Genomic DNA, 121,896 nt, shown 5'->3' on the forward strand with positions numbered 1-121,896 from the left:
TTTGGGGTTAGCTATAGTCCTGTTGGTTATGAGACCTCGGTGTGGTACAGCCAGCCTGGCGTCCCCTTTTTTTCATTCGTTCATTTATTCATTCAGCACTCATTTACTGAGCAGCCGCTTTGGGCCCAGCCCATGCAGACGTGAGTCAGACCCTCACTTTCCCCCTGCAGAGCTCCCAGTCCACCCTAAACCACAGGCCACAACCAGTGAGGTTCTCACTGGAGCACAGGGATGTGTGAGAGGCCTTGGAGGCCTCGGCAGCCAACACAACTGGGGACCCAAGGAATTCTCCAGAGAGAGGTGATTTACAAAAAGTTTCTTGTTTCCAGTTTTAAGGGGGAAGGTAATAGATGCATGTGGCTTTAAAAAAATAATAATAATTTTTTTTAAAAGCCCAAAAGGACAAAATAGCAAATGAACAGTAAAATGTAAGTTTCCCTTGAACTTGATCTCACTTTCCCTTCTCATTCTGGAAGCAACCTCTGTTACCAGTTTCCTCTGTCCTTCCAAAGATAATCGAGGCATATTTGAGTTTAGGGAGGTGTTGTATTAATACCTCTTTAAAAACACAACTTGTAGTATTCCATAGAGAACCTGCACCTGGCTTTTTTTCACAGCCTTTTATTTTGAGTATTTGAAACCTACCAAAAAGTTGAAGTAATAGTATAATGAATATTCATATATCCTTCATGCAGATTTGCCAGTTCTTAACATTTTGCCACATTTACTCTATCTCTTCTTTTATCTACATAGACATATGTGTGTATGTATTTTTTGCTGATTTGAGTGTTAGTTGTAGGCATTGTATCTTTCACCCTAAGAACTTTAGCGTGTATCTCTTATATAATCACGATGTCATGATCACACTTAAGAAAATTGATATTAATTCCATATTATCTACTATGTCCATTTCCCCTCTCCCCAAGTGATTTTTATAACTGTCCCCCCGACCACCCCTTGATATAGAATTCAATTCAAGATCATTTATTGAATCTTGTCATGTTTCTTTAGTGTCCTGTTCAATCTAGAACATTCTCCAGCCCTTTTTTTGTTTTGCTCTTTTATGACATTGACATGAAGAGTCCAGGCCAGTTGTTGTGAATTTGTCTGATTGCTTCTCCCTGGTTGGAGTCAGGTGGAACAGCTCTGGCAGGAACGCCCCCCGGGCGATGCGGAGTCCTCCTCCAGGAGGCACTTAGTGTCCATGTGTTGCCTTGCTGGTGATGCTTCACTGGATCACTTGGTTCCGGGGGTGTCCGCACGTCTCCCTGTAGTGCAGGTATTCCTTCCTCTTTCCAATTAGCCTGTGGGATGGGACTTGGAAGCTGTGTCTGTTCTGCTCCCCTGGCAACTTTTTCTTCAATGACTTGAGCTGGTGTTTTGCCATTTTCCATACTCTATCATGGGAAGTGTTCAGTATCGGCATCTAGAGATCTCCCCTGGCCCCATCACAGCTAGAGCTATGCTCTCCCCTTTCAGGGACATCTTGTAATTTATCCACCCAGCCCCCCACTGATGGACATAAAGGCTGTCTCCCCATCATCTCCTGCTACTACAGACAGCACTGCAGGGACTGTCCTGCTGTGTTTTTTTAAGGCATGGGTGCTCCAGAAGCAGTTGCTCAGCTGCACCCCCAAGGTTGAGTGGAAGTCCCTCGGTAAAGGAGGAGGAGAGAGTGGGAAGGGAATGGCAAGGCGGGGAGGGAGACAGGGCACAGGTGTCCTGGCAACAGCAGATGGGAAACAGGTCTGGCTAAAGTACCAGAAGCCAGTAAGTCCCAGAAAGGTCAAGTGACTTTCCCAAGGTCACACAGCAAGTTGATGGCGGAGCCGGGTACAGGACTCAGAGCATCTGACACCCAGGACGATGTTCCTGCACTGTTCCATAGAGTAGCCCAACTCTTAAGTTGAAATAACCCCAGGAAGGACCCCCTCTCTGTGCCTGACCCCCGCTGGGTTGTGGAGGCCTAAGTTTGCAGTAGCTTCTCCCAGCCACTCTGGCTGTCAGCCTCTGACCTGTAGTGGGAGGGTCTCACCTTCTGGAGATGTTTTAAGGAGGGGACCCCAGCCTAGGCACTAGCTAGGAAGTCACTGAGCCATCTTGTCTGCGGCCACTGACGTCAGTACTTGGGCACAATGCCAGCCTGTTCCCGGGACCCCAGCACAAGGGCTACTGGGAGCCAGGTTTGGGGCAGGAAGTCAGCGTGAAGCACTGGTCCTGCCACATCCCAAGTCCCTTGTCCCCTAGCTCTGTAGGGGTGGAGTGACAGCTGCTATCGCTTTGGGGTTAATTATAGTCCCTTTGGAGTTAACTATAGTCCCATTGGTTATGGGACCTCAGTGTGATGTAGCCAGGCTGGATTCCCCCTTTTGTTTGTTCATTTATTCATTCATTCAGGGGTCTCATGACCCCACCAGGGAGGAGCCATCCAAGAGAGTTAGCAGCTCCCACTTGCAGATGTCTGTGGCAAGGCAGGCACTGTTCTGGTGCTGAGAGCTCAACTCCAGTCCTCACAGCAGCCCCCAGAGCCAAGGGGTATCACCAGTCCATTGCACAGATGGGGAAGCTAGGTCCTAGAGTCACAGCCAGCAGAGTAAAGGTGATGAGTTTAGCCCTCTTCCCTGTTTCCAGACCCTCTGAGGCCTTCAGAGCCCCTCTCCTTGAGGCGGCCCACCCCAACCACTCCTAGGCTTACCCTTCCCTGAGCGCCACCCTGTGCCCCTCATAAGCTGCTTCTGCCTTCTCCCTCCTCCCTCCTCTCCCTTCCCCCTAGGCTAGTGTGGTCCCCATGGCAACTCCTGGGGCCTGTCAGGCAGGGAGGCACAGGGCTGTGGGGAGGGCTGGCTCAGCAGCTCAGGAGTTTGACACCTGAGGGGGACAGGATGCTCACTCAAGGTGTGGCCCTAGGGACACCTGCCTTGCCCCTGTGGGCCTCACTTGGGGGTTCTCATCTGCAAAATGGGGATAATAATAGCTTCTCTGTCTCAGAGTTGTTAGAGGATGTGATGAGCCATAACGTGCCAAGGACAGGGCCTGGCACAGAATAAGTGCTCAGAAAACAGGGCCTGTTATTATTTTTATTATTATAATCAAGGCAGTGGGGAGGCGGTGGTGGCAGTAGCTGTAGGCCAGGAAGGGAGTGTTTGCAAACTGACAGCTGGAAGGGTGACTAACAGCGCAGCAGCCTCCGCGCCCCCCTGTGGTGGCAGGGAGTTTGGGGAGGAAGGGGGAGGCATGGGGGTGTGGAATGCTAGCAGGGCCCCTATTCAGAAGGACCTAAAGGTTGGGGGCCCAGCCAGCCCTAGTGGGACCCTAATTCAAGCTCTGTCACCCCTAACTAGCTATGTGACTTCAGGCAAATTGTTCAACCAGTTGAGCCTCAGTTTCCGCTTCTGTAAAATGGAGGTAAGAGGGTTAGAAGAGCTCACAATCCTCCTTCCCTCCCCGCCACCCCCACCCCCACAGCTTACAGTCCACGGGAGGCAGGGGCAAGGGATGGTTCCTGTACTCAGTGGTGACTGAGTCATATGGATGGAGGCAGGTTTCAGGCTCATCCTCCTTGGGCCTCAGTGTCCCTGCCTAAACAGCAGGAGTTGATCGCCTGGCCTCTGGGGATAGGAAGGGCCCTGTGTTCTGGGAGGAACGGAAGCTCTTTCGTCCAGGGGATGGGGCAGGGGCACACCAGACACTTCCAAGTTCAGGGTTTCATTCCAGCCCCTCCTCAGCCAGCTTGCAGGAGATACCTGTCCTCCCCTTCAGGGTAAGCAAGACTTAGAAGGGTTGAGTCACTCACCCCAAGTCGCACAGTCAACAGAGCCAGGTATTAAGCCCAGGCCTGACTATAGAGCCAGGTGTGCGGCCTGGATGTGTTGGTTCTCCCTGGCTGTCTCCTCCCCAGCTCCTTCTGCTCCCACGATCACATGCTCCCCTGCTGAGGCCCCATCACCCTCAGAGTCAAACCCTGGTTCCTCACATTGGCAGTGGAAGTCCCCCTGCTGCCTGGCAGAGTTTATGCCAGGCCCACTTGAAACCATCCCCTACAGTGTCCCCTGAGCAGCGGAGCTCAGGGTGGACTCTGGAAGTGTGTGGGGTCGTAGAGCCCCAGATGGGCAGGGTCTGCCTCCCCGCTTCCCTCACCATCAACTTCCACCCGGGCCAGTTTCTCATACTGTGCCGGTCCCCTGCCTGAAACCTTTGCTCAGACTGCCACACCAACCCGGGGTGCCTTCCCTGGCCTGCCCTCTGCCTGTCTAAGCCCTGCAATCTTCAGGGCTCAGCCCCAGAGCTCCCACCTCCAGGGAGCCTGTCTGAGCTCTGCAGTCTGTGCCTACTTCACACCCCCAGCACTTTGCACTAAAATGTCTTCTCCCGTGCCACTGCAGTCCAGCCTGGGCAACAGAGCAAGACTCCATCGCAATAATAACAATAATAATAAAATAAAATGTCTTCTTCCTCTGGGGTAGGTAGCAATATTTGTGACTGTCAGCCAAGCCCCCAGACCTCATCCACTGTATCAAAGAGCCCAGCAAAGAGGCTCATGGAGGAGTTTCTCTTCTAACACACTGTGACCACGAAGATGCCACTGACCCTTTCTCAGCCTCAGTTTCCTCACCTGTAGAAAGGAAACAGTAGTTCCAGCCCCTCTGCTTCCTGAGACAGGTCCAAGGGGGCTCTGGGCTGGGATTACAAAGTATGTGTGTGCAGACGGGTGGGTTGCTGCTGCTCTCAGGGAATGGGGTTGGCTAGGGTAGCTTTTTTGGGGAGTCAACTTTATTGAAATAAATATACGGTTGACCCTTGAACAACACAGGGGTTGAGGGCATCAACCTCCTCCCTTCAGTCAACAAATCATATATTAACTTTTGACTCCTCAAAAACTTAACTACTAGTAGGCTATTGTTGTCAGAAAGCCTTGTAGATAAAGTTGATTGACACTCATTTTGTTTGTTATATATATTATATACTGTATTCTTACAATAAAGTAAGCTAGTGAAAATAAAATGAGAAAATCATATGGCCGGGTGCAGTGGCTCACACCTGTAATCTCAGCACATTGGGAGGCTGGGGCAGGCAGATCACTTGCAGCCAGGAGTTCGAGACCAGCATGGCCAATATGGTGAAACCCTGTATCTACTAAAAATACAAAAATTGGTCGGCTGTGTTGGCGCACGCCTATGATCCCAGCTACTCAGGGGGTCGAGGCATGAGAATCACTTGAACCTGGGAGGCGGAGGTAGTTGGCAGTGAGCCATGAGTCACCCCACCACTGTGCTCCAGCCTGGGCGACAGAGTCTTGCTGTCTCAAAAAAAAAAAAAGAAAGAAAATCATAAGGAAGAGGAAATATATCTACTATTCTTTAAGTCAAAGGGGATCATTATGAAGGTCTTCATCCTTCACATTGAGTAGGCTGAGGAGGAAGAGGAAGAGTTGGTCTTACCATCACAGAGGTGGCGGAGGTGGAGGCGGAGGAGGTGGAAAGGAAGGCAGAAAAGGCAGGCACACTCAGTGTAACTTATTAAAAACATCCAGCCACGTGTGGTGGCGCATGCCTGTAGTAATAGCCACTCAGGAGGCTGAGGCAGGAGGATTGGCTGAACCCAGGGGTTTGAGGCTGCTGTGAGCTATGATCACGTCACTGCACTCCTGCCTGGGCAACAGAGTGAGACCCTTTCTCAAAAAAAAAAAAAAAAAGAAAAAAGAAAAAGAAAAAATCCATGTGTAACTGGACCTGTGCAGTTCAGACCCGAGTTGTTCAAGGGTCCACTATACACCAAAAAGTGTGCCGATCGCAAGGGTACAGCTCAGTGAATTGTCACAGAGTGGACCCACTTCATGATTGGGCTCAGACAGTCCGAAAACCAACCCCAGAGGTCCCCTTGCATTCCTTCCAGTCTCCCTGTCCCAAGAGCAGCTATCCTGACAGCATGGATTAGTTTGGCCAGATTTTGAACTTTATTCAAATGGAATTACATAATATGTACTTTCTTGTGTCTGGCTTATTGGTTAACATTTTATTTATTTATTTATTTATTTATTTATTTATTTATTTATTTATTCATTCATTCATTTAGAGGCAGGGTCTCGCTCTGTCGCCCAGGCTGAAGTGCAGTGGTGTGACCTTGGCTCACTGTAGCCTTGACCTCCCCAGGCTCAAGCGATCCTCCCACCTCAGCCTCCTGAGTAGCTGGGACTACAAGCACGCAGCACCACCCCCGGCTAATTTTTGTATCTTTGGTAGAGACCGGGTTTCGCCATGTTGCCCAGACTGGTCTTGAACTCCTCCTGGGTTTAAGCCATGTGTCTGCCTCAGCTTCCCAAAGTGCTGAGATTACAGGTGTGAGCCACTGTGCCTGGCCATCATTATGTTTTGAAATTTATCGGGATTGGCCAGGCACGGTGACTGGCACCTGTAATCCCAGCATTTTGGGAGGCCGAGGTGGGTGGATCACCTGAGGTCAGGAGTTCGAGACCAGCCTGGCCAACATGGTGAAACCCCATCTCTACTGAAAATACAAAAATTAACTGGGTGTGGTGGTGCACACCTGTAATCCCAGCTATTCAGGAGGCTGAAGCAGGAGAATCACTTGAACTCAGGAGGTGGAGGTTGCAGTGAGCCGAGATTGTGCCACTGCACTCCAGCCTAGGCGACAAAGCCAGACTCCATCTCAAAAAAAGAAAAGAAAAGAAATTCATCAGTGTTATTTAATGGTTGGAGTTTGTGTTGGAGTTTATTTAATGGTTGGCGTTTGCTGCCGTACATAGTCCCTTTTGTGACTATGCCACTGTTTATCCATTTTCCTCTGGATCGGCATCTGGGCAGCTCACAGTTTGAGGTTTATTACAAAGCATGCCACTTGTAGCCCTCCTATGCCTTTCTAGGCAGACACATGCCCTGTGTCCTCTCGGTGTGTACCTAGAAGTGGGGTTGGTATATGTTTAGAGATGCTGCCCGGGCAGGATTTTGCAGGTGAAGGACCCAAGGACCCACAGAGCATAAGGGACTTTCCCAGATCACACAGCCCCTTCTCAGAGGTGCTCCGGGGCCCCTTTCCCCACAGAACAGTAGCTGGAACCAGGCCTGGGGCTGATGGGCAGGTGTCCATAGTCCTGCTAGCCCTCCAAGCCCCCTTTGCTCCTTTCTGTCAGTCCTGGAAGGCCCCCTGTGGCCTTAGGGTTGGTGGCTCCCTCTGCCCCTGGGGGTCCTCAGCCCTCATGCTCCTCTACCTAGTACCATCAGCCTGCCAGGACTGGAGAGAACGGCCCGTGTGTCAAATCCCAGCGCAGGATGCTCTTCGCACCTGTTCGCGCCCAGTGAGGAGCCAGATCTCAGCAGTTGGGGGGCATTTCTTCACACCCCTCCTCAGTTTTCATGCTCTTCCCCACAGCTCTAATGGTACCAAGTGACAGGTTGGCTTTACTGTGACTCGGGGACGCCAGAGCTCCTGAGAAGATGTCAGCAATACAGGTACCACAGGGGTGAGGGTCTGGGACATGCAAGCATTCCCACCGGCCCCAGCGGAGTGCTTAGTGGAGGAGAGAGGATGCAGCTTAGATCAACCCACTCCCCTTTTTCCCAGCACTCGGTCAGATACAGGCCTGGGGAAGTGGGGGAGTCTCAACAGGAAGGGACCCAGGGCTCGTTCTCCGGGCAGAGCACCTCACCCAGGCTCACAGAGGCCAGCTCAGAGCCTGTGACCAAGAGGGTGCGCAGGCAGGTGGCTGGAGGGGGCCCAGGCTGCACCCGCCCACGTGTCACCTGTCTTGCAGGCCGCCTGGCCATCCGGTACAGAATGTATTGCCAAGTACAACTTCCACGGCACTGCCGAGCAGGACCTGCCCTTCTGCAAAGGAGACGTGCTCACCATTGTGGCCGTCACCAAGGTAATCAGGTGACGCCCACCCCACCATCCCACTGCTGGGCCTTCCTTCTGCAGGGGGAGGTGGGCCTGAGAGCATGTCTGGGCTGCCCTCTCCCCAGGACCCCAACTGGTACAAAGCCAAAAACAAGGTGGGCCGTGAGGGCATCATCCCAGCCAACTACGTCCAGAAGCGGGAGGGCGTGAAGGCGGGTACCAAACTCAGCCTCATGCCGTGAGTACCACGAGGAGGGGTTGGGGAGGGAAGGGGCCTTGGTCCTCCTGAAGGAGTATCAGGAACAAGCAGGGAGGCCAGAGTGAGGGGCTGGGGTGTTGGGGAGGGCCTCAGGAGGAGGTGCAGGGCGCGGGTGCGGGACCTCACAGAGCAGGGCTGGGGGCAGAGGCAGGAAGGTGGCGAAGAAGGGACAGGGAGCAGAAGAGGAGGGCCTCAAATGCCTGACTGAGCGAGTGCGAGCCATGGGTGCCAAGCAGAGGGAACCCCTTCAGAAAGGGGAGCCAGGGTCAGTACCTTTGGGCCACCATGACCTCCAGCCCTGCTGCTCCCCAGTTGGTTCCACGGCAAGATCACACGGGAGCAGGCTGAGCGGCTTCTGTACCCGCCGGAGACAGGCCTGTTCCTGGTGCGGGAGAGCACCAACTACCCTGGAGACTACACGCTGTGCGTGAGCTGCGACGGCAAGGTGGAGCACTACCGCATCATGTACCATGCCAGCAAGCTCAGCATCGACGAGGAGGTGTACTTTGAGAACCTCATGCAGCTGGTGGAGGTGAGCTGGGGGGTACCCACGGGGCCTTGCTCCCACCCTCACACACCCTAAACCCATCTGGGGCCTTTGCGCATAGCCCTGGCTTCTAGCTCCAGCCCCACTGCTTCTGCGTGGTGACCAGTCACGTGGGGCAACTTCTGTGAGCCCTCATTTCCTCACACCTTGTTGTAGCAGCTGCTGCGTGCCAGGACTCACCTCTGACCCCACAGTGCCACCATGAGGAGGGGAGCCTTATCCTCATTTTATAGACCAGGAGTTGAAGGTTCAGAGCAGTTAGGGGACCCACCTGAGGTCCCACAGATATAATTTGGTGCCAGGACTGGAATCTGAGTCTGTCTGATCCCAGAGCTAACTTTCCTCCAGCCACTCACAGACCTGCATGCCCAGAAGCGTGTGCAGAAACGTGAGCCATGCGCCTTGATCGCCAGGGCCCCTGAGGCTCTTGCACCTGCACGGACATGCCCACGGGTCCCTGCAGCTTCCCAGGCCAGCTGTGCCAGCCCTGGCCAGGCCACACCTGGCATCCGGTAGCCACAGGCAGTCAGGCAGTCTCCCGTGTCCCTGTGTATTCACTCTCATCTCCCTCCCCTGCTGGCCTGGCTTGGCCTGTGGCAGGTGAGGGTGGGGTCCTGGGCACTCCTGGCTAGAGGCTGGGTTCAGGACCGAGCCATGGGTTGCCCTCTGCATCGGATACCCATGGGGCCCAGAGTGGTAGCAACAGCTGAGTGTCTGTCCAGCAACCGCGTGTAGGGCGGCATGGGAAATGGGCCATACGTCATAATCCGGGACTTCCCTAATCCCTGCCCTACCAGAAATGGGGAGCCCTCCCCACTCAGTGACTCCAGGCTGGGCGGGGCCAGCCTCTGCCGCCCTCTGGTGGTCAGGCCTGGACGGTGCATATGGGGCACCTTGGGCTGTCTCTGAGCACCCTGCCCCCCACACCCTGCAGCACTACACCTCAGACGCAGATGGGCTCTGTACGCGCCTCATTAAACCAAAGGTCATGGAGGGCACGGTGGCGGCCCAGGATGAGTTCTACCGCAGTGAGTGCACCCCACCCCAGACCTCTTGCCCACCCACCTCCTCCCACGCAGGCTTCCTGGCACTGCCCCCATCCAGGAACCTCCAGAGAACCCCACATGCCTGATAATCCAGTCAGCCTCTGTCATCCCAGCCATGTCTCTAGTGGCCTCCAGGCCCTCACTGGCCCCTCCCCACAGGCGGCTGGGCCCTGAACATGAAGGAGCTGAAGCTGCTGCAGACCATCGGCAAGGGGGAGTTTGGAGGTGAGCTGGGCCGGGCCACCTGGGGGGGTGCCGAGGGACTCGGAACTTGGGAACAAGCCCACCTCTCTGCCCCCAGACGTGATGCTGGGCGATTACCGAGGGAACAAAGTCGCTGTCAAGTGCATTAAGAACGACGCCACTGCCCAGGCCTTCCTGGCTGAAGCCTCAGTCATGACGTGAGTGGGGGCGGGGTAGGGAGGAGGTTGGCCTAGGCTAGGAGTGAGGCACCTGCTTCCCCTTTCTGACCACTCTCGTCCTGCCCCAGGCAACTGCGGCATAGCAACCTGGTGCAGCTCCTGGGCGTGATCGTGGAGGAGAAGGGCGGGCTCTACATCGTCACTGAGTACATGGCCAAGGTGGGCACCTGCCGAGACCCGGCACTCAGGCTTTCCAACTGCCCCAAAACCCCCACTGTGCTCTGGGGCCCCTGCTCCCTCAGTCCCCCGACCCCAAGTGAGCTTTTAGGTCACCAGGGCTGGGCTTTTGTCCTGGTTTACCATTTATTGACTGTAACATTGGACAAATCATGTCACCTCCAAGCCTCAGCATCACATCTGGGAAATGGAAATAATAACAACTTATCTCAGAGATTTGTGAGCGTCAAGGGATAAGGCATGAATAACACAGAGCAGTGTCCGGCACGGATGTCCCGGCCCCTCCCCACTCCTTCCCTGTCTCACACCTCCCTGGAGTGTCAACACCCACCCGGCCCCAGCGTGCTGTGTGAGAGGGCTGCAGGGCACATCTGACCTCTGGGCCTGGTCTGTCCTTCCTGCCCCCAGGGGAGCCTCGTGGACTACTTGCGGTCTCGGGGTCGGTCAGTGCTGGGCGGAGACTGTCTCCTCAAGTTCTCGCTGTGAGTGAAGCAGCCTCTTGGATGGGTAGGGTTCGAGGGGTACCCTGCCCTGCTATGGGAGCCCCAGTCTGAGGGGACATGTGGCTGGCCTACCCCCAGAGATGTCTGTGAGGCCATGGAGTACCTGGAGGGCAACAACTTCGTGCATCGAGACCTGGCTGCCCGCAATGTGCTGGTGTCTGAGGACAACGTGGCCAAGGTCAGCGACTTTGGTCTCACCAAGGAGGCGTCCAGCACCCAGGACACGGGCAAGCTGCCAGTCAAGTGGACAGCCCCTGAGGCCCTGAGAGAGAAGGTGGGGCTGGCCTCCCCTGGGGCCTACAGAGGTGGGCAGGAGTCCTGGGTCACTCCCCACCCCTGGAGTCCCAGGATCTGACGCTGCTTCTTCCATCCACATGGCAGAAATTCTCCACTAAGTCTGACGTGTGGAGTTTCGGAATCCTTCTCTGGGAAATCTACTCCTTTGGGCGAGTGCCTTATCCAAGAATTGTGAGTATGGGTTCTGGGATCAGGGTGGCTCTTGGGGCACCGGAGGGGTTGGCAGGGGCGTGAGCCTCCTTGGGCCCTGCCTCCCCAGTCAAGGCCTGGAAGCCTCAGGCCTGCCCTGGGGAGCTCACAGGCCACTCTCCGGGCCTGGGTCTGCGGCAGAGCTGATGGGCATCCCTGAGAGGCTGCTGGGTAGACGTCCTCTCTGGGGCCAGGCCCTGGACTGACTCCTGCCTCCCCCCGGCCACAGCCCCTGAAGGACGTCGTCCCTCGGGTGGAGAAGGGCTACAAGATGGATGCCCCCGACGGCTGCCCGCCCGCAGTCTATGAGGTCATGAAGAACTGCTGGCACCTGGACGCCGCCATGCGGCCCTCCTTCCTACAGCTCCGAGAGCAGCTTGAGCACATCAAAACCCACGAGCTGCACCTGTGACGGCTGGCCTCCGCCCGGGTCATGGGCCTGTGGGGACTGAACCTGGAAGATCATGGACCTGGTGCCCCTGCTCACTGGGCCTGAGCCTGAACTGAGCCCCAGCGGGCTGGCGGGCCTTTTTCCTGCGTCCCAGCCTGCACCCCTCTGGCCCCATCTCTCTTGGACCCACCTGTGGGGCCTGGGGAGCCCACTGAGGGGCCAGGGAGGAAGGAGGCCACGGAGCGGGAGGCGGCGCCCCACCACGTCGGGCTTCCCTGGCCTCCTGCCGCTCGCCTTCTTAGAGTTTTATTCCTTTCCTTTTTTGAGATTTTTTTTCCGTGTGTTTATTTTTTATTATTTTTCAAGATAAGGAGAAAGAAAGTACCCAGCAAATGGGCATTTTACAAGAAGTACGAATCTTATTTTTCCTGTCCTGCCCGTGAGGGTGGGGGGGACCGGGCCCCTCTCTAGGGACCCCTCGCCCCAGCCTCATTCCCCATTCCGTGTCCCATGTCCCGTGTCTCCTCGGTCGCCCCGTGTTTGCGCTTGACCATGTTGCACTGTTTGCATGCGCCCGAGGCAGACGTCTGTCAGGGGCTTGGATTTCGTGTGCCGCTGCCACCCGCCCACCCGCCTTGTGAGATGGAATCGTAATAAACCACGCCATGAGGACACCGCCGCCCGCCTCGGCGCTTCCTCCACCGAGCCTGCCTGTCCTGCCCGGTCGTCCCTCCCATGCCATCTTGTCCATCCCCCTGTGTCTGTGAGTGGGGCTGGGTGGGGAGCATGGCCGGGAGATGTAGCCGCCGCTTTGTGTCAGCTGCACGAGTGAGTGTCCTGTGTCTGCCCTCAGGGAAGTGCTCACCACCCGCCCCGCTGTCCAGCTGCCGCCGGGCCCGGCTCCAGGGCCCTGTCCACAGGATGCTGCCTGGGGGTTCCAGCTGCCTCCCCTGCTGTTTTCAAGCCTGCAGCACAAGGAGGGCTAGAGCCAGGGATGGGAGGGAGCCCAGGCCTGCACAGATGGGAACGGGGTTGTAGTCAAGCCCCCTGTGCAAGAGAGAGAAAAAGCAATGGTGGGCCCAGTGGGCTTCCTCTGGCAGGAAGAGAAATGTCTCATGCCTGAGAAGATGCTGACCCGGAGGGGGACGGGAAAGCTCCTGGTGGTTCTCCAGTTTCACCCACGATGTCACAGCTTTGCCCTGTCCCCACCCCTGCCATGTGCTAGGCCTTAGGTCATACCAGACTTGGCAGGGGCTGAGGATGCAGGGCAGAGGGGAGATCCTGGCACCTTCCAGTCAGGGGGAGTCCCTCCCCACCCCACCTTGTCGGGGAACATATAGAGAATGTGGACCAGCCATGAGATTTTCTCCCCTCACTCAGGTTATCCAGGGGCAGTGGTCAGTACAGAACCTCTGAAGGTGTGAGGAGGCTTCGTGTATTCCCTGAGGCAGGCAGGTGGGGTGTTCCCCTTGTCCTGTTGTGGCCCTGACCCTTCCTCTACCAGCCAACAGGACCTGAAATCCAGGGAGATCTGACTTTGAAGTCTACCTTGTGTCTGTTCCTCAGCCCCGCTGTAGTTCCATCCACCATGATCTCTCCTGGCCCAGTGCAACAGCCTCCTCGCCGCTTCCACTCCATCTTCTCTGCACACTGCCAGACTAATTTTTCTAAAACTACACCATTCATTCAACAACAAATATTTGAATACCTGCTGTTTGCTAGGACTGAGGTTCATCAGTAAGCAAAACACACCCTGTGGAGTCCACAGTTGGGAAGACAATCAGTAGTCACATATAGACGGTGACAAACTTAAGTGCTACATGAGGAACACAAAACATGGGAATCTTTGTAGATCAGGGAGGACTTCTGGAAAGAAGCAGCGTTTAAGCTGAGATCAGAAGCAGAATGAACAGGTTGTACGGCAGGAGTTAGCAGCATTCCAGGAAGAGATGCTGAGACTGGAGGGAGGGCAGCTTTATCTCAGATCTCCAAGAAAGTGGGTGAGGATGGACGAACAGCCAGGCCTGAGAGGTGAGGCTGTGGCTGTGGCAAAGACTTAGCTTTTATCAAACAGTGAATAATGGGAAGCCAATGACAAGTTTGATCAGGAGGGTGACATGTCAGATAATTGTTTTTTGTTTGTTTGTTTGTTTGTTTTTTAGATGAAGTCTTACTCTGTCACCCAGGCTGGAGTGCAGTGGTGCCATCTCAGCTCACTGCAACCTCCATCTCCTGGGTTCAAGCGATTGTCCTGCCTCAGCCTCCCAAGTAACTGGGATTACAACAGGCATGCACCACCATGCCTGGCTAATTTTTGTATTTTTGGTGGAAACGGGGTTTCACCATGTTGCCCAGGCTGGTCTCAAACTCCTGTCCTCAAGTGATCCACCACCTCGGCCTCCCAAAGTGCTGGGATTACAGGCGTGAGCCACTGCACGCGGCCCATATATGTGTTTTTGAAATCACCCTAGCTACTGATAGAGGAGTTTCAGAGAGTACAGTGAGGACTGGTCCAGATGAGAGACGGTCTCCAGAGAGATTTAGCTCCAGAGCTAAAATTGGCCGAACTTGGCTATGGATTCAGTGTGAGAGTGGAGGAGAGGGAGGGGCCGTAGCAAGGCCTGATTGAGCAGAACGGATGCAGGGAGGGCAGCAGGGGGCATCCGCAGAGCGAGGACGGGAGACTCATGCTTAGGAGGAAGTATCATGAGCTCGGTTAAGGACATGTTAAGGTTTTTGTTGTTTTGAGACAGCGTCTCATTCTGTCGCCCAGGCTGGAGTCCAGTGGTGCAAACACAGCTCACTACAGCCTTGACCTCCCAGGCTGAAGCAGTCCTCCTGCCTCAGCCTCTCAAGTAGCTGGGACTACAAGTGCATGCCACCAAGACTGGCTAATTTTTAAATTTTTTGTAGAGGCGAGGTCTCCCTATGTTGCCTAGGCTAGCCTTGAACGCCTGGCCTCAAGCAGTCCTCCCGCCTCGGCCTCCCAAAGTGTTGGGATTACAGGCCTGAGCCACCACACCCAGCCACACATTGAGTTTCAAGTGAGGCTTTGAAACTGCCAAAAAGCCGGGCACAGTGGCTCACGCCTGTAATCCCAACACTTCGGGAGGCCAAGGCCAGTGGATCACTTGAGGTCGGGAGTTAAGAGACCAGCCTGACCAACATGGTGAAACCTCGTCTCTACTAAAAATATAAAATTAGCCAGGCGCGGTGGTGCACACCTGTAATCCCAGCTACTCTGGAGGCTGAGGCAGGAGAATTGCTTGAACCCGGGAAGCAGAAGTTGCAGTGAGCTGAGATCACGCCACTGCACTCCAGCCTGGGCAACAAGAGCAAAACTGCATCTCCCAAAAAAAAAAAAGGTCAAGAAGAGGAGGTTGACCACGCCAGTGCCATGTCGTAAAAGCCGAGGGAAAAGAACTTCAAGAGGAGGAAGCCACCAGGGTCCCTGCCTCCCAGAAGGCACAGAGATGGAGGCTGAGTCTGCCCTTTGGTTTTGTTTTATTTATTTATTTATTTATTTTTATTTTTTGAGACGGAGTCTCGCTCTGTCGCCCAGGCTGGAGTGCAATGGTGCGATCTGGGGCTCGCTGCAAGCTCCGCCTCTCAGGTTCACGCCATTCTCCTGCCTCACCCTCCCGAGTAGCTGGGACTACAAGCGCCTGCCACCACTCCGAGCTAATTTTTTGTAGTTTTAGTAGAGACGGGGTTTCACTGTGTTAGCCAGGATGGTCTTGATCTCCTGACCTCGTGATCCACCTGCCTCGGCCTCCCAAAGTGCTGGGATTACGGGCGTGAGCCACTGCGCCTGGCTATTTATTTTTTTTGAAACGGAGTCTCTGTCGCCAAAGCTGGAGAGCACTGGCACAATCTCGGCTCACTGCAAACTCCACCTCCCGAATTCAAGCAATTCTCCTGCCTCAGCCTCCCAAGTAGCTGGGATTACAGGTGCCCGCCACCATGCCTGGCTAATTTTTGTATTTTTAGTAGAGACAGAGTTTCGCCATGTTGGCCATGCTGGTCTTGAACTCCTGACCTCAGTGATTCATCCACCTCGGCCTCCCAAAGTGCTGGGATTACAGGCATGAGCCACTGCACCCAGCCAAACTGCCCCTTGGTTTTAGCCACAATGCCTGTGTTGATAAGGGCTGATTCCAGATCACAGCGACTAGAGAAGGGTGTGAGCAACGCAAGAGGTGGACAGTCTGAGAAATGAAGTTGTAATGGAGAGATGAGAGAGGAGGAGTGACAGGAGGATATGGTAGATTTAGGGTTTTTTTTTTTTTTCTTTTTTCTTTTTTTTTTTTTGAGATGGAGTCTCGATCTGTCACCTAGGCTGGAGTGCAGTGGCGCAATCTCAGCTCACTGCAACCTCTGCCTCCCGGGTTCAAGTGATTCTCCTGCCTCAGCCTCCTGAGTAGCTGGAACTACAGGTGCCCACCACCACACCCAGCTAATTTTTGTATTTTTAGTAGAGACAGGGTTTCACCATGTTGGCCAGGCTGGTCTCGATCTCTTGACCTCCCAAAGTGCTGGGATTACAGGCATGAGCCACCGCACCCGGCTGGTAGATTTAAGACAGCAGAGTCTTGAGCAAATTTGGCTGCCAAAGGGAAGGACATTGACCTTCAAATCGTACTGAGTACTGAGAGTGAGGCAAGAGATATAGACAGGAGGGGTGGTATGTAGATGGTAGAGCCTTCCTTAAAGCAGGGGGTGGGTGGTGGGAACCCAGAACATGGGGGAACCGGCCTGAGATGGGAGAGGGATAGTCCCTCCGAAAGTGCAGAGAAGGAGGGAGACTCAGGCAGTGGTGCACTGATGAATGTTTAATATCCAAATCTAGGACACTGGCTGGGTGGGGTAGCTCTGATTTATAGCATTTGCTGATATCCGTGGAGTTAATACTCTCACTGTGGTCAATTTCAAGCACCAATCTGACTTCACTGAATACAGCGGTGGATGGGGATTCCAGCAATCAGCTCTCACAGCTGGTCCAAGCCAGCTAGGATTCAGAAACCCACAGTGAAGCCCGTGGCTATAGGGTCACAACAGGGGCCAGCCAAGCAACACAACAGAGATGGGCCAGGCATAAAACAACAGGAGAGAAGGGACAGGGCTCAGCCAATGGGACCCTGAGGGTTGCAGGCTCAGATGGCTGGATATTCCCATTCATCTTTCCTTTTCTTTTTTTTTTTGAGAGGGAGTCTAGCTCTGTAACCTAGGCTGGAGTGCAGTGGCATGATCTCGGCTCAGTACAACCTCTGCCTCCTGGGTTCAAGTGATTCTCGTGTCTCAGCCTCCCCAGTAGCTGGGATTACAAGCGCCTGCCACCACACCTGGCTAATTTTTGTATTTTTAGTAGAGAGGGGGTTTTGCCATATTGGCCAGGCTGGTCTCGAACTCCTGACCTCAACTGATCCACCCACCTCAGCCTCCCAAAGTACTGGGATTACAGGTGTGAGCCACTGCACCCAGCCTCTCTCTCTGTTTCTACTTGTTTTTTTCCTCTTTCTTTTCTCTCATCTCTCCCTTCTCTGCCCTGGCAACTGGCTCATCACAGATGAGCAAGACATAGATCCTGCCCTTAAGGAGCTTGTGAACTGATGGGGAACCTTCTCAGGACTCAGTCTGCTCTCCGGAAAAGTGGGGGAATACCTGCCACCAGCACCCCACCAATGGGGCAGAGGCGGCGGGAAGGGCAGGGCGGCTCCTCAGACACTCAAAGAACAGGCAGGGACAGCAAGGGCATTCCTGGCAAAGGAAGGACACTGCCCAGCCAAAGGTGGTGACGTGCGACAGCGAGCTGACCAGCTTGCTGGGGCTCAGACGCCAAGGGGTGTGGCTTGGAAGCCAGTGAAGCCGAAGCGAAAGCAGGGGCCTGGACCTCACCTGCCTCTGTAGGCCCAATGAGGAGCTCAACGTTATGGGAAGATAGCCAGCAGCAATTGAAGGGCTTAGGACAGAGGTGTGGCATGGCCAGATCTGTATTTTATTTTATTGTATTTATTTACTTTTTTTTTTTGGAGACAGAGTTTCGCCCTTGTTGTCCAGGCTGGAGTGCAATGATGCAGTCTCAAGTCACTGCGACCTCTGCCTCCCGGGTTCAAGCGATTCTCCTACCTCAGCCTCCCGAGTAGCTAGAATTACAGGCATGCACCATCATGCATATTTGGTATTTTTAGTAGAGACAGGGTTTCATCATGTTAGTCAGACTGGTCTGGAACTCCTGACCTCAGGTGATCCACCTGCCTTGGCCTCCCAAAGTGCTGGGATTACAGACGTGAGACACCACACCCGGCCCAGATCTGCATTTTAGAAAGACCTTTCTCACTGCGGTCTGGGAGACGGTGAGGAGGCTGCAGTCAGCAGGTAGTGGGGAAGAGGAGGATAAAGGGGCTGCTGTCCTACTGAGCTGAGCACTGTCTGCCAGGCCCTGCTCTAAATACGTTCCATGTAACTTTTCAAACAACTCTTGGAGGTATATACCATTAATGCTCCCATTTTACAGATAAGAAAACTAAGGCTTGGCAAGATTAAGGAACCAGGTAACACGGTATGAATGGCAAGAACAAATGTAAGAGGCTGCCTACGGCTAGATGTGGGGATGAGGCAGAGGGAAGGATATGGGAGCAGTTCCACTCTCTGGTGTAAGGGGGCAGTACCACCTGGGAGACCTGAAGCCTGGAGGAGGATGAAGGGGCTGGAGAAGAGGAATTCAGTTTGGAATTCCTGGGGGCCTTAGTGACATCCAAGCAGAGATGTCCCCTGCAGAGAGACACATTCATTCAAGTCTTCCAGGAAAGGCTGGCTAGAAGTAGATTTGAGAGTGTGCACAGGGATGTGCTTGAAGTCATGGGCATGGAGGAGCTTGGTCAGGGAGTGTGGGGTTGAGGAGAAGCAAGCCCTGAGGCTTATGGGGGTAGGGAGGGAGAGCAGCTGGCAAGGGATTAGTGAAGGGAGCAGCGAGGGGCAGGGGGAGAAGCAGGTGGACCTTGGGGGGACTCAGGGTACAGGAGGGGTCGGGGAGAGCAGGTGGATGTCAGCAGCATTTCAAGTGGCAGAGACTGGGTTGAGAAGAGTCTCCTAGGACCAAAGAACAGGCATTGCTGCTCAGGCCTTTGCGAGGGCGTTTTCCATGGAGTGGTGGGGACAGGAGCGGGAAGCCAAGGGCTTGAGGATCCAGTGGGCTTGAGGATCCAGTGAGGAGGCGGGGACAGAATGGACCACCTGTCCACTAGTGTGGCTGTGAAGGTAGGAGGAGCAGATGGAGGCAGGTGAGGGCTTAGTGTTGCAAAATGATTTCTTTTTTTTTTTTTTTCTGAGACAGAGTTTCACTCTTGTCACCCAGGCTGGAGTGCAATGGCGCGATCTCGGCTCACTGCAACCTCTGCCTCCTGGGTTCAAGCGATTCTCCTGCCTCAGCCTCCTGAGTAGCTCAGATTACAGGTATGCACCACCACGCCTGGCTAATTTTGTATTTTTAGTAGAGACAGGGTTTCATCATGTTGGTCAGGCTGGTCTTGAACTCCCAACCTCAGGTGATCCGCCTACCTCGGCCTCCCAAAGTGCTGGGATTACAGGTGTAAGCCACTGCACCTGGCCTGCAAAATGATTTCTTATAGCATGTCCTAACATTTCACATGTACAACTTTGATTTTAATCCATTTGTAAAGCTTCAGTCACTGACTCCTATTGGGAACCTCCAAAACACAGGAAAATTTCAGCTATCCAGAATTCTTGGCAAATGAGTCGTTCTGGAAAACTTTTATTTGGATGAAAATATTTGAAATATGGGATTTCTTTCCTTCTAAAAAACGTTTTTAATGAAAATTTTCAAATATATAAAAATAGGCCAGTGTTGTGGCTCACACCTGTAATCCCAGCAATTTGGGAAGCCAAGGCAGAAGGATCACCTGAAGCCAGGAGTTCAAGACCAGTCTGGGCAACAAAACAAGACCCCCATCTCTACAAAAATAAAAATTAAAAAATTATCTGGGGGCTGGGCGCTGTGGCTCACGCCTGTAATCCCAGCACTTTGAGAGGCTGAGGTGGGCGGATCACCTGAGGTGAGGAGTTCGAGACCAGCCTAATCCAAAATGGTGAAACCCTGTCTCTACTAAAAATACAAAAATTGGCTGGGCGTGGTGGCTCATGCCTGTAATCCCAGCACTTTGGGAGGCCAAGGCGGGTGGATCACGAGGTCAGGAGATCAAGACCAACCTGGCAAACACTGTGAAACGCTGTCTCTACTAAAAATACAAAAAAATTAGCCAGGCGTGGTGGCAGGTGCCTGTAGTCCCAGCTACCCTGGAGGCTGAGGCCGGAGAATGGCATGAACCCGGGGGAGCGGGGCTTGCAGTGAGCGGAGATTGCGCCACTGCACTCCAGCCTGGGCAACAGAGGGAGACTCCGTCTCAAAAAAAAAAAAATACAAAAATTAGCCAGGCATGGTGGTGGGTGCCTGTAATCCCAGCTACTCAGGAGGCTGAGGCAGGAGAATCGCTTGAACCTGAGAGGAGGAGGTTGCAGTCAACCGAGATCACGCCACTGCACTCCAGCCTGGGTGACAGAGTGAGACTTTGTCTCAAAAAAAAAAAAAAAATTAGCTAGCTGGGCATGGTAGTGTGTGCCTGCAGTCCTAGCTCCTCTACAATCCTGTCATTGCACTGCAGTCTGGGTGACAGTGAGACCCTGTTTCAAAAAATAATAAAATAAAAATAGAAGATATAAGGAATCCCTGCATCCTGCCATCCAGCTTCAGCACTTACCAACTCAAGGTCAATTCTGTCTCATCTCTACCCCACCTGCTCCCCAACAAGCCCTGGAGTATTTTGAAGCAAATCCCCGACATTACAGCAATCCATCTGTAAAGCTTTTGTATGTTTCTCCAAAAGACACTTTAAAAACATAACCACAAGCCAGGCATGGTGGCTCATGCCTTTATTTCCAGCTATTCAGGAGGCAGGAAGATCCTTTGAGCCCAGAAGTTTGAGTCCATCCTTGGTAACATAGGAAGACACCACCTCTCAAAAAGAAAAAAAAAAAAAAGGCGGTTGCAGTGGCTCACGCCTATAATCCCAGCACTTTGGGAGGCCAAGTCGGGCAGATCACGAGGTCAGGAGATGAGACCATCCTGGTTAACACGGTGAAATCCCATCTCTACTAAAAAATACAAAAAATTAGCCAGGCGTGGTGGCGGGCGCCTGTAGTCACAGCTACTTGGGAGGCTGAGGCAGAAGAATGGTGTGAACCCGGGAGGCGGAGCTTGCAGTGAGCCAAGATCGCGCCACTGCACTCCAGGCCGGGCGACAGAGCGAGACTCCGTCTCAAAAAATAAATAAATAAAATAAAATAAAAAATAAAAAACATAACCACAATACCATATTAGTCCTCAATTTTTTTTTTTTTTGAGATGGATTTTTGCTCTTGTCACCCAGGCTGGAGTGCAATGGTGCAATCTCCGCTCACTGCAACCTCTGCCTCCCAGGTTCAAGTGATTCTCCTGCCTCAGCCTCCCAAGTAGCTGGGATTACAGGCATGCACCACCATGCCTGGCTAATTTTTTGTATTTTTTTTTAGTAGAGACGGGGTTTCACCATGTTGGCCAGGCTGGTCTCGAACTCCTGACCTCAGGTGATTCACCTGCCTTGGGCTCCCAAAGTGCTAGGATTACAGGCATGAGCCACGGTGCCTGGCCCTAAAATTTTTAACAATTCCTCAATATAATCAAATATCCATTGTTCAAAAATATCCGTTGTTCAAATTCCCCCAATATCTTTTTTTTTTCCCATTTGGGTTAAAATTTGGCTCCAAACAAGGTCTGCACGTTGTGTTTTTGTGCTGTCTCTAAAGACTCCCTTTCTTTTTTTCATGTAATGCTTTTGTTGAGGAAACCAGGCTGCTTGGAAGGATGAGCCTGGGGGAATGCGGGAGAGGGAGAGAGGAGGCAGGAAGGAGAGAAGGATGGGTGTCCAGATAGACGTGCCATCCATGCTGGGGGACACAGGCAGAATGTGGAGGCCTGTCTTCCTAACTGGGAGGGGAGGCCAGGGCTGCTGAAGGATGGGGCCCAACCCTGGGCAACCCCCCTCCCCCCCTCCCCCCCTCCCCCACATCCAACTGCTGGAAGTGGTGGGAGACAGAAAGATGGCCTGAGTCGGGAGCAGGGGCAGAGCTCAGGTTGTCGAGGGGTCCCGCTGCCCACGTCAGACTGGAGGTGAGGGACGGGCGGGGCCTGACAGCAGGCCTGGAAGGAACAGGATGTCTACGCTGGAGAGGGAGGGAGAGGACAGTGCCAAAACCCAGCTCCTGGCCAGTCCCCAGCTCCTCCCTGCCTGGCCCTATCCCAGGATCCCCTCCCCAGCCTCCCAGCTATGATGTACCCCAGGGCCCAGACTTCAGGCGCCCTCACAATGCCGGCGGTCAGAGGTCCAGGTCCCTTGTTCTGCCTTGTCCTCCTGCTCCTAGACCCCCACAGGCCTGAGACGGGGCGTCCTCCTCTGCGCAGGTTTGAGTACAAGCTCAGCTTCAAAGGCCCAAGGCTGGCATTGCCTGGAGCTGGAATACCCTTCTGGAGCCATCATGGAGGTGAGGGGCAGGGGTGGGGACCAGCCATGCCCAGGGTCCCTCAAAGTGCTGGAGGGGCTGTGACTTGGTGGGGAGTGGGTCTGTCACAGCCATATCTCTGTCCAGGGTGGGGCAAGGCCTGGAACAGTGCCAGGCACCCCAGGACCCCTTCCAGGCTTGTCTGCTGCTCCACCCCCTCAACACCCCCCACCCCTGCTGTTTCTCCTCTGCCTCTCTGCTTCCCTGCCCCAGGACTTCTCTCTTCTCCTCTGCCTCTCCTTGGACCCCTGCCCTTCCTCTGCCTCTGACCTGTGAACACACAGACACATGCTCACACACTAAGTCTCAGGCACACAGAAGGCAATGTGGACCAGCACAAACCTCCACTGTCCCGGCTCCATCCCAGCAGGCCTGTGGCTGACCATGAGAACTGGGGGTTACCTGGAGGGAAGCATCCTCATCCCAGGCGAGTGAGCACCAGCCCTTCCCTGTATGTGTGTTGTGAGTGGAAGCAGGCATGAGAGCATCTTAGCCCATAGGTTTGTGTTCAGGGACTTCCAAACCCAGACCTACAAAGAGTGTGTCTTCTACCAGATCTTGTTCCAAAAAGGATTTGTGATGATGGAACTACACGATAGAGGGAGTGAGCAAGAACAATGAGGATTAGAGTGGAGCATGAAATAGTCTAGGAGCAAGGCTTCCAAAACATATGCTGTGAGGTCTGTCCACCTCAGAGTTGGGCCATGGATTTAATTCTGAGCCTCTTAGCAGGCAAAGCAAAGATAGAAAGCAGATCGGCTGTGGATTTCTGTCTATAAAATGTGAATTCTTGGCCAGGCACAGTGGCTCACGCCTGTAATCCCAGCACTTTGGGAGGCCGAGGCGGGTGAATCACAAGGTCAAGAGATCGAAACCATCCTGGCCAAAATGGTGAACCCCGTCTCTACTAAAAATACAAAAATTAGCTGGGTGTGGTGGCATGCGCCTGTAGTCCCAGCTACTCAGGAGGCTGAGGCAGGAGAATTGCTTGAACCTGGGAGGGCAAGGTTGCAGTGAGCTGAGATCCCACCATTGCACTCCAGCCTGGGCACAGAGCCAGACTCTGTCTCAAAAAAAAAAAAAAAAAAGATGTGAGTTCTGAGAAATGGCACGATTCCTAACGATTCCTAACTAAAGCCAGGACAAAATATCCCTCTTTTTTTTTTTTTTTTTTTTTTTGAGATGGAGTTTCACTCTTGTTGCCCAGGCTGGAGTGCAGTGGTGGGATCTTGGCTCACTGCAACCTTCACCTCCCGGATTCAAGCGATTCTCCTGCCTCAGCCTCCTGAGTAGCTGGGATTACAGGTGTGTGCCACCACACGCAGCTAATTTTTGTATTTTTTTTTTTTTTTTCGAGATGGAGTCTTGCTCTGTTGCCCAGGCTGGAGTGCAGTGATGTGATCTCGGCTCACTGCAAGCTCCGCCTCCTGGGTTCATGCCATTCTCCTGCCTCAGCCTCCCCAGTAGCTGGGACTACAGGTGGCTGCCACCACGCCCAGCTAATTTTTTGTACTTTTAGTAGAGACGGGGTTTCACCTTGTTAGCCAGGATAGTTTCGATCTCCTGACCTCGTGATCCGCCCGCCTTGGCCTCCCAAAGTGCTGGAATTACAGGCAAGCCACCGCGCCCAGCCTAATTTTTGTATTTTTTAAGTAGAGACGGGGTTTCACCATGTTGGCCAGGCTGGTCTCGAACTCCTGAGCTCAGATGATCTGCCTGCCTTGGCTATCCAAAGTGCTGGGATTATAGGCGTGAGCCACCGCACCCAGCCCAAAATATCCCTTTAAGATGATAGGCCCTGTCAGTAGGGTTTCTTCCAGTCCTCCTTCATAGAGACACAGGAAGTAACAAAAAAGTGGGCTGTTTCTCACAGCACCAAGCTGGGCCCTGCTTCAGGACCAGGATGGCAAAGCTTATACAACACTCACTGCTCTGGGCCTTGGCAAGTCTGGGTGTCACAGATCATGTGAGGGAGCAGAGGCACCTTCTCCAAGATCACCCAGTGATGTGTGCATTGTCTGTTCATTCATTCGTTCACCCTGATGCTCCTCTGTGCCCAGCCCAGAGATACCAGGCAGAGTCAGGCTGAGGGAGCCCATGGTCTGGGGCAAGGTCTCACCCACAGGCCTCGTAAGGCTGAAAGCCTTCTGCAAGGATTTCAGAGGCAGTGACAGCTTCCAGAGGCCCTGGGACTTGTGGCCTTGCAGCTCTGAGCCTCCCTACCCTCTATAAACTGTTTGTTTATAGAGCAAACAGTCTGGATTAGCAGCCTCCAGAACGTCCTGGCAGAGTCTGGGCCCTGGGCCAGGTTCCAGGCTGGCAGGTTGGAGGGTGGGGAGCGAGCTGGAGTAGGGCCTCTGAATTCCCTGCCCCCAGTTCCTGCCAAGACTGCCTCAGTTTCTCTCCCATTCCTTCTTCCTACCATGCAGGGCTCCTTCCTCCCCGCCCCACCACCACCAGTGACAATTCTCACACACACACTCCATCCTGCACTCTTTCATCGCCGTCCTGTGGGCTGGTTCTCACCTTCACACCTTTGCTTTCCTGCTTTCCTCACCTTGGAATGCCCCCTAGGTCCTGTCCACCAGGAAGCTCTGGCCTCATTTGGCCACAGCCTAGAGTCTTGGGCCTTCTTGCAGTTACTCCCTCCTAAAGTGCTCTCCTGTGTTCTGTGGTCTCAGGCACTTCCTTTTTTGTCACAAGGCCTCAGTTTCCTCATCTGAGAAATGGGAAGAGTTAGACACAAATCTCTCTCATGGTGGAAAAAGCTTGTGCTTTGCAGTCATATGGAGCCGAATTCCATCCAATCCACTTAGTTCCTTAACTTTTCTGAGCCTCACTTTCCTCATCTGTTAGATGGGTTCTTATAAAAACAGACAACACACACTGCGGTGAGGCTTCGCTGACGACGTGGATGGTGCTGGCATTCACTGCCCTCCCCAGCAAAGGCCCCTCCAGCTGTGCTGGGCTCTGACTCCTGCTTCCCTGGCTGGCCGGTTATTTAATGGCAGGCCTTGTCGTTGTCTCCTCCTCTTCTGGGAGCCTAGCCCGGGCCAGTGAGAGAGTGAAGGGGGAGCTGGGGTGTAGTGGGGCCTGGGGCTTGAGCTGCCCTGGTCCACAGACGCCATCCTGGGCCTGGAGGAAGTGCGGCTGACGCCATCCATGAGGAACCGGAGTGGCGCCGTGTGGAGCAGGGCCTCTGTCCCCTTCTCTGCCTGGGAAGTAGAGGTGCAGATGAGGGTGACGGGACTGGGGCGCCGGGGAGCCCAGGGCATGGTGAGTGTCCTCTCCCAGAGCTGACAGAGCGGGGTGGGTCAGGGAGGCGGGTGATGAGCCCCGGGGTCCCAGTATCCCACACGGTTCCCTGAGCTGAGGGGCTGGGGACCTGCAGGCCGTGTGGTACACCCGGGGCAGGGGCCATGTAGGCTCTGTCCTTGGGGGGCTGGCCTCGTGGGACGGCATCGGGATCTTCTTTGACTCTTCGGCAGAGGATACTCAGGTGCGTAGTGGTCTCCTGCCTGCCAGCCTGCCTGCCCGCTCACACCCTCCCCCTCCCGCCATGCCCGCGGCTCAGGCTGCTTCTCACCTCCCTGCAGAACAGTCCTGCCATCCGTGTGCTGGCCAGCGATGGGCACATCCCCTCTGAGCAGCCTGGGTAAGGGCCTGTCTGGACTGACCACTCACCTCCATTTTTGCATTGGAAGGGGCCCGTCCCCCCGATTCGAGCCCCTGCCCCAGCCTCCTCCAGCAGGGGGCCCACCCTCCCGGGCCGCCATACTTGCTGGACTCTCTCACTCAGCCAAAGTCCGCCCCCCTGGGGCTTGATTCCTTCGACCCAGCAGCCCCAGGTGAAATGACACAGGCTGGGGCCTGTGATGAGTATCTTTGCTCCCGTGATCTCATCCCATCTCCAACACCCTCCATAAGTGGGGGGTTATTCGTCCCATTTACAGGTCAGGACATTGAGCCCCAGAGAGGGGAAGGGATGTGCCGTGCGGAGAGCTGAACTTTGAGCCCATACTTACCCCGGGAGGGTCCCCGCCCTTCCCTGCATAGCTGTCCCTTCCCTTTCCCCTGATGATTTGGCTTCTGTCCCTCCCCGGCCCCGCTGCCTCCTCAGTAGCTGGGCCTGTTTGTCAGTGTCTCTCAGCAACCTTCTCTCGGCTCATAACAATTAGAGTAATTGCGTTTATAGAGTGAGCTGATTGCATGCCAGGCACAGCACCAAGCCCTTCTCATTTATTGTCTTAGTTAACCCTCATAACATTGTTATGAGGTCGTTCCAATTACCGTCCTCGTTTTAGAGATGGGAACACTGGGGTTTGGAGAGATGAGATGGCTTGCCCAAGGTCACACAGCTCGGGGCACGAACCCAGGTGGCTGCTCTGGTGCTGGCTTCTCCTCTGCTCTGTGCTGCCTCCCTCTTGGCGGAAGGCGGCACTGTCAGACGCTCTGCTGTGAGTAGCCTGAGGTGTCCAGAGACACTCAGCGTTTAACACTCTTCTCCTGACTCCCCAGAGCCTGCCGAGCCGACCTGTCAGGGAGGCAGCCTGGTCACATTGTCCTTGGCTGCCGGGACATGTCCAGGTCATGCGTCCTGAGTCAGCTGCATTCTGAGCCTTGGCAGCTGGGAGAGGAAAAGGAAGTCAGAGGCACAGGGGACTTGGACTTTAAAAGAAGGAGGAGGGAGAGGCCAGGCACAGTGGCTCACGCCTGTAATCCCAGCATTTTGAGAGGCTGAGGCGGGCTAATCACCTGAGGTCAGGAGTTTGAGACCAGCCTGGCCAACATGGTGAAACCCTGTCTCTACTAAAAATTAAAAAAATTAGCTGGGTGTGGTGGCAAGCACCTGTAATCCCAGCTACTTGGGAGGCTGAGGCAGGAGAACCGCTTGAACCCAGGAGGCAAAGGTTGCAGTGAGCCGAGATCGCGCCACTGCACTCCAGCCAGGGCAACAGAGCAAGACTCCATCTCCGAAAAAAAAAAAAAGAGAGAGAAGAAGGAGGGAGGTAAGGGTGATAGGACGAGGGTGATAGGTGGGTCGGGGGAATGGAGGGCAGAAACTGCATTGTTGGTCCAGGCCTTTGTCCCCTTAAGGAAGGGCCACAGGGAGGCCCCTGGCCCCTTCTGTAAATCCAAGTCCCAACATTCCGTCAGGCAGGGCTTGCTCCCCCTGCCCTCTTCTGCCAAGGGAGCAGGCTACAACAAGAGAGACTCAAGCTAGACAAGGTACATGTCCCATGCCAGCTCGCCCAGCGGAAAGGGAGGTGGCACAGCAAATCTGGGCAGAGTGGCTTCTGGGACTGCCCTCACTGTCCAGGCCTTGAGTCCTGTATATCCTGGCTGGATTCCAACTGCCCACAAGGGCCAGGCATGGTGGCTCACGCCTGTAATCCCAGCACTTTGGGAGCCAAGACAGGTGGATCACTTGAGGTCAGGAGTCTGAGACCAGCCTGACCAACAATGTGAAACCCCATCTCTACTAAAAATACAAAAATTAGCTGGGCATGGTGGTGCATGCCTGTAGTCTTAGCTACTTGGGAGGCTGAGGTGAGAGGATCACTTGAGTCCAGCAGGCAGAGGTTGCAATGAGCCACAACTGCACCATTGCACTCCAGCCTGGGCAGCGACTCTTTCTCAAAAACAAACAAGTGAACAAACTGCCCACAGGGATGGAGCCAGCCAAGCGCTGGGCTCCTGTCATCGGGACTTCCGGAACCAGCCACACCCCTTCAGAGCACAGATCACCTACTGGGGTCAGAGGCTGCGCGTGAGTCACCCTTTCTGCTTCTGACAGGGCTCTGAGTTACAGAGCTGCTATGTGTGCGTGCCCACGGCCCCAACACACCAGCGCCTGTGACACCACGTGAGGTCCCTGGCGCACACGGGCCAACATCCACAGGGGATCCTACATCCCTACACAGAATCCTAACACTCACCCAGAGCACATACATGTAAGGGCTCACATGAGACCAGGAGTGCGGGTCACCTCCATGCCATTCTGATACCAAGCCCTAGGGCCACCTGCCGTCCCACGGCCAGGGGAGCCAGGGAGTCAGAGGTAGAGACATCCCCCCACTGCTCACTCCCTCCGTGTCCCTCAGGTGTCCTTGAACAGTGGCCTCACTCCCAGTGATCCAGATGAGTTCTGCATGGATGTGGGGCCCCTGCTTTTGGTCCCTGGAGGTTTCTTTGGGGTCTCAGCAGCCACCGTCACCCTGGCAGGTGAGGATCCCACTGGGCAGGTAAGAGCAGAAGGGCAGTGACGAATAAATCACCCTCAGCACACCTTCTAAAGAGCACTGGGGTGGCGTCAGCCACTTCGCCACGGACCTGGGCCTCCATGACCCTTCGGAAAAGTAATGTCTGCCTTGAGACTTGCAAGTCTCAAATGGGATAAAACAAGAGAAGCTTTGATTTCAGTGCTGGCCATATAAGTACTCCTAGCTGTGAGCTGCGGGACAAGTGGAAGACAGACAGCAAGGAGGGACATTTAGGAAAATGGAGCAAAGAGATGTGACACCATGGAGAGTCCACGGAGGGTCCCACAGCGGGAAAGCCAAGGGCAACCAGAGCGTGGGAGTCCTTGAATGCCAGGACCTTGGTCTGGCTTCTGAGGAGGAGAGTGACATGGTCAGAGCTATGCTGGAAAGGTGGCCACGGTGCAGTTGCTACTACCAGTAGCAGCTGTGCTCTGGGGGCCTAGAGAGTGTCCGTTGGTCTGCTGCCATGGCTCTAGCCCGGGATGTTTTGGGATCATCCAGTTCTGCCACAGGGGCCTGCCTCTGACTGAGTGTGAGGTTCAACCCTCACCACCCACCCATCTACCTGTCAACCCTCACACCTTCCTATGAAGTGAGCAAGACAAGCATCAGATGGTGGCCCAAAGTCTCCCCTCTTGCCTCGGTGGGATATCATGGCAGTGAGGGTGAAGGCTGAGCGAGGGGGCTGCTGGGTGGAGGGGTCTTACTTCTCCTTCATCTGTCCCCTTCCAGACGATCATGATGTCCTGTCCTTCCTGACCTTCAGCCTGAGTGAGCCCAGCCCAGAGGTGATGCCAGCCCTGGCCTACCTGAGAATGGCAGCCCAGGGACCCTGCCCTCACCCATGTCATGGTGCCCTCAGACCTACCATTCCAGCCCTTACCTCCACCTGGCCTCTGAGCTCTGCTCAGGCCAGACCTTGTGTAGGGCAGTGCTGCGGGCCAGGCCCGGTCTGCGAGTCCTCGCAGGCTGGCTGGCTCAGGCTGTGACATTACAGTTCAGAGCAATCAGTGCCAGGTCTCAAAAGGTGCAGGGGGCTGTGGGAGCACAGAGGAGGGGTCCCAACCAGCCAGTGGCTCAAGGAAGGCTGCCTGGAGGAGATGAGCTTAAAGGAGCCACGGATCAGCACATACAGGCTTGAGGCCACAGCAGGGAGAGAAGACGGTGGGGATCTGCGTGAAGGCAGAACTCAGAGGGCTGGAAACTACAGGGCCAGATGGCCAGGGAGGAAGGCTGGGCTCATGGGGAAGCCTGTGGGAAGGCTCCCCTCGCCTCTGGATCTCCCATGGGTTTGGGGCCCGACTTTCTGTCTTCCTCCCCTAGGTTCCCCCTCAGCCCTTCCTGGAGATGGAGCAGCTCCGCCTGGCGAGGCAGCTGGAAGGGCTGCGGGCAAGGCTGGGCTTGGGCACCAGGGAGGATGTAACTCCAAAGTCAGACTCTGAAGCTCAAGGAGAAGGTAGGGACCGAGAGATCGGGCAGATGGCACTCATCTGAGTGTCACAGCATCCTCCACCCTTATGACCAGGAGTCCTTTAATCAGTAGGGAAACTGAGGCCTGAGGAGGCCACATCTAAGCAGGCCCTGGACCCAAGGGTTCTGTCCTATTCCCACCTTACCACTCAGACTCATTTTCCAGGAGAGGATCTTGGAGGCAGCAGCCACACCTTCTGGCACCCCTCTCCAAGAAGCCCCCCCAAAGATAAGATAGGCTGTGTTACCCCACCATGGCTGGCTGCCTATCCCAGCTCTGCCCTAATCCCCAGGGGAAAGGCTCTTTGACCTGGAGGAGATGCTGGGCAGACACAGCCGGATCCTGCAGGCTCTGTGGGGTCTCTCCGAGCAGCTGGCCCAGGCTGAGAGACAATGGAAGAAGCAGCTGGGGCCCCCAGGCCAAGCCGGGCCTGATGGAGGCTGGGTGAGAAGCCCCACAGGCATCCAAGGCTCCACCTGCGGGCCTGAAAGAGGAGCAAGCACTGTAGTCAGCAACTAGTCGCCCCTAAGGCCTGGAGGGAAAGGAGGGCAGGGATGAAGTGCTGCAGGTCACAGGATGGGGCAGGGCAGCATGCAGGATGGCATCTCTGCACAAGCAAATGCGCATGGGGCTGGGGCTGAGGCTGAGGCTGAGGCTGAGGCTGAGGCTGGGGAGAGGAGATGCCAGATATTTGGAATCAGCTCTGTAGATGAATGACAGAAATAGACTAGGTGCTAATTTGCATGTAGCTTCACATGCGATTTGCATAGGGCTTGCTTAATGCTCAGTTGCACCAGAAGCCTCATTTCATCTTCATTGCCATCTGGCTCCTCCCCCAGGGAGTCATGCTTCGGGTCATGCCCAGCCTGGGGGCCTGAGAGCTAAACTCAGCCAAGGTGTTAGATACTGGGCAGAGGAGGCCAGCAGCTCTTGTGGGCTTTGCTGGGCTCTGACAGCTCGAGGTTTTAATCTTGTGTCAGAGCAGCTTAGGCTGGGCTGCTAGTGTGTGTGGGGAAGAGGGGAAGGGACTTACACTCCAGGGCCAGGCCTCTCTCATCCTACCCCCAGGCCTTGGACTCTTCCTGCCAGATTCCATCCACCCCAGGGAGGGGTGGCCACCTCTCCATGTCACTCAATAAGGCAGGGATCCAAACACTGGGTGTTGACCAGCACTGGCCCCAGCTTGGCTGGTGCTCTGGGCGAACCGGGGCAGAGAAGACTGGGCTGGGCCTCTGCCTCCTTCAGGGGACAGAACCACTTTTAGAAGGGAGAGGTATTTTGGCTTGGCTTGGTGGCTCACGCCTGTAATCCTAGCACTTTGGGAGGCCAAGGCGGGCAGATCACGAGGTCAAAAGATCGAGACCATCCTGGCCAACATGGTGAAACTCCGTCTCTATTAAAAATACAAAAATTATACAAAAATTAGCTGGGCGTGGTGACGTGCATCTGTAGTCCCAGCTACTCGAGAGACTGAGGCAGAAGAATCACTTGAACCCGGGAGGCAGAGGTAGCAGTGAGCTGAGATTGTGCCACTGCACTCCAGCCTGGCTGCAGAGCAGGACTCCATCTCAAATAAATAAATAAGAAGGGAGAGGTATTTTGAGAAAACCCTAAAGTGGCCACTGTCAGGAGGAAACAACCACCCCTGGGGAGAGAGGTGTGAGTGGAGGGGGAATGCGGAAGCCCTTATGGATGAGGTCAGAGAAACACAGTGCGTCCAAATAAGGAGGCCCTGGTAATCTGGGAAGGCCTCTGGAAGGAAGAGGCTGCAGTGCCACTGGGAAGGTGGGCTCTGAGAAGAGAGGGGCTATGTCCTGGGCCCTAGACAAGAGGCTGCCCCTCCTGCAGGACTCTGCCAAGGTCGGTGCCCTGCTCCATGGACAGTGGACTCTGCTCCAGGCCCTGCAAGAGATGAGGTAAGGGACTGGGTGGGGACCCCTCCACCACCTTGTTTCTCTGCCTGAAGTTCCTCCATTAGCCCTTCATCCCTTCCATCATTTCCTGAGCGCCAGCACACAGCCTGTCAATTGGAAGGGCTGGGGGTGGAGTTAGGTTTGTTGAGTTGACTTGAATTTAATTCAATCAAGTTCAACATTTTGCAAGTCCTAGTTGAAAAGCAATTCTCTCCCGGAGAAGCCCATCATGAAGGCCCCCTCAGACACTCCCACCCTCAGGAGGCTTAAGAAATCTGAGCATTCCTTCAATGGAAGCTCCTGGGATGAGGGGCATTTTGATGGGGGCTCTTGGAGAGGGAGCACAGCCAAGATCAGACCAGTTGGAGGAGACAGTCCCTGACTTGGTTTTGTGCCCCGATTAACTTCCCGGTATCCCACTCTAGGCCGGGCCTCTGGAGCCCTGGGGGCTGGGGGTGTCCTGGGGATGCTGTGGAGGAGGCATGCATCCCAGCCTGAAGCCTAAAGCCCCTCTGTACACACACAGCTAGATGCCTAGGGTTGGGGGTGGAGAGGCACCTAGATGAGAAGAAGGAAAGGAGTTAAATCCCCAGGGACTGGGGATGGAAGGCAGAGCTGGGGAGCCTGGGGTTGACACAGATAGCTTTAGGGAGATCTTTATCTGAGCTAAAGTCTCAGGATCTAGGAAGAAGGTTGGAGGTGAAAAGACCAGCCCCCAAGAAGGGGCCCCATGGATGGTACCTGTTCCCCATCCATGTGCTGCCCCTGGGGAAATGGGAAATGATTAGGCCATTTGGGTGGAAGCAGAAGAGGTAATGAGTCATCTTACTTGGTTTCCACCCCTGATTAGGGATGCAGCTGTCCGCATGGCTGCAGAAGCCCAGGTCTCCTACCTGCCTGTGGGCACTGAGCATCATTTCTTAGAGCTGGGCCACATCCTGGGCCTCCTGCAGAAGGAGATTCGGGTCCCGGCAGTGAGGGGGAAGTAGTGGGGAGCATGGGGTCCCCAACCTTGGCGTCTGGGATCAGCCACCCTTCTTCCAGCACTTCAGCAGCCCCAAGCCCTCCTGCCTTTGCCCGCCCCTCCCAGGACTGCTGGCAAGCACATCTGTGCCTGCGTCAGTGTCTGTGTGTGCATGCATACGTGCCAGCACACATCTCATCTTTTCTCTGTCCTCTGTCCTCTCTGGAGAGTCCCACAGACTCAGCACCAGCAGGGCCCTGGACACCCCTCGATCCAATATCCAATGACCAGAGGGGAAATGGGGTGGGCTGTGTCCAAGATCATTCAGAGTCCAGTGGTGGAGTCAGTGCTTCCCCATGCCCTGTCCCATCCTCGTTCCCTTGCTCTCACCTTGCTCACCCTATCTTTGGCTTTCTACTTCTCTCTTTCTCTTCTCTTGAGCCCTGGGCCCCTTGATGATCCCAGGCCCCAGGCCTTCCCAGCTGTTCCCACAGATGCAGCCATGGGAGCTGGGGTGGGGGAGGCAGCTTTGTACACTGCCCCCTCTCCAAGTTCCCTGGATGAGAGCCAGGACGCCCCAAGCCTGGGGAAAGAAAACGGAGCATGCACATGGCCTAGATTCCAGGTCCCCCCCTCCTTCTGGGTAAGAAGCTAAGCTAGGACCTTAGACTTTCCCCTTTCAGAAGGCAGTGGCCAAGGCCCCCCGCCCACCTGGCCAGCCCCCAAGGGCCTCCTCGTGCCTGCAGCCTGGCATCTTCCTGTTCTACCTCCTCATTCAGACTGTAGGCTTCTTTGGCTACGTGCACTTCAGGTGGGCCACCCCGTGAGCAGGACTTCCCACAGCACTGGCATCTCTTGGTTCTCAGCTATAGCCATTGGATTTAGGAGAGGGGACACTTCAGCCCAGAGGGGACCTGCCGAGTCCCCAAATCACAAAGAGCACAGTGCAGGATAAGGCCCATTCTCTCACCAAGCACTACTGACCACCTCTCTCACCAAGCACTACTGACCACTAACCCCATCTGGGTCCTGCTCTCACGGAGCTCACTCACACAGGTCTAACTGACCCTGTGTAGTCAATGCCATGATGTCAGGAGGCTGAGGGGCTACGAGAGTGCAGGAGAACACACTTGACCCCCCTTGGTTAGGGAATCAACCTGGAAGGGACATTTGATATGGTCATTAAGGTGACTACGAGTTTTCCACCCTGACAAGATAGGTAAAGGCATAGAGGCAGAGGGAACAGCATGAGAAAAGGCAGGGAGGCATGAGAAAAACATAATATTTTAGAGAAAAAGTGGCAAGTTCAGTAGTTTTGGAGCAAAGGGCAGGACTAGTTTGTGAAATTGGGCAAAGAGATCTAAAAAAGTGAGAGGAGGTCACTAGTTTTGCTTGGTGTGTGTTTGCTGAATGAACGTGCACCATTTAGAGATGTGGGGTGTGCTAAAGGCTTCAGCAATGAGACTGACAATCTTTGTTGGTGGAATTTCAAGACAAGAAGAGTCCGTGTGGGCTGAGATGGTCCTGGAGGAGGAGTAAAATGAGCTAAGCTTTAAAAAGCACAAGGTGGAAATGCTCACAGGCTTCAGCGCATGCACAGGAGTGCAGTGGTGGCAATCAGCCTGGAGCCACTAGGGCAGACCTTACATGCCCAGGGGGAAAGTGTGGACCATATGCAGCAGGCCAAAGGAGCCACAGAAAGTCCAAGAACAGCGGAAGTTGTGGTGCAGTGAGTGTAGCAAGGCAAGCATGAGAGTCTTGGTTTTTCAAAAGCCCATAAAGAAGAGACGCAAGTAACCTGTAACCTTCTCTCTGGCAGCAGGCAGGAGCTGAACAAGAGCCTTCAGGAGTGTCTCTCCACAGGCAGCCTTCCTCTGTGTCCTGCACCACACACCCCCAGGGCCCCAGGGCCCCAGGGATTCTGAGGAGGCAGCCTCTCCCTGCCAGCATGCCTGCCTGACCCACCTCAGAGCCTGCTTTGCATCACTGGGAAGCAGGCAGTGTCTTGGGTGGGGGCTTGGTCAGTATCCTCTCTGTCTGGGTGCCCAGCTCCCACCCACACCTGAGCTTTCGGCATGCTCCCACCTTATTAAAGGTAATTTCCCTCTCCCCATGCTGTGATATGCTGGTCTTCTTTCCAGCCTCACCCTAATCTCTGTGAAGGCTTCCACCCCTTCTGAGTAGCTGGCTGGGAGTGGACTCCAAGCAGGCAAGGAGGCCAAGGCCTGGCTTAACCTCCAAAAGACCAGATACCCCACAGGCTTTGAACCTTCGACTATGGAGGGAAAGAGAGCCATGACTGTATATAATGCTGTCCTCAAATTCACCCATAACAGAGAGCAGTGTCTCCCAATGTCCCTCCTGGCCCAGCTCAGCCAGCATCACCGAGCAGCTCTCTCCCTCCCCATTCCTAGCTGCTCCAGGGGCAGCAGGGGAGGCGCGTGACAGAGCAACCCTGAGAGGCCAACTCGTGGAACCATAACTGGGATTCCCGCTCACGCCCTCAGGTCTCCCTTCCTTTTCCAGCGTCAAGCTCTTTGGGCAGCTGCTGGGTTCAGTGACTTGGGTGGGTAGGGAGAATGGGGGGCGCCCAAGGCTGGGTTTTTACCCCTTGCTGCTACCTGGATCTCCCAGCTGAAATCCCAGTTATTAGTGGCCCAGGAGAGGAGAAAGTTGGAAGAGGCTACGGAACAGGGTTCCGGGAGTGTATGAGCTCAACCCCTCTCCCGGGAGAACGACCCCACCACCGCAGGCCCTAATCCGCTGTCAGCAGTGCCCAGCGGAGCTCGGCGTTGAAGGAGGCACGTGGGGGAGGCGGGAGTGGGGAGCGGGCACGTGGTCCAGCCTTCTCAGCCCCGTGCTGCCCCCCGCCCCCCGTGAGGAGGGGTTTGGGGAGGTGGGGGCGGGCCCGGGCGGGGGCGGGGGCGGGCGGCGGGCGGCGCCAAGCGTGGGGCGCGGGCCCGCGGCGGGAGCTGTCCGTGAGTCCTAGTGCTGAAGTAGGCGCGGACGTGCCCGGTGCCTGGCGCGTGGTAGCAGGCGCCCAGTGCCCCGGCCGGCGAAGACCATGGCGTTCATGGTGAAGACCATGGTGGGCGGCCAGCTGAAGAACCTCACTGGGAGCCTGGGAGGCGGCGAGGACAAGGGGGATGGGGACAAGTCGGCAGCCGAAGCTCAGGGCATGAGCCGGGAGGAGTACGAGGAGTATCAGAAGCAACTGGTGGAAGAGAAGTGAGTGGGATCCCTTCCTGGCTCCAACGACCTCCCCTCCCCACCCCCACAGCTGCTCAGTCCATCCCCGGGCCAGCCTTAGGTCCCAATCCCTTCTCCCCTACTTTCCTAGACACGGTAAGAGACCGGGAGGTGTCCTCTACACTGCCCCCAGACCCATCCCATCTCAAACCCGAAACCCCGCTCCAGCTTCATACTCCGGCCAAGGGGGAGTGGGGGGGAGGGGCGAACGGACGAGGGACGGACCCGAGCTTGGGACGAGGAGGGGGGTGCACGTGCGTTTCTGACGAAACAATAATCCCTTAATCCGATCTGGTCCCAGCCGCCTATGTCTTCCAACTGGGGCTCCTCTGAACTTGAGGCTCTGAAAAAAGTGGTGCAGCCGCTCAGAGTCGCGGAGGCAGACCCTGAGATGGGGGCAACTCACAGACATTGAGCACTTGTGGGCCCGCGGTGCTGGGACAGAGTTTGGGGCTGGACTCTGCTGCTAGGCTACTTGGGTTCAGAGCCTGGCTTTGCCTATTAGCTGGATAACTTTAGGCAAGTTACTTAACCTTTCTGTGCCTCTGTTTCCTTTTCTGGAAAATGGGGATGGTAATCATAATACATGCCTTGTATATTTATGAAGATTAAATGCCAATGCATGTAAATTGTTTAGCACAGCACCTGGCACATGATAAAGTCTCATAAATGATAGCTATTATTTCGCTCAATCCTGATAACAGTTTTGTGAGTTGCAAAATTTTATCCCTATTTTACAGAAGAGGAAGGTAAGTGACTTACCTAAGGATATACCTAAAATGGTAGTGGAGCTGTGAACCCAAGTTTGGCCTAAATACTTTTCCCCACATGACATAGCTTGTCAGTGAGGGAACAGCAGACCAAGTTGGAGGCCATGAGGGACAAATAATTAGAATCTGCAGAGACAGCCAGACAGACTGCCACCTTGGCTCCCTAGTTCCATCCAGTGGCAGAGATGACAAAGGGCACTGTGATGGGAAGAGGCAGCAGAAACCTGGATGTCCAGGTTGGAGCGCTTTTGCTACACACAAGGACCAATGCAGCAGCTGCCAGGACTCAGAACCCCTTCTGTCCTTCCCTCGAACACTTCAACCCCCTTCTCTCAGCCCTCGTGGTGACTCTGCCCCCGGTGACCCTGCAGGATGGAGCGGGATGCACAGTTCACACAGAGGAAGGCAGAGCGGGCCACACTGCGGAGCCACTTCCGAGACAAATACCGGCTACCCAAGGTAAGCTGGCCCCGGCTGCGAGGCACATCTGGGACCCTGAGCTCTGGGTTCTGGACTCCTTCGCCCCATTCTGGGCACCACAGCCCTCAGCTATAAGACTCACAGCGTGTTTGGTTAGATCCTTCCTTCTCATTCATTTGTTCTTTTATTCATTCACTCACTCATAGTTAAATCTGTGCCCACCAAGGGCCAGGGCTTTGTGCTGAGGGGACCCCAGTCCTCATGAGACTGACAGGTCTGTATTTCTGGAGCCAATCTAAGCCTTTTCTCTCCTCCACCCCCTGTACCCCCACCAAACCTGGGCCAGGCCTGGGCAGAGGAAGACACAGCGGAGGTAGAAATCAGTAGATTCGACTGCAGAGGTGAGTGCTCTGGGGGTTTCTCAACCTACTGAAGGGCAGAACTTAAGGTGGGGGAGAGAAGCCCTGTGTGTGCCAAGTACTTGACCTTCATGTCCTCATCAAACCCCCAATAATGCTGCCAGGCAGCTATCACCCACAGCGACAAAAGATGAAACTGAGGCTCAGAGAGATGGAGGGACTTGGCTAAGATCATACAGCCAGTGAGCCATGGAGCTGGGACCAGCCCTCAAGCCGGTGAATATGAGCCTGCCTTTGCTCCAGGGCCCCAGGCTGCTTTCCAGGGTATGGAGTCTGCCCGTAGAGAGCCAAGTACCCCCTTGGCCGGCCAAGCAGCCAGAGAGTATATCTCAGGAGATCCCTGCCCCCACGATCCCCTGGGCAGTGCAGCACCAGAAGGGCATATAAGTGTGCTGCTCCTGTTGTCTAAGGAGGGGACTGAAGCACAAATCTCTCCCAGAATATCACCCTAGTGCATCCAGAACTGTGCTGGACTCAGGGAAAATAGCACAGGGCTATAGCGCTCCTGATTTTGATCTTCCACTTGAATTGAATGACCAAATGTATGAACATCACATTCACTCATTCAACAAATATTTACTGAGTCCCCAGCTGCTTCTGACTCCCCACAGGGCACCAATCTTTTGGAAATCTGTCACGGGGAAAAACCGGTCCAGAATGCCTGCCTCACTGCAAACTCTCCTAGGAATAAAGTCATTCCTCAGATGCTTGCGCTAGGCATATAAGAGACACCTGCCATCAGGGAAGTCAGAGTTGAGCAGAAGAGCCAAGACTTGGATGCAACTGAGTAGGACATAAGGCGCCCCCCAGAAGAACAGTGAAGGGCAATGGCCATCGTAGGTGCCATGCAAAAAAACATAGATGTTGGAATCAGTGACATAGGTTTGAATCTAGCTCCCCAACATCCTACCTGTGTGATCTTGAATAATTTAAGTTACTTAAGTTGGTTAAGTAACTTAAATTTAAAGTAAGTTACTTAAATCCTGTAAGCCTCAATTTCCTTGTTTGTGAAGTGGAAATAACAATACCTACCTACCTCACAGGGTTATTGTGAGAATTAAAAGCACCCAGCTCAACATCTGCCATGTAATAGATATAATAGATGTTTGATAAATGGTACCCATCACTATTTTTGGTTACACCCTTAAGCATAACAAGAGTCAAAACATGACTTAGCTGACTGTAACAGTGTGACTCATAGGTATTTTCATTTTGTCTTTACTCACTGTGCTGGTCCTTCAGTATCTCAGAGTGAAATAAGGTAATATGAAAGGTCTCCATGTCCAGGCATCAAACGCTTGATCCTGGGATGTGGGGGTGGGTGCTGAGCTCACTGGAACATGGGGCTCAAGAATCTAGGGGGCCAGGCACGGTGGCTCATTCCTGTACTCCCAGTACTTTGGGAGGCCAAGGTGGGCATATCACTTGAGCCCAGGAGTTTGAGACCAGCGTGGGCAACATAGGGAGACCTCGTCTCTACAAAAAAAAAAAAAAAAAAGAATCTAGGGGCCTGGAACCCAGTCCAAGCCTTCTGCCTGTCCTCTCAACTCTGGGTCCTCACAGACTTCTACTCCACCCCACCCTCTCTTCCCTTCAGAACGAGACAGATGAGAGCCAGATCCAGATGGCAGGTGGAGATGTGGAGCTGCCCCGGGAGCTGGCCAAGATGATCGAGGAGGACACGGAGGAAGAGGAGGAGAAGGCCTCAGTCCTTGGGCAGCTGGCCAGCCTTCCTGGCTTGGACCTGGGCTCACTCAAGGACAAGGCCCAGGCCACACTGGGGGACCTCAAGCAATCAGCTGAGAAGTGTCACGTCATGTGACCACTTCCCCAGGGTTACCCACTGGGCTGGGCCCCCATGAGGGCTAAGAGTCTGTCAACTTCCAGGGACCCACACTCCATTTGGGGCTTTGTTTTCCTTGCCCCATCCTAGTTCCAAGACCTTTCCCATCCATGCCCCAAGCCTGTCTTCTGGTTTCTTCCTCTGCTGGGAGTAAAGTCCCCATCTTCACTCTACCCTTCAGGACCCTCCCCACCAGCTCAGCCTGTGGAGGCCTCCTAAGATTGTAGGAATAGGCCCATCCCTCTCTGGCCATGGCCCCAAGTTCCTGCACACAGGAGCACCCACAGAGAGACACACACAGGACACAAAAACCCTGGCACGTTCAGAGACAGAAGCCACAGATGCATCCCGGCACACACAGACACGCATGCACAGGCCAGCTCCCTTGCATGTCCAGCCCCTCCAGACACCACCACTCAGAAACTCTGAGAGAGAACGTGGGCAGATACCCTCGGCAGACAGAAGGCCTGAGTTCCAGTCTCCACCTTTATTGTTCTTGAAAGCCCCTGCTCTCTCTCAGCCTTATTTCATCATCTGTAAAATGGGAATGGCCTGAATGACTTTTAAGGCTCTTTCTGGCTTGGCCTCTCAGAGCCAAGCCCACACCCCTCCTTGGGCAGGGCAGCAGCTGCCGCCACAGCCTCCAGTGGCTGCCACTGTGGGCTCTGGGAGCCGGAGCGATGCTGTGTGAGAGGCAGAATGCCAAGGATGAAGCTGGCACTGAACAGTAAGCGGCTCCAGGCCTCCTCTGGGCCCAGGGCCCAGCCAATTTCTGTTCTGTTCCTGTAGAACGCTCTCTGGATTCCATAGCTGGAATCTCCTCTCTTAGCTCAGTGAAAAATAAAAATCCCAAATGGTGTGCCTACCTTCCCACTTCTTACTGGCTTCCAGGAGTCTTGGAGTTCACAGCCCCCCGAGCCTGCCTTAAAGGGGTGTCCTCCACCCCCCACCTACAGCTTCACAGGAGGGGAGGAGGCATCCAGTGCTAGGAGTGGAAGTGTCTCCAGCTCTGTTCTCTTGGGGCCCTGGGTGAAGGTGGGGTCTGGGGCCTATGAAATAGGTCTGGGCTTTGAGGAGGATGGAGCAGCCTCATTATGTGGGGAAGATGGGGCCTCTGGGGCATCACTGAGACCACAGGTGGGGCCAGGGCTGGACCGCAGCTGTCTTGGGTGCCTATGCCTACACCCCTCCTCACCCTAGAGACGGAAGATGTGCAAAAAGAAAGAAGGTAGGGCAACTGCATTCCAGCCCCACACTGTGATGACTTTGAGCCTGTCCTTTCCCTCCTTGAGCCTGTCTTGCTTGTCCCCTATAAAATGAACAGTCCCCCTCTCCCCCAAATAGTAATAATACGTTTCAAAGGGTGACCATTTATAAAGCATACGACAAACCATATCAATAAATGTAACTCATTCTTTTAAAAAAATGAAGAGCCCAGATCTCATCCCGCTCACCTGTGGCAGGGGCTGAGGGGCAGGGGTCAGGGGAGGTTTAAGAAACCAGCCAGGAAGCTCCCCAAGCAGGTCGCCCCCGGGGCCCAGGCAGGAGGAAGGTGCTATGGGGCCAACCCCAGGTGCCCCACCCCGAGGTCCAGGGCCTGGCCTGTGGGGAAGCCAGCCAAGGTTCACAGGAAGGAGCGGCTGTCTGAGGATTGGGTTTCAAGGGCAAAGTTTCCATGAGGTCTCCTTTGTAAAATAAGAACAAGGCATATAGAACCTGTACAGGAGGTCATGCGGGGCTGGAAGAGGGGAGACAGGGCAGGGAGAGACACAGGCCCAGCCCTGGTATCTGCTGCTGAAGCTGTCACTCTTGGTCTCACTCTCCTGAGTGTCCCCAGGGAATGGGCCTGGGCCTCTGAGCTGCTCCTGGGCTGCCCCCAGGCCAGGGCCTCCTCCTGACCTTCTCAGAGCTGAAGGAGACCCAAGCCAGAGCCCCAAGCCGGGTAAGGGGGTCATGGGCTGCCTCCGCAGCATCAGCAGCAAGACCCACGTCAGCACTCCGCCCTCCGGGGCCTTCTGCCTAATGGGATTCGACAGACCCCTTCCCCCTCAGTGCTTCGCAGGGCTGAGAGGGAGAGGCAGGGGTGGTGGGCAGTGGGGGCTGGGGGACTTGCACTCGCTGAACCCTGTCAAAGCAAGGCTGGTTGGAACCTGGATTAAAGATAGGGAGGGAGGTGAGTCCCCACATTAGTTTCCCCTTCACCCTGGGAGCGGAACTCCAAGAAGCCCTGACCGGTTTGCACTATCCCTGGAATGGGGTGGAGGAGGCTGTGGGGCTCAGATAAAGATGGACAATGAGGGTAGGCTGAGGGGTCCCCAGCTCTGTTGGACATGCCTGGCCTCCCTTCTTCCTCCCTCCTCCCCATCAGCCCTGCAATCTGGGTCTCTGTCAGTCTGCACCCCTCTCACCTGTGTGCCCTCACGCCCCGCTGCTCTGCTGGCTCAGTGCCTGTCCTATATCTGCCCGCAGCTGGGGGCTGACTTGGCCCAATTGGAGCTCCTCTTCTGCACCTGCCCCCAACTCCCAAGCCCTCAAGCCCTGAATACATCAACTACTACTCTCTTCCCAAGCTGTTCCTACCCTCTCTTATTTAGACAATCCAATGTCTAACTAGGATATTTACATATTTGTCCTATAACTGGTCCACCCACCTGGTGTGATGTGAGGGCCACAGAGTCATTTGCCACCAAAACTTCCCATTTCACCCTCTGCCTAGAACCCCATTAGTACCCCGTAGTTAGGACTCTGATGTTTCAGGCCTGCTCCTTCCTTCCCTCCCTCCCTCCTTTTCTTTTCCCCTTTCCTTTCTCCTTCATACCCTTGCAGGAAGTCTGAGCATACACGAAATGTTAAAAGGTAGTTAAGACAGCCCCTCCAACTTCCCCAAACCCCTTCAGCAGGAGGGAAGAGGCAGAGATGGTTGCCTGTCCCACCAACTCTCACCCTCAGGGGCTCTGGTTCCACAATGCAAAAGATTTCAGGGAAACCCTGCCCAAAGAGCCTGCAGTCCCCTGCTCCTACCTTCTACCCACCCGGACAGCTCAGGCCCAGTTGCCAGCAGGAAGAGGGTGCCAAGAGAACAAGTGACTTTCCCAAGGCCAGCTGGTCCCCAGGGAGGAACTGGGGAGGGTGACCAGGGTTTGGAGCATGGAGGATCTCCTGTTCCCTCAACAGCCAGATGGTTCCTCCTCAGACACCGGAGGCCCCAGGCAGGCGCTAAGGACACCTGGGACATGCTTGTTAGCTGAGCCGAGCTGCTGACATTGCCTGTTGACCCAGCTGACACTCAGCCGTGAGGCCGGAGCTTCTGTCCTCTATCCCACAGACCTGAGGTGGGGCTGGGGGTGTAGTTACAGGGTCCACTGCCGTGCCTCCAACCCAGTGCCTGCCAGGCAGAGCTGTCCCCAGAGGCCATTTGAGGTTTGAGATCAGGGGAGCAGCAGCAGCACTGAGGCAGCCTCAGCCTCATTCAGCAGGAGCTGCACCTGCATGTGTGCTCATGAGCGTGTGTGTGGGGCCTGCGGGGGTTTGTGAGCCTGCACACGGCTGTCTTGTGTCTGTGGGATCTGCTGTGTGTAGGTGCAGTATGAGTTCCTCTGGGGAAGCTGTCATTGGTGTGCTCCTTCCCTTGGGCCCCAGCCTCGGTGTTGGGCCACTGCCTTTTCACGGAGGGCTGTGACAGCAACCCGGCCTCTGGGGACAAGAGGCCCCTTCTAGATGACCTTCCGCAGGAACAAAGGTTCTATGTCCTTTCCCATATCCCAGGTAAAGAGGGTAAAGAAAGGCCAGCTGGACACCTGGGTCCCTCTATCTGCTTCTGAGGCCCATGTGCGTCTTCCAGGGCTGGCCCCGTGGGAGAAGACTTGGGTGCTTCCCCTAGTTTGGCCCAGGGCTGGCTCTGTGCTTAGGTGACTGGGATGGAGGTAGGAGGACAGGGCAGTCCCCTGAACGTTGCTAGGAGGTAGCCATCCTGCTTTGGGCACCTACAGAGTGTTGAAAGTGAGAGGCAAAAACAACTCTGTCTCCTATGAAGGAAAACATGACCTTTGGAAAGTGGATCTGCTCGTTTCCTACAGGCCTCTGCCGTTAGAAGCAAGCCCTGTTCCCCTCGCCGCAGCCTCCGACTGGGCTGCCTCCCTGCTTGGCAGGCGGCTTGGACACAGGACCAACCTAGAGACCATCTAGATGTTTTATTCAAGAAGGGCCCCTTCCCAGGGGCTCCTCCAGCAGCCTCAGTCTCCAGGCCTTTCGAGTACTGAATCCTCCCTGTGGGGGCCCACTGCTCTCCACACCTACTTGCCTAAGAACTTCAGGCCTCTGTTCTCAGCCAGCCAATATAGTGATCACAAATAAGCAACTGGGGTCGATGGGCCAACCCTTTCTCTATTGCCCTTCAATTCTCTCTAGTCTTCCATCTCGTCTTCCATTTCCACTCTTCCTCCCATCTTTTTTTTTTTTTAAGACAGAGTCTCGCTGTCACCAGGCTGGAATGCAGTGGCCCGATCTTGGCTCACTGCAACCTCCGCCTCCCAGGTTCAAGTGATTCTTCTGCCTCAGCCTTCCGAGTAGCTGGGACTACACGCGCCCGCCACCACGCCCGGCTAATTTTTATATTTTCAGTAGAGGTGGGGTTTCACCATGTTGGCCAGGCTGGTCTCCGTCTCCTGACCTCGTGATCCACCCGCCTCGGCCTCCCAAAGTGCTGGGATTACAGGCGTGAGCCACCGCGCCCAGCCCCTCCCATCTTCTCAATTCATCCACTCAACCAGGTCCATTCATTCCCCTCCTGTTCCCTCACTTTATATATTGAGGCTTTTTTTTGTGGCCCATTTCCAGAGATAATGTGAAGTACATTCCTCTCCTTAGATCTCAAAGTCACATTTTATTGTATTCTTACTGTATGCCATGCCCATGTGCAATATCTCATTACAAATTCCCATGGGGCCCTTATCCTCAACCTCATTCTATGAAGAAATAGGCTAATCGATGGATCCCAAACTTCAAGGCCAAGTAGCAGAGCCAGAATTCTAGCAGTTCCTCCCGCCCTCTGGGAGTCTGCTCCACACTGCCCCCCGATGGCCAGGCCAGGGGCTTCAGGGAGAATAGTTCCCAGGGTCTGTTCCCGTCCAGGTATGGGAAACCCCGGGATGACTGAGCAACCCGGGCGCATGGGTAAGTCTAAGAAACTGCTCCCCTGCTGGCTGCCAGGGGATGTGCTCCCCTCCTACTCCCAACAAGTGCTGATCAGATTGACACCTGGGGCGTACGTGGGGTTGGGAGAAGGCCAGGGTACAGAGCCTGCTGGAAATGGAGTCCCTGGGGGCTGGGTGTGAGCATGATACCTCAAAACATGCCCTTTCCCCCAGTCCAGCTCACTGCTCCCTCAGTGGCCCACGGTAAGGGAGGGAAGGAAGCCAAGAGATCCTGTCTGGGGTGAGACAGTGTGCGGTGTGGAGGGCAGAGCATTGTGGAAGATTGCACTCCTGGAGCTGAGCCTTCCCAGCTCCCAGGCCTGCGCTCCTCTCCCCACCGATCGCCTGGGTGTGGGCAAGAATGACCCTGGTCAGCCCTTCTCCTGGATCCCTGGGGGCTGAGGGCAGTGTGGCTATCATTCTCAGCATTCCCCTCCACCTTGCGACCTCTCCGGCCCTACCTCAGCTTCCCCAGCTTTTGTTGCAGTCCTTCTTGCCCTAGCCTGTGGGCAGCGGCCACCTCTCCTGTTGTTCTTAAGGCAAGAAGAGATGCGCAAATAGAGAAAATAATTTAATAGAGAAACAATGAATGATACTCTTCACACTCAGCCTCCTGCAGGGAGGACAGACAACTCTTGCCCAAGGAAGCATTTAAGGGCAGAAGGGCTAGAAATCACCAACACCCGCTGATTATTTAAAAGAAATTCTCAAATACATTCTTTTCCAGGTTAAATTCCTTTGTCCTCATAAGTGCCCATGCTGTGGGCTGTGAAGGTATCAGCCCCATTGAAGAGATGGGGAGACCCAGGCCCAGAAAGGGGAAGGGGCTTGCCCAGGGCTCCACAGTGGCAGAGCAGGCCTAGAAGTGGGTAGCCTGGAGTGCACTGGGTCAGACCGTCTCCAAGCCTCCCTCTCTGTCCCAGGCTCAAACTCCAGCACAAGGCCTGCGCTGTGGCTAGTGTGGGGCCCAAAGAGGAATGGAGGTGGGAGAGATGAGGACCAAGGAACCCTCCTGAGTGCTCCCTAGGCCAGGACAGGAACAAGGCATGGGCTTCTTAAACCACAAAAGACACAACTTTCATGCTTGAAGGATTAACTTAAAGTACCAAGATGGCGGGCAGGTGTGAGTTCCCAGAAAGACTGGTGGGTTCTGTGGGGCCGTGTGCGTACTGTGGGGAGGGTGGTCCCTGAGGGGTGTTGGAGTGCCCCATTCCAGTGCAAAGAGGAGCTAAGTTGGAATAAGGGGTCCCGGGAAGGGCAGGCCAGGGGCACAGCTGCCTGCTGGCAGGGCGAGGGCAAGCACAGAAGTGCCCTGCAGAGGCCCCTTGCCCTCTTCTCGGAGCCAAAAACGATAGACGGCTGCATGCCCCAAAACAGACAGGCACAGGACCCAGTAACCACCAAGTAACAAAGGTCTCATGAAAGAAGTGCTGTTCTCCCAGAGTCCTGCCCTCCCCTCCAGTATACAGCACAGCCATCAAACCATCTGTGGGGTGCAGAGTAACCTGAGGGAGGCTGGGGACTCTGGGATGTGGGGGTCTCAGCTCTGTCCATCTAAGAAGCCTGCTCGCCAGGGCTGCAGTGGGCCACTTCATTCTTGGCGTCAGCCTGGGTTAGTGTCCCTCTGCTCCAGATGGCTCACGTCTGTCCAATCATTCTTCTAGGGTCACTGAAGGGTGCAAGCTATGTGGGGAAGGGGGACAATGGGGGAGGGTCAGTCTCAGGTCTTTGGTAAGGGAAGCAGAACCCAGGGCCCCCAGCCTTCACCCCTCCTTGGACGGAGGATCGACCCCAGGGCAGGACTCACAGCTACGAACAGATTCCGACAGTCCCTCTTTGTCCAGGGTGTCAGCTTCCCAGCGAGATTCCCTCATCTGTGGGATGTGAAGGCAGCACAAGGGATGAGAGGCAGACACACGAGCCACAGCGCACAGTGCCGAGCAAGTGAGAGAGTGAAAGACGGGGACACGAGCCACAGCGCACAGTGCCGAGCAAGTGAGAGAGTGAAAGACGGGGACACGAGCCACAGCGCACAGTGCCGAGCAAGTAAGAGAGTGAAAGACGGGGACATGAGCCACAGCGCACAGTGCTGAGCAAGAGAGAGAGTGAAGGGCAGATACAGGGACAGGGAGGCCTGCAGAGGAGGCGGGAGAGCAGACATACACCAGCAGAGTGGGGACGACAGCCACAAGCAGAGAGCAACAGAACCCACAGACCCTAGCCCCAGCGTGGCCCCCATGTGTCCACCTTGGCCTGCTCCTTCAGGTATTCAGCTCGGGCCATGAGGTTCTGAACCTGCCAAGGAAAGATACGCCCTTGGGTGTGGGGGAGAGTGGCGGGGGCTGGGTTTCAAAGGGAACTCCTCCTCACCCCTGATGCTCTCCAGAACCCTCTGCCCCATCAGAACAACTTGCCTCCTGAATCTCTTATCTGCTCCTTCCTCCAGGAAGCCTTCCCAGACTTTTTGCTACTGGGTTCCCAGATCCCCCACTGCCCTGTCTGAGCACCCCAGCCCTATGGTTTGACTTCCAGACTTGGAACACCCTGAGAGTGGGACATTCCAGAGGGAACCCAAAGAGGTCTCCACAGGTAAGAGCAGAGAAAGGGGAAGAGGAAGCCCCCCAACCCTCTCAAGCTCAGTGGGCACCTCAGTGTGAAGCAGCTCCCGCCTCCGGCCCGGGGGCTCCGCTGTAAAGAGAGGGCGTGTGGTGAGGGCAGGGCGGCCAGGGGCCCTGTGGGGGGCAGAAATGGGGGCCCTCACCTGCCAGCAGCAGCAGCAGCTCCCCCAGGCTGTGCTGGTACAGGTCCAGGGCATCCTGCTCCCCGCCAGCGGCCTCCTCCTGCAGCCACAAGGACACCAGGCTGCTTAGGGTCATGGCCTGGGTATCTCCCCACCCTGCCCTGACCCACCTGGACCCCTCCCACTGGCACAAACCTTGGCCATGGCAGCTGAAGCCACTTCCAGGGCAGCTAGGAGGCGTGGCTTGTCCCGGGCCATCTCTGAGATGAGGGGAAAGGCTCAGGGTGAGGGAAGCAACCTGCCTGTTCGCTGCAGGATGCCTCTCCCCACCCGCCTCCCCCTCAGGCTGTGGGGAGGTTTGCTGGGGGCACTGGGGTCAGCCAGAAACCAGAGTCTACCTCTGAGCAGGTCTCGGGCGGAGGTCCCCTGCCTCAGCAGGGCCTGATTGGAAGAGGAGACGATGGCCTTGAGCTCCTCGGCCCGGGACACGTACTGCCCCACCTGTAGCAGGGAAAGGGCCTGAGGAAGGGCTGTCTCACCTGCTACCCTTGCCAGAACCCACCTCCAAGTTCTCTCTCTGCATTGTTAGTGACTGCCTCAAGCTATAAACATGTCAGGGGGCAAAGGAGGCTGGCCTGACCCATTCCCAGCTCTGTGTTGCAAGAGAAGTTCCAATTCTAAGAGAGCCATTCCCCAGGGCCCCCTGAGATCTCCGAGCCTTACCCCCTGCCCCCCACTTCCTCATGGGGACTCTCACCCACCTTTGCCTTAATTGCCTCCTTCCGCTGGGCATCCACTTCATCTGCAGAAAGTGAGGTCATATGAGGAGTCTGGGAGAACCCCTGCCCCACAATGAACCCTCTGAAATCCCTCAAAACACAATATTCCAGGTTTACGCTCTGCTTTATCGCCTACAAAATTCTAGATAGAGAACTTCTGGAATCCACCTACTGCAGCCACAGATGACTCCCATCCCTGCCGCACCCACGGGCTTCAGGCATGGCCTGGGACTCACAGTGCAGGGCAGGTACGAAGAAGTCCAGAGCCTTGCAGTAGAGTGATAAGGCGGCTGCTGCATCCCCCTCCTGGTCTTTCTTCACAGCCTGCACCACCAGGGCGGTCTGGGGATGGGCAGATCAGGGGTCAGGTCCACCTCCCTACCCTCCCACGCTCACCAAGATGGGAGATCAGCTCCCCTGAGCCTGCCCTCTGTCTCTGTTGGGTGAGTCACCAATTCACCACCAACGGGGGCAACGAGACCTCCAGCCCACCCTCAGCCCACCCCAGCCCCAGCCGTCTGCTCACTGCTCGCCCCAGACTCTCCCCACTGGGCATGTGCTCCAGGTCCACCCAGGGGTGCGCAAAGAAGTCCTGGAAGGAGATGCGACGGCTGGGGTCCCGCTCCAGGAGCCGCTGCAGTAGGTCCCGGCAGTCTCGGGAGAGCAGGGGCCGCAAGGGGAGCTGCAGGGAAGGGAACGGCAGGGACAGATCACACTGGGCTCCAGCCCCTCCACCCCTACCCCTAGCCCAGGGGTCTGCGAGGAACCCAAGAGGTACGCGTTGGACAGGTGGGGAACCTGAGACCGAGGAGGAACAGGATGGGTCAAGATGATGGAGCCAGTGGGGAGCCAGGCCTCCATCCCTGAGCTCCCGGTGCACCCTCGCCGGAGCCCTGAGCTGAGCTAGAATCGTGTTTCTGGGTCCTTATTTCCCTCCCTGGACTATGCTCCTGGGAAGGCTGGGCCTGGCTCTGCTTTGCATTCTCCCCACAAGGGCCTGCAAAATGGGCACTGTGCTGCCTGCTGTGGGCTGACCTGAGGCCCTGGGACAGCCTGGCACCTCGACTTCCAGCCTAGAGCATGCCCCTCCATCACAAAGGCAGCCTGTAGCCCATACTCCAGTCTCTGCAGGTCAGAGCGAGGTCTAAACCCTCAGGGCCCTGACTCCCTCTGCAACTCCAATGGTCACTAAGGCCCTGCTAGACCCACCTCAATGACCCGGTTGCTACGGATCTTCTCTTCCAGCTCCGAGAACGACCTGGAGGCAAAGGGGGGCTGCCCGAAGAGGGCTTCTGTGGAAGGGAGGCAGAGCGAAGGCTGGGAGGGAATGGGTCAAGCCTGGCCTGACGCCCCTCAGCAGGGGCCCTGGGCCAGCAGTCAGTTTTCATCAGAACCCTTCAGAAGTGGCCTAGAGAGGCCTTGCCTGAGGAAACAGTGTAGGCCTCAGGGTGAAAAGCAGGGAAAAGAGGTCTCACCATACAGGATGACCCCCACGGACCAGAGGTCCACGCGGGCGTCATACTGCCGCTGGCACACCATCTCGGGGGCCATGTAGAGGGGGGAGCCACGGAGCACGTGCTTCTCATCCCACGGGGACATGTGTTGTGCGAAACCAAAGTCTGCAGGCAAGAGGCGAGGCAGCAGGGCTTGAATTCCAGTTGCTTCAGCTCCTGGCTTGTAAAGCCTCACCCCAGGCTCCTCTCCACCCTCCAGACCCGCCAGCATCAACCCTATTTCCAAGCCTCTGCTCATCATTAGGCTGGAACACCCTCCTATATCTGTCTCTGGGGTATAAAACCTACCCATCCTGCACAGCTGCCTTGGGCACCTTTTCCTAGGAAGCCCACCTGATCACACCAGCTACATGCGTAAGCCCCCACCCTCTCACTGTCCCCCCAGGCTTAGGTTCTATCACAGTCTCTGGCTTCCAGTGTCAATTATTATCCAAATCTTATCAAGGGTCACCACCTCCTACTCCCCCGCCACACACCCTCCTATGTGGTCACAGATGGAGTCACAGACTTGAGCCCCAATTCTGATGACAGACCAAGTCCTGTCCCTGCCCACAAAGGGATCCCTGATGCTGGTCACACACTGAACCCTGGCACTGTTCCCAGACTGACCCCTAAACCTGGACACACAGTGAGTCCCAACTCTGGCCACAGACTGAGCCCTAACTCCACCCATTATGCTGCTGGACTTGAGCATGGGTAGCCTGAGAAAGGTTCCACCTTTTGATGACAGGGCCCAACCCCAGACTTCACAGCCTGTCACTCTTTGAGGACTCTATAGAGGGCTCCCTAAGAACCAGGGCTGCTGAGTGAGCCCAAGCAGAGGGAGGCCTCTGCACTCTCCAAACCTCATCCCTGCTGTTTCAGACACAGACCTGCCAGTTTTAGGTGGGGCTTCTCCAAGGAGCTCAGTAGAATGTTCTGTGGCTTCAGATCCAGGTGAGAGATACTCCGTTCATGCAGGAATTGCAGGGCGCTAGCTGAGGAGTGGGACCCACGAAGAGAGACAGTTCAGAGCCCATTCCCACCTGCCTCTCGCCTCCCCGGCTCACATCTGCCTCCTCAAGCCTGCACAACCCCAGTTCCTGCCTGGCTGGTCTAATGTTTTCCATATAAGCACCAAGATCACACCACTTCTAGGAGTTTGCCACCCCACTCGAGTGCCCACCCTCCTTCCCTCTGCCCCTTCACAAGTCTCCCCGCCTCTCAGAAGCTTCTCTGGATGCCCCAGCCCTTGAGATCCTGCTCTTTTCCTTGGCACAGCACTTGAGTCCTACCTACAGGACTCTGGAATGTTCTACAAGGTCCTTATATTATGTTCTGTGTATGGAAGCCTGAACACCCCACAGACGGGGGTTACTCCCGCATCTCTCCCACAGCGTCCTTGAGCAAGGGTTGAGTGTATGAGATAAACAGGACTCTAAAATTTCAGGCTGTGCAGGAGGCAGCTGCAATGCGTGCCAAGGCTCTAAGCCTAGGGGAGGGGTGGGACGGTGTGGGGCAGAGAACAAGGGACGGAGTGTCAGTCTGGGGTCACAGGCCTTTACCTAACTGCTGCATGAAGACACGCGCCACCTTCTCAGGCAGAATCCTGCGGGTATGGATGAAGCGAGACAGGTCGCCCCCTGCGCAAAACTCCATGATGAGGTAGATATTGTCACTGTCCCACTGTGTTTAGAGGTAGAGAGGCGGCCTGAAGAGAGTGTCCCTTCTCCAGCTCCCTTTGGCAGCGGGCCCCGCCCCAGGCTCACACCTGAAAGTCTTTCAGCTGCACAATGTGGGGATGTCGAATGCCCTTGAGGATCTCAATCTCCGTGAGGAGGTTCTCCACCGATGCCTTGTTCAGACTTTTCTTGGCTACACACTTTATGGCTACCACCTCACGAGTGTCCTTCTGCGGGACAGGAGATTTGGGGACTCTGCCTTGAGGGGGCCAGGACCCTTGTCTGACTGGAAAGGCTCTATCTGGTACCCTCTGTTCCCCGACCCCGCCCCTCCCCGGGTCTACCTACTGCACACCAGCACCGGGCTTCCCAGCTTTCCCTTGTGAGGCCAGTGAGGAATGCTGATTCTGGAATCCTGGCTTCCCGACACAGCCTCAGCCTGGTCTTCTCCAACCCTCGGCTAGATGATCCATTTCTTTGCATTCTGGAGTGCTCCCGGCAGAGGCATGTCACTCAGGGTTCTAGAACCGCCCACTCTGCCTCCTAACTGGCTCCAGTCCCAGACTCCTCCCAGCCCACCAGGTAACCTGTTTTGAGCCTGTTCTTCAGCCACTGACCCTGCAGGTGGGTGCAGGTGTGCTCTTTAAGACCTAAGCGTGGCGGTCGGCTCCAACCTCCGCCGAGGGTCAGGCTGGGGTGAGGCTGGCCTCCCGCCCCTAACTATTCCCACACTGTCGCTAACCTCTGGGAGTCTCCCCGGCCGGCACTAGCCGGGCTAGCTCGGGGGGGCACGGGGCCACCGGCCGGCACCCACCTTGGCGTAGGCCTTGTACACCGTGGCGTACGTGCCGCTGCCCAGGCGCTCGGTGAGGATGAAGCCGTCCAGGCGCGGGGGACCCCAGCCGGGCCCCGCCATCCCGGCCGCCTGCGCCCGCGCAGGCGCTTCCTCTCTGCGGGCGGCGGTTCCGGCGGGTTGGGGGGTGGGCCGAGCACGGGGCGGCTCCACGCTGCCCCCAGCGCCGCCCGCCGGAAATGCAGCGCGCATCGGGGACGCGGATCCGCCCCGCTCCCGGCGCCCCTCCCCTGTCCCCGGGCCTCGCCGGGTCACGCGCCCCGCCAGTTCCTGCAGGGCCCACGTGGGGACACGGAGGCCCCGCGAGCCTAGAAGTTAACAGAGGACGGCCGGCGTGGTCTCCGGGGACTCCCAGGGGGCGCAGAGGCGTCTAGAGATCGCCCACGTGAGGGCGCGGGCGGCGGAGCCCGGCGGAGCGGGCGTGTGTTGGGGCGACGGCGTCCGGGAGGCTCCCAGGGCCCCTCCCCAGGACCCGCAGCTCTGAAAGGAGAGCTACTGGCACGAGAAGGCGCCTTTGGAAGAGGCCGCGTTGGCTTCCCAGGCCTCCCAGCTGCTTTTCACTTTTCTGAGGAAGGGCCTTGACGACCTATTTATTGCGTCTTGACTGTCCTCCCTCTCCAATCTTAGCAGCAGCGCCCAGCCCTTAATCCTGTGGGCTTGCCCCATCCTCCCAAGTCCACCAGACATGTGGACCAGTGTTGTCTGAAAATGTTTTTATTTTTATTTAAGCACAAAAATTGAGACGTAACATATACATTTGTACATAGAGGGGAAAAAATACCAGAAAGGAGTTTATAAAACCCCAGCCGCTGCCAGTATCATTCAGTGGCTGGGGCCTGCGGCTGCCTCGGGCCCAGAGCTGGAGGCTAGTTTTGTGGGAAGGCCCCCCAGTCCCCACACCCACTCGGCAGCCTCGAGGGACAGGGTGCTGGTTTTAAGGGTGGACTCCTAGGTGTCCATCACAGTGACACACCCCCCGGGGTGTGAGCCAGTCTCCACTGGGTATTAGGGGGCCCTCCGAGAGATGGCTCATCAGTCCCCGCTGAGGGATGCGGTTCTGGACTGGCTGGCCCTGCCCTTCCTGAAAGTCTGGATGCTGCTGATGGGGAGCATGGGCGGGGCAGGTGGCATCTGAGGCAGAGACAAAGGCAGCCGTCCCTCGGTGGGGGGGGGGAGAAGTCACAGCAAACAAGGCCAAACCAACCACACCAGGACAGGCAGACCCCACCCTCCTAGAAGACGCTGGGCAGGACAGCTTGGGATCAGTGTCCTTGGTCCCTTCCAGTCCCCAAATCCCAACCAACGACATTGCACATTCAGAAAGTCTGAAGAGAGTAAGGCTCAGCAAGGGAGGGCTCCAGAGGGCTCAAAGTGCCATCCCCTGCAGGAGGGTGCAGGGGGCGAAAGGGCTATGAATCCGTTTCTGAGGAACACGAGGCAGGAAAGAGCTTAAGGCAACCGGCCTTCTCTGGATCCGTTTATGAGGCAGAGAAGAGCTTGAGGCAACCAGCCTTCTCTGGAAGCCTGGAGACCACTGGAGTGACCTGGGGAACAGATCTGTCCACCAGAACCTGTGAGAGGCTTTTTCCCAGCCCGGGCAGGAAGGGCTGGGCTGTGTCTGAGAAGCCAGATTCAGGCCAGGCCTGCAGGGTGGGGGAGTCAAGGCCCAGGACCCTGGTAGAAAACTCCAGCTGGGGTGGGCCCAGGTCAGCCTGTGATCCCAACTGTGTGGGGGTGTCTGTGTGTGCACAGGACGAAGGGAACTTCAGTCCCACTGCTTCCAGAGACAAAAGAATCCTACCAAACCATCACCAGAGAAGGAAAGAGAGCTTTGTTTTTTTTGTACATAGAGGGGGAAAAAAGTTCCTGTCCCTCCCGTTCCAGGGAGAGCTGGTCGCTGAGGGAGGAGGAAGAGCCACGGCAAGAACCCTGCCAGGTCTGTGCTGGGCACAACCACCACCACATAAGGCACCCACGGAAAGTGCAGCTCAGAAGGCAGGTGAGAGAAAGGCTGAGGGGGAGAGAAGAGAGAGAGAAGGACTAATTCCCCTGGAAGGCTCCTTGGGCAGCAGATGAAGCAGCTCTGTGGAAGGTTCTGCTGCTGAAGATGCCCTGGGAAAACTCCTCCTGGGCCTGCTGGAAGCTGGCCCCTGTCCGGCGGTAGAGGGAGTGCACCTGGCGAAGAGGGGTGGGGTGAGAGAAGCCTGCCCTTTGGGCCCACCAGGAAGCCAGCCATCGAGGTTATACTCCCAAAGGGGTCACCAGAAGCCCGGCACTGCCTGACCCCCCACCCAGATCCCTGGAGAAAGGTACTGGACCTTTGGGGGCCTAGGAGGCCCAACTGCAGTGGTGAAAAACATCTCGTGGCAAGGGCAGGAAACAGTTGCCTGCTTCCTCCCATTTGCTGTCAGCCCTGCCCACACCACTCACCCGCTGCAGGAGGAAGACTGAGAGCACAGCACAGAGGGTGAAGAAGCCAGCCACCACCATCATGATGACTGATATGGCCAGGGACTGATTATCCAGTGTAGACAGGGCTGCAATCCAACCGCTATAAAGGGAAGAAGAGGCCAGAGGGAGCAAAGTGGGAGTGGACTCCAAGAGTCAGCATAAGGGGCTCTTCTCCAAGTGGCCGCTGTGTCCTGACCATCACCTTGGCATCTCCCCACAGCACAGGGAGCCCTATGAGCCAGAAGCCCTTGGCCTGTGAGACCAGACCTCCGTGAAGGCTGACAGGCCCACACTACCCCATTCACAAGAATCTTCTGGTTATGTGAGGTCTGAAAGGGAGGATGTGGTTGCTGCCTTCACAGAGTCAGAAGTAGCACTGGGGTGGGTGCTATGGCTCTCACCTGTAATCCCAGCACTTTGGGAGGCTGAGGCGGGAGGATCGCTTGAGCCCAAGAGTTCAAGACCAACCTGGGCAACAGAGGGAGGCCCTGTCTCCATAAAAAATAAAAAAAGGCCAGGTTCGTGCCTGTAATCCCAGCACTTTGGGAGGCCGAGGAAGGCGGATCACTTGAGGTCAGGAGTTTGAGACCAGCCTGGCCAACATGGTGAAACCTTGTCTCTACTAAAAATACAAAAATTAGCTGCATGTGGTTGCACATGCCTGCAATCCCAGCTACTCGGGAGACTGAGGCAGGAGAATCACTTGAACCTGGAAGGTGCAGGCTGCAGTGAGCCGAGATCATGCCATTGTACTCCAGCCTGGGTGACAGGGCGAGTCTCAACTCAAAAAAAAAAAAATTAGCTGGCTGTGGTCATATATGCCTGTGCTCCCAGCTACTTGGGATGCTGAGGTGGGAGGATCACTTCACTTGAGCCTGTGAGGTTCAAGGCTGCAGCGAGCTGTGATCACACCACGGCACTCTAGCCTGAGCAACAGAGTGAGACCCTGTCTCAAAAAAATAAAGAAAAAAAAAAAGGGCTGGGCACAGTGGCTCACGCCTGTAATCCCAGCACTTTGGGAGGCCAAGATGGGCGGATCACGAGTTCAGGAGATCGAGACCATCCTGACTAACACAGTGAAACCCCATCTCTAGTAAAAATACAAAAAATGAGCCAGGCGTGGTGGCAGGCGCCTACATAGTCCCAGTTACTCTGGAGGCTGAGGCAGGAGAATGGTGTGAACCTGGGAGGTGGAGCTTGCAGTGAGCAGAGATCGCGCCACTGCACTCCAGTCTGGGCAACAGAGACTCCATCTCAAAAAATAAATAAATAAATTAGTTAATTAATTAAAAAGGTAGCACTGGGCCAGGCCTTTTTCTGCTGCTTTGGGGGTGGGGAGTATGGAAAGCGTGGCTGCTCACTCCTGAGGACCCACCTTCTGGGAAGGAGGATCACTGGCCAACTTGCTGTCACCTGTCTGAGCCCCATGTCCTCATCTGTAAAAGGGATATCCTCATATTTCTTGACATCAAAACTTACTACAAAGCTACAGTCACTAAAATAGTGTAGGACTGGCATAAACATAGACATATAGATCAATAGATCAATGGAATAGAACTGAGATTCCAGAAATAAACCCATACACCTATTGTCAGTTAATTTTTCTTTTTTTCTTTTTTTTTTTTTTGAGATTGAGTCTTGCTCTGTAGCCCAGGCTGGAGAACAGTGGCGTGATCTCGGCTCACTGCAACCTCCGCCTCCCGGGTTCAAGTGATTCTTCTGCCTCAGCCTCCCGAGTAGCTGGGATTATAGGCACCTACCAATGCGCCTGGCCAATTTTTGTACTCTTTCTAGAAACGAGGTTTTGCCATGTTGGCCAGGCTGGTCTCAAACTCCTTCCTGACCTCAGGTGATCCACCCACCTTGGCCTCCCGAAGTGCTGGGATTACAGGTGTGAGCCACCGCGCCCAGCCGGTCAATTAATTTTTGACAAGGGCGCCAAAACCATTCAAAGAGAAAGAATAATCTCTTCAACAAATGGTACTGGAACAACGATATCTACATACAGAACAATGAAGTTAAATACTTATTTCAACCATATACAAAAATTAACGTAGGCCAGGCATGGTGGCTCATGCCTGTAATCTCAGCACTTTGGGGGGACAAGGCAGGAGAATCACTTCAGGCCAGAATTTGAGACCAACTTGGGCAACATAGCAAGACCCCATCTCAACAAAAAATTTTAAAAATTAGCCAGGCATGGTTGTGCATGCCTGTAGTCCTAGCTACTCAGGAGGCTGGGGCAGGAGGATCACTTGAACCTAGGAGGTCAAGGTTATAGTGAGCTATAATTTTGCCACTGCACTCCAGCCTGGGTGACAGAGCAACACTTTTTTTTTTTTGAGAGAGAGTCTCACTCTGTCGCCCAGGCTAGAGTACAGTGGCACAATCTTGGCTCACTGCAACCTCCACCTCCCAGGTTCAAGCGATTCTTCTGTCTCAGCCTCCAGAGCATCTGGGATTACAGGTGCCCACCAAAACACCCAGCTAAATTTTTTTGTATTTTTTGTAGAGACAAGGGTTTGCCATGGTGGCCAGACTGGTCTCGAACTCCTGACCTTAAGCGATCCACCTGCCTTGGCCTCCCAAAGTGCTGGGATTACAGGCGTGAGCCACTGCACCCAGCCAACTCAAGCCTTCTGATGCCCAGTACAGGTGCAAACGGCAGTCATGAATCACAGTTTTTCTAGCAGGGTCTTACTTAGGTAATGAGTAATGAAATTGGGTCACTGGTCGAAAGGGACCAGATTAACAACAGCAGGGCAAGAAGCATGAGGGGTGGTGGGAGGGCAGTGTGCCCTTGTTTGGAGGGCAAGGGGAGGCAACCTTTCTCTCCCCACTGCTCTGGACTTGCCAGCTCTGCCAGAGGGAGGGGACCAAAATAGCACCACCCTTCCAGGCTCAGGCTGTCAGCCAAGTGCCAGTCTGACCTTTCTGCAATGCTCCCTGTGCCCTGGGGCAGAAAGGAAAACATCAGCCATCAGCTTTTCTTTTGAGATTAATTTTGAGCTGAGGACTGAGGTACCCTGGAAACTCAAACCAGCCGTATGCCCAAAGAGGGCGGCCAGAAGAAGCCTGTCCAGGGGAGGTGAGGGACCCGTCTCCTTAAGTTACAAGGCATCTGGAAAAAGTCGCAGCTCAGAGTCTGCAAAGGCCTAGGCATCCATCAGCTTCCAGGAGGGTGTGGCAGGAGAAAAGGAAGAGGCTGCAATCCAGTGCAGGACACTGTCATGGTAGCCTAAAGAGTAAAGCCAAGTTCACCCACAACACCCTGGAAAGTGGAGAGCAAGGAAAGATAGTGTCTTTTTTTTTTTTTGATACAGGATCTCACTCTGTCACCCCGGCTGGCGTCCAGTGGTGCAATCACAGCTCACTGCAGCCTCAACCTCCTGGGCTCAAGTGATCCTCCTGCTTTAGCCTCCCAAGTACCTGGGACTATAGGTGCATGCCACTGCACCAGGCTAATTTTTTTTATTTTTGGTAGAGACAAGGTCTTCCTGTGTTTCCTAGGCTGTCTCGAACTCCTGGGCTTGAGCAATCTGCCTGCCTCGGCCTCCCAAAGTACTGGGATTCCAGGCATGAGCCACTGCACCCGACCAATAGTGAGTGTCTTTTGATGCCTTTAGTATCAAGGAGAAAAAAAAAAAGTGAGTGGCTACTGATGAAGAACTGGAGAGAAGGCCCAAAGCAGATCCGAGCTGGCCCACTCACCCACTCCCCGCCATGGGAAAAGCAGGGCACTGCCGGGGCTCTGTGGGAGCTAGAAAACAGGGCAAGAGAGGCTGAGTCCCATATCCAAAGCCTAATTCCCTCTGTGATACCCAGGTCTCACCTGTCCCCCAGGCCAGGGATGCCAACCAACTGGATGATGTAGATCCCTATTTGACAAAAAAACACAAAGAAGAACACAAAGAAGCTGAAAGAGTTGTCGGACCTGTGGAGAGATAGGGAAATGAGAAGTCACAAGAGGGCTTGGGCTGTGTTCCTCAGCATCCTTACTTGGTGTGACATCCCTCCTCACTAGGAGCCAGGAGGCAGCATGGGCAAGAGACAGAGCTCCAGGAGCCCAGCCACACCATCCATAAGGACACACACACACCCCCCACCATAATCAAGAAGAGCTTGCCTTTCACTGCCTTCCAATTTAAGGGGTCAGTGCTTGACCTCTTCCTCAAAGAGCTGATAAAGTTGCTCCCCCAAAGGACAACATAAAGAGCCTAACACTCCTGCAGTGAGCCAAGATCACGCCACTGCACTCCAGCCTGGGTGAGAGTAAGACTCTGTCTCAGAAAAATAAGTAAATAAAAAATAAAGAACCTAACACTCCATCTCCTGGAGTACTTGCGTTTCATAACAGGCAAGAAAAACTAAGCCAAAGGTGTAAATCTCTTAATAATAAAACTGTATGAGGCCAAGAATTTGAGACCAGCCTAGCCAACATGGCAAAACCCTGTCTCTACTAAAAACACAAAAATTAGCTGGGCGTGGTGGTATGCGCCTGTAATCCCAGCTACTTGGGAGGCTGAGACAGGAGACTCACTTGAACCTGGGAGGCGGAGGTTGCAGTGAGCCGAGACTGCGCCATTGCACTCCAGCCTGGGTGACAGAGTGAGATTCTGTCTCAAAAAAACAAAACAGTCCGGGCACGGTGGTTCATGCCCGTAATCCCAGCACTTTGGGAGGCCAAGACAGGTGGATCACTTGAGGTCACAAGTTCAAGACCAGCCTGGCCAACATGGGGAAACCCTATCGCTACTAAAAATATAAAAATTAGCCAGGTGTGATTGTGTGTGCCTGTAAGCCCAGCTACTCTGGAGGCTGAGGCAGGAGAATCACTTGAACCCAGGAGGAGGAGGTTGCAGTGAGCCAAGATCCCATCATTGCACTCGAGCCTGGGCAACAGAGCGATACTCCCTCTCAAAACGAAAAGACAAAAACGATAGAACTTGAGGATACGTGGTAACAAAGAACAATGAGAAAAAAACAAAACCTGTACATCTGACTGGAAGAAAAAAATATTTGGGAAACAGGGGACACCAGACAAAACTCTCTCACGAGCTGAGGACTTCCATCTCTGTGTCCTTGAGAGCTAGATCACAGTGAGGGTTCAGGGCCTCCAATGGTACAGGGATGGTTCAGCCACTACCCTAACCCCTCTTCCCAGGGCCTGCTGGGCTCCCAGCCCTGAAAGCATAAACCCTGAGGTAAAATTCCAGAACCCCTGGGGGTCTGTAAGGTGTATCCAGCTATGTTCCCAGTATCTAGCTTAGGTGTTGGCACTCTGAGTTATTGGGAAGCATCAATAGTCATGGAGAAAGAGCTCTGGAGAGCACTCATCTGACACTACCAGAGAAGCACACCTTAGAGCCTGAGAAGGGAGTTCCCAAAGAGCATCCCCTCCCTCTTCCCAGTAACAGCATCAGCCAGACTGGGAGCAGTGGGATGGCAAGTCCCTTCTCTAGGTCTCCTGTGCCTGGTCCAAGGACAGGGCCCAGAGCAGACCTCAGGTACAGAAACTGAGGAACAGGGCCCCCAGTCTCTGCTCTGGGTGGGAACAGAGGAACAGAATGTAGGGAAAGTGGATTTCCCTACATTCTATTCTGCTCTAAGACTTGGATGGGGTCCCAGGGCCTATAGCCCTTAGCCTGCTACCTGGGATGCCAGCCATAAAGTCTCACCCCTTGCCCCGGCCTCACTCACCTAAAGGCCTTATAGATGGGTCGGTACCAACAAAGGAAGGCACAAGGAGTGAAGATCAGAAACCACAGGATGGAGAGGCCAAAGTCCACTCCCTTGGAGCTGTTGCCCGAGAACCAGGCCAGGCAGGCAAGCAGGTTCAGAAACAGAGTCACTGAATGCACTGGGGAAGGGGACAGGACAGAGTTAAGACTTGTGCCATGGTGGCTGAGGGGTTCCAATGTGGCAGCCACGCCCTAGGAGAGGTGAGGTTCATGCTGCGAAGGCAGCTGCTGAGACAGAGGAGCCCGCTCTCTACCTAGGCAGGGATAGTTCCCAAATCCTGGTTTTCTGGGACCTCAAAACCAGGGATCAAACTACGTTCCTGAGAGGTGATGGGACAGCCCGGGTATCTGAGGGGTGTGGAGGGAGGATGCAGCCCCAGGGCTGGCCCTTGGGGAAGGAAGTCTTTCTCCTAGCAATGCTTTTTCCTGGCCCTGGATGACCTCTGACGGAGTGGCAGGGGGAGTCTTCTTCCTCACCCCTCAGAGTCCACAGGCCTGTGGGAAGGGAAGGCCTTCACCTAAGGAGGGCCTTTTAGTTCAGTGAGCTCTGAAGGAACTTGGAAGCCTCTAGTTAGTCCCACCCTCCCTGATCTGTGGTCTGGACTGCCCCTTTCAAGGAGGTTTCCAGACAGCGGGCAGCCTGTGGGCAGAGGCATCTCCCCAACCCAGCCCAGGCACCGAGGAAGGCTGGAGTCTGCTGAAAGCCTGTATACCAGGGAGGAGCAGCCAGGGCCAAGATGGGGCTCTCAAGTCACACCCAATTCGCCCTTGCACTTGGAAGGCAGGAGTGGGACTCACACATCCACAGATAGTAGAGCATCTTGCATATCCGCTGGTAGTCGGCAGGGATCTCTGTGGAGAAATCTTGATAGAAGCAGGGCTTCACAGGGCACCACGAGGGCAGGGGGGGCCAGTTGTTCTGTCTCACTGGGTAGGGGAAAAAGAGTGACGAGGTAAGGGCCCAGCCTCAGAAGGGGCATCAAGGTGCGTGCACGCAAGCATAGTGTATGGGCCAAACCAGGGTTCCCAGAGGGGCTCCAGCAAGCAGGGCTTGGAGTCTGCATGGAGCATGGAGTGGGACAGAAAAGGATAATGGAACCCAAAGAGATACCAACAAGCTCACATGGAGATAACAGACCCCAAATGCACTGGGAAATACAGAGAGCTAAACGGCCTACAAGCAGTCCGTAAGTGTGAGAACTCAGTTCATCATCATTAGCAAGGAATTGTGGGACCAATGCCCCTATGCTATCAAAGAATCAAGGAATTTTAGAGCTAGAAAGGAGTGCAGAAGTAATCTACAGCGATTACAACTACACTGCAGGTCTCCTGACTTGCAACTTACTGCTCTTCCCAGGACCAGCGTCCTGCGATGAGAAGAGCCCCACAGAACTCTAAGGCAGCTCAGGGTGAACTCTGGGAGGCCCTCCGCACAGGGTTCAGGATACTCTTCTATGCCAGGCAGGGCAGCCCCAGGCCCCAGCAACCTCCCTTACCCTGCAAGTTGGCTACAGTGTTCTGCAGCTCCCGCTCCTTGCGTTCCAGCTCGGCAGCTTTCCTGTCCAGTTCTTCCTGCTGCCGGAGCAGGCCTGCCTGGGCCGCAGACACCACGGCCTGGAGAGAACAGGGGAGGTACAGGGACAGCCAGACACAACAAACAGAAACAGTGTCAGCCTGGGTAGGCAGGCAGAGAGGCCATGCCCCAGGCAGGGGCAGCCAGCAAGGAGTCCCAGAAACAGTTACCACCCCACAGAGTATCTTAGGTACCAGAGACCACCTTAGAGAGGCCAACCTGTCTTCCACTGCCCCCACACCTTCCTGACCCTTTGGCCATGACTAGGCTCTCCTCCCCTCATCCCTAAGCTTGAGTTGGGAAAACTATCCCCAGTGGCTTCTCCACCTCTTCCCCATACTGTGTCAAGGCAGAGCTCAGTGATTGTGACCTTTGGGAAAAAGACCTCACAAGAAACTAAACTATAACAAGAAACCCACAGACCCAAGCCTCATTTGAAGAGCCTGGTGTATGTGTGAGAAGGAAAACAGTGCAAGCCTGCTAGCAGTGAGTGGAAAGGGGAGACATGTGAGGGAAGATGGCGTGTGCCTGAGCCTCAGGATCTGTACAAGCACCCTGCCCCATGGCCTGCCCCCAGGAGCTGCCTCCTGAGGTCCCCCTAAACTGCCACTGGCTACACCCCAGGATAGCCCCTTAGGTGTGGCCCTGCCCTGCCTGGCTTTAGTGGCGTGCAGAGTCCACACTTATCTCCTCTCCAGGTGGGGTAGAGCCTCTGAGTAACAGTAAGGGACTGAATGTATGTGAGGCTGAACAGACCTGGCCCCATGGCCCTGCACCTGCTGGCAGCTGCTGCCATTTGGGCCAGGTTCCTCCTGAAGGATGAGACTACAGTCCTTTTTAGGGACAGATCTCAAACTGGTCATCTCACAGGATGACAGACCAGGCACATGTGTACACACACACGTATACACACACCAACCTCTCCAAAAGCTCTTCAAAGACCTAAGGCTGCCTTGGAGAGGCAAGTTTCAGGCACGGGGGGCAGAAGCAGGAGCAGAACTGACCCCGCTGTGCCACGCTGGGGGTCTTGGCCTCCTCCAAATCTGTGACGTCAGTTGAGAAGGACCCAGCTCCCTACAGCCCACCACCCAGCTGCACAGAAAGGCACCTCCGCATGTAAGGCCTGCCTCACCTCCACAGGCTCTGGGGCCTGGGAGGGGTGCGGGGCAGGCTCCGGGTGCCCTGCCCTTCTTCCTGCTCATCTACACTAGGCCTACCTTCGGAAGCTTTCGCATGTAGCTGTCTCTGAGAATACTTTCTCCTCCTAGGAGCATCTGCCTCTCTGAGAGCTCGCTCACTGCCAGGAATTGGGCAGGCGGGAACTTGCTGGCCTGTCTAAGCAGGAGCTGCAACACACAACTCCACCATGGGTCACGCTCATAGGGGCAGCGAGGAGCACGGCGGGAGGGCAGTGAGGCAGTGCAGTGGAGCACCAGGCACAAAGCAGGCAAGATCCACAGTATTTGGTGAAGGGACAAAGGAAGACAGGAAGGAAGGTGAGAAGTAATGAAGTTAAAAAAAAGAGAGATTCTGGGCCCCAAGGAAGAGAGAACAAGCCAAAGGCCCGAGGAGGACCTGGAGGGGTACAACAGGGACAAATGCCCTCTCTGGAGGCACCAAGGAGCCCGGCCTGGTGAGTAGAGCTTATTTCTCAGTGGTGGTGGTGGGTGGGATGGAGGGAGTAAGGATATTAATTGGCAGAGCAGCCCCTCTACTTGTAGGCGACCAGCTCCGAACAAATTAGCAAGAGGGCCCTTAGGGGCCAAAGCTGAAAGCTCTCTGCTTGCCCCCAGCCTCAGGGCTCAGCTACTGGTCTGGGTGATTCCCTCACTGGAGAGAAAAGGCCAGAGTTCTTTATCAGCAGTACCTGGGGGGTCGGCTGGGTTGGTTCCACTGATGGCTGGAGAACCGCTGGCTGCGAGGACCCAGGGAGTTGTGTGACAGGAACTGTTGTCGCTGCATTTGTCTACATGGAACAAATCAAAGGACAGAAGTGAGTGGGACTCCATTAGTTGGTGACGAGGGGGCAAACCCGCAGCAGGATGAGTGATGTGCCCCTGCCCGTGAGGGGACTCCCTTGGGGCCTGCACTGGGCCTTCCCCTGTGGCTTCCCAGCCAACAAGCCTCAGGTTCAAGCTATCTGATCCCTAACCCAGCACCCCTGGGCTCAGTGGGTCCAGCACTCTTGGGCACTGCCCTGACCTCCTTGGGGAGGGGCCCCGGTCACAGATCCCACGGGGAGAATTTTACAGAGCGTTTGGTGGCTTTCCCATCCTTACCCTGCCTCCCAGGTTCATGTTAGTACTGTCCCTTTGAGGACTGCCGCTTCTCAGAGCTGCTTCTGTCCTTGCCAAGGATCCCTGCCCCGGAGACCCCAGACCACCCCAGAGGGCCATGGGACTTGGAAAGAGGGCCTGCTCACCAACCTCTGAGAAGGGGTTGAATTCCGCCAGGCCGCCCTGCGGGGCATTGGTCAGCTGGGTCACAGAGGGATCCTGAGAAGGTGAAAAAGAGCCCTCAGACACAGTGGAGAAAACCCGGGCCAGGGGCCGGCGGGTGAGCCGGTGATGCCTGACTGAAGCAGGGCAGCTGATCACCCTCCCGGGACCCTGAGAAGCCTCTCTGGAAGGGTCCTGTGCCTGCCCCTGCCACACCACAGCTGCAGTCCCTTCTCCCTTCCTGGAAAAGGTTCAGCCCAGAAGAGACCCAGAGCAAGCTTTACCCAGACGCTTGAGAGTACACACCACACTGGCTCCTGTTGGTGCCCCATACAGATTCAAAATGGTTCATAGTATTTACCTCTAGGGAGTGGCTTTTTTTTTTTTTTTGCAGGGTGGGGTGCTGAGGGGCAAGTGAATGGGGTGGTGAGGGTAGAGACTTATAAAGTCAATAGACTTTAAAACCTTTCTGTACTGTTTTACTTATTATTCATTTATTCCTCTTATTTTATATTTTTTTATTTTTTCAAGACAGAGTCTTGCTCTGTCACCCAGGCTGGAGTGCAGTGGTGCAATCTCGGCTCACTGCAACCTCCGCCTCCTGGGTTGAAGCGATTCTCCTGCCTCAGCCTCCCGAGTAGCTGGGACTATAGGCGCCCGCCACCACACCCGGCTAATTTTTGTATTTTTAGTAGAGACAGGGTTTCACCATGTTGGCCAGGATGGTCTCAATCTCTTGACCTCGTGATCCGCCTGTCTCGGCCTCCCAAAGTGCTGGGATTACAGGCGTGAGCCACCGTGCCTGGCCATTCCTCTTATTTTGTAAAAGACAGTCTAAGGTAGCCGGGCGCAGTAGCTCATGCCTGTAATCCCAGCACTTTGGGAGGCCGAGGTGGGTGGATCAGGAGCTCGAGACCAGCCTGATCAACATGGAGAAACCCTGTCTCTACTAAAAATATAAAATTAGCTGGGCATGGTGGCGCATGCCTGTAAATCCCAGCTACTCCAGAGGCTGAGGCAGGAGAATCACTTGAACCCGGGAGGCGGAGGTTGCGGTGAGCCCAGATCGCGCCATTGCTCTCCAGCCTGGGCAACAAGAGCAAAACTCCATCTCAAAAAAAAAAAAAAAAAAGATAGTCTAAGATTCTAGAACAAAAACATGCTGCTGGCTGCCAGTACTGATTTTATTAAATCAGGCACACTTGCTAAGAGCAGAGATATGATGAGCTGAGGTGAAAATCCAAGAAAGTGTTTTTGGGTTTCGGGGGTTTTTTAAAGTCTTTTCATAAAATCCAAGAATGTCCTCAGAACACAACCTTGTCTCCCTTTCCCATCTGATCTCTGCATGGGGCTCTGCCATCCTCTTTACTGTGCCCCTGTTGGCCTGGGGCAGTTGTCTTCACCCTGCCCCGCCCCAAGGAAAGCTCCTCCACACCTCCCCTTCCTGGTAACAGATGCAGGGCTCAGGTCCAGCTTCACAGCCATGCCTGGGATCCATGAGGAACAGCCCTGTGGGTGGCCAAATTCAGGGCTGTTCCTGCCTGTGGAGACACCACTCGGGTTCCACACCTCACCCCACACCCCTAATTATTAAACCAGATGCTCCCATACTTCAGGCCCAGCCTCACCTCCACCAGAAGCCTCTGTAGAACCAGTTCTTTTTTTTTTTTTTTAAGACAGAGTCACGCTCTGTCACCCAGGCTGGAGTGCAGTGGCATGATCTCGGCTCACTGCAGCCTCCGCCTTCTGGGTTCAAGCTATTCTCGTGTCTCAGCCTCCTGAGTAGCTGGGATTACAGGCGCCTGCCACCACGCCTAGCTAATTTTTGTATTTTTAGTAGAGATGGGGTTTCACCATGTTGGACAAGCTGGTCTTGAACTCCTGATCTCAGGTGATCCGCTCACGTCAGCCTCCCAAAATGCTGGGATTACAGACGTGAGCCACTGCACCTGGCCTCCAGTTCTTTTTTTTTTTCTTTTTCTTTTTTAGAGACAGGGTCTCACTCTGTTGCCCAGGCTGGAGTACAGTGGTGCAATCATAGCTCATGGTAGCCTCAAACTCCTGGGCTCAAGCATTCCTCCCACCTCAGCCTCCAGAGTAACTAGGACTACACACATGAGCCACCAGGCCTGGCTGTTTTTTAAAGTTTTTTGTAGAGATGGGGTCTTGCTTTGTTGCCCAGGCTGGTTTTGAAGTCCTAGGCTCAAGTGATCCTCCCACCCTGGGCTCCCAAAGCGCTAGGATTACAAATGTGAGCCACCTCGCCCTGTCTAGATCCAATTGTTAAATACAATGCTAATATTAGACGTACCCACAGAGTGACCCCCTCAGTTTACAGATGTAGAAACTGATATTCACCATGATCCTAGGACCCAAAATGGGAGCTCTCTCCTTACTCTGAATATTTATAGAGCTGAGGGTCAGCACTGAATATGTTCTCTGGTTTTATCACAGATACTTCCTCTTATCTCTTATCTTCCCACCTGAGCCACGAGTTCATAGAGGGTATGACTGTCTGACTGCCCCCAGGCATACAGCCAGAACTCACTGTGTCTGGACGGGCCTCATACTACAGCCTCCACCCCTTCCAACCTCCTCTGAGACAGACTGTGGCTATGTCCTTCCTGCTGAACACCACCTCTGCCCTGATGGCTCCTGCAACTTGGACAAAGTGACAAGGTGAAGTTCAGGAGGCTCTGTGTTGCTGAAGAATTGGCCCTGAGGTTATTTCATGCCTGAATGACCAGTGGTTTACTACCAGAATCATCTGGCTTCCTGCAAGGAAGATTTGGGGCTTGGTATCTGTTCCCCTCTCAGACTCAGCAGACACCTAGCCACCGCTGAAGTCACTGAAATCGGATCTGCCTTCCACAGAACTGGCTCCTCGAGTCTGAGTCACCAGAGGACAGAGGAAGAGGGGCCGCTCTGGTAGCAGTTTCAGGTAATGGCATACAGACATCTGGCCAAGGTGCACATGTTTAATAGGTGATCTCCAGGCCCACAGAGAAATGCCATTTCCTTTATGAATGGCAGACAGAAGGGGACTGTGATGGGGATCATAGGGTGACTGCCCTGTCTACTCTGATCCCTCCCTTTTTCCTAAAATCTTAAAGACATGGCCTTGGACCCCTCGCCGGGCTCCTCATTAACAAATCTGATCTCCATTAGTAAGTTGGAAACTCCCTGCAGCCATGTGCATCTGTGTCTAGTTCATATTTTAGTTCCTTGGTGCTTGGTGAAGGGCCTGTGGCAGCACGGCAGCTCAGTGGTTTGAGAAGACACGCAGCACACTGCAGGGCCTCCCTCTTTTTAGGAAGCACTGCCCAAGTGCCAGGGCATAGCAAACAGGAGGCACCTGCATCACAGCAGTAGCCCAAGGGCCTGGAAGCACATTGCCTAGGAAGAGCAACCTAAAACGCTGAGACAAGTGGATATTTTCCCATCTAAGAAAACCTAGGCTCTTTCTGAAAGATGTGCGTGGCTTTAAGACAAGCTGAGCCCTGGCAAGAAAGGGAGGGAGGAGGAGGGACTGGGGAAGGAAGCTGACATTTACTTAGTGTCTACAGTGTGCCAAACTCACCACACAATGATGCTACTGTGAAATTCTAGTCACCCCAGAACTAGCCACTGTGTCGAGTTGTCAGAAAAGAGGGTTTTACTGGCCTTCCTTGACCTGGTTCTTCAAGAGACTTATGACCCCCTAATCCACTATTTATAATGACTTGACTTCTCTCCTGGTACCTAGGGTGGTACTAGTTATACTCCATACTTGAGAGAGCTGAGAGAGTCACTCCAATCAGCTTATCTGTCCTGTGGCTCAGCTCAGGACCCTGGCTGAGAAAAGCTACAATACAGCTCCTCATTTAACCCTCACAACAGCCTGATGAGGGAGGAATATTTATATTTTGCAGCTGGAAAAGCTCAAGCTCAGAGAGGGGAAGTAGCTTGTCTTAAGATCTCACGGGTAGTGGCTCAGCCAGATTTTGAATCCAAGTCTGTCTCCAGGGTCACAAGATGGTAAAGCTGAGTGGGCAAAGCATCTTGAAGCCTGGTACAGAGCCTGACAAATTGAAGGTGCTCAGTGAATATGTGGCGGGATGAATGAGCCCCACTCCAGGAGGACACTGACAAGGGCTTCTGCTTGTTTCCTTGCTTCCTTCTTTCCTTCAAAGAGCTGGTTCTTTTTTTTTAATTTTTGTTTTTTGAGACAGAGTCTTGCTCTGTTACCCAGGCTGGAGTGCAGTGGCGCGATCTCGGCTCACTGCAAGCTCCGCCTCTCAGGTTCACACCATTCTCCTGCCTCAGCCTCCCCAGTAGCTGGGACTACAGGCGTCCGCCACCACGCCCAGCTAATTTTTTTGTATTTTTAGTAGAGACGGGGTTTCACCGTGTTAGCCAGGATGGTCTCGATTTCCTGACCTTGTGATCTGCCACCTCAGCCTCCCAAAGTGGTGGGATTCAGGCATGAGCCACCATGCCCGGTCCTAACTGGCTTTTAAATGGGTCAAGTAGGATGGTGAGGGCTAAGTTTCACCTACAAGGAGAAATAACCTAAAACTCCCCTGCAGTGCCACTCAGACTGGCTATTGCCCTTTACTGAATTTATAACAAATAAAAGGCTCTTAACCTCCGTTCTTTTCATTCAGCAACCAGCTACAGTGTGAGGAACACACCACAATGCATAAGACACAGCTCTCGCCCTTCTGGAGTCCACAATCTGGTATCTGAGACAAGTGGACACCCCCTGAAGGGGTGCTGGGGACCACGGCAAAGTGCAGAGCAAAAACAGGAAGAAGGGGAGACACCTCGGTGGGCTTCAAGAAAGGCCAGGTTGCAGAAGGAAGACAGAGAGCAAAGGCCCAGATCAGCAAGGCCCCCTACCACTGCAAGGCAGGGGGGCACTTCCACATAGCTGGGGGATAAAGGCAGTGAGGGAAGAGAGGCAGGCAGAGTTAGGCTGCAGCTCTCCCGGGAAGGGCCATGAAAACCACACTTTTTTTTTGAGATGGAGTCTCGCTGTGTTGCCCAGGCCGGAGTACAGTGGCGCAATCTCTGCTCACTACAATCTCCACCTCCCAGGTTCAAGCAATTCTCGTGCCTCAGCCTCCTGAGTAGCTAGGATTACAGGCACATACCACCATGCCTGGCTAATTGAAAACCACACTTGTCACTGGTTTGGAAACCTCATTCCATGTGTTTCACAGGTGCTGGCTGTCTGAGCTCTCTGTGACTTTTCCTTGCCTTCCCTTCCTGTATTCCACCCAGGCTCCCAGTGTGAGGTTTATTTCAGGCTCCAAATAAACACATTAAATATCTTATCTCATGGACTAAAAAAAATTCAGGGCCAGCCAGGCACAGTGGCTCAAGCCTATAATCCAGCACTTTGGGAGGCTGAGGTGAGAGGGTTGCTTAAATCCAGTTTGAGATCAGCCTGGGCAACATAGCGAGACCTTGTCTCTTTTTTTTCATATTAAAAATAAAAAATAAGTTTAGGCCTGGCGCAGTGGCTCAGGCCTGTAATCCCAGCACTTTGGGAGGCCAAGGCAGGCGGATCACCTGAGAACAGGAGTTTCAGACCAGCCAATATGGCCAACATGGTAAAACCCCATGTCTATTAAAAATACAAAAATTGGCCGGGTCTGGTGGCTCACACCTGTAATCCCAGCACTTTGGGAGTCCAAGGCAGGAGGATCACCTGAGAACAGGAGTTCTAGACCAGCCAACATGGCCAACATAGTGAAACCCCATCTCTATTAAAAATACAAAAATTGGCCAGGCGTGATGGCTCACGCCTGTAATCCCAGCACTCTGGGAGGCCGAGGCAGGTGGGTCACCTGAGGTCAGGAGTTTGAGACCAGCCTGGCCAAGATGGCAAAACCCCGTCTCTACTAAAAATACAAAATTAGCTGGGCGTGGTGGCAGGCGCCTGTAATTCCAGCTACTTGGAAGGCTGAGGCAGGAGAATCACTTGAACCTGGGAGGCGGAGGTTGCAGTGAGCCAAGATTGTGCCATTGCCCTCCAGCCTGGGAGACAGAGGAAGACTCCGTCCAAAAAAAAAAAAAAAAAAAGCCAGGTGTGGTGGTTCATGCCTGTAGTCCCAGCTACCTGGGAAGCTGAGGCAGGAGAATCACTTGAACCCAGGAGGAGGCTGCAGTAAGCCAAGATCGCAGCACAGCACTGCACTGCAGCCTGGGCAGCAGAGCAAGACTCTGTCTCAAAAAAATAATAAACAATAATAATAATAAATAAATTCTGGCCAGGCACGGTGGCTCATGCCTGTAATCCCAGCACTTTGGGAGGCTGAGGCGGGTAGATCACCTGAGGTCAGGAGTGTAAGACCAGTCTGACTAACAAGGTGAAACCCCATCTCTACTAAAAGTACAAAAATTAGCCAGGCGTGGTGGCGGGTGCCTGTAATCCCAGCTACTGAGGAGGCTGCGGCACGAGAATCACTTGAACCCGGGAGGCAGAGGTTGCAGTGAGCCAAGATCGTGCCACTGCCCTCCAGCCTGGGCAACAGAGCGAGACTCAACTCAGGGAAAAATAAATAAATAAATTTTAAAAAATTAAAAATTCAGGGTCATGCTAAGAGGCAGAGAGTCAGCAACACTCTGGAACCTCTGTGAAGTCCTATTGGCTTTGGAGATGAGGCTGAGTGTCACAGAGCAAGAAAAAGCAATCATCCCCAGAATGGCTAGCTGGGTCCCAGTGCACAAAGAGCCACAGTTGACCTTGGTGCTCTCTGACCTGATACCTGAGAATCTGTCCTAAGAAAATATCACAAAAACATGTAAAAATCTGTACCTGCAATGATATTCATAGGACCAGGACTTACAATAGGAGAAAAAAGCAGGAAACAAACATCCAATGACAGAGACCACAGGTATGTTTTGGTACGCATCCCTCTGAAGGCCCACAACGCCACTAAGCATCACAGCTATGAAGATGGTGCAGCAATACAGAAAACGCTTTCTGGTCAGGCATGGTGGCTCACGCCTATAATCGCAGCACTTTGGGAGGCCGAGGCGGGTGGATCACGAGGTCAGGAGATCGAGACCATCCTGGCTAACATGGTGAAACCCCGTCTCTACTAAAAATACAAAAACAAAATTAGCCGGGCGTGGTGGCGGGTGCCTGTAGTCCCAGCTACTCTGGAGGCTGAGGTGGGAGAATGGTATGAACTCAGGAGGTGGAGCTTGCAGCGAGCTGAGATCGCGCCACTGCACTCCAGCCTGGGCGACAGAGCAAGACTCTGTCTCAAAAAAAAAAAAAGAAAAGAAAAGGCTTTGTTACATCAATACCAAATTATGGGCCAGGCCCGGTAGCTCATGCCTATAATCCCAACACTTTGGGAGGCCAAGGCGGGCGGATCACTTGAGGTCAGGAGTTTGAGACCAGCCTGGCCAACAAGGTGAGAACCCCTGTCTCTACCAAAAAAAAAAAAAAATACAAAAGTTAGCCAGGTGTGGTGGCATGTGCCTGTATTCCCAGCTACTTTGGAGGCTGAGGCAGGAGAATCGCTTGAACCTGGGAGGTGGAGGTTGCAGTGAGTCGAGATCACATCACTGCACTCCAGCCTGGGTGACAGAGACTCTGTCTCAAAAAAAAAAAAAAATACAGGCCGGGTGCAATGGCTCACACTTATAATTCCAGCACTTTGGGAGGCCAAGGTGGGCAGATCACTTGAGATCAGGAGTTCAAGACCACCCTGGCCAACATGGTGAAACCCCTCACTACTAAAAATACAAAATTTAGCAGGGTGTGGTGGTGCATGCCTCTAATTCCAGGTACTTGGGAGGCTGAGGCAGGAGAATCGCTTGAACCCAGGAGGCAGAGGCTGCAGTGAGCCGAGATCACACCACTGCACTCCAGTCTGGGGGACAGAGTGAGACTCCATCTCAATAAATAAATAAATAAATAACAATGGTTGCAAATGACTGGTAGAAATATGGAAGACTTATTTTCTGTTTTCCAAATTTTCTATAATGTGATCATGTTATTTTGATTTTAAAAACACACATACATAATCCCAGCTACTCGGGAGGCTGAGGCAGGAGAACTGTTTGAACCCGGGAGGTAAAGGTTGCAGTGAGCTGAGATCATGCCACTGCACTCCAGCCTGGGTGACAGGGCGAGACTCCATCTCAAAAAAAAAAAAAAAAAAAACACCATACACACACATACACACACACACACACACAAACACATTTTTAATAAGAGAAAGAAAAAAAAATAGGCTGGACACATGGCTCATGACTGTAATCCCAGCACTCTAAGAGGCTGAGGCGAGAGAATCACTTGAGCCCGGGAGTTAAGACCAGCCTGGGCATCATGATGAAACCCCGTCTCTACAGAGAATACGAAAATTAGGCTGGGCGCAGTGGCTTATACCTGTAATCCCAGCACTTTGGGAGGCCGAGGTGGGCGGATCACCTGAGGTTGGGAGTTTGAGACCAGCCTGGCCAGCATGGTGAAACCCAGTCTCTACTAAAAATACAAAAATTAGCCGGGTGTGGTGGCAGGCGCCTGTAATCCCAGCTACTTGGGAAGCTGAGGCAAGAGAATCACTTGAACCTGGGAGGTGGGGAGATTGCAGTGAGTCGAGATCACGCCATTGCACTCCAGCCTGGGCAACAGAGCGAGACTCCATCTCAAAAAAAAAAAAAAAAAATCAGCCAGGTGTCGTGGTGGGTACCTGTGGTCCCAGCCTGTGGTCCCAGCTACACCGGAGGCTGAGGCAGGAAAACTGCCTGAGCCCTGGAGATCGAGGCTGCAGTGAGCCATGATTGTGCTACTGCACCCGGCCTGGGTGACACAGACAGACCCTATCTCCAAAAAAAAAAAAAAACAGTAAGTGAGCAAGGTACACTCTCAGGCCTCGCTCCCTGCCACCGGCTGCAATGTGTGGAACCCTTCAGAAAAGCAAGTCTGAGTCATCTGGCCTGGCATTCAAGGCCTTCCAGGACCTGGCACCACTCCTTTAAAGGAATCTACCCTCAAAATGGGACACTTACTATCTCCTCCCACCTCTGTGTAGTCTCTCCATACACAAACCGTTCCATGCCAAGCACTGGGCTAGGGAAACTAAGAAAAAGCCTTGATTCCTGCCTTCGAGAAGCAAATAGTACAGAGAATCACACAGAAGCCAGGGCAAGAGGTGATGGCACATGATGAGCACTGTAACAGGGTGAGGGCAGACACAGGGTGAGACACAATGTGATCATAGAGGAGAGAGTAATTAAGCTGTCTGGGAGAGTCAGGGAAGGCTCTACTGAGCTGGAATCTGAGTTGGATCTTGAGAGATGAAAGAAACCTAGCAAACAGTAAAGAGGAAGGCAAGAACCACACTTGCAAAGCCACAGAATCTTTATTTATTTATTTATTTTATATATATATATATATATATATATATATATTTTTTTTTTTTTTTTTTTTTTTTTTTTTTTGAGACGGAGTCTCACTCTGTCGCCCAGGCTGGAGTGCAGTGGCGTGATCTCAGTTCACTGCAACATCCACCTCCCGGGTTCAAGTGATTCTCCTGCCTCAGCCTCCTGAGTAGCTAGGATTACAGGTGCGTGCCACCATACCCAGCTAATTTTTTGTATTTTTAGTAGAGACAGGGTTTCACCGTGTTAGCCAGGATGGTCTTGATCTCCTGACCTCGTGATCCGTCCGCCTTGGCCTCCCAAAGTGCTGAGATTACAGGCTTCAGCCATTGCACCTGGCCGACAATCTTTAAAAAGAGCTTGCATGTGTTCAGAAGAGAGAAGGTTATGGAGGCTGTGGAGGGGTGTGTGGAGAGAAGAGTCTGGAGTATCAGGGAACCAGTCTGAAGAGGGTGGGGCCAGACTGTAGGACTTTGGATGTTGCTCTACAGGCAACGGGGAACAACTAGAGATTTGCAGCAGGGGTGACATGATCATTGTAACAGCAGTGAAGGGAGTGCAACAGCATGGGAGGACAACAGCGGGAAGACTGGCTAGGACACAACTGTCAACATGGGTGAAGTGAGGACCAAATTGAGGGACAGCAGCTGGGGATGGAGAAAAGGAACAAGAGGGAATTCAGAGACCTTCCTCACATCAATCCCACAGGCTCAGCAACTCTCTGGGTTGGCCTGGGAATGGAAAGACTACAGGGCAGGAAAGGGAAGGGAAAGAATAGAGTTGAGGCCAGGCACAGTGGTTCACGCCTGTAATCCCAGCACTTTGGGAGGCTGAGGCAGGTGGATCACTAGAGGTCAGAAGTTCGAGACCAGTCTGGCCAACATGGTGAAACCCCGTCTCTACTAAAAATACAAAAATTAGCCGGGCATGGTGGCACATGCCTGCAATCCCAGCTACTCAAGAGGCTAAGGCAGAAGAATCGCTTGAACCCAGGAGAGGTGGAGGCTGCAGTGAGCTGAGATCACACCACTGCACTCCAGCCTGACTCTATCTCAAAAAAAAAAAAAAAAAAAAAAAAAAAAGGCCAGGCACAGTGGCTCATGCCTGTAATCCCAGCACTTTGGGAGGCTAAGGCAGGTGGATCACCTGAGGTCAGGAGTTTGAGACTAGCCTGGCCAACCCAGTGAAACCCCGTCTCTACTGAAAATACAAAAATTAGCCGGGCGTGGTGGCATGCCATGCACCTGTATTCCCAGCTACTTGGGAGGCTGAGGGAGGAGAATAGCTTAAATCCGGGGGGCAGAGGTTGCAGTGAACCAAGATAACACCACTGCACTCCAGCCTGGGTGACAGAGCAAGACTTTGTCTCAAAAAAAAAAAAAGAAAAGAAAAGAAAAAAGAAAGAAAGGAGTGCCCAAAATAAGTGACTGTGGCAGAGGAGGAACAGGTTTTTCAAGGGTGGGTGTGGTGGGGTAGGGAGAGGATCCGAGAAGATATTGAGTCAGGTTGGAGATAGCTGTGGAATATTTCTGGATGGAAGGATTGGGAAGGTGCAGGTGTGAGTTTGAAACAGTGGTTTGAGCTCAGGAGGAAGCTGAGAACTAGAGATCTAGATCTGGGATCGCTGAAATGTGGATGCTATTCTGAAGCCATAGAAATGAAGGTATAAAGTGAGAACAGGGTAATCCCAGCACTTTGGGAGGGTGAGACAGGATTGCTTGAATCCAGGAGTTCGAGACTAGCCTGGGCAACAAAGTGAGACCTCATCTCTCCAAAAAAAAAAAAAAAAAAAAAGCCAGGCATGATGGTGTTTGCCTGTAGTCCCAGCTACTTGGGAGGCTGAGATGGGAGGATTTCTGGAGCCTGGGAGATTGAGGCTGCAGTGAGCCGTGATTGTGCCACTGCACTTTGGCCTGGGCAACACAGTGAGACTCTGTCTCGAAGGAAGGAAGGAAGGAAGGAAAGAAGGGAGGGAGGGAGGGGAGGGGAGGGGAGGAAAAGAAAAGAAAAAAGAAAAGAAGAGAAAGACAAAGTTTAAGTTCTGAACTTCCAATAGCATGAATAAAAACAAAAAAAGAACTCTGGAATACTCCTAAATGTATGAGACAGGAAGTGAAAACAGGCTGAGGAAGGTGAGAATTATCAGGATAAAAGAGGCCAAGGATGGAGAGAATTTCAAGAGACTGGCCAAACAAGCATGTGAGTCACAAGCAGCAGACGCATCCCAGGCCCATGACTCCCCGAGAGACCATTAAGATCTAAGAGTGAGGACATGCCCGGGGGTGCAGGGGTGAGAGTGGACACAGGAGTACAGGGATGACAGCAAGCAGGAGCGACTTTTGGTTCTTGGCACTCCTTCACCCAAAAATACTCTTTTCTGGCCGGGCGTGGTGGCTCACACCTGTAATCCTAGCATTCCGGGAGACCGAGGTGGGTGGATTACCCGAGATCAGGAGTTTCAGACCAGCCTGACCAAGGGGGTTGAAACCCCACCTCTACTAAAAATACAAAAATTAGCCAGGCGTGCTAGTGCACGCCTGTAATCCCAGCTACTTGGGAGTGAACCTCTGTCTCAAAAAATAAATGAATAACCCTGTTTTCCCATCTGCCAGGCTTTCTGCTTTCAGCCCAAGCCCTCTGTGCCATAGGGCTCTGGCCCTTCCTCCTGAGAGCCCTCCCAGCTCCTTTGGACACTGCCCTGATCCCACTTGTGATGTGCTGTCACTCTCAGTGAGCATTTATTTTCTTTTTTTTTTTTTTTTTTTTTTGAGATGGAGTCTCGCTCTGTCATGCAGGCTGGGGGGCAGTGGTGCAATCTCGGCTCACTGCAACCTCTGCCTCCTGGGTTCAAGCGATTCTCCTGCCTCAGCCTCCCGAGTAGGTGGAACTACAGGCGCCTGACATCACGCCTGGCTGATTTTTGTATTTTTAGTAGAGATGGGGTTTCACCATATTGGCCAGGCTGGTCTCAAACTCCTGACCTTGTGATCCGCCCGCCTCGGCCTCCCAAAGTGCTGGGATTACAGGCGTGAGCCACTGCACCCCGGCCTCAGTGAGTATTTCTTAGCTCTCCTGCCAGAAGCCATTGATCACATACTGTGCTCATTTACCATGCTCTCCTGCACAGGCCTGCAGAGCAGCATGACCTCAGTGATGTGCAGTAACACGAACATCTCAAAGCAGCACTTGCTGGATGGGTCACAGCTTGCAAATGTGCACAGCACTCTTCTCTGAATGAATAGCAAGTACCCCTTGTTTGTCCTGGTTAAATATTACCATTTCTCTGAACACAAGATTATCTTACCCCAAGTGTTTCCAAAGAAGACTTAACAGAAGAGTCAAAGTTCACCTATCTCTCTACCCAAGTTTTAACACCCAGCCTGGCTCCAGGTGCCAACCATAAAGGCAGGAATCCTCCTATCTGGGCAGCTGTCTGCAGTCACAGTGAAGCTGTAAGAACCCTGCCATTTTCAAATTTCTTGAGACAATGCTCTGTTACACAGGAAAGTTCTACCAGGTCCATCTGGTTGTTCCAAGAATTCCCAAAGTTATGGTCAAGCTGGGGCCAACCCTCTCTGGGAAGGTCCCAGTGTCTGCACAGGGAAATTCAAGTAACTTTGTTCACACCCGAATCACGTTTCTGCCACCACTTTCTCCTTCCACAGAAGAGAAATATTTCAAATCCTTGGGAAGCAGCCACAACACCGAGATTATCTTTTAACTGCGAGGAGGCAATGTGTGAAAGTGATATTGTGTGACTTGGCAACATACAAACACTGAAAGGTTTTTTCTGTTCAATGCCACCACCTATTCCACTTCCTCTCCTTGAGATCAATGCTGTCTGCCTGGGATAATCTGGCAGAAGTGCTGAGTGGGAAAGCAGCCCTAGGCACTTGCCTGGGTGGTCTGATTTTTAGCGGACTGCTGAAAAATGGATGGTACAATGACTCCCTTTAGCTTTCCACCCCTTCATCACCTGACAAGACTTAATGAGAAACTTTTGGGAGCAGACACCCTGGATCATTCCGAAGCAGAGACTGAAATACTCAGAAGGTACAAAGCAGCTGCCATAACCAACAGAAGAATTAGGGTGTGCCAGTGGAGGCTGTGAAATCAACAACACTTGGCTTGCAGTTTCCTGCTTCCTCCTAGGAGGTGGGCAAACCTCTGTGGCACACTCATATCTTAACTTCCCATTCACAGCTCTTTCTGTGCAGGAAGTTTTCTAATCATCCCGATTATAACCACACACAAGGAAGAGGTCATAAAAGCACATGCCCACAGTGCGGGGTGGAAGCAGGCACTTAATAAAGAACCTTGGATGAGGAAGTCAACTAAATGGTGCACTGGAAGTTTCAAAGGACATAACGAGTGAGCAGAAAACAGATTCCATGGTAGAATAACCGTGAGAAATGCTTGGTCAAATAAAGCTGAGCCAATGTCTTTTTGTAGGATTTCTCAGAGCCTTTAACAAACTAACAAGCCTTGTGAATCTTTATTTTGGTTTGTTTGTTTTTTGAGATAGAGTTTCACTCTATTACCCAGGCTGGAGTGCAAAGGCACTCCTCACCTCACTGCAACCTCCACCTCCCAGGCTCAAGTGATCCCCCTGTCGCAGCCTCCCAAGTAGCTGAGCCCACAGGTGCATGCCACCACACCCGGCTAATTTTTTGTATTTTTTGTAGAGACGGGGTTTTGCCATGTTGCCTAGGCCATTCTCAAACTCATGACCTCAAGTGATCCACCTGCCTTGGCCTCCCAAATTGCTGAGATTACAGGTGTGAGCCACCGTGCCTGGCCAAGTCTTGTGAATCTTTGAAAAAACAAACAGGCTGGGCACAGTGGCTCATGCCTGTAATCCTAGCACTTTGGGAGGCTGAGGCGGGTGGATCACCCGAGGTCAGGAGTTCGTGACCAGCCTGGCCAACATGGTAAAACCCTGTCTCTAGTAAAAATACAAAAATTCTGAGCGTGGTGGTGGGTGCCTGTAATCCTACCTACTCGGGAGGCTGAGGCAGGAGAATCGCTTGAACCCAGGAGGTGGAGATTGCAGTGAGCCAAGATCGCACCATTGCACCCTAGCCTGGGCAAAAGAGCGAAACACCATCTCGAAAAACATAAACAAAGAAACAAAAATGAAATAGGTAGCAATTCTCAAACCTATTTGACCACAGAACCATGAGCACCTTTCAGGACTGGCATTACTCAGAATATATATTGCTTTAAAGAACTGTCTTAAAAAGCCCAAGAATTGTTCTCCAGTGGAAAATAAAAATAAAAATAAAAAATAAAAAAATTAAAGAACAAAAGCACAAGATCTGTATTATTCCATCCCCTCACACTGGAGAAAAAAGGTAGCTTAGCTAATACTAATTTGTTACTTTCACCACTCCCGGTACTCTCAAGAATGGTGACAATGTGATGATGTTACATTCCATTCTTTCCTTAGCCAGCCTAAAATAGCCCCAGTGCAGTTTAACACCAATGTCTGAGCTTCAAAACCTTTAAAACAGCCCTGTCCTGGGAATGAGACCCAGGTCAGCACCTTCCTGCTGCTAAACAACTGATGACTCTGGCACATACCATCCAAATTGAGGTCTTGGTTTCCTCATCTCTAAACTGAAGAGGTGAGAATAGAGTTCTAAGAATGTTCTCAGCTCTTAACAGTCAACTATGGGCTCTGAACACTAGGTATATTTTTGCAATCCACCATTACACTGCATGACGGAAATAAAAACGACTGTTCTGGAGTGTGACTAGGTGTGACAGTTTCTGAGTCTATCGCCTCTCCACCTGCTCTCTCCTGAGCTTGGTGCCAACACCCTGAGTAAATGAAGCTGGGCTCACACCCAGGCACCCAAGGGCTACACCTCCAAACGTCCTAGCCCTGGCAGTCAAGGAAGCAGACACCACCGTCTCAAGGAAAAGGTGGGCAGCTCTGACCAGGAGAAGGTTCAGAGGCCTCACATCCAAAGCTGTTTCATCCCAAACCACTGTGTGCCAAGAGGAAAAGCCCAGCCCAGGATGAGGAGGAGCAAATCGCAGCCAGCCAGCCAGCTCTCTTCTTCCCACCTAGGACTCCCCACCAGATGTGGCTGGTTGACAGGACCACAGCTGCTTCCTGTCATGCCATATCCTGGGGCTTCCTGATGGACAGACTGTCTCGCTAGAATGCAGAAGTTACTTATACCACAGTTTGCACCGTCATTTTTGGAGCCAGAGATGAGGTTTAAGACTTTCAAGCAGCTATTAATACAGGGTAGAACTATCTTGCCCTCTGCTAACACTGGAGCAAAGCTCTCTGTATCTTTAGACAACTGACTTCCTCTCTGTCAGACAGCAGCAGACTTTTTATTTCTGATTCTGAGAGGACAAAAAAACACACATAAAAAATGGAAAATCATCACATACGACATACACCATAAGGCTACAAGATCCTACTAAAAAACCCAAACCCCAGTATTATACAGCAGTTTTGTAATTAAAGTCTGTTACCAGAAGACATTGGCAGAAAAAAAAAATGCAAATCTTCTTTCTTTACTCAATGAATAGAGATGACTGTTTGCCTTACATAAGAGACAAGGTCCTTGCAAACGCTCTGTCAAGAAACATTAAGCTTCTGAACATTAAGAGGAATGTTCAGAATTCCCTGATGTTCTAAGGAACAAGCTATCAGAATTTGCCCTGAGGGCTCCTGTTGGCTAAGACACCTTGAGACCAAGAAAGAAGCAAAACATTTTCACTCTCCTGACAGCGTATAATTATTTAGTTCAGGTCTCCTTTGATTTTGCTCTGACCCTTGAAGCAATTCAAAGTGGGAAAACTCATGCTGTGAATGACAGGAAGGACTCCTTCAAGGACTTCTCTGACACCTGCAGGAAACTTAAAAGCTGCCAATGACCAAAATAAAGGACAAGCAGGGTGAGTTAATGTGCCTGGTGACATCCAGACAGAGCAGAATATCAGGGCTCATAATTCACCAGTCAGCACAAACAAGCTTCCCTAGAACGGGTTTTGAGCAGACGTGAAACAAGAGGCATAGGAGCTCTGGAGGTAACAGTTCAGCCCCTCATGGTGGAAAAAGATCATCCCTGTGCTCTCAGCTTAAAGGCAGAAAGGTGTGGGCTTTAAGTAGGAAGACTGTCCTGTGGCTTATGCCTGTAATCATAGCACTTTGAGAGGTTGGGGCCAGAGGATTGCTTGAGACCAGGATTTCGAGACCAGCTTGGGCATCACAGTGAGACCCCTTCTCTACAAAATTTTTTTTAAAAAGGAGTCAGGCCCAGTGGCACATTCTTGTAGTCCCAGATACTCAGGAGACTGAGGTAGGATTCAAATAATCATTTGAATCCTGGAGGTCAAGGCTGCCATGACCTCCACTGTGCTATAGCCTGGGGGACAGAGTGAGACCCTGCCTTAAAAAAGGAAGAAAGAGGGCCGGGCGCAGTGGCTCATGCCTGTAATCCCAGCACTTTGGGAGGCCGAGGCGGGTGGATCATCTGAGGTCGGGAGTTCAAGACCAGCCTGACCAACGTGGAGAAACCCCGTCTCTACTACAAATACAAAAACTGGCCGGTCGTGGTGGTGCATGCCTGTAATCCCAGTTTCTCGGGAGGCTGAGGAAGGAGAATCACTTGAACCCAGGAGGTTGAGGCTGCAATGAGCCGAGATCGCACTACTGCACTCCAGCCTGGGTGACAGAGCAAGAATTGTCTTAAAAAAAAAAAAAAAAGGAAAAGAAAAGCAGGAAGACGGTTTCTTCCTCGATTGCTGTTCAAAAGGTCAGGCCAGGCGTGGTGGCTCACACCTGTAATCCCAGCACTTTGGAAGGCCGAGGCGGATGGATCACCTGAGGTCAGGAGTTTGAGACCAGCCTGGCCAACACGGTGAAACCCCGTCTCTACTAAAAGTATGAAAATTTGCTGGGTGTGGTGGCACACGCCTGTAGTCCCAGCTACTCGGGAGGCTGAAGCAGGAGAATTGCTTGAACTCGGGAGGCAGAGGTTGCAGTGAGCGGAAATCGTGCCAATGCACTCCAGCCTGGGCGACAAAGCGAGACTCAAAAAAAAAAAGAGTCAGGCCAGCTTACACGTCAGTGCATCTCAGCTATGTTGCTACCACACACAGTTCCATCAGACAAACGTTCCCTGTGGGTCCAGACTTTTTCACAGCCCCCCGCACCTCTCCTCCCTCCCTAACCCGGGCTCTCCTATCTGGTCAAAACCCACTCCAAACTAGACCCATGGCCAAAATGTGGAATTCTTATCAAGGCCATTTTTCAACTTGGGCTACCTTCCCGCCCTCTCCCATCTTTCTTTCCTTGACAAATCTCAGGGGCTCTCCTGTACTTTATACACTAGTTTGGCTGGTGGTGGAGCGGTGGCAGGTGTCCTGGGCTTTTCCCACATTTTTCCCCTCCCCCAGAGGCTTCACCACATCCTCATATGTTGCTGTCACCCCCTCTTCTAAAGTGACTCAAGACAGGTGTCTATCCAAGAATGAGGGAATGAGATAGCCACATTTCGCTTCTCCCTGACGCTAGAAGACTTCCCTAAGGGTCCGACCGTACCTGCTCCAGTCCCCTTCCCTAGCACACCCCAGCCTCCGGGTGCTAGAACACCCTCCCTACTCTCTCCAAGACTTCAGTGCCCCGCCTCCTCTGCAGTTCCACCTGCTGCTAGTCGCGCCCCTCACGCGTTACGATAGGCCAGGCCTCAAAGCCCGCTCTCCCATTGGGCAGATGACCCGTCCCTCCTACGCCACGTCTCCCGGCTCTAGCGAAAGAGGCCCGGGCGGCGGCCGTGGGCCCTAGGGAAATCTGAGAGCTGGATGGCGGGAGAGGGGCTCTACCTGGAAGGGGTTTACATCCACTGGGTCCGCGAAGGGGTTGGTGTCGAAAGCCGACATGGCGATCGGGGGCCAGCGGGCGAACTCCGCGAACGCTGCTGCCTCCGGGCACCCAGACCCAGCGGCTCTTCGTGTAGACCCTCCACTTCCGGGAGCGAGGCAGCGGTTCTGGCGCAGGCGCGGTGCCCTCCCCCGAGGGCGTGGCCCTATGACGTCACCGAGGTCCGCTCCGCCCCCTGCCCAGCCCACAATAGTGCGGTGGGTGGGCATTCGGCTTGCGTCCGCATCTTCGCTCTGCTGGGGATTCAGGGGTCTTGACTGCGCGGAGGGTCTACGGAGCCAGAGGCGTGGCCGGAGTCCTTCCCAACTGCCTATCAATCTGACACCTTCCAATTTTATGTTTCTAAAGCAAACTCTCAAAAGTGGGACAGGAAACAGCCCCTTCACTTCTCTGTAGACCAAGTTTGGGAAGAAGTCCAAAGTGATCCCTGGGCAGAGGACAGGGGTGACAGGTGAGGCCAGAGGCCTTGGGAGAACTAGGAAAGCGCTTCTTCTGCAGAACGTGCTCGGGGAAAGAGAAGTGCCAGGACCATCCAGCAGTCCTCCACCCGAGCTGAGCCTGCTTCTTTTAGGGCTGCTCGCCCTCTGATGTCGTTTCATCGTTTTAGGGACGAGGGTTCCTGGGCCCATCAGCTTTGGGACCTGAATTGAGACTTGAACCTGGACATCAAGCATTTATAAAGTGAATGAAGGGATTCAGCAACAAAGCCTCAATAATGGGGGAGGTGGCTGCTTCACTCTCCACAGCTCCGCTTTTTTTTTCCCGCCGACAGGGTCTCACTGTCGCCCAGGCTGGAGTGCAGTGGCGTAATCATGGCTCACTGCAGCCTCGAGCTCCTGGGCTCAAGCAATCCACCCACCTCAGCCTCCTGAGTAGCTGGGACTACAGCTGGTCACCACCATACCCAGCTAATTTATGGATCTTTTGTTGAGATGGGGATCTCACTATATTGCCCAGGCTCGTCTCAAACACCTGGGCTGAAGTGATCCTCCCGCCTTGGCTTCCTAAAATGCTAGGATTATACTCATGAACCACTGCCTGGCCAAATCCACCTTATTTATTTGGATCTATCTGGTATTATTCATCTCTGCTGTCACCGAATCCCAGCCACTGTCATTTTTACCCTGGATTAATACGGTGCTGTTAACTGGTCCATTGTTCTTCATGTTGTAATCAAAGATCTGTTTAAAGGGGGCAAAATTATCACAGAACTTTGTTAAAATTTTTCAATTAATTTCCATAAAGGGCTGGGTGCGTGGCTCATGCCTGTAATCCCAGCACTTTGGGAAGCAGAGGTAGGAGGATCACCTGAAGCCAGGAGTTCGAGACCAGCCTAGGCAACATACCAGGACCCTGTCTCTACCAAAAAAAAAAAAAAATTATATATATATATATATATATATATATCACACACACAATTAGCTAGGCATGGTGGCCTGCGCCTGTACTCCCAGCTACTTGGGAGGCAGAGGCAGGAGGACTGTTTGAGCTCAAGAGGTCGAAGCTTCAGTGAGCCATCTTTGCACCACTACACTCCAGCTGAGTGACAGAGTGAGACCCTGTCTCAGTTAAAAAAAAAAAAAAAAAAGGCCAGGCAAGGTGGCTCATGCCTGTAGTCGCAGCACTTTGGGAAGCCAAGGCAGGCAGATCACCTGTGGTCAAGAGTTCGAGACCAGCCTGGCCAACATGGTGAAACCTCATCTCTACTAAAAATACAAAATTAGCTGGGTGTGGTGGTGCACACCTGTAATCCCAGCTACTTGGGAGGCTGAGGCAGGAGAATCGTTTGAACCTGGGAGGCAGAGGTTGCAGTGAGCTAAGATTGCAACATTGCACTCCAGCCTGGGCAAAAAGAGTGAAACTCTGTCTCAAAAAAAAAAAAATTCATAAAGGCCCAAATTCTTAGTTTGTCTTCAAGGTCCTAAAGGATCTGCCCCTACCTTTCTCTCCTTCTGACCCCTTCTAGCACCCAACCGCCACCCGCTGTTCCAGCCATGCCAGTTCTTTTCAGTTGCTCAAACCTTCCTTGTGCCCTCCCGTCTCAGGGCCTTTACACATGTGTTCCCTCTACCTGGTATGCACTTAACCCATGCCCCACTATCATCCTCTGGTTAACCTCTCCTTACCCTTTAAATGCAAGTTCAGATGCCTTTCTTCAGGAGTAGCTTCCCTTCACTCTCTTGGTTACATCATCACCTCACACCCAACATAAGCTCTCCTATTACCCTGTAGTTCTCCTTCACAATACCTATTGCAGATTGTAATTAATACAAGTATAGGTGGTTCTTTATGCCTGTATCCTCCACTAGACTAAAAGCTCCATGAGGGTAGGGCTGAGGTCTGTTTTGCTCACTGTTGTGTTTCTGTCACTAACATAGTATAAAGCACATGATACACATTTATTTATTTATTTATTGTGGGTTTTGGGTTTTTTTTTTTTTTTCCAGACAAAGTCTCACTCTGTCACCCAGGCTGGAGTACAATGGCATGATCTCAGCTCAGTGCAATCTCTGCCTCCCAGGTCCAAGCGATTCTGCTGCTTCAGCCTCCCAAGTAGCTGGGATTACAGGCACTCACCACCACACCCAGTTAATTTTTTTTTTTTTTTTGTAATTTTAATAGAGACTGGGTTTCACCATGTTGGCCAGGCTGGTCTTGAACTCCTGATTTCAAATGATCTGCTCGCCTTGGCCTCCCAAAGTGCTGGGATTACAGGCGTGAGTCACTGTGCCCAGCCCACATGCATGATACACATTTAGTAACTATTTTACTGTTCCCCTGCATCCATTTATTTTGTTTGTTTATTTAGAAACAGGGTGTTACTTTGTTGCCCAAGCTGGTGTTGAACTCCTGGCTTCAATTGATCCTCCCACTTCGGCCTCCCAAAGTACTGAGCCTACAGGTACACACCACTGCCCCTGGTCATCTGTTTCTTTCACCTTCCTCTCCCGTCTAAATCCTGACTATCCTTTAGGGTTTAACTCAGCTTTACTTCAGGAAATATCTGCACACAAGTGGGAGGATGGGGAAGGATCCATTTTGTATCTCCTTAGAAACCGCCTGTCCCCAAGCCTCTATGGCCACCCCTCCAAGGGCAGCAGACTGATCTTTGCTGTCTGCTGTCTGCAGCCTCAGAGGAGAATAGTCCACACCCCACAAGGCAGTCCTGCCTGCTCTGGGTCTGCTGCAGCCAAGTACAATGCTGGGCTGGAGAAGAAAGAATGAAACTTAATTACAACCAATGTAGTGGCTGCCCATCTATCTGTCTAATTCCCTACGAGAGACATCATTCATTTATTCTACAAGAGAGGAGGTATAGAGAATGCAGCTCTTTGCTTTTGAACCAGTTATTTCACCTCTCCAAGACCCATTTTTCTCATCTTGATCTTGAAACCACCTTTGCAAAAATTATAACTGAGGAAATTATGACAGTGGAAGAGATTAGACCTAACCTACTCCATCTTGCTTCTGACCTTTAAGTGGTCCTTGTTCATTCCTGGGTGTAGGCTGAACGAACCTTGGGAAGGAATTTATAGTTTAACTCTGAAACAAAATTGATTATAGCCCTTTTCCAAAAAAAAAAAATCCCTTCTTGCCTGGGGACCAGTCTGCCTTTCTGGATTAATAAATTAGCTACAAGATTAGAAATTATGGTTTAGGGACCATGCAGCCTTCAGCTGTGAGTCTGAACCTCCCCAGATTGCTCCTGAGAATAACATCACTATTGTAAAACCTAAGATCAGTGCTTGAGATATTTTGCAGACCCTGCACTGGATGGATCAGCTGACACCACCTCCAACAGTAATGTAGCTCAGACAGTTCTGCCATCCCACTCAGGAACAGAAGACAGCAAGAAAAACTCACTTCGACCCCCTATGATTCCATCTCCAACCCGACCAATCAGCACTCCCTACTTGCCTAGCCCCTACCAGCCAAATTATCTTTTTTTTTTTTTTTTTTTTTTTTGAGACGGAGTCTCGCTCTGTCGCCAGGCTAGAGTGCTGTGGCATAATCTCGGCTCACTGCAACCTCCAATTCCCTGGTTCAAGGGATTCTCCTGCCTCCGCCTCCCAAGTAGCTGGGATTACAGGCATGCGCCACCATGCCCGGCTAATTTTTGTATTTTTAGTAGAGATGGGGTTTCACTATGTTGGCCAGGATGGTCTCGATCTCCTGACCTCGTGATCTGCCCGCCTCGGCCTCCCAAAGTGCTGGGATTACAGGCGTGAGCCACCACACCCGGCCAAGTTATCTTTAAAAACTCTGATCCCAGAGGCCGGGCGCAGTGGCTCACACCTGTAATCCCAGCACTTTGGGAGGCCAAGGCAGGTGGATCATAAGGTCAGGAGTTCAAGACCAGCCCGGCCAAGATGGTGAAGCCTCGTCTCTACTAAAAAATACAAAAAAAAATTGCTGGGCATGGTGGCAGTCGCCTGTAATCCCAGCTACTAGGGAGGCTGAGGCAGATAATTGCTTGAACCCAGGAGGTGGAGGTTGCAGTGAGCTGAGATTGTGCCATTGCACTCCAGCACAGGAGACAGAGCAAGACTCCGTCTAAAATAAGTAAATAAATAGGCCGGGCGCGGTGGCTCACGCCTGTAATCCCAGCACTTTGAGAGGCTGAGGCGGGCGGATCATGAGGTCAGGAGTTCAAGACCAGCCTGGCTAACATAGTGAAACCCTGTCTATATACTAAAAATACAAAAAATTTGCTGGGCATGGTGGCGGGCGCCTGTAATCCCAGCTACTCCGGAGCCTGAGGCAGGAGAATTGATTGAACCTGGGAGGCAGAGGTTGCAGTAAGCCGAGAACACATTGCACTCTAGCCCAGGCAACAGTATAAGACTCTGTCTCAAAAATAAACAAACAAATTAAAATAAAAACTCTGATCCCTGAATGCTCAGGACGACTGATTTGGGTAATAATAAAACTCCGGTTTTCTGCACAGCTGGCTCTGCATGAATTTACTCTTTCTCCATTGCAATTCCCCTGTCTTGATAAATTGGCTCTGTCTAGGCAGCAGGCAAGGTAAAGCCGTTAGGTGGTTACAATCTCACAGGGTTGTCTTGAGAATTGATGAAAAAAGCAGTGTTTTTTTCTCCCTCACAACTACAGACTCCCTCAACAGTCATTCATCACAATACTTCTAACCCCTGACGTGTGTGGGTTGTTTCTCCACACATCAAGCAATTCTGCAGCAAACACTAACTGGGTGTCCTTCAATTTAATTTAATTCCAACACTTTCTACCTGGAGATAGTGTCAGATTGTAACTGCAGTAAGTTCATTGCCAGATATGCAAATCAATACGCTGAGGCACCGGGTTGCAGCAAAGAAAAAGGTTTGTTTAATTGTAGGGCGACCTAAAGAGGGGATGGGAGAAAACCCCAAATCTATTTCCCCAAGGTGTTTAGGGTTAGGGATTTTTTTTTTTTTTTTTAGATGGAGTCTCACTCTGTCACCCAGGGGCGTGATCTTGACTCACTGCAACCTCTGCCTCCCTCAGGTTCAAGCCATTCTCCTGCCTCAGCCTCCTGAGTAGCTGGGATTACAGGCGTCTGTCACCGTCCCTGGCTACCTTTTGTACTTTTAGCAGAGATGGGGTTTCGTCATGATGGCCAGGCTGGTCTTGAACTCCTAACCTTAGGTGATCCGCCTGCTCAGCCTCCCAAAGTGCTGGGATTATAGGCATGAGCCACCGTGCCAGGCCGGGTTAGGGATTTTAAAGGTTTTTTTTTTTTTTTTTTGAGACGGAGCCTCACATTGTCGTCTGGGCTGGAGTGCAGTGTCGTGATCTCAGCTCACTGCAACCTCTGCCTCCCAGCTTCGAGCGATTCTCCTGTCTCAGCCTCCCAAGTAGCTGGGATTATAGGCGCCCGCCACCACACCCAGCTAATTTTTTGTATTTTTAGTAGAGAAGGGGTTTCACTATGTTGGCCAGGCTGGTCTCAAACTCCTGACCTCGTGATCCTCCCACCTCGGTCTCCCAAAGTGCTGGGATTATAGGTGTGAGCCACTGTGCCTGGCTTGGTTTTTTTTGTGTTTTTTTTTTTTTTGAGACAGGGTCTTTCTTGCTCTCTGGCCTAGGCTGGAGTGCAGCGAAGCAATCTGCAGCTTCAACCTCCCAGGCTCAAGCGATCCTCCCACCTCAGACTCCCCAGTAGCTGGAACCACAAGAGAACGCCCACCATGAGTGGCTAATTTTTGTATTTTTTGTAGAGATGGGGTTCCGCCATGTTGCCCACGCTGGTCTCAAGCTCCTGGGCTCAAGCCTTCCTCCTTCCTCAGCCTCCCAAGGTGCATGAGCCACTGTACCTGGTCAGGAGTCTTTAAACTGTTTGGCATCACTTGTTCCCCCAGAATTAAGGATCTGAAAAACATCTTAAGCAATTCTTTTTTTTTTTTTTTTTTTTTTTTTTGAGACGCCCAGGCTGGAGTGCAGTGGCGCGATCTCGGCTCACTGCAAGCTCCGCCTCCCAGGTTCACACCACTGTCCTGCCCCAGCCTCCCAAGTAGCTGGGACTACAGGCGCCCACGACCACACCCGGCTAATTTTTTTGTATTTTTTAGTAGAGACAGGGTTTCACCCATTAGCCAGGATGGTCTCAATTTCCTGACCTCATGATCCACCCACCTCGGCCTCCCAAAGTGCTGGGATTACAGGCATGAGCCACCGTGCCTGGCCCATCTTAAGCAATTCTTAAACAAAAGCTTTATGATTCTAATGTCAGACATCCTATTTATAGGAACAGTGTGGATGCAGATGGTCAGTATCTAGGGCTGCAGTGACTTTTGGTTACAGGGAGGTGGCCCTAAGTGCAGCCTGAGTAATGCTTAATTTTATTTTACTTTATTTATTTATTTATTTTGAGACGGAGTCTCGCTCTGTCACCAGGCTGGAGTGCAGTGGCGTGATCTCAGCTTGCTGCAACCTCCGCCTCCCGGGTTCAAGTGATTCTCCTGCCTCAGCCTCCCAAGTAGCTGGGACTACAGGCGTACAACACCATGCCCAGCTAATTTTTATATTTTTAGTAGAGACAGGGTTTCACCATGTTGGCCAGGACGGTCTCAATCTCTTGACCTGGTGATCCACCCGCCTTGGCCTCCCAAAGTGCTGGGATTACAGGCGTGAGCCACCGCACCCAGCCCAGCCTGATTAATGTTTAATTTTAAATATATTTGTCTTTTTTATTTATTTATTTTTTTTTTGAGACGGAGTCTCACTCTATCGCCCCAGCTGGAGTGCAATGGTGCAATTGTGGCTCACTAACAACCTCCACTTCCCGGGTTCAAGCAATTCACCTGCCTCAGCCTCCTGAGTAGCTGGGATTACAGGCATGCGCCACCACACCCAGCTAATTTTTGTATTTTTAGTAGAAACGGGTTTCACCATGTTGGCCAGGCTGGTCTCAAACTCCTGACCTTAGGTGATTCACCCACCTTGGCCTACCAAAGTGCTGGGATTACAGGCGTGAGCCACCATGCCCGGCCTAATGCAAATTCTTCGTAAACAACATAGGAACTGCCTCTTCTTTTCCTTTAAAAACCCATTAGTGGCTGGGCACAGTGGCTCACGCCTGTAATCCCTGCACTTTGGGAGGCTGAGGTAGGTAGATCACCTGAGGTCAGGAGTTCGAGACCAGCCTGGCCAATATGGCAAACCCCGTCTCTACTAAAAATACAAAAATTAGCTGGGCATGGTGGTGTGTGCCCGTAATCCCAGCTACTAGGGCGGCTGAGGCAGGAGGATCACTTGAACCTGGAAGGCGGAGGTTGCAGTGAGCCGAGATGGCGCCACTGCACTCCAGCCTGGGCAACAGAGTAAGACTCTGTCTCAAAAAAAAAACATTAGTAACTGTTGCTAATTGGAGCATATATTAAGGGCAACTTGAATCCATGCTCCTGATCACAGGCCTCAAATTTGGCCCAAATAAACACTACTTATATTAAATTTGTCTAAGTTTCTTTTCTCTTTAGGTCAACAAAAGATATTACAAATGATACAGATAGACAGCCAGATGGAAGAGATGCATGGAGCAAGGCCCGTGGGAAGGGATGTGGTGTTTCCATGCCCTTTCTGGGGGACCACCCTCCAGTGACCTCCAGGGACCATGTGTTCAGCTATCTGGAAGCTTTTTTTTTTTTTTTTTCTGAGACGGAGTCTCATTCTGGGTCCCAGCGATTCTCCTGCCTCAGCTTCCCGAGTAGCTGGAATTGCAGGCACGCACCACCACTCACAGCTAGTTGTTTTTATATTTTAGTAGAGATGGGGTTTCACCATGTTGGCCAGGCTGCTCTCGAACTCCTGACCTCAAGTGATCCATCCGCCTCGGCTTCCCAAAGTGCTGGGATTACAGGGATTACAGGTGTGAGCTACCACGCCCAGCCTTGGTGTTGTTTTTGTTTTTTTTTTTTGAGACAGGGTCTGCTTTGTTGTCCAGGTTGGAGTGCGGTGGCAGGGACATGGCTCACTGCAGCCTCGACCTCCCTGGGCTCAGACTAAACTCCCACCTCAGCTTCCTGAGTAGCTAGGACTACAGGCATGTGCCACCATGTCCAGTTAATTGTTGTATTTTTTTGTAGAGCTGGGGTTTCGCCATGTAGCCCAGGCTGGTCTTGAACTCCTGAGCTCTAGTGATCTGCCCACCTCAGCCTCCCAAAGTGCTGAGATTACAGGTGTGAGCTACCACACCTGGCTGACATATGCCCTTGAGTTGTCTTCCAGAAACCCAGACCCCTAGCAGATGGAAAACACCCACTGCTGTCACATAGACCCCAGATAAAGGGGAACTGAGGACTGAACTCTGGCCTTACCTAGTGTATAACTGAGGCAGGATTTTTCTCGGCCCCTTTGTCAGCCAGAGGTCTTCAGCTGGCGACACCCCTGCCCAGGCCTTGCTCAAGCCTGGGCTTGCTGCAGGAGATGCCCCATCTACTCAGGTCACTGGGCCACGCCAGGCTTCCACTCCAATGCAGTTCCCTGCACTCAGCCCCTGGAGGGAGGAGGTGTGAGCAAGTGTGGGGTCTGGCCACCACACCAGGCACAAACACAGGAGTGGGTTCCATGCAGGGCTTGTGGCCGGACCAGGCGTGTTGCACTGAGGGGAAAGTGGTGGTGTATGAACAGGGATGCCTGTGACCCCAAAGCCCCAGAGTGGGTATTACAGCATGCTAATAGCTCTTTTGGTCCCATTGTCTGCAGCCTGATGGACAGTGGCTGGTGTGTTAACAGCTCTGTCAGTCCCATTGCCCCATTCCAGCCTATGGCTCCCGTACTGGCTTGGCCCTTCCACTCCTTCCCATCACATGAGGCACCTGACCTCAGCCAGTGGAAGGCAGAGGACCAGTGTTACAGCCTCTTTTTACCCATGTTCGGTAGTCCCAAGTTCTTGTCCCGTGTCCAAGAAGAATGAGGTTATGTTGACAATTAAAGGGTGAGGGGGACAAAGAGCTTTACTGAGTGACAAAACAGATCTCAGTGGAGAGGAGGATGCGAGGGCTTCCCCCACCTGAAGTTGGGTGGTCTCTTACTCGGTGTGGCTGCGTCTGGGGCTTTTATAGGCTCAGAATGGTGGAGTACATGCTGATTGGTTTGTGAGTATACAAAAAAGGCTAAAACAAAGGCATCACTCAAAGGTGGACACAACAGTGTAAGAAACCAATTAGGGAAGGGTAGGTATATGTAAAATAGGTGAGGGGTGGGGATCAATTAGAGGAAAGTGCACCAAACAGGAAGAGAGGTTCTCAATCCAGTCCATGGATTTACCCAGGACTTGTAGCTTGGCTTTCAGGCTTTAAACTGTCTTTGGTTTGAAGGTTGGTTTTCACCGGGGACCCGTCCCTGTCTGCCTAGGATTTGTCTGCCTCCTGCCACTATCATAACAATAAAAGTTAGCTGCAGCCAGGTGCAGTGGCTTATACCTGTAATCCCAGCACTTTGGGAGGCTGAGGCCAGTGGACTCCTTGGGCTCAGGAATTCGAGACCAGCTGGGCTACGTGGCAAAACCCTGTCTCTATAAAAAATACAAAAATTAGCCAAGTGTGGTGGTGTGTGCCTGTAGTGCCAGCTACTCAGGAGGCTAAGGTGGGAAGATCACTTGAGCTCAGGAGGTGGAGGTTGCAGTGAGCTGTGACCTTGCCACTGCACTCCAGTCTGGGAGACTGTCTCAAAAAAAAAATGCTGCTATTATAGCTTGAACCCTCAGCTGGGCACAGGCAGAAATGTGAAGCTGAATTAGACATATGGTCTAGAAGGGAAAAGAGAGAGGAAAGTGTATTGTCACTAGATAATAGAGTGTGATCAGTTCTACTAGAGATTGTTAACCTAAAAGGAAGAGGCTGAGTCACAAAATTAAAGTTATTTGATTCACAGTGAGACAGCTGTCCATAAGACTCAGACCCAAGTAACCTTGGATATGAGCTCTGTTAGGCCTTTGTTTCAAGTTTTTTTTTTCTGTTTGTTTGTTTGTTTTTCCGATATGGAGTCTCGCTCTGTCGCCCAGGCTGGAGTGCAGTGGTGCAATCTCAGCTCACTGAAACCTCCGCCTCCCGGGTTCAAGCGATTCTCCTGCCTCAGCTTCCCGAGTAGCTGGGACTACAGGCACGCGCCACCACGCCCAGCTAATTTTTTTGTATTTTTAGTAGAGACAGGGTTTCACCATGTTGGCCAGGCTAGTCTCGCACTCCTGACCTCGTAATCCTCCTGCCTTGGCCTCCCAAAGTGCGAGGATTAAAGGCGTGAGCCACAGTGCCCAGCCACAAGTATATTTTTAAAGGTAAAATGCAGGGACAAGGAGTGGGCTAATACAGTCTTTTGTCAGGAATTCTCATTGGTTTACTGAATTAGCACTGATTAGTGATTGGCGATACATTGCTAAGCTGTAGGGTATGGGTTACAGTGTCCATTGTGGTATTATTAGGTTAATTTATACCTAGTTGTGGCAATAGCAAGCAGTTTCAAGAGATAAATAAATAGCTCAAAAGGAAGGAGGTAGAATGTGGTTGCTGTCTCATTTTAATGTTGTTACTGAATTGACCTCGGGTCTGCTTTCCTAGTGTGCAGAAAAAGCCAAACACTGGCCAGGCACAGTGGTTCATGCCTATACTCCCAGCACTTTGGGTGGCTGAGATAGGAGGATCATTTGAGGCCAGGAGTTCAAGACCAGCCTGGCCACATAGTGAGACCCAATCTCTTAAAATAAAAAATAAAAAATTAGCAGGGCGTGATGGCATGTGCCTATAATCTCAGCTACTCGAGAGGCTGAGGTGGGAGGATCACTTGAGTCTTGGAAGTAGAGGCTGCAGTGAGCTGTCACTGTGCCACTGCACTCCAGCCTGGGCGACAGAGCAAGACTCTGTCTCAAAGTAAAAACAAAACAAAACAAAACAAAAATGCCAAACAGTGACAGCGGGACTTGCAGCAAAAGAAAGTGAGATAATTTATTGCAGGTGCCAAGCAAGGAGAATCAGGCAGCTAATGCTTAAGACCTGAACTCCACAATGGCTTACAAGCAAGGGTTTTTAAAAGAAGGGGCACATTTCAGGAAAGCAAAATTGTAAATCAATACATAGAGGTTACACATTGGTTTGCCCCGAAAAGGTGAGATATCTTGAAGCAGGCACTCATGTGAATTCAGAGATTCTTTGATTTGTAATTGGCTAAGGAAGCAAGGCTTTGTCTAAAAACTTGGGGTCAGCAGAAAGGAATGCTGGCCCATGGGTGTGACTCTCTCCACATCCCTCAGGAATAATTTGGAACAAAGGATGGTGGTCAGAGTTCAGTCTTCAGTTCCCCCTTATCTGAGATCAATGTGACAGCAGTGGGCATTTTCCATCTGATAGGAGTCTGGAATCCCAGCACTTTGGGAGACTGAGGCAGGAGAACAGCTTGAGCCCAGGAGTTCAAGACCAGCCTAGGCAACATAGCAAGAACCCCCGTCTTTACAAAAAATTTTAAAATTAGTCAGGTGTGGTGGCATGTGCTTATAGTCCTAGCTACTCAGGAGGTTGAGATGAAAGGATAGCTTGAGCCCAGGAGTTCAAGGCTGCAGTAGGCCTGGATGACACAGAGAGAACCCAAAAACAAAACCAGAAGACATGTCAAGGTGTTATTTGTTTTTAGAGATGCAGTCTCACTCTGTCACCCAGGCTGGAGTGCAGTGGTACAATTACAGTTCACTGCGGCCTCGACTTTCCAGGCTCAAGCAATCCTCCCACCTCAGCTGGGACTACCGGCATGTGCTACCACACTCAGCTAATTTTTAAAGTATGTTTAGAGACAGGGTCTTGCTATGTTGCCCAGGTTGGTCTCGAATTCCTGGACACAAGTTATCCTCCGCCTTGGCCTCCCAAAGTGTTGGAATTACAGGCGTGAGCCACAGCACCTGGCCAAGATATTATTTTAATTTTTTTTTTAAATAGTAATGAGATCTTGCTATGTTGGCCAGGTTGGTCTTGAACTCCTGGCCTCAAGCAATCTTTCTACCTCTGCCTCCTAAACTGCTAGGATTACAGGCCTGAGCCGCTGCACTCTTTAGTTGTTTTTTTTTTTTTTTTTTTGAGACAGAGCCTTGCTCTGTCGCCCAGGCTTGGGTGCAGTGGCACGATCTCCACTCACTGCCATTCTCCTGCCTCAGCCTCCTGAGTAGCTGGGACTACAGGCGCCTGCCACCATGCCCGGCTAATTTTTTGTATTTTTAGTAGAGACGGGGTTTCACCGTGTTAGCCAGGATGGTCTCGATCTCCTGACCTCGATCTCATGATCTGCCCGCCTTGGCCTCCCAAAGTGCTGGGATTACAGGTGTGAGCCACCATGCCCGGCCCCTATCTTTAGTTTTTATAGAGAACTAAACATCTTGTGACTCTGGCTTACTTGGGTAGCTGCTTAAGTTACTATTACCTTCTTCCTAGTGGGTTATTCATTTACTTCCCTAATTGCTGGGTGCAGGGCTAGCTAGTTCCTGAAATCTCCCTTGAAGGGACTCAAAATTTTCCCTTTATCTCCATACTTGCGGGCCAGACGGGCACCTAAGAAGGGTCTGTCCTCCATATCAATGTCTGTCTGGGCCTGATAATATAAAAGGATGCACATTCCTCAGATAAAATCTCTTTTCTCAAGATAGACCAGCAAGAGGGAAGAAGTAGAAGGTTCTAGGTTCTCCAAACACCCTAGTTTCCCTTACAGACAAGTTTTTCTGTATTGGGGGAGGGTGGCATGGGGTTGGGGGGCGGTCTGTATCTCCCAACAATCTAAGTTCTTCCTTCACTTTGCAGGGATACTATGAGCAAGTAACCCTGACTCTTTTTTCTGTGGTAGTGATAGTGGGGAGTGCTCCAAGAACTCCTTGAGCCTCATTAATCCCTCATTCTTATCTGAGAAGGTTCCTATTGCTTGGTGTATTAGTCCATTTTCATACTGCTATAAAGATACTATCTGAATTGGGTAATTTATAAAGAAAGGAGGTTTGGGCCAGGCATGGTGGCTCATGCCTGTAACCCCAGCACTTTGGGCGGCTGAGGTGGGTGGATCACCTGCAGTCAGGATTTTGAGACCAGCCTGGCCAACATGGTGAAACCCCGTCTCTACTAAAAATACAAAAATTAGCCAGGCGTGGTGGCACGTGCCTGTAGTCCCAGCTATTTGGGAGGCTGAGACAGGCGAATCGCTTGAACCCGGGAGGCAGAGGTTGCAGTGAGCCAAGATCGTGCCACTGCACTCTAGTCTGGGTGACAGAGTGAGACTCCATCTCAAAAAAAAAAAAAAAAAAAAGGAGGTTTGGCCTGACGCAGTGGCTCATGCCTGTAATCTCAGCACTTTGGGAGGTCAAGGCAGGTGGATCACCTGAGGTCAGGAGTTCGAGACCAGCCTGGGCAAAATGGTGAAACCTCGCCTTTACTAAAAATACAAAAATTAGCCGGGCATGGTGGTGTGCACCCAGCTACTTGGGTGGCTGAGGCAGGAGAATCACTTGAACCTGGGAAACGTAGGTTGCAGTGAGCTGAGATCACGCCACTGCACTCCAGCCTGGGCAACGGAGCAAGACTCAATACTCAAAAAGAAAAAATAAAAAAAAAGAAAGGAGGTTTAATTGACTCACAGTTCTACATGGCTGGGGAGGCCTTAGGAGCTTATAATCATGACAGAAGGCAAAGGGGAAGCGAGGCACATCTTAGATGGCAGTAGGAGAGAGAGCGAGAAAGTGCCACACTTTAAAACCATCAGCTCTCGGGAGAACTCACTCACTATCATGAGAAAAGCATGGGGGAAACCACTCCCATGATCCAATCACCTCCCACCAGGTCCCTCCCTCAACATGTGGGGATCACAGTTCGAGATGAGATTTGGGTGGGGACACAGAGCCAAATCATATCACTTGGGTAGTGGAGATGAGGGAAAGGAGTGGTATTCCAAAGCAGGAAGTATTGAGTACATTGTTTTATAAGTCTTGTATTACCCATTTTATTATTCCTTAGTGCATGGTAAAGCTTCCTTTGAAATGCAAGCTGATTTATCTGAGCCAGAGGACCCCAGGGGAGGTGAGATAGATACCCACACCTGGGCAGAGGATTACAGGGAAAACAGCACCCGCTCTTTCCCCTGGACCCATGTGGTAGAGGCTGTGGGAATCAGGGTATTGCAGGGGTGATGAGGGTAGAGTCTATATATTGCAGGGGTGATGAGGGTAGAGTCTATATATTATAGTCTTATAATGAGGACTATAACTCCTCATTCCATGTTCCCCGGAGCTTTGACTGCTGTGCTCCTGGCCTCAAGCAATCCTTCTGCCTCTGCCTCCTAAGGTGCTAGGATTACAGGCCTGAGCCACTGACTGTCCTCCTCCTAGGAGGCTGTTGACTGAGAAGGTCTGGATGTCAAAGCCTTTCACCACAGGATATAGCCAAGATTACTGCAGAGCCAAGGCCCAAGGCCATCCTTCCCTATGCACAGCTCTTGGTAATTCCCCTGACTTCTGTGTGTGCAACTTGTAAGCAGCTCAGCCTGGAGTAGGAGTTGGGGTTCTGACTTTCTACAGCACCTGGGACAGGAAGGATCAGAGGAGCACAGGGTGCTGACTGCCTTATAGGTGTCCCTCGTCATCCCATTTGATCCTCCAACAAGCGTGTGAGGCTGGCATTATTCACCCTATTCTACAAAGCTCAGAGCAGTGAAGGGCCTTGCATGTGACATTTACCATCATCATCACTAGTATGTCCCTACTCACATGACAGCAATTTTTGCTCAAATCTCTAATTGCTGAGAGACTCGAAGTAAAACCCAAAGTCCTCACAATAGCAATAGCCTGCAAAGCTCTGCCCCCCGCCTCTCTTCTCTGACCTCCTCACTGTCCCTGTCTTACTCACTCTGCTACAGCCACAGTGGCCTCCTTGCTAGCAGTTCCCTCCCCAACACGCCGGGCACAGTCCCACATTCCCGCCTTGCTCTGGCTTCCGCTGTGGCTGTTTCCTCCCCGCAGAACACTCCTGCCTTCCTCACCGCCAAGTCTGGACTCAAACCTCACCTCCTCAATGAGGCTTGCCCAGACAGCCTTTTAAATTCTGCAAACTGCCTCCCACTCCCACCTGCCCCCTTACTTTTTGTGGCCTTGACCTTTCAACATACTACATGATTTGCTTACAATACTTGTCTTGCCTTCACCAGAATGTAAGCGCTCTACAAAGGCAGAGGGAAGGCTATCTTGCTCTCTGATGTATCCTCCAGCCCTTACAACAGTCCGTGGTACTTAGGAGGTTTTCAGTACATCTGTGCCCGGCGATGGAAAGAATGAATGAATACTGAGACCGACGATCGCGGCCGTAAGCCTCTGGGCATGGGCCTGGCGGAACGCTCAGGGAACTACATTTCCCGTGAAGCTCTGGGCGCAGAGGGCCGCGGGGGCTGCCGGGAAAGGTATACGTGTTTAATCCTGGTGCAGGGGGCGATCATGGCCGCTCCGCGAGGTGAGCCATTGGCCGGGGTGTCGGCGAGTGTGTTGGTGGGGCGCGTCCTGGGGACGACTCCCGGCATGATCGGCCAGGTTGAGTCCGCTCCTGGCGCTCCGCGGAAAGATGGGTGGGTGCCGGGCAGAGGTGGTGCCACCTGCGATAGGGATTGACCTCCAAGGGGAGGGGGCCCTTCTAGACGTCGTGCCGTGGGATAGGTACCTTCTGCTCCCTCCCCGCCACCCTGCCTCAGATCAGCACAAGGTCCTTACTGCTGCCCATCTGACAGTTGGGAACATCGAGGCCTGCAGCGGAGGGGGGTCTCATCCAACAGCCTACAAAACCCCTTATTTGACTCTGTCCCCAGTGAGCACCCCCAGCTCTTGCCTGGTTTCCCGGGACACTAGGGTGGGGCCTGAGGAGTGCAGTGGCAGCTGACCCTGTCTGTGCCCCTAGTATTCCCACTTTCCTGTGCGGTGCAGCAGTATGCCTGGGGGAAGATTGGTTCCAACAGCGAAGTGGCGCGGCTGTTGGCCAGCAGTGATCCACTGGCCCAGATCGCAGAGGACAAGCCCTATGCAGAGGTGAGCCCCGGGCTGTATTTCAGCCCACTTTACCTGCAGGTCAAGAGAAAGGGCCTGAGGCAAGTCATAAGAATCAGCTGGGAAGGGTGAGGCAGCAAGGAGGGAGGAGACCCACTTGGCTCTTCAGGCTAATGGACTAGATAGTGTTATCAAAAAGAAGAGAGATTTTGTCATAATAGGCTGGGATTTCCAGCACTCTCCTTCCCCCAACCACTCTTAGCACTTAGTGAATTTCAATTCAGCCCTCTTTGACAATTAAGTTTTTTTACTTTGACTATTTTTTTGCATTTTTATTAACCTAAAATATTTCTCCTGCCTATTTAGCGGAGAAAAAGCCAAAGCATAGGAAGGCTTTCGCCTCTGCTTCTGAAACTGGAAGATGTATGTTAACCCCTAAAAGAATCATTTGAGAGTCATAGTTTTTCTGCTACCTTGACAGTGCAGATGTCATTCTCCTCTTTGGACAAAGAAGATACATCTAAAGAAGGGAAATAACTAGTCCAAGTCTCCACAGATGGCTAGAGGCCGAGTCTGGACAAGGGCCTGGGTCTGCTGCCTCCCTGTATGTCCATGATGGCATGAACATTTGTATCCAGACCTGGGAGGCCTTTCCCAGGACTCAGTTGCCCTGTGGGGAGCACAGCATAACGGATTGAGACAGGCCAACTCAGGGTGGCAGGTTTCTTCCCCCTTCCCCTCCCAAGTTTCCTGTCTTTCCAGTTGTGGATGGGGACTCACCCCCGAGGGGATGCCAAGATCCTTGACAACCGCATCTCACAGAAGACCCTAAGCCAGTGGATTGCTGAGAACCAGGACAGCTTGGGCTCAAAGGTCAAGGACACCTTTAATGGCAACCTGCCCTTCCTCTTCAAAGTGCTCTCAGTTGAAACACCCCTGTCCATCCAGGCACACCCTAACAAGGTAAAGGACAGAGTGCGGTGCAGAGGTCAGGGTACAGAAGGGCTTATGCTAAGGCCCTCCCATGACTTTTACTGCCACTTTTACCCCACCCATGCCAGGCTCCTGCCCAAGGCCAAATCCAGGCTGACAACTCCCAATTTAGCTCTGCAAAGCCAGATGGTAGTGACACATGCAGCAACTAAGTCTAAGCAAACAGCTCACCGGCCTGTGCCAGGAGAGTTTCTCTAAGCTCATTCCAAGGGGCTTGTTCCTGGTCTTCCCTCACCCAACTCATGTCTATTCATATCTGCCATTTACTCATCTGCTTTCAGGAAGAGTTCAACTTGCAGGGCAGGGCAGGTACCCTCAGCTCCACTCCCATGGAGTCTTCCTACACAAGCCTGAGTCCCATCCTAAGCAACTGTGGATCAAAACTCCTTTTTTTTTTTTTGAGACTGAGTCTTGCTCTGTCACCCAGGCTGGAGTGCAGTGGCATGATCTTGGCTCACTGCAACCTCCTCCTCCCAGTTCAAGCAATTCTCCTGCTTCAGCCTCCCAAATAGCTGGGACTACAGGCACACGCCACCACACCCAGCTAATTTTTGTATTTTTAGTAGAGATGGGGTTTCACCATGTTGGCCAGGCTGGTCTTGAACTCCTGCCCTCGTAATCCGCTCACCTCAGCCTCCCAAAGTGCTGGGATTACAGGCGTGAGCCACTGTGCCCAGCCAAAACTCTTTATTTCTAGATACACAAAGTAAGACCCAGAGAAGGGAGGGATTTACCCAAAGCCACACAGCTTGTTAGTGTCAGAGCTTGGCCTGGTATTTGGGTTTCCTGATTCACAGGCCAAGCCTCCTTAAAGTCTGCCCCAGTTTTTCCCCGGATTTGCCCCTGGGTTGCCCCTGATTTGCCCCTGCCCTGGGTTGGCTGAGCCCCAAGTTTCTGCATCATGCTTTGACTGGGCTCCTTGCTAGAGGTAGGTAGCCACTGCCATCCTGTAACTGGGGAGGGTGGACAGCAGGGGCTAGGTGGCACTGGTGTCCCTGCTAGGTAATGGCTGTACCCTCACCATCCTCCTCTTCCCCTGGCCACCCCACAGGAACTGGCAGAGAAGCTGCACCTCCAGGCTCCGCAGCACTACCCCGATGCCAACCACAAGCCAGAGATGGCCATTGCCCTCACCCCCTTCCAGGGCTTGTGTGGCTTCCGGCCAGTTGAGGAGATTGTAACCTTTCTGAAGAGTAAGTTGGGCAGAATGCTGAAGGCATGCGTATTGGGCCAGGGATACCTGGGGAACCAAGATGATAGGAACAGTGGCTGAGAACAGGGGTCACATGTCACAGGCACTGAAGGGCCTCATGAAGCAGTTTTTGGAGCCAGTGGGCCAGGCCAGTGAGACCAGGCTCAGGTGTGGTTGCCAAGGGCTGGTGGTGAGTGATTGGTTTCCACTGCAAAGTTTACTTAGCATTGCCGGCTCTTTGGTTAGGGCTGGGATGGGAAGGTGTCCTCCAACTCCCCACTTGTCTGGGTTCCATCTTACCATTCCTGATATGGGCCCTGGGCCTGGCCTTCCTGTAGAGGTGCCTGAGTTTCAGTTCCTGATTGGAGATGAGGCAGCAACACACCTGAAGCAGACCATGAGCCATGACTCCCAGGCTGTGGCCTCCTCTCTGCAGAGCTGTTTCTCCCATCTGATGAAGAGTGAGAAGAAGGTGGTGGTGGAACAGCTCAACCTGTTGGTGAAGCGGATCTCCCAGCAAGGTGGGCATGGTTATATTCCTGGTTGGGTGCAATGCTCTGGCCTGGGCTTCCCGGCAGACACCAGACTCTGGGGACAGTTCTCAACCCCCTTGCCCAAGTGGAACACTAAAAGGGGCCCAAATTAGATGACCTGTTGGCAACTTAGCATTGCTTGTCTAGTCTTTGTGGAGCAGGGCCCTTCTTAGTTGAGTGCTGCTTCCCAACTGGTCATCTGCAGATGGTTGGAGGCAGACTGGCATAGAAGACTCTTAGGATGCCTTCCACCTAGGCATTCTGAGATTTTCCCTAGCCCTGCAGCTGCCCTCCATGGATAGACTTGTATCTGGGGGCTAAAGAGGCAGGAATGGGACAGGAGCATCCTCCCTCTCCTGGAAAGGCCTGATGCCTCCAGCACTCAGTCATTTGATCTTTCCTTTACCTGCTGTGTGCCCGACCTTGTGCTAAGAAGAGTTCAGGAAATGACTGTGACGGGTGTGGTCATGTCACCCCAAAGGTGGGGAGTCAACACAAGCAGTAAGAAACCCAAAACAGAACAGACTCCCAGCAATGAGCTTATGTGGTGCAGGCGATGAGGTCTCAGCTTCTTAGCCTAGCAGCCACAGCCCCTTCTCTAGGTGGCCCAGAGCTCTCTTTCTATTTTACCTCTCCAGGTTTCCCATTACCTTTGAGCCTTAGGGCATTATTTATTTTACCCAAACATATTTTTTTCTGATCAGTGTGCGTGTGTGTGTGCTCGTTTTGAGCCAGGGTCTCTTTCTGTTGCCCCAGGCTGGAGTGCAGTGGTGCGATCTTGGCTCACTGCAGCCTCTGCCTCCCGGGTTCAAGCAATTCTCCTGCTTCAGCCTCCTGAGTAGCTGGGATTACAGGCATGTGCCACCACATCTGGCTAAGTTTTTATATTTTAGTAGAGACGGAGTTTCACCATGTTGCCTAGGCTGGTCTAGAACTCCTGAGCTCAGGCAATTCACCTGCCGCAGCCTCCCAAAGTGCTAGGATTACAGGTGTAAGCCACCACGCCAGGCCCTTTGCCTCACTTTAAAGGAGCCTGGCTGGGCACGGTGGCTCACACCTGTAATCCTAACACTTTGGGAGGTTGAGGCGGGCGTATCACTTGAGGTCAGGGATTCAAGACCAGCCTGGCCAACATGGTGAAACCCCATCTGTACTAAAGACACAAAAATTAGCCGGGCGAGGCAGAGGTTGTGGTGAACCTAGATCGTGCCACTGCACTTCAGCTGGGGCAATAGAGCGAAACTCTGTCTCAAAAAAAAAAAAAAAAAAAAAAAAAAAAATGCTGGGCATGGTGGTGTGTGCCTATAAATCCCAGCTACTCAGGAGGCTGAGGCACAGGAATCACTTGAACCCAGGAGGTGGAGGTTGCAGTGAGTCTAGACTGCACCACTGCACTCCAGCCTGGAAGACAGAGCAAGACTCCGATTCAAAAAAAAAAGAAAAAGAAAAAGAATTTAAAAATTAAAGAAGTCTACCCTTGCCACTCCACCCAGGCTGAGCTCATTTTCCTTTGTCGTTTCCAGGACACATTTTGGCCCTTAGCGCATTCTGCCTCATGCTATCTGGAGCGGACCGAGAGAGATTCTCTGAGACACAGAACTTACTTTCTTTTTTTTTTTGAGACGGAGTCTCGCTCTGTTGCCCAGGCTGGAGTGCAGTGGCGCCATCTCGATCACTGCAACTTCTGCCTCCTGGGTTCAAGCGATTCTCCTGCCTCAGCCTCCCGAGTAGCTGGGATTACAGGCACATGCCACCACACCTGGCTTTTTTTTTTTTTTTTTTTGTATTTTTAGTAGAGATGGGGTTTCACCATGTTGGTCAGACTGGTCTGGAACTCCTGACCTTGTGATCTGCCTGCCTTGGCCTCCCAAAGTCCTGAGATGACAGGCGTGAGCCACCGCGCCCGGCTGAGACACAGAACTTTCAGTGTTAAAAACTAGAAAGTTGCCGGGTGCGGTAGCTCACACCTGTATTCCCAGCACTTTGGGAGGCCTAGGTGGGAGGATCACTTGAGTTCAGTAGTTCAAGACCAGCCTGGGCAACACAGCAACACCCTGTCTCTGCAAATAATAAAAAACCTAGCCGGGCATGGTGACATGCACCTGTGGTTCTTGCTACTCAGGAGGCTGAGGTAGGAGGATTGCTTGATCCTGGACAGTTGAGGCTGCAGTGAGCTATGATCGTGCCACTGCACTCCAGCCTGGGTGACAGCAAGACCCCGTCTCAAAAAAAAAAAAGGGAAAGCTCGGGCATGTTGGTTACCCTTCAAGAAACTCTTTTGAGTTATCTCCCTAGATTCTGAGCTCCAAGGGCAGTGGTTCTCATCCAGGAGACATTCGGCTGTTGTCTGGAGCCATTTTTGATTGTCAAAACCCAGATAGGGGTTGCTAGTGGCATCTTGTGGGTGGAGGCCAGGGAAGCTGCTACACATCTATCAGTACACAGGACAGCCCCCACAATAAAGAATTACCTAGCCCAAATGTCAGTAGCACCAAGGCTGAGAAATCCCATCCTGAAAGGACCATACTCTAGCTCTTTTAGTGGCTAGTATAGTCCTGGGCATATGAATAGTCAAGATATGATGAAAGATGGTATTTATATGGACTGGAGTATCAAGCAAGGCTTGACCCCCAAAGGGTTGGAGGCGTGGCCAGAAGGACAGGGCCACTTTGGCTTCTGGATTCTTGTGGCAGGGACCTTTTCCTAGGACTCCCTGGCCAATATGGGGCTATGAACAGCACTGAGTATCCCCCTAAGTAACCTTGGGGTGCTCTGTGACCCTCAGCGGCTGCCGGAAACAACATGGAGGACATCTTTGGGGAGCTTTTGCTGCAGCTGCACCAGCAGTACCCAGGTGATATCGGCTGCTTTGCCATCTACTTCCTGAACCTGCTTACCCTGAAGCCTGGGGAGGCCATGTTTCTGGAGGCCAACGTACCCCATGCCTACCTGAAAGGAGGTGAGCCTCATTTCAGCAGTGAGCCCCACTGCCATCCCTGCTGGGCCCTGTTTCCCTATCTGGACAAAAGAAGGAGAAGGGTGGTCAAGGAGACCCCCAAGGACCTTGCAGCTCTGACCTCTGAGGGTTCCTGGGCTCAGCAAGCAACAGCGGGTAGGGATGATGAATGCATTTGGCATTGAACACGCCTTGAATCCTGCCACCAACCCTGTGATGCCATGCTACTCTGATTTTAAGTCTTGCCAGTCAGTGTGGGAACCACAATTTGAACGCAGGCTATATTGGATCAAAGCTGTTGTTCTGTCACAGCCTTTGTATGTCTGTCCTACCTATCCAGGGATTTTTACACTAAAATATGCATGTTGCCACAGAAGGATGCCACCTTTTGACTGTTGGCTGCTTATCCACACATGCCTCATGCACAGGATTCTGGGGTAGAAGTGGGAGACTACAGAGTTGGGGCTCCCCAACCCCCAGGGGTTAACATGACTCCCCTCTGACAATAACGGGTAACCTGTCACTTGTTTTTGGTATTTGATATCTTAGCCCCATTCTCCCAGAGAATACAATTCATGGAAATTTTTACCTAACTTGGCATGGGGTTCATGGAGCTCAGGTTAGGAGGCCCAGAACTGGAGAGCTAAGGCATACTTCATCAGCTTAGCACATGATGACTGTCTCTCCAGACTGCGTGGAGTGCATGGCGTGTTCAGACAACACAGTTCGTGCTGGCCTGACACCCAAGTTCATTGATGTGCCAACCCTGTGTGAAATGCTCAGCTATACCCCTAGCTCCAGCAAGGACAGGCTCTTTCTCCCAACACGGAGTCAGGAAGACCCCTACCTCTCAATCTATGACCCCCCTGTACCAGACTTCACCATTATGAAGACGGAGGTGAGTGAGGGGCCATGATGGGTGTCCTTCGTGTGCCATGAAAATCTCTGGCAAGGGTCACAATGTAGAGGACACCTGGGGCTGGGTTTCCTGTCAAGCCCACTTGGCGGAGGGTGGCCCCAGGGCCTGCCCATTCCTCCCTGTACCAGGGACCAGGCCTCTATGCTGACTGAGCCTGGGTTGTGGGAGAAGGTGGCAGAGCTCTCCCTCGTGCCCTGGGGACTGTCCTGGGCCCATGAGCTGATAAGAGCAGAGTCTGAGCTATACTGCCTTATCATTTCTTCCTTTCCAGGTCCCTGGCTGTGTCGCTGAATACAAGGTCTTGGCATTGGACTCTGCCAGCATCCTCCTGATGGTACAGGGGACAGTGATAGCCAGCACACCCACAACCCAGACACCAATCCCTCTGCAACGTGGTGGTGTGCTCTTCATTGGGGCCAATCAGAGTGTCTCACTGAAGCTTACTGAGCCGAAGGACCTGCTGATATTCCGTGCCTGCTGTCTGCTGTAAAGGCCGCACCCTCCCTAGCTCTCCTCTGCCAGCCACCCTAAATTCCAGCCAGCCTCACCTCCTCGGGCCCAGCTCAAGCCCCCTTCCTTGCTCTGGACCCCTTAGGTATACCCTGGAAGAGCTGGGGTGGAGGAGGAGGGAGCGTGAAGGTAGTGACTCCTGAACACACCCAGGTGGAACCATCTTCTTTGGGGAGGAGAGGCCTGTGTGAGGGGTCTGATACTCCCCTTGTCTTCCCTCTCTACTCCTCGCTACACCTGAGCCAGGCTCTTGCCAACTCTGTTCCAGCCTATGGCTTTAGGCTAGCTGTTAAATATGTGACCCAGCATTAGCTCAGCATCTGTCAGAGCAAGAGACCAGGTAATTTCTAAGAACAGGGTTCTAGCGCTGGGACTGCCCATTTCCTCAGCTGCAGAGGAGGAAAGGGAAAGGGTAGGCTTGTGGACTAACACTGTTCACACCCTCTTGTTCTGTCAAAGCAATTAAAGGTCACTTGTGTTGAGGCTGTGGGGTAATAAGCACTCAGCCTTTGGGGTACCTGTTCCTAAAGTGGGCCAAAAGAGCCCTCCCTGCATGATGACCCAGTTTTTGCTTTATTCCTATTTCATACAGCTTCCCAGGGGGATAGGCAGGCTACACTCCAGAACGCTGGTATGGGAAGGAGTGGGAGAGGAAGCCAGCTTTGGCCGCAGTGGCACACCTTGCAAGCAGGCCTTGGGTCTGCCCAGAGGCACAGCTTGCAAGCAGCCTTACAGAGAAGGTGACTCAAAGGATACACCAGTCACCAGTGCAAGACTCTTTGCTCCTGTTTTTTTCTTTTTTTTTTTTGAGACGAAGTCTCGCTCTGTAGCCCAGGCTGGAGTGCAGTGGCACGATCTCGACTCATTGCAAGCTCCGCCTCCCGGTTTCACGCCACTCTCCTGCCTCAGCCTCCCAAGTAGCTGGGACCACAGGAGCCTACCACCGCGCCCGGCCAATTTTTTTGGTATTTTTAATAGAGATGGGGTTTCACTGTGTTAGTCAGGATGGTCTTGATCTCCTGATCTCATGATCCGCCCACCTCGGCCTCCCAAAGTGCTGGGATTACAGGCGTGAGCCACCGCGCCCAGCCTGGCTCCTGTTTTTCAGTTGGCCCTAGAGGAGGGGTCCACAAACCAGGCTGGCAGGCCAGTTCTGGCCATACCTGTTCATTTCCATACTGTCTGGCTGCTTTCAAGCCACAGTGGCAAAGTTGAAGAGTTGCACTAGACTGTACGGCCTGCAAAGCTGAAACTATTGACTGTCAACCACTTCTCTAGAACATACTCAACTGTTGTAGATTACAGGGACTCAGGAACCGAATTAGAAAATTTTCATGGTGAGGAGAAGCCCAGTTAGCTTTCCTAAACCGGCAGGAAGTGTGAAGGAGGGAATCTCCCGATGCCCTGCTCCAGGGGTGGCACACACCTGCAAGAGGCTGTCGGCTGTCTGCTGCTGCTGAGGTTTCTGACCTGCAATCGTAGATCCTGTCACCACAGACTAATCACTTAGTCCACTGGCTCCTTCCTGTGGGATAAAGGTTTAAATTCATACAAAAGAATCTTTCTGGGCTTCTGCCCACACTAGAGCCCCTATACAATGGAGTTCCACCGTCAAAAATCTCCTGGGTTTTTTTGCCTCCAAATTTTCTTCAGCTAAAAAACAATAAAGATGAGCTGGAAAGAAAAGGTCTGCTAAAGGGAACCCATTCTATAGAAGTGACTTGCAAGAGCCTATTTCACTCATGCTGTCCAGTGAAACAGGCCCAAAAGTGGTGCCCAGTGGGAACAGCAGAAAGGGGAAGGAGTTTCCAGAAGGAATTGCTGTAGTCAGCTATTAAGCTATTTCTTCATTTCAGGATATCCAGGATATTCTTAACTTTTATTTTTTTGAGACGGAGTCTCACACTGTCTCCCGGGCTGGAGTGCAGTGGCGCGATAGCTCACTGCAACCTCCGCCCACTGGGTTCAAGCGATTCTCCTGCCTCAGCCTCCTGAGTAGCTGGGACTACAGGCGCCTGCCACCACACCCAGCTAATTTTTTGTATTTTTAGTAGAGACGGGGTTTCAGTAGAGACGGGGTGACAGGATCTACAATTGCAGGTCAGGTCAGGTTGGTCTCAAACTCCTGACCTTGTGATTTGCTTGCCTCAGCCTCCGAAAGTGCTGGCATTACAGGCATGAGCCATTGTGCCTGGCCAAGGCCTTTAAAATCCTACTGCAACACAGATACAGCTCAACTAGTGTGATTGCATTTATTCTTATAAATGTACAGAGCTGTAGAAGTGCAAGCCAAGAGTTCTATAGAGTAGTACATAAACACCATATGGTACCATTCCTGCTGGGAGGTAAGCCTGGATACACCCCTCTCCTCAGGAAACTGTCACCTGCAGAACACACAGCACTCAGAATTAAGGCAGTTTGGCCCTGGGCACATTGGTGGTATTTTGGTATGTGGCCACCGGCCCCAAACAACTGACCATTTCTACCCTGCGTCACTGCACTGTCCCACCAGGTCCCTCCAGCTTTTTCTACAAGGTAACACTCTCCTACATGGGTCAACCAGCTCAGAAATCTCTTCTTCAGGGACAGTTGCAGCTGAATATGCCAGAGCTGATTATTACAACGATGCAGAGGGCCTTGGTTTGGGGTCCTGCCACCCTCACCCCTAGCAGCTGCTAAACACCCAGGCCATTCTGCCCTGACCACACCTCCCCAACAGAGATGTGGGTCTCTACTCACCTTCCACAGCCACCTCCTAGCACACACTGGGTCCCTCTACCCGTGTCGCTGTCTCTCTTTACACTGTGCTACACTTGATCCCTTTCCACATGTGCACTTCACCTCTCAGACACAAGAAAGGCCTGGACATGGTCTCTGCAGATGTGGAAGGGGTTCTGGATGGAAATGTTCTTCAGCTCTACAAGCATTTGCACAAAATGCGCAGAATGTTGGCCACCTGCATAAAGCTGCAGAGTCCCATTCCAGAACAGAGTAACCATCTGCCTCCTCTCTTCCCAAGACCCCAAGCTGGCATGACTCTGGTCTCTGTCCTATCTCTCTGCTGTGATGCTGCTAGCTAGTAGAGTAAGTCAGCCCCCAGATACTGTATATTCCTCTCAACCTTCCATGGTTTGAGAAAAACACAAAGATAGATGTCCATCAAGCACTCACAGGACTACCATTGTGAGGATGGTTGTCAGACAAATAACAAATAAGGCCGTATCTTTTTATTAGACTTTCTCATCTTCTAGTCACCCCTTGTGGTAGAGCGAAAAGAGTGTGTTGTCCCTCTCATGCCTCTAGTGGTCACAGGACACTGAGTAAAGCAAGAGACTGGATACTTTCTCATGTAGAACCTACACCCCCATCTCGACTATTGGGCTGGGAACCCTGTCTATGCCCATTCAAAGCTCACCGTGTGGGAGGATTGCTTGGGCCTGGGAGGTTGAGGCTGCAGTGAGCTGTGATTGCACCACTGCACTCCAGCCTGGGTGACAAAGCAGAACAAAGCAAAACAAAGCAGAACGCTCACCATGGTTCTGAGTTAAGCCAAAAAACAAAACCTGTTGGAAAAATTCTAGAAAGAGGCTTGGTATAGAGTATAGCAAGAGATACTCTCCAATTTGCGGGTAGGGGGTGTCACAGCAGAAATTATGCCTATTTCTGCTGTTTGGGCTGGGGGCTGAAAGAGGCTGTGTTACACCCAGAGGTCTGCTTAAAGCCCAATCCTGAGTATCCAGTGAGGCCCATGCTGTGACCAGAAGAATCTGGCAATAGAATGGTCCATGCTGGAGTGAAGGGAGGCCCTTTACACTGGTGGACTGATTTCCTCAGGCAAGGGTCTAGGAGCTGGCTTAGGTCTCTCCTACCCTTCCTGTCTGTAAGCCTCAGTCTAGGACAAAGCCCACACAGCTGTACACCCACTCTCACGAGTCCATTGCTACTTCTCAAAAGTTTAAAAAGTAAACAAATAGGAAGGCACCGGACTGCTCCCTGTAGCTCCCTCTGCTGGTAATAATAAAAACTGCAGGCTTCTGGGGCCAGCCCCAGTACCTTCGACCTAATCTTTAGCTCAAAGACTGGGTGAAGAAACTCGCCCAGACCAAGGAAATACAAATAAATAAATATGAACATGTCGGAGCAGTTTTTCTCTAACTAGGGAAGGGCAAACCAGAATCACTAAACTCACCCGGACAGTTGGACCAGTTGGGGATGCCCCAGGTCCAGGGATTCTGGAGCCAGGATCCTGCTGTGTCATTAAGCAACCTGCTATGATCCCTGTCATAGTTAGACAGGTGCAACCTGAAGAGGGACAAAAGGACTCACTTTATGCTCTCTTGAAGGTCAAGCCTGCAAACCATCTTAGAGCTAGGAAGAATAGAGCAAATGGAATTTCTCGAACTGGTCTCAAACAGTTAAATTCTTTTTTGGATTGCCAGCTATAATAAACCATAAAGTGCTATTTCCTGCCTCCATACAACACTATCTAGCACAGCCTGGGCACAAGAGCTCCCTTTTTGCCTCCCTGAAGCACTATGACAAATACCAGTCAAGCTGTCTGCAAGTGTTTTTCTTAGCCACCTTTGTCACCCACCATAAGAACCAAAATTCTCTGTCCTGCCCTTATTAAAGTGACTTCTCCAAACTCTGCTCCAACAGCAGAGGAAAACTACAGAATTCTACCTATCAGTCCACAGCCCAGATGGGGGCCTCTGGCCTGAGAAGCAACAGGTAAGGGCTACCTGCAGGTCACTTTCTAGGGGTCAGTGACTTCAGTGCTCACTGCACTGTGTGAGCTATGAGTGACCAACAGGGCTCTGTAGGCCTCATGGTGAGCAGGGCCCATCTTGGAGAGTAATGTCTACTGGAGGGTACAGGAGGAAGAGTCCCCAAGACAGCACCAGCAGCAGGAGCACGTTGAAGAGGCCATGGGCTTAGGGGGGATGAGGTCCAAGTCCTCGTCATCTGGAATCTCATCCAGGTGATACCCATCCTGAAGCAGCTGCCGGCTGACATCCTGGTTCACCTGCTAAGAGAAGGAGAGGAGGGAACTATAGGCCAAGATGCAAAGCAGAAATAACTGCTACCCAAAAGACAGAACCACATTCCCTTACCAGGGCTTCCTGTCCATGTCCCACCCCAGGCCAACCCCACACATCCCTGGACTACAGGAGGAAGTACCACCTTCTCCTACTTGTGCCTCAGCCAGCAGTAAGCCTTAGTACTGTCCAGGCTTCACTGTTACTGACCCCCAGGGATCTGTTCTCACTAAATCCTGAGGCATTCATGTAAATATCAAGTTCCCAATTATGTTTCAAAATCAGTGCTCTGACTGTTCCCACTGGGAGCCCAGACTAGTCCCTATCAAGGCTGAAGAATATGGGATAATAACAGAACAATGGGCTAGCGTAGTAGAGCATGGGTTACAGTGGAAGGGGGTGGTGAGCAGCTTTGTCTACACACTGCTGGTTAGACTTATCCTTTGATGCCAACAGAGCCGGATTCCTGCAAAGTGGAATTTGTTGGTTGGTTTCATCAGTTCACTGAACATAAGAAAAATAAGGCTGGGTGCGGTGGCTCACGCCTGTAATCCCAGCATTTTGGGAGGCCGAGGCAGGTGGATCATGAGGTCAGGAGATCGAGACCATCCTGGCTAACATGGTGAAACCCTATCTCTACTAAAAAATAGAAAAAATTATCTGGGCATGGTGGCGGGTGCCTGTAGTCCCAGCTACTCAGGAGGCTGAGGCAGGAGAACGGCGTGAACCTGGGAGGCGGAGCTTCCAGTGAGCTGAGATCGTGCCACTGCACTCCAGCCTGGGCGACAGAGTGAGACTCTGTCTCAAAAAAAAAAGAAAAAGAAAAAGAAATGAGGCTGGGGCAAGTGTAAGACTGCCTCTTACACACAATCTTTGACACTCAGACATTTAAGGAGGACACAATTTGCAAACTGCTCTGTTCTCTGTGACAGAAACTCAGAGATTAGCCAAGATTTCCAGGAGAGTAAGAAAAGCAAGTGGTGTAGAGTCAGGTCCCTAGCACTTCACCGCTGTCAAAGAGAATGAGCTGCAAATGCCAGGATTTTACATCCCTGTGTTTCTATCTGGGACAGTCACTCTAGAAAAATGTCCACATGGTTATCCCAGGAGTATTTTAGCCTGAGTTTTCACAGATGGAACAACTGAAGAAACAGAATTTGTTTGGTCTGGAAGAAAGCAAGCTTGGTGGAAGACAGGCAGGGGAGAGACAGAAATGCTGATCTCAGAGAAACTAGAGTTGCTGTGTGACACTGGAAAGCAGGTCAAGGACCAATGGACCCATTCAGATTAATAAGGAAGATTTCTCTAAGAGCTACTCAAAGAAAAAATTTTGTGTGTGTTGAGGGAAGGGTGGGTAGCAACGTTCCTTGGAGGTGGTGAGTACCCAGTTACAAAAAGCATTCAAGTAAGCACAGACTAGTAAACACTTAGCTGGGATCTATCAAAAGGATTCCTTTTCCAAGCTGTGGCCTAGAAGACTTTATTTTAGAGTCTTATTTTAGATACAGCGTCTTGCTATATTGTCCAGGCTGGTCTTAGAACTCCTGGGCTCAAGCAATCCTCCCGCCTCAGCCTCCCTAGTAGCTGGGACTACAGGCATGTACCATCATGCCCAGCTTACATGACTTCTGAGATCATTTCTAGCCCTGAGTCTATATGGTCTCCTTGATTCTCAACAGCCCTCCTTGGTCACCTATACCTCCACTGGGGGAAGAGGGCAGAGTGGAAGATCATAGAACAGACCAGAAGTCTGGCACAGTGCTGTGCTCACAGCGGGCACCAAACAAGCATTTGGCAGTGGTGGTAATGCTGCCTGCAGCCTGGCCCTGCACAGAAAGGTGTTCTGGACTTGCCTCTGCAGATGAATACCCGGAGGAGTATCTGGATTCCAGCTCCCCATCACTAGGAGAAGAGGAAAACAGTCAGTTCCGGGAGGTACCTGTGGCGCACGGCTGTAAATCATCAGGCGGAGAGCATGCAAGGGCATCTGGAAGACTTGTGAAGCAAAAGCCACACACAACAGAACTCAAGTCTGAATAGGCCTTGAGTAATACTGGTTCCCTCAATTGGTTCTGGCAGGGACAGGGTCACTCTCACTAACAGCGCAAACATAAAAGGGCAGGATGATCCCCCGGACATCGGTGCTCCGAATTCTAGAGCAGCATGATTACCTATGAGTCTTCTAACCAAGCCATCCTGGGAAGGGATATTGTTCAGAAGAGAACAGCCCTGGAATATACATGAAGGGCCTTGGAGGAGACAGGGAACAAGCAAAGGCATCAGGCGATCTTCAGTTCCAGCCAAGTTGCTTCCCAAGGGGATATTTCCAAGGGGAGCACTCACCTGTCAGAGTCGAGGGACACCAGGTTTTCATCTGGACTCTGGCTAAGAGCAGTATAGCCCTTGTTAAACTTCACTGACCTGAGGGGAGACGGGGGAGAAGAGACCAAACACAGATGAAAGCATAGGCATTTCACAGGGATAGCCAAAGTCCTCGCCCTGAAGGAGAAAGAATTGACTGCACTACTGACTTGCCTTCTCCCTGGTCACAGCCACCACTGCCTGCAGCTCCATGTACCTGGCTAACAGTGCCTCACAATGTGTACGTCCTCATTCTTTTTTTTTTTTTTTGAGACAGAGTCTGGCCCTGTCACCCAGGCTGGAGTGCAGTGGCGCGATCTCGGCTCACTGCAATCTCCACCTACCATGTTCAAGTGATTTTCCTGCCTCAGCCTCTTGAGTAGCTGGGACTACAGGCGTGCCCAGCTAATTTTGTATTTTTAATAGAGACGGGGTTTCACCATGTTGGCCAGGCTGGTCTCGAACTCCTGACTTCAAGTGATCCACCCGCCTCGGCTTCCCAAAGTGCTGGAATTAACAGTCGTGAGCCACCACGGCCGGCCTGTATTCTACTCCTCCCATAAGTCTTGGAAAAAAGCACACCTCCCCTTGCCTGAACTAGGAAAAGGACCCTCTCCCCACTTATTTAATCAGAGGACAAAAAACTGCAAGTCTTTGGGTAAAAGGTTAGGGTTAACCTTCACTTCTCCGAGTTTCAACCCTTATCTGTAAAAGGAGGCACTGAATAAGGTTCTATGCAGCTCCGAGTTTACTATTCTGTTAAAAACAAACAAACAAAAACAGGTCTAGCCATTCCCACACTGCTCTTCGTCCTCATTCCTGGGGACTCCAGCCACCATTCTCCTCCCTAACAGAGGAGGAGAATGATAGTGAATGAGCCTGTGCACTCACAGAACTCCCTTATTCCGAAGCCCTTTCTCTGATCCTATCACATCCTTAAAGGAAAAGAGGAGATTGTTCCTCTTCCCATTTTAAAGATAGTGAACCTGACAGGTTGCATCAGGGGAATCGCTAGCTCGGCCTTAAACCAGAGCACCCTGTCTCCGTCCTGGGGATTAAAGCCTTCTCTAAAGCTGCTGGCACAGAGGAGGTGGCGCCTGCTGAGACCTTTTCCCTGAAGAGTCTGGGCGGTTCGGCGAGGCCCCCAGCATGCCTTTTCTCCGCAGAACGGCCTTGGCCAGGTCCCGGTGCTTCTCTGGAAGTTAAAGGACCCGGGTCAGCCGGGTCTTCCCCACTCCGCCGCGTCTCCCGAAGGCTGGGAGGCCGCTCTTTCCGAACGGATTTTGAGGGGCGAGAGCAGGCTGCAGCTAACCCCTTCCCTCCGGGGCCGAGGCTCAGCGGAGCTCCGGAGCCCGCCCTGGGGACGCGGCCGCCCGCCCAGGGACAGACCTCCCCCGACCATCGGGCCACACTCACGCAGCTTGGCTTGAATGGAGGGTGCGCGCGTCACCATGTATGGCCCCCGCTTTTCCACGGCCGCAGGGGTGCGCTCCCCCAGACGGAGGGCTCTATTACCGATCTGCCCGGAGGGTGCCCCCGCAGCTCCCGGCGCGCGGTCCCGAGCCCCGCTGGGCCGGGGTCCCGGGGTAGACAACCGCACCGCGCGCCCGCTGGGCTCCGCGGTCGCCATGGCCGGGCCCCGCCCTGCCGGATGGTGCAACCCCGCCCGTGGCAAACGAGTGACAGGCCTTGGGTGAGGCGGGCTCTTTTAACAAGATGGCGGTGCGCAGGCGCAGTTCGTCCCCTTCCGGAGCTCTCCAGTTCGGTAGTCTGAGGACTTGGCCGAAATGTGCCGCCTTCTTTTCGGGGGGCCGGGCCGTTCCGTTCTCGCTTTTGGGATAGGCGGCTTGAGCCTGGTGATGGTTAGGCTCAGTTCTGTCTCTAGAGGAAATTAAATACTGATACTGTTGTGGGGCTGCGCGTGTGCGTCGGTCGGGCGCCCACGGTTTGAGTCCTGGCGCGCCGCACTCCGTGCTTCTCGCAGTGTCTCCTTGGGGATCTCCCCACATATGGGGCTGCCAGAGAGCAGACTTGGGTTAAAGAGTCATATGAGGACAAGCATTGTCAGCGACCTTTTCTAGCAAAAGAAACAGGCCCCAGAAGTTAAAGAACCTTGTGAAGGTGACACATCTAGAGGCAGTGCTTGCGCTGATCCATCTGACGCCAAACCCCACCTTCTTTCCAACACCAAGCGGTGCCTGTGACCTTGGACATGATCTGACCCTCTCTAGGCCTCAGTTTCCACATTTAAAAATAGAGCCAATGTCACTACTCATTGTACAGTGAGGCAAATAGGCGTTGAAAAGGAGGGTGAAAGTGCACTCTGAGTCTGTGTGTGGTAGGCTATGTGTCAGGGCTCTTGACTTCTCTAGCCCCCAGGGATGTGCTTGTGACTGGCTGGAAAGAAACTCCAGATCCTTGTAAAACTCCCAAATCTCATGAGGCTGTCCCTTGACTAACTTACTGGCCTCAATAGGGTAGGTCAACAGTGTGCAACCTCCGAGCTCCCAGGGCCACGCAGACCGTTGGGTGGCACTATGCCTTGGGAAAGAGAGGTGAAAAGGAAGAATTCAGGGCTGAAGTTTTCAAAAATCAAAAGCACAAAGGAATCCTTACCATTTTGGTAGATTCCCCCCATTCCCCATGATGTTAGACTGTTTTTGCCTCCAGAAACAGCAGGTTCATGTAGCTCAACTTAGTATTTAATCGTTATAACCTCCCAATGAAGCCAATAGTTATTCTTGTTAAACAAATGAAGCTTAGACTTGGTCAAGTTTACCAGTTAAGTGATAAACTTGGAATTTGTATCCAGTTGCCTGTGGACTCCAAAGAAGTAGTTTTCTGGCCGGGCACAGTGGCTCACATCTGTAATCCCAGCACTTTGGGAGGCTGAGGCGGGCGGATCACCCGAGGTAGGGAGTTCAAGAGCAGCTTGGCCAACATGGTGAAACCCCATCTCTACTGAAAATACAAAATTAGCTGGGCGTGGTGGCGGATGCCTGGATGCCTGTAATCCTAGCTGTTCAGGAGGCTGAAGCACGAGAATCACTTGAACCCAGGAGGCGGAGGTTGCAGTGAGCCGGGATCGGGCCACTGCACTCCAGCCTAGTCAACAGAGCAAGACGCTGTCTCAAAAACAAACAAAACAACCACCCCCCAGCCAAAAAAAGAGAAAAAACAACGAAGTGGTTTTCTCCTGGTTATGCTGATGGGGACTTCACCAAGGGCCAAAGAAAATGTGATTTAAACCAGCAGTCTCCAACCTTTTTGGCACTAGGGGTTGGTTTTGTGGAAGACAGTTTTTCCAGGGGGTGGAAATGTGGGGGCTGGTTTTGGGATGATTCAAGCGCATTTATTGTGCACTTTATTATTACATTACAATATATAATGAAATAATTATACAACTCAACTTAGAATCAGTAGGAGCTCCAAGCTTGTTTTCCTGCAACTAGACGGTCCCATCTGGGTGTGATAGGAGACAATGACAGATCATCAGGCATTAGATTCTCATAAGGAGCCCACAACCTAGATCCCTTGCATGTGCAGTTCACAATAGGGTTCATGCTGCTCTAATGCCACGGCTTATCTGACAGGAGGCGGAGCTCAGGTGGTAATGTGAGCAATGGGGAGCCACTGTAAATACAGATGAAGCTTTGCTCACTCATGGACCAGTACCCATCCATGGCCTGGGGCTTGGGAACCCCGACCTAAACCCACTTAATGTCACAAAATCACTAGGAACTTGTAGCAAAAGTGTGAGAGCCTTCATGCACGCTCCTCCCAATCTTCCATCAATAATGTTGTTAACTGCTGAGTGATTGAACATAGACCCTGAAGCCAAATTATTTGCTCTGTTACCTACTGGCAAATTATTAAACCTCTTTATGTCTCAGTTTCTTTAGCTAAGTGGAGATAAGAAAACCCATTTAATGGAAGTGGAATTGTGAAGTTCAGTTGTAAAGTGTTTAGAATGACACCTGGAAAATAGTAAGTGTTCAAGAAATATATGCTATTATTTACACAACCCTTATACAGCATTACAAGGATTTAGTGTTCATTCTCTCATTTGACTTTACACTCCCCAAGGGCAGACTGCCTTATTCACTTTTTAGCATAAGGTTATAGTAATAAGTATTTGTTGAATTAATATCCTATTTCCCCTCTTTTAGTTAACTAGTATCATAGAACTTTGGGGCTGGAAGAGATCTTTTTTTTTTTTTTGAGACAGAATCTTGCTCTGTTGCCCAGGCTGGAGTGCAGTGGCACGATCTCGGCTCACTGCAAGCCCTACCTCCCAGGTTCACACCATTCTCCTGCCTCACCCTCCCGAGTAGCTGGGACTACGTGCGCCCGCCACCAAGCCCGGCTAATTTTTTTTGTATTTTTAGTAGAAAGGGAGTCTCACCATATTAGCCAGGATGGTCTTGATCTACTGACCTCGTGATCTGCCCTCCTTGGCCTCCCAAAGTGCTGGGATTACAGGTGTGAGCCACCGCACCCGGCCTGGAAGAGCTCTTAAGAGATTATATAAAGTCATTATTAATGAAGAAATTGTGATCTTGTGATAGTTGTGCTCAATGATCCTGGCCTGGATGTGGGCAGTTCCCTTTTCCACTTAAGAAATTATGTTCACTAGGGCTCACGCCTGTCATCCCAGCACTTTGAGAGGCCAAGACAAGTGGATCGCTTGAGGCCAGGAGTTCAAGAGCAGCCTGGGCAACATGGCAAAGCCCCGTCTCCACAAAAAAATAGAAAAAGTTGCTGGGCATGGTGGTGTGTGCCTGTGGTCTCAGCTACTTGGGAGTCTGAGGTGGTAGGATCACCTGAGCCCACGCGGTTGAGGCTGACCTGACAGGAGGTGGAGCTGCAGTGAGCTGCGATCGCACCACTGCACTCCGGCCTAGATGACAGTGAGACCCTGTCTCAAAAAATAAATAACTTACAATTTAAAAAAAGAAATTATGTTCACTAGGAACCTAAGACAAATAAATACCCACCCCACCACCAAAAATACCCCCAACCAACTCTAGGTTGCAAGGGGATGAGTCTCCAGAGCAAGAATTGCCACAGCAGAAAGGGCACAAAGCCCCTCTTCCTTGCCCCTACTACTCAGACCTTAACCCAGTGCTTGTGCTGGCTGCCTTGCTGGGCCTGGGGCTTCTCAATTCAGCATAGCTTTATTCATCTCCTACTGTGTCACAGGTGCTATGCTGGGTCTTGCAAACCTAATGATGACAAATAAGGTATCTCCCAGTTCCCAGTCTTGTTTCTTTCTTATTGGGGGGTAGTGAGTCCTCGGGGAAAGATTATTGGCTGTTAGGAGCAAGGACTACTACCCTGGCTTTTGGAACCCTCATTGGGCAGTTACTCTTTATCCCTGGCTCTAAATCTAAGTTATTCCCTAAACTTTCTTGGTCCTGGGACAGATACATCTCCATCATCAGTTGAGAATTCTGGTTCTGCTGTTGACGAGCTGAATTCCTTCATACAGGCAAGTATCTGGGGTTAAACATTAAAAGGGATGGAGGACAGAGATTTTTTTTTTATCCTGCTACTTCCCTTTCAAGCTCTCTTCCATCTCAGAAGCCACTGTCTCACCAGGTTGTGGCCTCTAGCCCAAGGAACTTCTCTCATTATTGGTAGAGTACAGATAACTAGATAGGACCTATGAATCTGCAGGTCTTTCTGGATTCCCAGGTTACCAGACCCACCATTGTCCTCACAGTTATATGCAAAGGTATGGCCACCGCTGTGGCGGGCTGCTGTGGTTGTTCTCCACCAAACCCCATGTTTAAATTTGATCCCCAGTGTTGGAGGTGGGGCCTAATAGGAGGTATCTGGGTCATGGGGGTGGATCCCTCACGAATACATTAACGCTCTCTCTGAAGGTGGTAAGTTCTTATTCTATGCGTTCCTGAGAGAGCTGGGTTTTAAAAAAAATATCGATTATATATATATATAGTGGGCCATAAAAACTATGTCTGCGGCCAGGCGCAGTGGCTCACGCCTGTAATCCCAGCACTTTGGGAGGCCAAGGCAGGTGGATCACGAGGTCAGGAGTTTGAGACCAGCCTGACCAACGTGGTGAAACCCCATCTCTACTAAAAATACAAAATTAGCCGGGCGTGGTGGTGTGCACCTGTAATTCCGGCTACTCAGGAGGCTGAGGCAGGAGAATTGCTTGAACCCAGGAGGCGGAGGTTGCAGAGAGCCGAGATCGTGCCACTGCACTCCAGCCTGGGCGACAGAGCGAGACTCCGTCTCAAAACAAACAAACAAACAAAAACTATCTCTGCTTTCTTGAAGTGTGGATTTAGCCAAGGAGCCAAAAAAACATAAAAACATAGCAGTGGAAATTTACTAATTATAGGGATAGTCTTAGATATATATTTGTGTGTGAATATATATTATCTATATAGATAACTGGGTATTAATGTCACATAAGATGGTGTGACCACACACACACACACAAACACACATGCAGAGAGAGGGAATTCAGCCACGTGGTGTAGGTTGGTTAATTACTTGAGATAAATGAGAAGCAGGCAGGTCTGTGCTGAGCTGTGTCATCAGTGAAGATCACACTTGGAGGTGACATTGAAGCTGATTCCTCAAAGAACCACGAAGGAGGCATGTGGAGACCCAGACAGGGAACATCAGAGGCTCCAGAAAGAGCAGGTCCCAGAAAAGTCTCAGCCTGTTCTTCAGAAAGGAATGACCACTTTGTCTGTGGGGTATAGTGGGAGGCAGAGGTGGAGATGGAGATGAGATTCAGGGCCTTGGTGGATTCAGAATAGGTCAGGATAAACTGGCCAGGAAAAGGTGGCCCCATCATCTCAAGAGACCTGGATATTAAAGAGCCTGGTATCTCCCCTTCCTCTTGCTTCCTCGCTCACCAAGTGATTTCTGCTCAAGCCTGCTCCCCTCTGCCTTCCGCCGTGAGTGGAAGCAGCCTGAGGCCCTCACCAGAAGCTAAGTAGATGCCAGTTCCATGCTTCTTGTACAGCCAAAACAACCGTGAGCTAATAAACTTTTTTTTTTTTTTTTTTGAGACCATGTTTCGCTATTATTGCCCAGGCTGGAGTGCAATGGCATGATCTCGGCTCACCCCAACCTCCACTTCCCCAGTTCAGGCGATTCTCCTGGCTCAGCCTCCCGAGTAGCTAGGATTACAGGCATGTGCCACCACGCCTACAATTTTGTATTTCTAGTAGAAATGGGGTTTCTCCATGTTGGTCAGGCTGGTCTTGAACTCCTGACCTCAGGTGATCCGCCCGCCTCAGCCTCCCAAAGTGTTGGGATTACAGGCGTGAGCCACTGTGCCCGGCCTAATAAACATTTTAAGAGATGGGGTCTTGCCCTGTTGCCCAAGCTGGAGTACACTGCTGTGATCATAGCTCACTGTATCCTTGAACTCCTGGGCCCAAGCAATCATCCCATCTCACCTTTCTGAGTAGCTAGGACTATAGGTACATACCACTGTAACTGGCTAGTTTTTAAATTTTTTTTTTTTGTAGAGATGGGGGTCTCAGTATGTGGCCCAGGCCGGTCTCGAACTCCTGGCCTCAAGTAATCCTCCTGCCTTGGCCTCCCAAGGCACTGGGATTACAGGCATGAGCCCCTTTACTTTAAAAATTACCCAGCCCCAGGCCGGGCACAGTGGCTCATGCCTGTAATCCCAGCACTTTGGGAGGCCGAGGCGGGTGGATCACAAGGTCAAGAGATCGAGACCATCCCGGCCAACATGGTGAAACCCTGTCTCCATTAAAAGTATAAAAATTAGCTGAGCATGGGGGCGGGTGCCTGTAGTCCCAGCTACTCGGGAGGCTGAGGCAGGAGAATTGCTTGAACCCGGGAGGCGGAGGTCGCAGTGAGCAGAGATCACACCATTGCATTCTAGCCTGGGCGACAGAGCGAGACGCCATCTCAAAAAAAAAGTTACCCAGCCTCAGGTATCCCTTTACAGCAACACTAAACACCTACTGTGACTATAGTCTAATAGACTCTGCTGCTAAGGACAAGCTCTCTGGCATCAAGTTAAACAAACAGCCAGGAAAAACTGAAGTGA

The 121,896-nt window shown here is 52.6% G+C and overlaps 7 protein-coding genes across 19 annotated transcripts in view; 4 read left to right on the forward strand and 3 right to left on the reverse strand.

Annotated features, from left to right (window-relative positions):
- CSK (C-terminal Src kinase) overlaps window positions 1-12,364 on the forward strand; it is a 21,522-nt gene extending 9,158 nt beyond the window's left edge. For 3 of the 4 annotated variants that reach the window (XM_054451586.2, XM_054451585.2, XM_054451582.2), the window contains 12 exons: window positions 7,387-7,466; window positions 7,769-7,882; window positions 7,980-8,092; window positions 8,426-8,645; window positions 9,595-9,688; window positions 9,866-9,931; window positions 10,008-10,107; window positions 10,197-10,287; window positions 10,714-10,787; window positions 10,887-11,082; window positions 11,190-11,276; window positions 11,524-12,364. In XM_054451586.2, coding sequence (XP_054307561.1) covers window positions 7,452-7,466; window positions 7,769-7,882; window positions 7,980-8,092; window positions 8,426-8,645; window positions 9,595-9,688; window positions 9,866-9,931; window positions 10,008-10,107; window positions 10,197-10,287; window positions 10,714-10,787; window positions 10,887-11,082; window positions 11,190-11,276; window positions 11,524-11,706 — 1,353 coding nt within the window. In that variant the 5' untranslated portion in view covers window positions 7,387-7,451 and the 3' untranslated portion in view covers window positions 11,707-12,364. Of the gene's footprint in view, window positions 1-3,346; window positions 3,406-7,386; window positions 7,467-7,768; window positions 7,883-7,979; window positions 8,093-8,425; window positions 8,646-9,594; window positions 9,689-9,865; window positions 9,932-10,007; window positions 10,108-10,196; window positions 10,288-10,713; window positions 10,788-10,886; window positions 11,083-11,189; window positions 11,277-11,523 lie in introns of those variants that run through there. The other variant, XM_054451584.2, reaches the window with a different exon arrangement.
- A 9,541-nt stretch (window positions 12,365-21,905) lies between these two features.
- On the forward strand, window positions 21,906-35,012 carry LMAN1L (lectin, mannose binding 1 like). Its single transcript, XM_054452439.2, is given in 15 exon segments — window positions 21,906-22,278; window positions 25,418-25,572; window positions 25,688-25,795; window positions 25,893-25,951; window positions 27,967-28,066; window positions 28,401-28,521; window positions 29,292-29,347; window positions 29,883-30,015; window positions 30,323-30,474; window positions 31,099-31,170; window positions 31,879-31,946; window positions 32,794-32,917; window positions 33,591-33,718; window positions 34,730-34,802; window positions 34,805-35,012. Coding segments are annotated over 15 exon segments (1,626 nt in total). The 5' UTR covers window positions 21,906-22,064; the 3' UTR covers window positions 34,868-35,012.
- An 815-nt stretch (window positions 35,013-35,827) lies between these two features.
- CPLX3 (complexin 3) lies at window positions 35,828-40,469 on the forward strand. Its single transcript, XM_054452440.2, has 3 exons — window positions 35,828-36,135; window positions 37,298-37,385; window positions 39,363-40,469. The coding sequence occupies exons 1-3, from the start codon at window positions 35,972-35,974 to the stop codon at window positions 39,585-39,587; spliced, it is 477 nt and encodes a 158-aa protein (XP_054308415.1). The 5' UTR covers window positions 35,828-35,971; the 3' UTR covers window positions 39,588-40,469.
- A 4,889-nt stretch (window positions 40,470-45,358) lies between these two features.
- ULK3 (unc-51 like kinase 3) lies at window positions 45,359-52,496 on the reverse strand. Of its 6 annotated transcripts, XM_054452441.2 has the most exons (17): window positions 52,309-52,455; window positions 51,843-51,978; window positions 51,584-51,724; window positions 51,378-51,498; window positions 50,706-50,810; window positions 49,795-49,938; window positions 49,529-49,611; window positions 48,846-49,001; window positions 48,556-48,661; window positions 48,302-48,342; window positions 47,939-48,041; window positions 47,736-47,800; window positions 47,562-47,640; window positions 47,448-47,488; window positions 47,048-47,095; window positions 46,608-46,674; window positions 45,359-46,483 (listed from the first exon to the last, which is right to left on the reverse strand). In XM_054452441.2, the coding sequence occupies exons 2-17, from the start codon at window positions 51,975-51,977 to the stop codon at window positions 46,467-46,469; spliced, it is 1,452 nt and encodes a 483-aa protein (XP_054308416.1). In that variant the 5' UTR covers window position 51,978; window positions 52,309-52,455; the 3' UTR covers window positions 45,359-46,466. The 6 variants fall into 6 exon arrangements, 5 of the variants coding, with proteins under 5 accessions (XP_054308416.1, XP_063508837.1, XP_054308417.1 ...); XM_063652767.1 differs by lacking the exon at window positions 51,843-51,978 and having other exon boundaries at window positions 51,584-51,721; window positions 52,309-52,496; XM_054452442.2 differs by lacking the exon at window positions 51,843-51,978 and having other exon boundaries at window positions 52,309-52,492.
- Window positions 52,497-53,045: 549 nt separating this feature from the next.
- Window positions 53,046-82,980, reverse strand: SCAMP2 (secretory carrier membrane protein 2). Of its 3 annotated transcripts, XM_054452446.2 has the most exons (10): window positions 82,788-82,980; window positions 64,539-64,607; window positions 63,980-64,078; window positions 63,330-63,458; window positions 62,036-62,153; window positions 61,338-61,466; window positions 60,499-60,658; window positions 58,631-58,732; window positions 54,778-54,898; window positions 53,046-54,522 (listed from the first exon to the last, which is right to left on the reverse strand). In XM_054452446.2, exons 1-10 carry the CDS (start codon window positions 82,842-82,844, stop codon window positions 54,388-54,390), a joined length of 1,119 nt encoding a protein of 372 aa, XP_054308421.1. In that variant the 5' UTR covers window positions 82,845-82,980; the 3' UTR covers window positions 53,046-54,387. The 3 variants fall into 3 exon arrangements, with proteins under 3 accessions (XP_054308421.1, XP_054308423.1, XP_054308424.1); XM_054452448.2 differs by lacking the exon at window positions 63,330-63,458; XM_054452449.2 differs by lacking the exons at window positions 63,330-63,458; window positions 64,539-64,607 and having other exon boundaries at window positions 82,788-82,975.
- A 15,734-nt stretch (window positions 82,981-98,714) lies between these two features.
- On the forward strand, window positions 98,715-106,911 carry MPI (mannose phosphate isomerase). Of its 2 annotated transcripts, XM_054452450.1 has the most exons (8): window positions 98,715-98,801; window positions 99,240-99,367; window positions 100,088-100,288; window positions 101,370-101,511; window positions 101,849-102,031; window positions 104,829-105,002; window positions 105,689-105,897; window positions 106,190-106,911. In XM_054452450.1, exons 1-8 carry the CDS (start codon window positions 98,786-98,788, stop codon window positions 106,406-106,408), a joined length of 1,272 nt encoding a protein of 423 aa, XP_054308425.1. In that variant the 5' UTR covers window positions 98,715-98,785; the 3' UTR covers window positions 106,409-106,911. The 2 variants fall into 2 exon arrangements, with proteins under 2 accessions (XP_054308425.1, XP_054308426.1); XM_054452451.2 differs by lacking the exon at window positions 105,689-105,897 and having other exon boundaries at window positions 98,724-98,801.
- A 1,755-nt stretch (window positions 106,912-108,666) lies between these two features.
- On the reverse strand, window positions 108,667-115,560 carry FAM219B (family with sequence similarity 219 member B). 2 transcript variants are annotated; one of them, XM_054452453.2, is made up of 5 exons: window positions 115,245-115,560; window positions 114,936-115,023; window positions 113,811-113,888; window positions 113,321-113,369; window positions 108,667-111,454 (listed from the first exon to the last, which is right to left on the reverse strand). In XM_054452453.2, the coding sequence occupies exons 1-5, from the start codon at window positions 115,456-115,458 to the stop codon at window positions 111,290-111,292; spliced, it is 594 nt and encodes a 197-aa protein (XP_054308428.1). In that variant the 5' UTR covers window positions 115,459-115,560; the 3' UTR covers window positions 108,667-111,289. The 2 variants fall into 2 exon arrangements, with proteins under 2 accessions (XP_054308428.1, XP_054308427.1); XM_054452452.2 differs by having other exon boundaries at window positions 108,667-111,457; window positions 115,245-115,522.
- Between the last annotated feature and the right edge of the window lie 6,336 nt (window positions 115,561-121,896).

The sequence above is a fragment of the Pongo pygmaeus genome, chromosome 16 (genome assembly GCF_028885625.2).
Source record: "Pongo pygmaeus isolate AG05252 chromosome 16, NHGRI_mPonPyg2-v2.0_pri, whole genome shotgun sequence".
Taxonomy (NCBI): domain Eukaryota; kingdom Metazoa; phylum Chordata; class Mammalia; order Primates; family Hominidae; genus Pongo; species Pongo pygmaeus.

What these genes read in the sequence shown, in the direction of transcription:
- SCAMP2 (XM_054452446.2), bottom strand. Translation starts at nt 82,844, where the DNA reads ATGTCGGCTTTCGACACCAACCCCTTCGCGGACCCAGTGGATGTAAAC. An exon ending in ACATGCGAAAGCTTCCGAAG is followed by an intron (nt 62,154 to 63,329) that starts GTAGGCCTAGTG and finishes TGTTCTCTCCAG; the next exon opens with GCCGTGGTGTCTGCGGCCCA. An exon ending in CACTGTAGCCAACTTGCAGG is followed by an intron (nt 61,467 to 62,035) that starts GTAAGGGAGGTT and finishes TCCCCTACCCAG; the next exon opens with TGAGACAGAACAACTGGCCC.
- MPI (XM_054452450.1), top strand. An exon ending in GAAGCGGATCTCCCAGCAAG is followed by an intron (nt 102,032 to 104,828) that starts GTGGGCATGGTT and finishes TGTGACCCTCAG; the next exon opens with CGGCTGCCGGAAACAACATG. An exon ending in TCACCATTATGAAGACGGAG is followed by an intron (nt 105,898 to 106,189) that starts GTGAGTGAGGGG and finishes CTTCCTTTCCAG; the next exon opens with GTCCCTGGCTGTGTCGCTGA.
- ULK3 (XM_054452441.2), bottom strand. Translation starts at nt 51,977, where the DNA reads ATGCAAAGAAATGGATCATCTAGCCGAGGGTTGGAGAAGACCAGGCTG. An exon ending in CGTGGGGGTCATCCTGTATG is followed by an intron (nt 49,612 to 49,794) that starts GTGAGACCTCTT and finishes TCCCTTCCACAG; the next exon opens with AAGCCCTCTTCGGGCAGCCC. An exon ending in GGGAGCTGCTTCACACTGAG is followed by an intron (nt 47,096 to 47,447) that starts GTGCCCACTGAG and finishes TTTCCTTGGCAG; the next exon opens with GTTCAGAACCTCATGGCCCG.
- FAM219B (XM_054452452.2), bottom strand. Translation starts at nt 115,458, where the DNA reads ATGGCGACCGCGGAGCCCAGCGGGCGCGCGGTGCGGTTGTCTACCCCG. An exon ending in CTCCATTCAAGCCAAGCTGC is followed by an intron (nt 115,024 to 115,244) that starts GTGAGTGTGGCC and finishes TTTAACTTCCAG; the next exon opens with AGAAGCACCGGGACCTGGCC. An exon ending in GTGTCCCTCGACTCTGACAG is followed by an intron (nt 113,370 to 113,810) that starts GTGAGTGCTCCC and finishes CTCTTCTCCTAG; the next exon opens with TGATGGGGAGCTGGAATCCA.
- CPLX3 (XM_054452440.2), top strand. Translation starts at nt 35,972, where the DNA reads ATGGCGTTCATGGTGAAGACCATGGTGGGCGGCCAGCTGAAGAACCTC. An exon ending in AAGCAACTGGTGGAAGAGAA is followed by an intron (nt 36,136 to 37,297) that starts GTGAGTGGGATC and finishes GTGACCCTGCAG; the next exon opens with GATGGAGCGGGATGCACAGT. An exon ending in ACAAATACCGGCTACCCAAG is followed by an intron (nt 37,386 to 39,362) that starts GTAAGCTGGCCC and finishes TCTTCCCTTCAG; the next exon opens with AACGAGACAGATGAGAGCCA.